Source organism: Eurosta solidaginis, chromosome 5 (genome assembly GCF_040869045.1).
Source record: "Eurosta solidaginis isolate ZX-2024a chromosome 5, ASM4086904v1, whole genome shotgun sequence".
Classification (NCBI taxonomy): Eukaryota; Metazoa; Arthropoda; class Insecta; order Diptera; family Tephritidae; genus Eurosta; species Eurosta solidaginis.
In genome coordinates this window covers 159,762,882-159,906,465 of record NC_090323.1, presented here as the reverse complement: position 1 = coordinate 159,906,465, position 143,584 = coordinate 159,762,882, and the positions used below count along the sequence as shown (strand labels likewise).

The window sequence follows — 143,584 nt, the reverse complement described above, 5'->3', positions numbered from 1 at the left end:
GAGATGGTTATTGATATGGGTATGGTTACGACTATGGCGTTAGGGTTAAGGAAGCTTAATTAGCCCTTATTATAGGTTAGAATATCAGTGGACTGCTATATAGTGTTCAAAAATGTGGGAAGATGCTCAAGGTGTTAACAAAATCGCTCTGAAGATATATACAAAAAAAGTTGAAAATTTACATGTGGTTGTTGAAATTTCGTTGATTTTGTTATAAACACATTTGCAGAAATGTGTTTGGCGCTGTTATATTGTTTTGATTCCCAAACCAGTGTTGGACCCACCACAGGGTGATTTTTTCTAAGCAATCCAGAGCCCAGATCTGTGTAAATTCAAAAATTTAAGAGAAGTTGGGAAACACATAATCTAGAAGCGTTGTAGCAGCCTTGTAGCTATTTAATTTTATTCAACATGGAAGGGTTTCGACTGTTATGACATATATTCCCAGCTCGTTTTGACATTGAAGATATATAAAGATTTGGCTTTAAGGGCCAATTAAACTTCCTTAACCCTAACGCCATAGTCGTAACCATCTCCAATGTGATCGATTAATGGTGCCTTAACCTAAAAATCGTAAAAATTTCATAAAAATGAAGAAAACGTAAAAAATTACGAACATATTCCACCAAAAATAAGTCTCTTAGTCATAACGTATCCAAAACAATGAATAAAATATACAAACTCAAATATTTTTAGGTTATGGATATGGCAAGAAACCAAAAACCAATTGGTTGGTTATGATATGGTTATGGAGTTAGCGTTATGGTATGGCACCATTAATCGATTCCATTGATTTACATAAGGTAGGTTCGATCAGCTGTTTTATCTGATAATGGTTATAAGTCACCATTAATTGGCCCTTTATAATCTAAAAGGACACAATCATTGTGAATGAAACGAAGTATGATATCTTAGCTGTCAACTGCCTGACAGGATGTTCAATATGGCTACTTTCTAGCGTTTTGACAGGGTGTTCAATATGGCGGCGCCTATCTCCAGCGGTTGATAGAAAGAGATACAGAATGAGACAGCGATAGACAATTACAAATCAGGTGATCCAATCACTTTGGAATTTTGACGTCTATGGGAAGATATCACACTTAGTTTGATTCACAATGGACACAATTTTTGAGGGCGGTAGCACTGGAAAAATCTGACTGTTTGGCTCTTTATCCCAATGTTCTACCCGGTCTACCGAAATAGCACAAAATTGTTCCTATACATATTTCAATGTTTTGGCAAAGAGGAAATATACAAAATTCTAAGGTAATTCCCTGTTATAACAATCCATTTTCAAAATTGATCACACCATTTTTTTTAAGTCTCAAAAGTAATTATATGTAGCGTGTTTTAAGCCCTTCATGTTAATATTGAATCACTGTGAGCCCAAAAGCCCCGTAAAGCATAAGAGAAAAAATTCGAAATTTTTTGCTTAGCAACTTGTAATTATTTCTTCCACTCGTTGGTACTTTTCTAATATTTTCCACCATTAAAATCCGCACTTCAACAAATGAACGTGAGTAGGAGTGAATTGAACCCATCTCTATGAAAAACTGCTAATGTGACGGGACTTCAACAGTTTTTAGCGAAATTTTTTTTAATTGAAATAAGTTTTAGCTGAAATAAGTTTCAGCCACAAATCACACACATAAGATTGCGCATTGCGCATGTAAGCAAAAGATCAGCTGTTTGTATGGGCAATTTTTACGTCATTTTCCTTTAGGTCTTGTTTTTCTCTCTCTTCCTTTCATTTGCTCAAGCAGTCAAGTGTGACGTAGATGCGCAGAACGAAGCAAATTTGAACTCGTGAATGCGCAATCTTCTGTGTTTAAGGCAAGGTGCACACGAGGCTACGCGTCATAGACGCGTACAAGATATTTCATATAGCTACAATCATATATGGTCATCCAGTGAGTTTTATAGCTCCGGATCACGCTCAATTCTCACGGGAATGGTCCAGATCATTGTTGTGAGAGTTGGCAGCACTACCAAAAACGTCATTTTCCTTGTAAGAAGAAGAAAAGTAAACAAACCGATATAATTAAAGCGTTGTGAAAAATTTAGCGAAAAGCATGGATGAACATTTGCTTGAAGTAAGTTTACACATTTTTTTAACTCATTGCTGTTTTTTAGCAAGTGTTTCCTTCATGTCTATCATTTAAATATATTGCAGTTTATGTATGAATCGTTATCGGAATCGGCAAATACAAGCGGCTTGACTGAAGAATTCATGAATTCATCTGGAAGCACTTCGGAAAATGAAGAGGAACATGTTCCAAATGAAAATTTTTTAGACACAATTGATGGTTATACAGATCAGGACTTCAGAAAACATTTTAGAATGAATCGGTCCACTGCGCATATTTTAATTGGTAAGAATTTCACCACAATTAACCCTTCTTAGTCATTTATAAACAGGCATGCTTAACCAACGAAACGATATCATTTCGTTACGATAATCAACGTTAATAAACGAAACGAACTCATTTCGTTTCGTTTATTAACGTTAAGATCGTCAAATTAACGAAATGATTTCGTTTCGTTTTCTGCCATATCAAAACGAAATCAAATCGTTTATGTTGATTATTAATTTCAAACTATGCTGGCAAAGCTGATTGATGGCGGAGTCATTAAAGGTGAAAGCATTAGCCAAGCTGATTGCAACTTTTCTCTTGAATTTTGACAGTACGAACATTTCTCAGAGTATTTTTGACATTACCACCAACGAATTACACAAACAAATTACATAGAGTTTGTGTGTGTGTGTGCGCTCGTTGTTGCCACCTTACGGCTTCACCATGGCTGTAGCATTGCCAGCACAATTCAAACATAAAGTATCACGTTTTTGTTAACGTTTTTAACGTTAACGAAAGCTTTTCGTTTCGGTTAAAAACGAGATACAATTTATTTTGATAATTTCTTTATCGATAATATTTCGAAGTGTTTCAACGGAAACGGTGGAAATTTTTTGATAAACGATTAGCTTAACGTTAATGTGCATCCCTGTTTATAAAAGTATGTCTTCTACCATTATGTAGAACGGTATAATACAAGCGCATTTTATTCTAAAAAGGAACATGGAGGATTTTGCAAAGTTGGAGCTGCAAAAGAGATATATATGCTTTTGTGGTGCATGGCAAATACCAGTACGTTTCGTGAAATAGCGAATCGTTTCAACATGGCTGAGTCAACTGCATGGAGAGTAATAAGGCGAGTGATTGAATGGCTATTGTCAATTGGCCATGAATATGTTCAGTGGCCTTCTCTGTCCAAAGCAAGGGACAATATACGCAAGTTTCATGCCATGAAGAGCATTCCAAATGTGATTGGTTGCATCGACTGCTCGCACATAAAAATTAAAGCCCCAGTATCAAACAAAGAAGCGTATTTCAATCGGAAGCATTTTTATAGCCTGCAATTACAAGCTGTTGTAGACGCAGATAAAATGTTTATAGACATATTCGCTGGAGAACCGGGCTCGTTGCATGACAGTCGAGTTTTGAGACGATCAAGTTTATACCAACGAGCGTTAGATGATATAACATCCACTTTTCCATTCAACTCATGTTTGCTTGGAGACTCAGCTTACGCAAATACGGAATGGTTGATAAGTCCATTTCGAGATAATGGATTTTTGACATCAGCCCAGAGGCAATTAAATTATTTACATTCGTCAACCAGAATTGTCTTTGAAAATGCTTTTGGATTATTGAAAATGAGATTCAGACGACTGCTTCATTTCACTGAAAATATAGACCTGCAATGGATCGTTCGGATTATTATATGCGGATGCATTCTTCATAACATTTGTTGTTTGGAACACGACAGCATTGAAGACGAGAATTTGATAGAGGATGAAGAACCTGTAAGCAATATGCATCTGCAAGGGAACGAAGCGGCTTCTGGAAGTAGGCGTGATATTGTTCTACAAAACCTAATCGATACAAATGTCATTAGCACGCCGTCGTAGGTTATACTTACTTATACGCTTAGGTTTCTACTTCTAAAATACTTGTCGAACTGAAATTTTCTTCGAAATAAAAGTTTTATTTGGATTGAAGTCCCTATATTCATATAAATTCATTTATTTATTATTTGTTGCTTCAGGTAAAGTAAAAAACACTAACATCCAATCCAGGTACAGGTGTAGGGAAAATTCGTCTATTATATTTCTTAAATCTAGGCTACATATGTATATATTCAAAAACAATTCATTGTTAAAAAGTACTCATAAAATATCACAAAGAAGTTGACTTCACATTTTTCAAACTAAAAAGTGTCGCGAAAATATTCCAAATTCATTCCTACATACAACTAATCTAGGTTTATAAATATATACAGACTTCACTCATATTCCTAACTATAACTATGCATACATGCTTAGAATAGCACATGTTGAACAAAAAAGGTAATTCATAATAAATACTAATAATAAATATATCACATTCTTTTTTTTGCATCCATAAAAGCTTTGAGCATGGCCATTTTTTTCTTCATGCCGCTTTTGCTTTAATTGCTGCGCCTGCTCCATCTTCTCAATTTTTTTTTGCAGAATACTCTTCGAAGACCTTTATTTTGTTGGCAGCAAGCTCCTTTCTGCACTGAATTTTCATTTCCATTATTTTTTCTTTCAATGGAGGTCTATAGCTTCTTTGTTTTCTATAACATTTTGGCAATTTTTTTTCGTTTCCGCCTTCGTTGGAAGAGCTAGGTGTGTCATCCTGTGGTGGAAGATTTAGAGGCTGGCCGAATAAATTTATGGAGTGGTTATTTGATATAACTGGATTATTACCAAATATTTCTTCCATCAAATCAGCAAACGGAGCATTGCATGGCGTTGCTCCTGTCCTGCCATTATTGTCCACACTCTGTTTATATGCCCTTATTAAATTTTTTAGTTTTGCCGAAAGCATCTCCACCGTAGTTGGTTGACTCTGTGTTAAGATACAAATACAAGAAGAAATTATTAATAAACTTTCTAAACATCTATCGTGGGCTAACATCAAACTCACCAATACACCTTGGCTCTCCAAATCCATCAGCACATTCTCCATGGCATATTTTTTTCTCCTAATGCTGGCAAACTCTTCCTTCCTAGCAAGGTACGCATTTAGAAAAGCTCTTGTCTCCTCTCTAGACCAAATTCTTCTTTCACTAAAACAGTTTACATAGTTAATATATGTTAAAATTTTATAAATTTAATCTGGGTTGCCATTGTTGTTTCGGTTGAAAAGGGTCAATTAGGATTCTGTGCAGGGACTTAAAAGATTGAAACAGGGTTTATGTAGTCACAAAAGTGTTGCTCTTGTTCCAAGGCATTTTAATTTTTTTCAGGGCGAAAATTGTTCAGTTCAGAGTTATTGACTTTCATTAAAAATTTAATTTATTATACAAGGTTACTTCTCTAAGTGTAAAAAGCATAGAAAACGTAGAGTTTTTCAAATTATTGTGAAAAACTTTTTAAACTCAACAACGAAGTATATCGGTAAAATATTTTCTAGGATTTCTAAATTTCTGTACCCAAGTTCATTATATTTGTGTAATAAAAGAATCTGGTAACAGCATTTTTAAACGAGAAAACAACAATGTTATTGCATAAAAACGTATCTAATAGTTAAACTTTCGTTCATTCATATTTTTGCCCGCTTCTTTGGTTTGCTTCCACTCACAGCACCGTTTTATTTGCGGGAGACTTTCACAGCGACAGAAATTAAGGCGGATTTACATAGACGCTTTGGTTATGTTGCATCGATCTGAAGCCTTGGCAGGCCTATAATATAAAAACGTGGCTCCTTACCATTTTCATCGCTTTGAAGCGACCAAAGCGTTTATATAATTTTGCTTTATGCATTTGTGTAAACAGCCATAGAAGTGAAAATTTTCCTCAGGGAAACATGTTACACACCTTATATTTTGTTAAGTTTCTCTAGCCTTTTTGACTATAATTTAAATAAATTTTGCTTTCCGTATGTTTCCGCATTGTTAGGCTACAAATCTTCTAGTATTCTTATATCCGCGGAAATATATACAACTATTTCATCCGTTAAAACTACAACGTTTTATTAAACTATCAAATACAACTCAGCTTAAAGTACTCTTATGTACCAAAAATGCAACTCTAGACCTGAGATTTGCATCAGGTGTGCGAGGCTGTTTGTAATTTTGGCATTTATCGCTTAGTTGACACACTGGTGCTGTACACAATGGCTACAATTTCTCTACGCCTCAAGATTTGCACCGAAGCTACTTTCGAGCGTCGCTACAAAAGCCAAACAATTATTGAAAAAAATAAAAAAATTAAATTTCTTCAGCTATATCCGTCCCCGAAACCAAAGGTAAATAGGTATTAAACGTTGTTTGCATCTCCGTAGCTTTGTAAATTATGAAAGGCAATTTTAAACCACCGCGGACTAGAGAAAAGGGTTGCTGTACGCTTAGCTACACGAAAATGTCATGCTTTGTCGCTTTCATGCAGCTAACGCCTCGTATGCAGCTCTCCATTCAAATACATGTGTTCGGCATCAAAGCGTACAAATTTCGCCTGCAGCGTCTATGACGCGTAGCCTCGTGTGCACCTTGCCTAAGACAACTCAACTCTTGTTTGGTATTACGAATTACAACTTATTTCAGTTGAAGTTGAATTGATGTTGCCAACCTAAGAAAGTGATGATTTCACAGATAAATGAACAGCTGATCAATTTGTGGCGGAAATTTAAGCATTTGCAAAAGTGATTTTGTTATTAAAATCAAAACGGATATTATATGAAATCTATTTTATAATGGTGAAAATGTTGGTGATTGATATGTCACGAATACGAAAAACATTTGCGTGATCATTCCAATCCCTTGGAACTACCAAGCACCAAGTAAGAAAATGTTGTAAGTGAGAAATGATGGCCATCAAATGAAGTTATTTGCAGTTTTGAAAGGAAGCGTTGTGCTCATTACTAAACACAATTAAGGACCATTACCGCAAACGCGTTCGAGGGAAGGCTTTACCCCTATTTTAAAATTATGCGCCACACTCAGATTCCTTGCTGATGGCAGCTATCAAAACTGCTGTGGAAATGATTTTGGTGTTGGACTGGTTTTAGATGTTATTGAGGAGCATATTTGTGCGAAGTGGTTAAAATCCCAAACAGCAAAAATTTTATTCTACTCTAAAACAGGATTCACAGGAGTAGTGATTAGTATCAATGGGACTCACGTTCGCATAATTTCACCTATTTTGGCTGTATCCGAACTGCGGCCAGCCTCGTCAAACTTCGGAATGTCGCTCCATTAAGTCAAAAAGTTATTCAATGTAATCCTTTGTTTGAACGTTGTTTTTTCTATAAATGTGTACAAAATTGTTGAATATTGTTTTATTAAAAAAGGTTTAACTACCGGCTTTCAATTTTTTGTTTTTTTTTTCGGTAACGTTTTATGAGACCGTGCACCATCTAACTCTTATCAAAGAACGCGTTTCGATCTCCGTTTTTAGGATTCGAAAGCGAAAATTAAAAATTTAATTCCTGTCGAAAAATATTTACAAAAACTCACAAAAGGGACCAGAGAGGGTCCGAAATATTAGACCCGATCCATAGTTGTTTTGTACAGAACATCTTTCTGCGTTGGCGGCCTTTGGCCGCGATTTGTAAAAATAGCCCTGGGTGGCTCCAACGTCTTTCTGCATTAGTGCGTACAAAAAATCTGGCAAAATACAATAACCACATGAAAATTAGAACCGAAGTGATATGAGAGAAATTAAATTTTTAAATGTTTAGACCATCGTTACATGGATTTGACAGTTAGTAATCGAGTTCCTAGTGATGGGATATAAACACGTAGATTAACTAAAGTGGATTTCTTGTAGATTTGGGTATGTGTAACCTTGGTTTTGTTGTTTCCAATTCCTTTAATCTACAATGAACCGTCAATAGATAATCTACACGTTTACACATGTTCCATCCCTGGGAACTAGACTATTTTTTGTCAAATTTTCACCTTTTTTTTACTTTGTGCTTCCAATAAGAGATTACACACAAGATGTGGAACTTTTTCTATGAAAAAGTTCGCATCTCTAAATTTGTTCATAATCACCGATTATGGAGGAAGATATGTGTATGGGCAATCTAGATATATAATTAACGATTAGGAGTTAAGTACGCAAACGAAGATAATCTCGTTAAATGTAAACTATAAAACTTCTTGGCCTCCAGATATGCCCCATCCCTAGGAACTAGATCACAAGCTGTCAAATGTTGCCGTTTCTCTCTTATTCGTTCTTCCATCTAGAGGTGACACCAAAGAGATTGTTTTATACCTATGATCAAAGAATCGGCATCTCCTATATATGTATTTTTCTTAATTAATATGTGGGATCAAGTAATATATGACGACGATAGTGCACAAGCCTATTTACTATGGCCCGTAATCATAGTCGCTGACTAAAATACTCTTTATTTATTTATTTAGTTGTTACGGTCTGCTGTTATGGTCTACGGTTACGGTCCACTTGGGAGCGTTTTCGTGCGAACACACCTAGTGACTGGTGATGGGGCGAAAGTTGCGATACAAAAGTATCGAAACGAAACAAGAAAAAACAGACCGGCGATCACTAGCGAAAAAAGCCATGAGTTTCCGGCCATGGAAAGTAGAAGAACGTGAAAATTTTGGAGAAACCAAAAAAAACGAAGTTAGCCATGTGTTTCCGGGCTTAAATAAAAAAAAAACTAAAGAGAAACATTAAATTATAAAGAGAAAAGTGGCATTCACCGAAAAAGGGACGAGAAGCGACACATAAAGGGACAGCAGTGTAAAACCACCAATACGGAATGGTAAAAGTGCTCCTACTAATTGCACACTGCTTGCCGTTTAACTGAGCCCCACATGCTTATCAACCAACTACCCGGTCAGCACATTGGCAAATTAATTTTTGTGAATACTTTTTTTCGCCTTCTAATTGTGGCGAAGCTTTTAGTTAGTATCGAACCGTTTGGAATCTTCCGTCTTTTGTTGCAATTTCCTGCGGACCAAAAAGGACATTTAAGAAACATTTAACGAATCTTGCTGATACGACAGCATCGACAAGTCCGAATTCAAATAACCATTTTTATAATAGTACCAGCACAAGCGAAATTGCTGGAAGACTCTTAAACCGAGACCTCCAAGGCCAGCAGTACGCTGCAGCGTAATACAACGAACGCCAAATTAGCACCAAATCATCCAGGTCGTAAAAGTCAACACGAAGTTTTATTGCCACCAGGTTCACTCGATCACCTCGGACCAGAGCGCAACAACCACCAACAGTACCAACACAGCGCGCCCAAGACCGCGCACCACAACCAACAACAGCGTCAACTTCACCAGCAAAATCAACATCACCAGTAACCACGCCGGCAGAGGCCCACGGTACGTACTCTGGCGGCCATGTAAGTATCAGCCATGTATAGACTTAAAAATAATTACCCTACAAAAAAAATTTGGTCATAAAACTTACTCGCGCCCATGCAAATGTGACTATGAATATAACCTATGACTGTAAAATGACTAGTCAAATGACGTGGAATGACGAGAGCATTTTTTGCAGGGTAGTTAAAGAAACTTCTAAGTAATACTTAGAGAGTTTTATACAGTCCGGTTGAACAATTTAACAAGGGTCGATTTTTTTTGTCAAATTGTATTATTGAATACTCGAAATTGTTAGCTATACAACAAGGGGCATACATTTTTTTTTCATTTTAATGATAATTTTTTTGCTTTAAAATGATTGAAGTTAGCTCGATAAGTTTTTAGTCATAAAAAAAAACAGTCTGTATCATTTGAAAAGTTTTAGCGTTCCATTTTTGGAGCTCAAACATAAATTTTTAGACAATTTTTTGCGACAGCAGCCATTCGTTGATTATGCACGAATTGGCTAAAAGGATTTCAACTTTTTTTCTTATATCATACAAATATAATATATATATATATATATATATATATATATATATATACATATGAATCGCTATTGCATGTAATATATTTCGAACAACAAGACGAAAATAATATACGTGCACGCTATACATATTGCTATCGCAATTTCATCTTTATTGCTTTTGTAACCAATTTTCTTGGTACATATTACATATTATTATCATTATACTATGCGCATTATACCAAATTGATATTTTGGTTACACTCAAAATTAAGTTCTACTACAACAACATAATAATTTTGTAAGAGAACCCCAATTATCGAAATATGTATCCAAACTTTATAGTCTTAAAATATGTTTTGTGTATGAAAAAAAAAAAAATTCAACCAAATTCTTACTTTGTAGGTAGTATATTTACTATACATACGTACATTTAATTACATATTTTTCTCACACATAGCGTTTATAACGATTATCAAAAAAAAAAAAGGAGAAATAAATAATTGTATAATTTGAAATATTACGAGCAAAAGTAAGAGAAAAGAACCCCCAACAGAACAAGCTTAGCCAGAATTAAGTATTCATATTAGATTTCGTTTCGATTTCGGCCCAATAAAGTGTGAACTGTTGGATAATTTTTTTTCTCTCACTTTATACACTACACACACTTACATACATTTTCATAGTGTAAATAGCATTCGTAGTTCAACATTTTTTTTTCTCGTTCTGAATTTGTCTCGGGATGATGCTATAAGCCTTGTTTTGGCTTTGGAGCCTATGCTGTAGCCCTGGTTAAGAAACTTGCACTATCGTCTTTTTTTTTAGTAGCATACATACGTTAATAGAAATGAGTATTGAATAAACTTTGTAAATAAAATGGGAATGCTGGTGTTCTGGCTCATTTAGAAGGCACGTAGGGTTACCAGGTAAGGGGCCACCGTAATTTTAGGTGCGACGGTGGCCATGGATTTGAGGGTGGGTTAAAGCACCGGGCGTCGCAACACCACCCGCGGCGCCCCTCTATATATTCGGCCCATTTCTGTTTCTTCTTTTTTTCCATTTTCAGCTTTTTTTTTGTATTTTAATTTTCAACAGTTAGTAACCGGTCGTTTCCGGTTCGATTTTTTTTGCGTTATAATGTAGTTTTTTTTTGAATTTTTAAATTTTGCTTAACGGTCGGTCCGTGGCATCCGGTTCGACCGGATGTCGTTTTGTTTAGAATTTCCAGCATTTTGAATTAGTTCTGCGCTGTGTCAGTTTTTTTTTTAAAGGCATGATAGGAACTTTTTCTGATTATGGCGCAGGAACAGTAAGGTTGGCAAGGACCCGCCCCAGCCGACAATGACTAGCCATTGCGCACCACCACATCATGCCGACCGCTTACTGCTTCCACCGAAAATGCGAATCCATAACAGATGTCGCCCAACGTGGGACCTGAGGCGCTGGTCTCAGTGGTCAGTTCGGGCAACGTGTGAAGTTGACCATTCCACCAGTCCGAGGTGGGCAGCCACAGACGCAGCCACCTGCGTTGCGGTGGAATGGTTGACGGATCAGGTTGTCCGGACTGGTCATTGGGGGCAGTAGTCGAAGGCGTCACGAGACTTCACGTCAAGTCATCCGGACTTTGTATTCACCCGATGAGGCAGTGCTGCACGCACTTCATTTTTTTTGTAGTTGGGATTTTACGTTGCCGGAATGTTCTCCGTAGTCGGCGTTGCTAATATTTTGTCCGATAAATTGGGTTTTTTTTTTTGTACAAATTTTTTCTTATAGTTTTTTTTTAGTTTTCTTATGCCGAATTTGTGTTGTGTGAGTGTGTGTGTGAGTTGCACGGACCCCAGCTCATCCTACGTCTCAGGTGGTAGCACCGAATACCACCTCGATTATGACGAGGGGAGCTGGGATCTACAGCGGCACCCTTTCCTGTCCCACCAGACTGGGGGGAGCGGCTACGAAACCGCTCCACCCATTGCGGCGGAGGCAGGAGGGGTGTCCGGTAAGAATGGACGGGAGGCCTCAACACCGGCAACCAGTCCCAGGGGCGAGCCCCTGGAGACTGCCCCTGCGTGACCCTAGTGGCACCAACCAGTCTCGGAGGGGGGCTTTAAGACCCCCTAGCATTGCGGTTGGGAGCACTAGGGACAAGTATGAATGGATTTGTGTATTTTCTGTTTGTGATTTTTTTTTGCCTGTAGCCCGAGTGCCTTCGGGAAGGGGATGCCAGCATTCCCATTGATTACATAATATAGATATATATAACTAAACACCTTTTTTCCAGCTTTTGGAAATTTTTTTTATTCGGTATGATTATCGAAGTAATCATTGTAGTTATTCTCGTGCATTTTTTTTATAGATATATAAAATTTTTTTTTCTTCAACAAACCAACGTCTGGAAACAGAAGTGTGGTTTGAACACTAGGATTTGACAAATTGCATTTTTTTTTTACTATGTTGCGTGACCAGTCTTTTGGGCAACCGGGCCGGAATAATCCGTTCGGGAGTGCGGGGAATTTTAGGGGTAACCAGCACCGGGGTGGTAATAATAGGGGGGCTTTCCCCAAGGCCAAGCGTCCTTTGGTGGTACACACCCCAGTAGGGGGACAATACGGAGATCCCGCGGGAATGAACATGGGCTCGGACCTGAATGACCCTCGCGATAAAATGATTGCTATGACGTGTTCCACACGGACATGATCTCCTTGAACGCGCGCTTAAAATAACCAATGTCGGAGGTTCTACAGATTGACATTATAAAAAGGAACGTCAACAGTAGCCTTAAGCTGATGCTTTTCAACGCAGATGTAAGGACCCTTCATGATCTACGCGATGTAGCACGCAGAGGTGAACAAGTGCTGAAAGGAAGCAAGCTGTTGGGAGCCACTTACCCAGGACGGCATGTAAACGAAGCACGCGTGACAACCCCGGACATGAGGATGGAAGGCGAGGACGGCGAAATGGATCCGCAGATGGAGGCGCTGGACTATCGACGCAACAGGAGACCGTACTATTCGGGAATCCAATGCTGGAATTGCCAGGCAATGGGCCACTCCTATATATACTGTGAGGAACCCATTAAAAATCCTTTTTGTTTAGATGTGGGTATAAGGGTGTATTTACTCCTAAATGCCCTAGGGACCATCGCAGGCAGGGAAACTAGTACCTGAGCGAGAAGGCGGGGGAACCTCGTTCGGCTTCATAGCTCCCACACCAGCCGGTGCTCGAAGTGTCGTCCCGTGCACCGAACCAGAGGGTGAATCTCTGCATGGAGGTGATGAGCTTCCGAGGTGCAGTAGTACCCTGGCAGAAGAACCCTCAAACGTGATAATAACTTACCCTGACAGTACGGACAATTCGAATAGTTCTGAATCCGAGAGTCAAACGTCCTCATCCGCGATGGGCGAACCGACCCGAATACTGCAACGCCAGCATAGGGATGTTGCTTGCCAGACGCATTTTTCACCAAGTCTAGAAGAAAGGGAACCTAGCTATGAGCGAATAAGACATACCATTTTTGAACAATACCCGGTATCGGACAATATTTTGAAGTGCAGGAAGAGATACCACAGGAGAGTACAGGAGCGTAGACTACTGCAAGCCACCACGTTAACGCTTACAGAGGATGAAAGGCCCCTCGTAAAGGCTAAGATTAAGGATATTTTTCTTGTAGGGCTGTTGGACTCAGAAGCCAACGTCTCCATCTTAGGAAAAAATTGATTAGAATTCCTAGAGGACAACGGCTTCGATTATCAGCCCTTACATGCGTTCGTATACACCGCGGGCGGCAACAAGAACAAAATTTTAGGCTCAGTATCTCTACCGGTCACCTTTAAAAATATCACAAAGGTTATTCGTTTTTACTTTGTCCCTTCACTTCTCCAAGAAGCCTACTTCGGGGTAGATTTTTGGAGAACATTTGCGTTAGCTCCCGAAATATTCCCAAGCGTAGAGTGCATAGAGATTAGACCTGAAAAGGAAGAAGAACTTAACATCCATGAATTGTCACCAGACCGGAAATTAGAATTACAAAAGGTCATCGAGACGTTTCCTTCGTACAAGAAGTTAGGCCTAGGGCAAACTAAATTAGTGGAGCATCACATTGACACCGGTGATGCAGTTCCCATAAAAAGCAAACATTTCCCTCTTTCGCCACCGAGGCAAGCCGAAGCTTTCAGGGAACTAGGCAGGTTACTCGAATTAGGAGTAATAGAAGAATCAAACTCTCCGTGGTGTAGTCCTGTGGTGCTGGTTCGGAAACCAGGCAAAGTTAGGCTGTGCATAGATTCCAGGAAGGTCAATGCGGTGACTAAGAAGGACTCATACCCCCTGCCTCATATCAACGGTTTATTGAGCAGACTGAAAGATACGCATTTTATTAGTGGCATTGATCTGAAGGACGCGTTCTTCCAGATCAAATTGACAGAGTCCTCCAAGGAAAGGTACAGCATTCGCAGTTCCGGGGAGGCCTCTGTACCACTTCAAGGTAATGCCATTTGGTCTGTGCAATGGACCGCAGACTATGAGTAGGCTGATGGACAAGGCAATCCCTTCGCGTTTTCCAGAGAACGTCTTTGTCTATCTGGACGACCTGATGGTATGCAGCACTAATTTTGAAGACCACCTGAAATTGCTAGCGGAAGTGGCCAAATGTTTGAGAGACGCAGGGCTGACAATAAACGTGAAGAAAAGTAAATTTTGTCAGAAGGAAATATGCTATTTAGGGTACTTGATAGGCAGCGGGTGTCTGAAAGTGGATCCGGGAAAAATAGAAGCAATGCAAAACTTCCCGATCCCTAAATCCCCTCGGCAAGTGCGTAGGTTTGTGGGCATGGCGAATTGGTACAGGGCGTTTATTACCAATTTTGCTGACTTGGCAGGTCCCTTGACCGACTGTCTCCGTAAGTCAGCAGGCCCGTTCAAGCTTACCTCTGAAGCTATAGAGGCCTTCGAAAAACTAAAAGTAGCTTTGAGTTCTGCTCCTGTCTTGGCCCAACCAGACTTTTCCAAAGAATTCGTAATACAGTGCGACGCTTCCAAAATAGGTGTTGACGGAGTGTTGTTCCAGGTCGATGACGAGGGCGCTGAGCATCCGATCGCGTTTGTGTCGAAAAAGCTGAACAATGCTCAACGCAATTATACGGTAACCGAGCTGGAATGTCTTGCCGCCATAATCAGCGTGAAGCGCTTCCGACCCTATTTTGAGGGATTACCGTTTCGGATCATCACGGACCACTCTAGTCTCAAGTGGTTAATGACTCAAAAGGATTTGAGCGGGAGGTTGGCGAGGTGGTCGCTCCTACTGCAAATATACGATTTTAAGATGGAACATCGTAAGGGCACCCTGAATGTAGTACCTGATGCGCTTTCGCGGTTTGATGCTGATGAGTTAACTTTCACTACCACACCCGGGGAAATAGATTTGGTCTCTCCTGAATTCAGCAGCAACGAATATTTAGACCTGATTCGGACCATCACCGAAAATGAGGAATCGCTTCCGGATTTACGAGTGGTGGACGGGGTAATTTTCAAACGAGTTAAATTTCGTAAGGGAGTGGAAGGGGAAGAAGACTCGCTGTGGCGATTATGGTTGCCGAAAGGGTTGACTGAGGAAGCAGTGAGACTAGCACATGACGCTAACCGGAGTTACCATGGCGGGTGGCAGAAAACCTTAGAACGCGTTAGGCAGAAATACTTCTAGCCGCAGCAGGCTAAGGACGTCAGGGACTACGTCCAGCGTTGTGATACCTGCAAATCAGTAAAACCTACTAATCAGCAGTTGAGACCGCCTATATCAAATACCTTTGCATCCGAGAGGCGATTATATTGCGATTTCCTAAGGCCGTATCCGAGATCTAAGCGGCGAAATCAATTTCTTTTCATAGTACTAGACCATTTTTCAAAATACGTTTGGCTAAAGCCCATGCAGAGAGCCACCACTGTTAACGTTATAAATTACTTCGCTTCAGAAATTTTTCCGGCTGTACGGGTCGCTGAGTTTATTCACAGTGACAATGGTAAGCAGTTTATCTCGAAGGAAATGACCCAATTTTTTGCAAATTACGGGGTGACGCACGTGAGGACGGGGTTATATTCTCCCCAAGCAAACGCATTCGAGCGCGTTAATAGAGAAATTGTTTCGAAGATTAGGATTTTCCTGAAAGATAAACCTGACCATACCGATTGGGATAAGCATATACCCGAGATTTTATCTGTTTTGAGAAGTGATTTCCATACGGCGATTCAGTGCTCTCCATACTTTGCATTATATGGGCAAAATATGGTTCAACATGCCTCAGAGTACAAAATTTTAGAGAAACTCGGCAGCCTTCGGGAAGACCAGGTAACGAGAGTAAGCATAACTGACAAGTTGACTAATATTCGTGAGCAGATCCGTAGAAATTTAGATCAGGCCAAGGATAGCACCTATAACAAGCGCTCTAGGCAAGTCAACTATAAGGAAGGTCAGGAAGTTTTTGAAAAACTTTGCCTTAAGTAACTTCAAACAGGGCATTAACGCCAAAGTCCTGCCAAAATACCGGAAGTGTCGCGTGCTTCGAAAAATAGGCAATGCACTGTATGATCTCGAAGACCTAAACGGGAAATTGATAGATCGCTTTCACGCTTCGGATATTCGTCCGCAATGAACCAGAAAGAACGTTTCTTTGCCAAATTACAATTTGATTTTTTTATATCTACCTACCAATCGGACTTTTTTTGTCTGGGCGTTTTGGCGGTCGGGGACATCTCGCCCAGTATTCTCCCCGAGCACTAACCTCATAGGATGTTCACACGCGGACTCGCCGAGGACCGTGAACACCCTGGCAGTACACGCTTAGGTCGGACTAGCCTTTCGGGGTTTGGAAGAGTTCTCCATATCAATATGTCTACACCTTTTTTTGTTTTGCCTTTCTTAACTTTTTTCTACGGATCTATGTTGCCCGGCTAGCTTCGTAGTAGGACTTTGAGACTCTTATCTCAGGGGTGAGTCGTGCCCCACGTTGCTTGTCGTCGGAGGTTCCTGGCAGTGGCTTCCCACAGAGGATCCGGTTTCCTGTTCGCTTCATCGTCAGGTCTTCGAAGCGAAACAGGTTTGTTACGGTCTGCTGTTATGGTCTACGGTTACGGTCCACTTGGGAGCGTTTTCGTGCGAACACACATAGTGACTGGTGATGGGGCGAAAGTTGCGATACAAAAGTATCGAAATGAAACAAGAAAAAACAGACCGGCGATCACTAGCGAAAAAAGCCATGAGTTTCCGGCCACGGAAAGTAGAAGAACGTGAAAATTTTTGAGAAACGAAAAAAATCGAAGTTAGCCATGTGTTTCCGGGCTTAAAACAAAAAAAAAAAAACTAAAGAGAAACATTAAATTATAAAGAGAAAAGCGGCATTCACCGAAAAAGGGACGAGCAGCGACACATAAAGGCGACAGCAGTGAAAAACCACCAATACGGAATGGTAAAAGTGCTCCTACTAATTGCTCCCTGCTTGCCGTTTAACTGAGCCCCACATGCTTATCAACCAACTACCCGGTCAGCACATTCGAAAAATAATTTTTGTGAATACTTTTTTTCGCCTTCTAATTGTGGCGAAGCTTTTAGCTAGTATCGAACCGTTTGGAATCTTCCGTCTTTTGTTGCAATTTCCTGCGGACATTTAAGAAACATTTAACGAATCTTGCTGATACGACAGCATCGACAATTCCGAATTCAAATAACCATTTTTATAATAGTACCAGCACAAGCGAAATTGCTGGAAGACTCTTAAACCAAGACCTCCGCCTCCAGGGTCAGCAGTACGCTGCAGCGTAATACAACGAACGCCAAATTAGCACCAAATCATCCAGGTCGTAAAAGTCAACACGAAGTTTTATTGCCACCAGGTTCACTCGATCACCTCGGACCAGAGCGCAACAACCACCAACAGTACCAACACAGCGCGCCCAAGACCGCGCACCACAACCAACAACAGCGTCAACTTCACCAGCAAAATCAACATCACCAGTAACCACGCCGGCAGAGGCCCACGGCAAAGAGGATAAATATAATAAGAGCCGTCACTCGTTATTTTTTAGGCATTTAATCGATGTAAACTGTGAGGTAGTCGCTACTTTTGTTTTATGAGGGACATTTTTGAACTGCCTTCCATTTATCCATGCGGTGTTGTCACTTTATGCAAACGTGATTTTTGGAAAGAGAATTAAAAATTAATTAAATACAGTCGGAAAAATAAACACAAATACCCCATGAAAATGTATAGAAGTCATTTATAAACATCTCGCCCAAAAAAAAAGTAGCGAATACCTCACAGTTTACATCGAGTAAATGCTAAAAAATAACGAGTGACGGCTCTTATTATATTTATCCTCTTTGCCGTGGGCCTCTGTTGGCGTGGTTACTGGTGATGTTGATTTTGCTTCTTCTTTGATTTTGCTTCCTCTTTGCCCACGGTACATACTCTGGCGGCCATGTAAGTATCAGCCATGTATAGACTTAAAAATAATTACCCTATAAAAAAAATTTGGTCATAAAACTTACCCGCGCCCATGCAAATTTTACTATGAATATAACCTATGACTGTAAAATGACTAGTCAAATGACGTGGAATGACGAGAGCGTTTTTTTCAGGGTAGTTAAAGAAACTTCTAAGTAATACTTAGAGAGTTTTATACAGTCCGGTTGAACAATTTAACAAGGGTCGATTTTTTTTGTCAAATTGTATTATTGAATACTCGAAATTGTTAGCTATACAACAAGGGGCATACACTTTTTTCATTTTAATGATAATTTTTCTTGCTTTAAAATGATTGAAGTTAGCTCGATAAGTTTTTAGTCATAAAAAAAAAACGGTCTGTATCATTTGAAAAGTTTTAGCGTTCCATTTTTGGAGCTCAAACATAAATTTTTAGAAAATTTTTTGCGACAGCAGCCATTCGTTGATTATGCACGAATTGGCTAAAAGGATTTCAACTTCTTATATCATACAAATACAATATATATATATATATCGCTGTTGCTTGCAATATCTTTCGAACAACAAGACGAAAATAATATACGTGCACGTAATACATATTGCTATCGCAATTTCATCTTTATTGCTTTTGTAACCAATTTTCTTAGTACATATTACATATTATTATCATTATACTATGCGCATTATACCAAATTGATATTTTGGTTACAGTCAAAATTAAGGTCTACTACAACAACATAAAAATTTTGTAAGAGAGCCCCAATTATCGAAATTTGTATCCAAACTTTATAGTCTTAAAATATGTTTTGTGAATGGAAAAAAAAATTCAACCAAATTCTTACTTTGTAGGTAGTATATTTACTATACATACGTACATTTAATTACATATTTTTCTCACACATAGCGTTTATAACGATTATCAATAAAAAAAAGGAGACATAAATAATTGTATAATTTGAAATATTACGAGCAAAAGTAAGAGAAAAGAACCCCCAACAGAACAAGCTTAGCCAGACTTAAGTATTCATATTAGATTTCGTTTCGATTTCGGCCCAATAAAGTGTGAACTGTTGGATCATTTTTGTTCTCTCACTTTATACATTTTCATAGTAGTAGTGTAAATAGCATTCGTAGTTCAACATTTTTTTTTCTCGTTCTGAATTTGTCTTGGGATGATGCTATAAGCAGCCTTGTTTTGGCTTTGGAGCCTATGCTGTAGCCCTGGTTAAGAAACCTGCACTATCGTCTTTTTTTTTAGTACCGTACATACGTTAATAGAAATGAGTATTGAATAAACTTTGTAAATAAAATGGGAATGCTGGTGTTCTGGCTCATTTAGAAGGCACATAGCGTTACCAGGTAAGGGGCCACCGTAATTTTAGGTGCGACGGTGGCTATGGATTTGAGGGTGGGTTAAAGCACCGGGCGTCGCAACACCCACCGGCCCATTTCTGTTTCTTCTTTTTTTCCATTTTCAGCTTTTTTTTCTATTTTAGTTTTCAACAGTTAGTAACCGGTCGTTTCCGGTTGGATTTTTTTTGCGTTATAATGCAGTTTTTTTTTGAATTTTGCTTAACGGTCTATCCGTGGCATCCGGTTCGACCGGATGTCGTTTTGTTTTGAATTTCCAGCGTTTTGAATTAGTTCTGCGCTGTGTCAGTTTTTTTTTTAAAGGCATGATAGGAACTTTTTCTGATTATGGCGCAGGAACAGTAAGGTTGGCAAGGACCCGCCCCAGCCGACAATGACTAGCCATTGCGCACCACCACATCATGCCGACCGCCTTCCTTACTGCTTCCACCGAAAATGCGAATCCATAACATAGTCTAGTAACAACTGTTTATTACAGACACTAGACAAGACTAAATTACAGAAACCAGCTTATATTAAGCTATGGAAAACACTAGCAAAAAGAATTTATATTATTACAGATTAAGTAATTTTTTAGTTTAAGTTGAAAAGCGTATTTTGAGTCGGAGAAATCAATATCCAAAACACTTGAGAAGCAATTAATTTCTGATAGGGCTCTGTTAGTAGGCGCTTTTGGGTTATAAACAGTTCTACTCAGCCCTATGAAAAAGATTTCAAAGTGGCGGAGGTTTCTACAGGGAGTATTTAAGCATAGTCTTTCAAGAAGCAACGCGCAGTCAATTTTGCCCTTGAAAAGATCGAAAATGAACAACGAGGCCAAAATAATTCTGCGGTTGTTTAGGGATAGTAAGGATATTAGTTGGCATCGAGACTCATAGGACGGAATCGGTTCAGAGAATCGTAATGAAGTAAGAGCAAAGCGCATAAAGACTTTTTGAACCCGCTCCAGGCGGTTGATGTGAACTGCGTCGTAAGGCCGCCAAATGAAAGCCGCATACTCAAGTTTGGACCGCACAAAGGAGAAGTTTGCGGAATGGCGTCTGACAAAAGTTGACGTGAGTGTTAAAATTAAACTTTGAGTCGAAGTATACCCCCAAGTCTTTAACTTCAAGTGTCGTTCGAAGAAAAGTGTCTGCAGTATGATAGGAGGTATGAAGTGGCCTCAGGAGTTTACCATACGTCACAGTGTGGCACTTACTTATATTAAGGAAAATACGGTTCTTAATACACCAGGTATAAAGCTTATTCATCTCAGATTCGGATCATTATAACAACTGATCTCAGAATAGATCTTGAGATCATCAGCATAAAGCAGAAATTTGGTAGATGAGAAGCAAGAGCTAATGTCATTAATGAACAAGATAAATAGTAAAGGGCCCAGAATATTGCCCTGCAGCACTCCAGAGGTGGCCCAAAATGGTTTCGAATAAACACAGTCAATATTTACAACATTACTTCTGTTGTGCAGGTAAGATTTAATCCAATGTAGGAACGTAGATTGGAACCCATAACAAACTAATTTCGCAATTAAAATTTTATGAGAAATTTTATCGAATGCCTTAGAGAAGTATAAATATATTGTATCAACCTGAAAACCCCGCCTAAATGCCGCGTAGCAATCCTCAGAAAAGACAGCGAGGTTCGTAATGTGGATCTGGCCGGGACAAAAACATGTTGATTGGCGCAAATCAGGTGCTTAATACTAAAGTAAAGCTTGTTATTGACAACACATTCAAAAAGCTTCGAAGTTGTAGGCAATTTGGAAATAGGCCTGTAATTAGAACAGTTACTTTTGTTGCCAGACTTAAAAATGGGAGTGACGGATGCTTGTTTCCAGTCATTAGGGGGACTCATGATAGCATATAAACTTATAAGGTGTAAAATTATATCCATTTACACACGCTGTTATATGAACGCACCTAGTAATACTTGATTGTTTATCAGCTGTATTATTGCCAAACAAAATTTTTTTGATTGTTTTGTAAGAATGTTGTAAAGAAAAGTTGTTTGCATTAAGACAGATGTGACGGCCAAAATGATGCAAAGCTTAAATGTTAGGTGGCCCTAACCGTTAAAGCCGTTTAATTTAATAGACCCGAAACCGAATAGGGATACTAATATGTATGCAGGACATTCAATGATAATCCCGTTAAATCAAATTTAGTTTTGTCTCGCAAAGTCAACATAAATAAAGGGAGTTTACTATAGTTTTCCATAGGAAAGAAGTTACCTAGAATGTTGAGCTATTGTACATAGACCTGCAAAGTGTAAGTCCCTTTTACACTAGAAAATCATTGAACTAATTACAGGGGAGAAGTAGTTCAGCAGCGCCCGTACCAAGCAGTTCTTAAAATTTTTGTTGCTAACTCTTGTTGTATTCAGTGTTTTATTTCACGCTTTCTTTTAAGAGGAATTGGCAAATGTAAAGGGGAATAGAAGACACAAAAGGAAATGCCAGCAGAATTGAGTTCAAGTGTTCTGTAATGTAATTCAATAGTTAGAAGTCGGAATTAACGAAAAAAACGAAAAATGACCCGCGGGTACCTCCGAAACCCGGGGTGGGATGCATATTATTTTTGCCCAGAACACCTTTCTGCGTTGGCGGCCTTCGGCCGCGCTTATAAATAATTACTCTGGCCGGTCCACCAATGGGGTGGGATCAAAATTAAATGCTTGCAAAATCCCTTTGTACACCCAATTTTTTTCAGTGCACAACAACATTACAACAACCACATGAAAGTCGCCAACTTCAACTGAAAATATCTCCGGAGAGAGATAGCATTTTTCTTTTCCGCCTTCGGATTATTGTTGTCGAGGTCAACACGCGTCACACCTCTCTCGATATTTTTGGTAGCGTATTAGAAGTCGACCTCTCAACTAGACTTTTACCAAAATCAGTATAGGATGCTACTTTTTCCTCAAAATCTACTAAAATATCAAAACTCACAAGTATCTTTGAATGCACAGTAGTCTTAATTAAAGATTTCGCATATGTGGATCGGAGTAACCATCGCACATTTTAAGATTGTGTAATTTTCGTCGCAAACATATTAATACGCATTCTAGGTATAATAAATTAGCTCCTGACGTATATTTGCTTATCGGGGCAGCGTTTTTTCACTCCCATTTAAGTTCATCCCGTTTAAATAGCAAATTGTTTAATTCCTCGCAACTTTTGACAGCAGACAACCAACTTAAAGCCTATTTTAAAAAATTAAAATCGGGCTCATGTCATTTTAAATTTTAAATACTTTCTTTTAGAGATAAAATAGTGTTTAAGTGGACTATACAGACTTAAAATAATATTTAATTTAGAATCATGTTTAAACTAATAAAACTCTATTTTATTTCGACTATGATATACGTTTAATGTAATTCAGATGATAATCACACATCACTGTTTTCATTCACGATAAGCAAGAAGGAAAAATGTAAGTAATTAGCCATCTAGCGGCTATTCAGTGCAAATGACAAGTGCAGCGAAGAAGTGGCTAAGGCGAAGTAAAAATGGAGTGTCGAAAAATTAATAATGGCGACAACGTCTTGTAAATATAAAAGAAATTGAAGAAAAGTGATTTCCAAGGTGCAAATTGATACAACATAACGCAAAAAATTATAAACTAAAGTGAAGGTGCGCAATGCGCACTGAACAATAATAAAAAATGTGTATATAGCAAAAGAAAATGTGCGACGAGAAGTTGCGGCGGCAAAAGTCAATTTTCTTAGCTTTCGAAGGTACCTATACGATTCGCAAAAAAAGGGAACCAAGTATGAAACTGCACTGAGCGTGGAAAAATGTGAGCGTACATTGCAAATGTCAGTAAATAAATATGTGGAAATGCAAATAACAGATTTTATATGGAATTGTTAATATTAAATGGTGTGCAAAAATCGAATAGCGTGCATACAATTTTGTGTGAAATAAAATTTTCATGTCGTGGATATATTGCATATGTACTCGGTACGAGCAAAAATTTACCATTTAATTTTACCAAGAAGCTGCATATATATAGCTATCTCATTCACTTACATTTATTTATAAGACGCGCGTGTGTGTGAGCAGTAGTGGTTTCTTCAATATGTCGATTTTGCAGTGTATTTAGTTTTGCAATTGAGAGCAATTCGCCGCCATTTGAGTTTAGCGCCATCTATTGATGACGAATGATAGAAAATGTTCTGATTTTTCCGGCGAACTGAGAGGAATGCATACTTCCAAACGAATGTGTGGAGAAAAAAACAAAAACTGTAAACTATTATTTCAAATGCAATTTATTTTTATTTTCACGCTTAAAACAAGTTATTTACCAAAAGCTGTTACTTAACGGAACTACATCAAAAAATCTTTCTTGCTTTCCACCTTGTAATTCTTTAGGTTTTTTCTTTAATTCTCTGTTATACGCGCTGCGCTTTCAAAGCAATCTAAAGTGGAAATCGAATGGCAAAATGCGTATGCATTGCCTTAGTAAGAATGAGATAGCTTGAGTGTGTGTATGAGTGGAAATGAGCCAGGCGTAGATATCCCTAAAGACGAATAGGCGAAAAGAAAGAAGAAACTCAGTGCAAGAAACCTCAAAATTAAAGCGCAGTCTTACAAATAAAATTAAATTTTAATACTTTTTTAAATTTTAAGTTCTAGTAAAGCATCTTAATAATAATTTAAACTTAATAGGTAGAACTTGAACATATTCCAAAGTGAAATAATCCATTACTGGGTAACGAATAACACGATAAGTGTATAAAAACCGAGTATTCAAAGGAATTATATTTTCCAAAGTGCAAGGAAAATTGGAAAAACAAAAGAAAATATACACAAAATACATACTGCGAAGGCTGATGCACAATAAAGGCGGAAACTGTTCTGTAGAATTGCTGCTACATATGGAAAAAGTTTAAATAATTCAACTACGCCAATAAATACTTATAAAAGTTTAAGACTAGACTACTCTATGGTGATCAACTCAAATCAACTAAACCTTAAAACTGCAAGTGTTACATATGCACATATTTGTTGAACGTAGAATTTGTCATAAACCAATACGGAAGGTATACTTAAACATATAAACATACATACTATATATAGTGGAAAAACATTTCCAGCTAGTATGATCTCAATACCATTTTCCTCTATGATCACAAATAAATCAGCAAAATTGCATTATTAAATATTGGCAGTCGCGGTAAACAATTTACGCGCCCTGCTTGTCCTAGCAAGTTGGGCGGATCATCATACATATATCAATACGTATATATATAGTACATCACTGGTTTTTTGACTCAGCAAAATAGTGTCTTTAAATTGCAACAAAGTGGCGCATCACGGGCATAAACAAGAAGTAGCAGCAGCGTCTTGCTCCATGTTTTCCCGACGCTTGCGACGACTTTTACGAGATTCAACGCCCGGCCACCATCGTACTTGTATACGTAAAGTGGCTAAAATTCCAAATCCCAACGCTAAAAAACTTATAATAATCACAAAATTGGGTATTTGCATGGTTGGATTAGTACCACAATTACAACCAATACTCCAACATCTGCAACATAAGCTGGAGGAGCAGTAAGAGAAGCAAACATCAAACCGAAAGCAGCAGCAACGATGCCGTTTTGACAAACTCTTTTGGATTTAAGCATGTAGTGAGTACTTAAAACTGTAGATATATGGGACATTCCAGGCAAAAGTTTCAACTGATTATGGGTATGCTAAAATATATTTGTCTATTGGACCTTCATACTTGTGTGAGATAAGTTTAACATCGAATTAAATTTGTTCCCTTTGTATCCGTTTAGACTCAGCACTAAACCTAAAAAGGCTACAACATTCCTTTCACTAGTAAGTAAGGAATTTGCAATAAGTTACATACATGTTGTTGTTCTGTTGTTTTGGCAGTGAGTGCTTCGCCCATTTCAATAGGCGCGACCGGTCGCGTTTTATTTGTTTATTCATTTAATTTTTTCCGTCTATGTGGACAGATTCCAATTGGTCTTGAAACAAAAGTCCAAAATTAAAATACAGAATATGATCACTTATACATATGTTTAGCACGGTTAGAAAGATATAGTGTCCAATGTGCGCTCTCGAAATCTTTTTATTAGGAAATAATAACTGATCCAAATACTTATAAATAAATAAAAAAGAAACAAATCTCCACTTTATTCCGAAACTTGGTTGGATCGCATTTCGATTTTTCCTCAGTTGGAAAGTCCTGGTTTCGAATCTACAACAATCACCACTTTAACCACTGATGTTTTATTTTACTTAGATGACCTCTTTGTGCAGTTGAAGAGTCCTAACATGCAATCTACACTACTGATCACCGGTGTTCTCTCTCGGCAAATGCAGATCACACTATATTAGTCTCGTCGTACCCGTTGTTGTTGTCGTTGTTGTAGCGGCAAGGTTGCTTCCCGAACACTTTGGGGAGTGTTATCGATGTGATGGTCCTTTGCCGGATACAGATCCCGCACGCTCCGGTAACATAGAACCATTAAGGTGCTAGCCCGACCATCTCGGGATCGATTTATGTTGTACATATTGTACAGAGGTTTGGATTATGACAACATCAGATGAGTCAGCTGTGGGAGATTCCCCCATGTCTTAAAAGGCGCACCTCAAATTATCTGGGTGGTTGGCAGGCATCGGTGCAATTTAGAAACGAATCATCAAAACCAAGAAGAATTAAACAAGGGGTGCCACAGGGTGGTGTCCTATCCCCACTTTTGTTTAATTTCTATATATCTAAGCTCTTTCGCCACCAGAAGGAGTTACTATCGTTTCCTACGCCGTGACTGCACAATAATGGCCACAGGCCCAGGCCCACAGATCGATGAGCTTTAAATAAAAAAATAAAAAATCTTGGCTGTGACGTTTGATCAGGATCTACATTTTGGTGAGCATGCAAACGCAATTGTACCGAACTACCTGCTGGAAGTACTTGGGGAAAAGACAAAGAAACCCTCATTGACACATATAAAGCAATTGGCCAGCTGATTGCATGCTACGTGTCCCCTATATGGTCTCCAAGCCTAAAAACTACCCACTGGAAGTAAGGTACAGGCCTGCCAAAAACCTGCTCTCAGTACCGCCACGGGCTGTGTTCTTATGTCCTTAGAATACCATCTTCATAATGAGGCGAGAATACTCCCTATCCCGGAGAGAAATGTGATGCTAACCAAACAGTTCCTGTTGAATACCCAGAAACCTGGGCATCCCAACATACATCTGATTGATGAGTCAATACCGCGTAGGGGCTTAAGGAGTGAAGCAAAAAACACAAGCAGGTCCTCAGTGAACTCCACAAACAGGCGTAGGACCTTTATGCCAGGAATTACCCGGTGAATCCAGTACTCAAAGAACAGTACCCAAAACTTCCGTCAGAGGAACGCGTACTCCCCAGGGAAACGCAAGTCACTCTAGCTCTACTTCGTTCTGGATACTGTAACAGGTTAAACTATTACCTATCCAGAATCAACCCCGACATACAAAATGTATGCCCCGCTTGCAATGTGTCCCACACGACACCAACCATCTCTTTAATTGTGGAACCAAGGCCTCTAACACCCCTATCATTATGGTCCACCCCTGTTGAAACAGCAAGTTTCCTTGGACTCCCGTTAGAGGATATTGATGACAACTTGTGATCGATCGCAACTATTAGGTGGGGCGAAGCACTGCTACAACAACAACAACAAGGTGGCGACCACTTCGTTGGAGGGTTAGGTGGAAAACGTTTTAACCTTCATGGTGTTATCAAGTGAAAACGTGGGCGGCCATTCCTGTTTTTATTCGCCCAGTTCCTGAAAGTTATAAATGCCAGAAAAACTCACACAGAAAGTAATCGATACTTTTTAAATATCCTCTTGGTGGTACTTCTTATTGTATCAGTGGGACTTGCTGGCTCTAAAAGTATTTAGGCAGATGCAAAGTCCCTATCAACAAATTTAAAGTTTTACAGAACCAGCAATAAACGTTCTACTTTCACATTCAACACAGCAGACATGCCTTTTTTAAAGTGGCAGGATACTTTTACATTTTTAACACGCTTATATTAGTTTCACTTGTATGTATGCTTGTTTGTAACTCTCTAGGCTAGGTGCGCAAAGGACAGTTAGACCAATCTCGCGGAAATTATTGAAGACTCGCGGCAGTGGTTAAATAACTCGCTACAAAACGAGTTGTACTTAATAGCGGAGGCGCGAACCTCTGTGCTACGGCGTGTTTTTTTTTTAGTTTTTAAACTATATTTACGTTATTAATTTATCTTACTAAAATCTTTGAAAAATTCGTTTTCGAAATATCTGTTGGCTAGGGCCTTAGTGATTTAAGTTATTGATAAGTTGGGTGCGACCCTATTTCTTCTTACCGAAGGTTTTGTGGAGTTTTGTTAATGCAGAGGGTCCTTTGAGGGATATAAATCTGATTCCATCCGAAAAAAGCTTTACTAAGGTACTACCCCGAACGATTGAAATTACTATATAGCACCCCTCAATCTGTGAGGAACTTAGGGTCGCAAAGTCTCGCCTGTCCAATTAATGGGATAGGGCGGGTGTGCCTCTCACTTCCCACCATAAATTTCTTTCCTTGTTCTTGCGGGTCAGATATCAATTTGAGTCGACCCGAAGGTACGTGGTTTACAACAAATCGATTCTGACCTTATCCAAAACTCGCCCCTAACCTTCGAGGAATGTTCTTGAGATTATAACAACAACCGATATATAACGTTTTTCCGGTTGAAGGGCTAGAATGCATCATTAGATATCGGTTAAATTAGATACCAATTATATTAACTATACTCTCATTGGCGCCACCGTGGTGTGATGGTAGCGTGCTCCGCCTACGACACCGAATGCCCTGGGTTCCCACCCCGGGCAAAGCACAATCAAAATTTTAGAAATTAAGTTTTTCAATTAGAAGAGATTTTTTCTAAGCGGGGTTGCCCCTCGGCAGTGTTTGGCAAGCACTCCGAGTGTATTTCTGCCGTGAAAAGCTCTCAGTGAAAACTCATCTGCCTCGCAGATGCCATTCGGAGTCGACATAAAACAAGTAGGTCCCGTCCCGCCAATTTGTATGAAAATTAAAAAGGAACACGACGCAAATTCGAAAAGAAGCTTGGCCTAAAATCTCTTCGGAGGTTATCGCGCCTTACATTTATTTTATTAATACTCTCATTGGAATGACCCACATGCAACTTTTTTGTTATATATTTTTATAAATACAAATACTTATTTTACAAGTTTTTATTTTCAGGTCTGATTCTAAATAATATAAATTTACAGCAAATAGTGTAAACGGGAATAAATTGCAAAACAACAACCGCAGTAGTGTACACATTCTGTACTAACTAAAAAAAAAAAAACAGAAGACAGCTTATACGCGTTAGTGCTTAAAGCAATACAAAATTATAATAAACAAAATATATATATATATATATATTGAAACAAGAAACTGCACCATTTAATGACACCATTTAACAACCAAATCAAAAATCACAACAGTAATATTTAATGTTTGCGTATTAAACACTAAATAAATTTGCTACATAGAGAAAAGCAGGTGTGAAAAAGGTGACAACAGCATTAAGCACAACAACAAAAAAAAAAAAAAAACTAGTACTCTACAAAATACGTAACACGTAGGATAATTTGTTCTTTTGTTGAGGTCACTTGAAGGAAATAATAAATTAACTTTTACCAATGAAAGATGTCACAAAGAGGTAAACGCGGTAATCATCAACATCACCAACGACTGGACGTTGAACCACAACCACCGCCAACGAAACGGCGTAAAGGTCGACCACCCAATGGGAGTGGTGGAGGTGGCGGCAATCATGGTGGTGGTGGTAATGGAGGAAGTCTGAGATTAACTGGTGTAGGAAGTGGGCTTAATGGCAACAATGGCGGAGGCTATGCAGCTGGAGGCAGCAGTAGTTTAGTTGGTAGTGTGCCTTTAAGTCTGCCATCTACTACAGCTTCCTCTACAATAAGCAATATTAATGCCGATAATGGGCAAAATAATAGCGTGGTCGCTGCTGCTTTGGTGTCGGAAGAAATGGCGGCTCTAGCATCAACAAGTGCTAAAGTGGCTGGTGGTAGCCAGGGATCATCATCATCAGCGGCAACGTGGCAACCGCGTTCTGTGGCAGATATTAAAATATCTAGCATTTACAATCGTAGTTCAACGGAGGCGCCGGCCGAACTCTATCGGTGAGTGTCATTTTGAATATGTATTGATATAACGTACACTAAGCGCTTCTATGTTTTACCTTAACTCCTGCCCCAAAAATTATAAATAAGCTGTTTTGTATAAACTCTCTACAAAAATAGATAACATCATAATATTCTAGTTATCCGTTATGCCAGTCTCACACAGAGACTTAATGAAATAATTAGTCAAGTTTTCTACATTAAATTTAATTGATGTATATTGGAACGATTTTCCGTCATCCCTTGTCAAATTTGGTTTTGAGACATTTAATTTATTTATTTACTACGATCTTGAAGATCTATATAATTTAATAAGGTACAAATTATTTTTAATGTTTACATATTTGTTTCAGTTCATTGAATTTCTTTGACTTCAATTATATAATAATCTATAAAATTATTTACTAAAAAAATTTTTTACTACTTGATAGGTAGCGCTTTACAGTAGCTGTATAATAATTTTTTAAACTTTTTGGTATTATTACAGTTTTTAATATCAGTTGGCAGATCATTATATTCTCTAATTCCTTCGTAGTATATACTTTTTTTTATCGAATTCGGATCACTACCGGCAAGTAAAAGTTGTTATTGTGTCTTGTTTGATAGCTATGGACCTCTATTTAGTCTGACACGTTCACTTAGGTAATTCGGCAGTTTCCCAATTTTTTGTTGTGTATAAACTTCAATGTGTAGTAAGTGATGTTCTGTTTTACACTAAGCCAGTTTAAGCTGTCTAGTAAATCTTTAATTGGGGTATCATACCGTTTTCTTAATATGAAACGAATAATTTTGTTTTGCTTAATTTGTAGCCTGGATATTTGCGAATCAGCTAATGCGAATAGGATTGTAGGACAGTAAATGAAATGCGGCTCGATAATGGATCTATAGACCAGTATTTTGTATTGCATGCTAATATGCTTGCATGATCGAAACATGAACCCTATTTTTTTTTGGAAATTTTCTCTTCGATGTATTTTAGATGATCATCAAATTTTAATTTGTCATCTATAATTATTCCCAGGTATTTTATTCGGGTTACTCTTTCTATAGGGGTATTTGCTATTTTTAGTGACCCATTATCATCTTGAGTCACTCTAGACCCCATTATCATCCATTTTGTCTTTTCTATGTTTATTTTAAGCATATTTTGGCACAGCCACTTATATATTCCCTGTAGGTCCGACTGTATTTTTGAGGCTGCCTCATCAATCGTGTTACAGCTTATAGTCAAAAGTGCATCATCAGTGAATAATCTTATTTTGCAGTATTTCCATTTTTCTATTTCTATTTATTTATTTAGTCTAGTAACAAATGTTTAGTACAGATACTTATTACTAAATTACAGAGACCAGCTTATATTAAGCTATGGAGAACACTAGCAAAAAGAATTTATATTATTACAGATTAAGTAATTTTTTAGTTTAAGTTGAAAAGCGTATTTTGAGTCGGAGAAATCAATATCCAAAACACTTGAGAAGCAATTAATTTCAGATAGGGCTCTGTTAATAGGTGCTTTTGAGTTATAAACAGTTCTACTCAGCCCTATGAAAAAGATTTCAAAGTGGCGGAGGTTTCTACAGGGAGTATTTAACCATAGTCTTTCAAGAAGCAGCGCGCAGTCAATTTTGCCCGTGAAAAGATCGAAAATGAACAGTTTTTAATATCATTTATGTAAATTTTAAAAAGAATTGCTGTAAGCACCGATCCCGGCAATCCTATTTCAATGTCCACTTCGGGGGAAATCTTACTTCTTATTACAGTTTTCTGTTTTCTTCCACTAAGTTAACTTTAGAAGTTAAGCGCTATGTTTCTAATGCCAATATTATACAGTTTTTTTTATAAGAATATCTCTGTCTACTGTTTGGCATGCTCTTTTAAGGTAGAGGAAAACTGAAGTTGTAAATTGTTTCTTCGTTCTACTGTCTTTCCATTCTGCAATTACCAGGTTAAGTGCAGTTTCACACGAGTGTTTTGATCCTAATCGAATTCAATCTTCCATACAAAATACAAATTCCTAATTATCTCATTATTGCTTTATTCAAAGCCTAATCGAGTTAAAAATCTAGTCGGTTTTGGCAAATATTCGGTTAGGTGCAACATCTATGGGTAGTTGCGCATGCATTTCATTTTGATTGTCTTTATAGTTAAGAAGGAAACGGCTGCTTTCCATTTTAACAATTTTTTGTAAAAACGAAATATTTGTTTGAGGCTGCTGACAGATGTTCGTTTAATGGAGCAATAGGTCCCGTATTAAAAGTAAGTAAGTTTCTGTGTGAAAATGGCATTGACATTTATGCACATCATATAAAATCTGTCTGAAATAAAAACTATTATTATTTTATTATTATTTATTATTACGGCGTTTTAAGCCTAAAACTTAGATTATTACAATTTATAAGTACATTTTAATAATAATAGGATTTCCAAAATTTGGGCTGTCGGAATGCATGCGATTCCGATCAGCACGGGATCTGGCGGTCCCAGCGGGCGAGTCCTGAAGTCATCTTATTCTTTTCTCCTAGGGAGAAGAATAATTGGGGAATAGGAATTTTGAATTTTCGAAGCCAGCTGTTTTGTCAATTGAAATTTCGTTGCGCATTTCTTATTTTGTTTAAAAAATAGAAATTTTAATTATTGTTGCGAATTTTTTGAAATTAAGAAATAAACTATAAACAATGCATAGTTTCCATTTCATGTGGTATTCACTGAAATGAGTAATGAATTGGCGCCACAGCAACATCAACAGAGGAGCATAAGAATACGAAGACGGCGGGATAACACAAATCCGCCGGAGTTGCCTGTTTTCATTCAGCACAACTATTTTCTGGCGGCCAAGTCGAGTTGAATTAGTCTTTCATCATATGCCAAAATCTATTTAAGCCTTCTTAAAAATCCTTGCGCAATTTCTGGATGGCTGCATCAAATATACGAAGAGCTCTTCCGTTGCTTATGATATACTTTTCGACTTAAAATAAAGAATATTGTGGTTGTTGTTGTTGTATTAACAGTGAGAATATTGTGGTAGAATGTAAATACATATTTTAATACAAATTTGTACAAATAAGTGTTCTTTCTTATAAGAACCAATTTCCTTTAACTATTTTTATACATTTCCTTTAATTTAACTAGTGAAAAAAGTCCTATGAAATGGCAGAGAAATCTCCCTCTCCCTCACATTCATAATACCTATTTTTCTCCCATAACCAGTTTCCGCTTTTTCGAACATTGTTCAGAATACGAGGAAAGGGAGAAGTGAAAAAACTCACAAGGAATTTTTATTTAGAATACGAAGAATGGGAGAAGGGAAAAACTCGCACGGAATTTTCGTTTAGAATTGGGCTGTATACCTTTTCTCAAAAATTATCTGCCTGAGGATATCATCCCACGGGAGTTGAGAGATTGGGATCTTCTCTCTCAATTCATACTATGGTAAAATATCAGCTGTTTCACACTCAACCAGTGTAGTGCATCGATCATACGCTGTATGGAAGTGTACCTCTTTTTCAATATAAATCTCATAGCTTTGTTTTGCTCGTTAGTTTTAGATCTCGGCGCTTAAGAAGCCACTGCCTCTCTAAGACTCGGTAACAATAAAAAGTATAAATAAAACATAACTAACAATTAGGATAAAAAAAAATCAATAGATAAAAAAAAAAATCAATAAATAAAAAAAAAAAAACAAATAATGTATGAATTAAAAAAAAAAAAAATAACAGGATTAGCCTGGTTTCATCGGGCCACTTTATTTTATTTATTTATTTATTTATTTACAGTCTTGTTGACTTAATTTCTTAAATTTCTAAAATTACATCTATGAGATCTCTTTATGTTATTGCAATTGATTTTTGGTTTTACATCATTAAATTATCTAAAAGGCATTGTTTTGCAGTAGTTCAACAATAATTTCTTAAATTGATTGATATTTCGACATTGTTTTATATCATTTGGTAGCTCGTTGTATTCTCTTATTCCATCGTAATATATATTTTTTTTGTCGGATTCCGATCTTACAGCTGGCAAATGGAAATTGTTTCTATTTCTCGTTTGATAAGCATGGACCTCATTATTATATAACACGTGGTCGGTCAAATATGTCGGCAGGTTATCTAGTTTGATATTATGTATACATTTTAAAGTGTAGTAAACAGTGAGTTGTTTTACACTCAGCCAATTTAGGCTATTAAGTATTTCGTGTATTGGAGTGTCATATCGTTTTTTGAGGATGAACCGCATAGCTTTATTTTGCTTCACCTGTAGTTTTGTAATGCTCGAGTCAGCTAACGTAATTAAATTGTAGGGCAATATATGAAGTGCGGTTCTACAATAGACCTATAGGCCATTGTTTTGTAATATTTGCTCATGTGCTTGCACGTTCGGAACATACATCCAATTTTTTTTTGATATTTTTTTTTTTTTTTATTTATTTTATTTATTTATTTATTTATTTAAAGTCGACGCAAACACAAAGCGGTCGACTAATTATTGTAATAGACAGATATACATATATGTAAAATACAGAGCCATTCTTAAAATTAAAAAATTCAAAAAAGGTACATAGAAAATTTGTATGTTATAAACATTTGACATCGCATTGTATAAGAAAAAATAAAATTAAAATATCAGGCTAAACATAAGAGTATAGCAGTATGTAAAGCAGCAAACGAACATTCAAAGCCAATGCAGTTATACAAATCATTGTACCGCGAGCACCAATGGCGCAGGGGACTGTTTCTAGCAAAATTTTGCCGGCATAGAGGTAAATGAAAAGGCACAAAATGCCTGGACGCCCTAGCAGGAACCGCAAAATTTAGTTGACTGATAAGGTCAGGGGAGTCAATCACACCAATGATGAGCTTGTGAATGAACATAACGCCAAGTAATACTCTACGATTCTTTAGAGATGGCAAATTAATTAGAAGAAGTCTATTCCTGTATGGTGGAAGATGAGTACTTGATTCCCAGTTGAGACCTCGTAATGCAAAAATTAAAAACCGTCTCTGGACCGACTCAATCCGATCAACATGGATTTGATAGATCGGAGACCAGACACATGAAGAGTACTCGAGAATAGGACGTACCAGCGACGTATAAAGGATCTTTGTGAAATAAGGGTCATCAAACTCTTTAGCCCAACGTTTGATAAAACCTAGTACACCAGTTGCTTTGTTTATAGCGGTTGAAATATGTGTGGTAAAACTTAATTTCGAATCAAAAATAACTCCTAGATCAGTAACAATAGATATCCGCTCCAAGGGGTCGCCGTTAAGTGTATAAGATGATAGGACCGGCTTCACACGGTGAAAAGTCATTTGCTTACATTTAGAGTAATTAAAAAAAAGTAAATTTGCAGTACACCAGCTTTGAAATGAGTCCAGATCGGCCTGAAGCTGATTAAAACAGAACAAGTTCGAAGGCAGATATGTGTAACAAAGTTTTACATCATCTGCATACATAAAAACTCTAGAATGTAATATAACCTTTGGTAAGTCGTTAATGAACAGGTTAAAGAGTAATGGACCCAAATGGCTACCCTGGGGCACGCCAGAAGTTACATCAAACGACTTTGAAAGATTGTTGTTAAAGAAAACTCGCTGAGTCCTATTTTCAAGATAACTTGAAATCCAACTTAATAAAGGCGCTGGAAAACCCAGAAGATCAAGTTTGGTAACTAAGAGCTCGTGATTAACAGAGTCAAATGCTTTACTAAAGTCGGTGTAAATTACATCTGTTTGTTTGCAAACTAAAAAACCATTCATAACAAAAGACGTAAATTCAAGCAAGTTGGTAGTAGTTGATCTCCGATGAACAAAACCATGTTGACAAGGTGATATTAAAGAGCTACACAAGTATTGAAGCTGGTATGTAATTATCTGCTCAAAAGTTTTAGGGATAGCTGAGAGCTTAGCTATGCCTCTGTAGTTCTCAATATTAGACCTACTACCTTTTTTATGCAAAGGTATAATAAACGATTGTTTCCAAATAGATGGGAATGATGCGGATTCCAGAGACAGTTTAAATAATTTAAAGATAGGCTCTGATAAGCTGACAGCACAGTACTTAAGTACACAACTAGGAACACCATCCGGACCCGGCGAAGATATCGGTTTCAATGCAAGAAGTTTATTAAGAACAGTATCTTTATCAATAAATGGGTTTAAAATATTATTAGAACTTTCCAAGCAATATGGGTAAAGATTAGACTGGACACATTGGGATGAATAGGTTGATTTAAAGAATTCAGCAAATAAATCAGCGATTTCGTGATCAGAATTTGCGTTTTTGCACCCATAAATAAAAGTAGATGGGAAACCAGAAATTTTCCTTTTGGAATTAACAAATCTGTAGAAACGTTTCGGATTATTAGTAAATTGGAATTTGCAACATGATAAGTAACCTTTATAACACTGCTGGTTAAGACGATGAAAATTGGAGCGCGCCACTAAATATTTAGATAAATCAATAGCTTTACCAGATCTTTTGAAACGCTTATAGAGTCTAGATTTAATATTATCAAGTCTTAATAGTTGCTTTGAGAACCAAGGTGGTTTACCCGTGGTGGTACTGGAATAACGAAGGGGGACACAGCTTTCAAACAAAGCATCAAGAGAACTATAAAACAAGGAAGTCGCTGTTTCAACGTCTGTACACGCATAAAGACTCGACCAGTCATGGGCAGAGATCAAATTATTGAGCTCACTAAAATTCGTCTTTGAAAAACATCTCGACCGGGGTCGGGAATTGGGCTTAGAAACATCGAGCATCACAGGTTGAACAACATCCAGTACTATCTCAAGCGTAGGATGAAGAGGGTCTTCAGGAAGGGATAATGGGGGAGTTCGGGTTAGAGTAATACCCGCAGAGTCATCTGTAAAAACTAAGTCTAAGATTTTCCTTTTGGAATTTAAAACATTATTAATTTGGAGAAGAGATGTATCTAGCAGGCTGTTTAAAAACTCGTGCTGAGTAGTGGGAGTCATGAAATTTGAGTCGATGGTATTGATCCAATTTACTGATGATAAATTGAAATCGCGAGTACAAACTGCAAATAACAGTGCTATGACATGTATAAACGTGTATATCCGATCGTGGCGGTATATACGAGCAGCAGATAAACAAACTAAAATTGTGCAAGGCAAGCTTTACTGCTATAAATTCAATGTCATTTGTGGTGTCCAATTGCCTCTATATATTTCAGATGCCTACCGAACTTGAGTTTCTCATCAATTATTATTAGTCCTAAGTATTTCATTTCATCAACCCTTTGTATAGTACTATTTGCCATTTTTAGGGTAATATTGCCTTCCCTTATTTTTCTCCTCATGATCATCCATTTTGTTTTTTCAATATTTAGTTTTAACTTATTTTGGCACAACTACTTATATATAGCATCCAAATCCGCTTGCATTTTGGACACAGCTTCTATCTCCGTTGGACAGCTTATTGCCAATAATGCATCATCTGCGAAAAGTCGTATGTTGCAATGGCTAAGACAGTTTTTAATGTCGTTTATGTAAATGATGAACAAAATTGCTGCACGTACAGATCCCTGCGGTAGACCTATTTCAACATCAATTTCCGGCGACTGCATTTCTGATTACTGTTTTTTGTTTTCTTCCAGTAAGGTAGCTTTTAAACCAATCAAGAGCCGTATTTCGTACTCCTATTCTTTTTAGCTTTCTCAACAGGATAACCCTGTCAATTGTTTCAAATGCTCTTTTTAGGTATAGGAAGACCCAAACTGTTATTAGTTTTTTTGACATAGCTTCTTTCCATTCCGCTATTACCAAGTTTAGGGCAGTTTACCAAGAGTGTTTAGACCTGAGGGCAGTGCGCTGCCACAACGTCCGAGAAAAAAAATTCAATTTTTTTGCCCATTTTGGCAACAATATATGTAATCAATGTGATCCGTAAACCTCAGTTTATTGTCAATCAGGATCCCTAAGTACTTAAATATTTTAACTTCTCTTAAGGTCTTCTTACATAATCCCTAAAAGGACCATGAATAACATATAAGGGTGTTTCCTACATTACGGACGTTCCATACTGGCACAATCGTTTTCAGTGTAAAAACTATACCAAGCATTTGGATAGAAAATTTTCTTTTGTTATGAACGATATTTGTAGCCGTATATTCAATACAGTTACAAATAATTTCCATAAATATTGTAACGAATTTACTTGCAAATCCTCTTATTTGCCCTTCTGCTAAGTTCGAAACAATAAACTGTTGAATAAATAACTCCAATATTGAATAATGGAAAAATGGCCTTTATTAAAGTACTTCACAATAACACTTATACTTTGCAACTAGCTGATTGATAGCTCAAATGAAACTCACTCTTCGCCTCTACTGTCGCGCCTTTTATACTTTTTGATTTCTCATTGCATACTTCCAGGCTTTTCCATTCCAGAACTTACTAGTTAGTTTCAGCTACAAAATCGCCAGCCACAACTACGTTTATAACTTCTCATTTGATAAGATAAGATAAGATATATGCATGTGTTTGTGCATTGCTTCTCCGCTGCTCGTATACGTACATATGTGTAGATGCAATTATTGATTCGTTTATGTAGATACATAATGATTGAACTATGGATGTCCATGATATCACTATTTAGCATCGGCTTATAGATGGCATCACCCCTTAGTTTTGCTGATATTCGTAACAATGCCCTCCACCTAAGTCTGATCGTCCCGATCAGACAAATCTCCCGATCTAAACGCTGCTAGTCTCTCCAAATGAACCACTTTCATTTTGGTTCGTGGTCTGCCAATGGTTTGTATGCGGTACACTACATCGTTGATCCGTTTTACAACTGTGTATGGGCCTTCCCAGTTACACTGCAATTTCGGGGACAAGCCTTTTTTTCGTTGTGGGTTGTATAGCAGCACCAAATCACCTTCCTGAAACCCTTCCGAATTAATTGCTTTATCGTACCTCGCTTTCATCTTGTCATTCATAATCTTTGCTCGTTGCCTTACCAGATTGTGTATCTCTCTCAGCTCTTCTTCCAAGACACCAGTGGATTTCTTGACATTCCTCTCCGCATCGGCATCTATCGCATACTTCAAATCAGCTGGCAGTCGAAGGTCATTGCCAAAAATTACCTTTGCGGGAGTTTGGCCCGTTGTCTCATGTACTGCCGATCGGTAGGCCATCAAGAATAAAAACCATACCATCGGACAGAGGATGCATTGCAGTTGTCCGTGTTTTTCGAATGCCCAACTTCTTCCACATTTCTTGGAACACAGCTGATTCAAAATTCCTGCCTTGGTCAGAATGTAACTCCATTGGTACACCATACCTTGCAACCCATTCGTTTGTAACCACTTCTGCTACTGTTTCTGCTTCTTGGTTTGGGATTGGGTATACCTCTGGCCATTTACTGAAATAATCCATAACCACCAGTACGTATTGGTTTCCGTGGTTGCTAGTAGGAAATGGACCTGCGACATCCATGGCGATCCTTTCAAATGGTGCACCTGAAATATACTGCTTCATCTGGCCATGACTTCGTGTTTTGGGCCCTTTCGCACTCTACCAATGCACTCTACCAATGCCAACAGCTCTCTCCGTGTAACGCAATAGTTCCTCTCTGGTTTTCCAATTGAACGGCTGTAATATGCAACTACCTTCTCCTGTCCATCAACCAGTTGTGACAAAACGCCTCCTATAGCATATCCGCTCGCATCTGTATGTAGAATAAACGTTGCTCCTGGAATCGGATATGCCAACATTGGGGCAGTGCACAAACGCTCTTTCAATGTTTGGAAAGCTACTTCTTGCTCCTTTTTCCATTCAAAAGCTTTATTTTTTCTTGTTAGCTCATGGAGACTATGGGCTACGCTGGCAAAATTTGGTACAAATCGGCGGTAATATGTGCACAGCCCAAGGAAACTTCTCAATTCATGCAGATTCTGTGGTCTTGGCCAATCCTTTACTGCCTCTATCTTTTTATTCGCTGTACAGATACCTTCTGTCGTTACCTTGTGACCCAAATAATTTACTTCCTTTTTAAACAGCGTACACTTTTTGGGACTTAACTTCAAACCGGCGCCAGCTATTCTCTGGAAAACTTCCTCCAAATTCTTAAGATGTTCATCAAAGTTCTTGCCCAATACGATGATGTCGTCCAGGTACACCAAGCATGTTTTCCAATGTAGACCTTTCAGTACCTGGTCCATGAGTCAAAAGTAGCTGGTGCATTACAAAGTCCAAAAGGCATCACTGTAAATTGCCAAAGACGATCACCGACACTGAAGGCTGTTTTCTCTTTATCTTCCTCCTTCATCTCCACTTGCCAGTAGCCGATTTTTAAGTCCAGCGTGGAAAACCATTTCGTACCAGATAGCTAGTCCAGAGTGTCGTCAATTCTTGGCAATGGGTAGCTATCCTTTTTCGTTACGTCATTCAACTTCCGGTAGTCCACGCAAAACTTCATTTTTCTATCCTTCTTCTTTACAAGTACTACCGGTGAGCTCCATGGACTAGCTGATGGTTCGATGACGCCACTGTCGCTCATTTCTTGTATGATTTGACTCACAACTTCCCGCTTCGCCAGTGGAACACTACGTGGAGCTTGACGGATCGGCCCCGCATGTCCAGTGTCAATTTGATGTTTCACAACGTTGGTGCGGCCTGGTTTGGAACCATCCTGGTCAAATATGTTCGCGTACTTTAGGAGCAGTTGTTTTGCCTTACTCTGATATGCTTCCTCTAGCCCCTGCGTCCATGCCGGGATGTCATTTGAAAGATCAGTATTACTAGCTGAAACGTGTTCCTGGAGCTGTTAACAGTTAATAACTACTTCAGCCTCTTGGCATCTTCCCAAAATAGCTTCTTTAGTCAGTTAGAGTGATGACTTGAACTCATTGAGTACTCTTACCGGAATACGTCCATCTTGTTTTGTCATAGCCAGGGTTTTTCCTACAAGTATGTTCAGTGCTGATTTGATTGCTGCTTCGACAACCCACAATTTGTTTGTCTGACAATCTCCATCAACCTTTTCCCAGATGACTGCTTCGGATTTTGGTGGTATTTGCTGAATCTCTTCCACCAGCACTCGTTTACTTCTGTAGCCTCTCTCGTAGCCGAAATTAAGTGGTACATCCATGTTCTTATATCGCATCGTCTTGCTTTGCATGCTGATCTTGATGCCCTGGTCGATTAAGAAGTCCACTCCAATTATGATTTCATCAACAATCTCTGCCACTATAAAATTGTGTACTACCGTGACGTTCCCAATTGCGACTTCACATGATACTTCTCCAATTAAATGGGTGTCCTCTCCCGTGGCTGTACGTAATCTTGCTCCAAGCAATGGTCTTATCTTCTTTTTGACTAAATCTGATCGAATGATGGAATGGGATTCACCCGTATCTACAGTCAGTCACCGTTCCTTTCCATTCACATGCCCTCCGACAGTAAGATTGCTTGACCTTCTTCCAATTTGCGAGATAGAGATTATGGGACATTCAATTGAGGGAGCCAGCTGTTGCCCCTTGCGGCTGACTCTTTTTAGTTAAACGATTGAGTGGACTTGGAGATTTGCTCATCTCCTTCGTGCGTTTACGACCACCCAAATTGTTGGAACTGTTAAGGTTGGTGTTGCAATGTCGTGCAATATGACCTGGGTTGCCGCACTTGAAACATTTAATAACTCCGGCATTTTTCTGTTGTGATCCCTTCAGTGCTTCCAAAATTGTGTCTACCCAATCTGGTCTTTCCACTTCCACACGATGAGCTTTGTATGCTGGTTTACTCAATAGTGAGGCAGTTTCCTGAGTCAATGCATGTGATACCGTCTCTGCAAATGTTGGCTTGGGGTTTGCGTATGTGGCTCGCTTCGTTTCGACGTCCCGTATGCCATTTATAAAGCTCTGAAGTTTTACTCTTTCGGTGTATTCCACGGGTTCGTCGGCATTCGCAAATGTGCAAGCCTTTCGACATCTGACGCAAACTCCTACAATGTCTCATTAGCTTTTTGGTAGTGGTTTTGCAACTCTATTTGGTGTATCTGCTTCCTGTGTTCGCTTCCGTATCGCCTCTCTAGAGCGCTCATCAATGTTTCGTAGTTGTTCCGCTCTCCCTCGGGAACAGTCTGTAGGATTTCAGCAGCAGATCTTTTCAATGCCACGAATAGTGCAGCAACTTTATCTTCAGCACTCCAGTTGTTCACTGCTGCGGTCTTCTCAAACTGTAGCTTAAAGACCTGAAAAGGAACAGAACCGTCAAAGGGTGGTGTCTTTACCATTGGATTACTCGCTGAAACTGTTGGGCGATTTATTTGCAACTCCTGTATACGACCTCTCAAAGCTTCTGTCTCGGCATCCATTTTGTCCTCGAGCTGTACAATTTTTGTGTTCTGTGCTTCTAACTGCGAAGACATTTGTGCCACCTGCAATGATAAGCGCTCCTCTTGTGCTTCCATCTTGGATGTAATCTGTGTAGACATTTCTGAAATACGCGTTTCTTGTGCTTTCAACTGCTCAGCCAACTGAGATGTCATATATGTCTTCTGTTCTTCAAGTTGAGTTTCCATCGTAGATGTTATACGGTTCTCCTGGGATTCTAGTTGGGATGCCATATATGTCTTCTGTTCTTCCAGTTGAGATGACATTTGCTACGACATTGATGCTACCGTCGATGTTTGTGCAGATATTGCAGCTAAAATCATGTTCAAGTCTGTGCTCGTAACTGTCTGCGATGTTTCGTTTTTCTCTTCAATTTTTGTTGTTGTCTCGTCCCCATCAGGATAAAAGACATACTCGTCCACATCAATTCCCTCTAATTCCATTGCCTCTCGTAGTCGTGCCTGAAGTTCGAGTTTATTGCCGGTTGTATTCAATCCACGGCTGTCCAACTCTTCTTCAGTTGCTGGATCTTCAATTCACTGAACTTTGCCATGTCCTTGTTGTCCTCTGGAATTTATTCAACAATTCCTCTTCTGACACCAATTGTAACGAATTTACTTGCAAATCCTCTTATTTGCCCTTCTGCTAAGTTCGAATCACTAAACTGTTGAATAAATAACTCCAATATTGAATAATGGAAAAATGGCCTTTATTAAAGTACTTCACAATAACACATACTTTGCAACTAGCTGGCTTAATAACCAAACTGATTGATAGCTCTAATGAAACTCACTCTTCTCCTCTACTGTCGCGCCTTTTATACTTTTTGATTTCTCATTGCATACTTCCAGGCTTTTCCATTCCAGAACTTACTAGTTAGTTTCAGCTACAAAATCGCCAGCCACAACTACGTTTATAACTTCTCATTTGAGTAATACTTGCACAAATTATTGCCCTCTCTTGTGAGCAATTCAGATAAGATATATGCATGTGTTTGTGCATTGCTTCTCCGCTGCTCGTATACGTACATATGTGTAGACGCAATTATTCATTCGTTTATGTAGATACATAATGATTGTTCTATGGATGTGCATGATATCACTGTTTAGCATCGGCTTATAGATGGCAGCACCCCTTAGTTTTGCTAATATTCGTAACAATATAAACAGCTTCCCACACAGCATTTAGATGATAAATTTTTAAACTTTCCTTCATATCAATACAATTTGATTTCTCCTTGCGAATAAATACTGAGTTTTCATACAGTTGAACAAAATAAATAATAAAATAAGATTACTTTTAATGATCAAAAGCTGAAAATCATTTTTCGATCACTTTTTGAAATCATTTTCGAATAACTTTGATGAATAAATTTTAAGATTTTATAAAAATGAACATAGAGAATAAAAAAACTTGTTTGCTTTTGATGATCAATAACTGAGAACAATTTTTCAATCACAATTTGGAATCATTTTTGAATTTACTTTCTTTACCTTCGGTGATCAAAACTTTAAACTTTAAAATCATTTTTCAATCAACTTTCTTAATCTTTGCAGACTACCTTTCTTGAATAAATGATGAATTTTTTACTTGTTAAAACTATACTTCTCAGTGAAAATCTGATTTTTTGTCCAAAAAAAATTACAAATATACAAAATATATTCAAGACTAAAATGTAAATGCTGCTACTTACCTAAGAGGTATTCTAGCATTTCTCTAGATGCGGCTTTCCAGAAAAGACATACTGGATGGAACCGATGTACGGAAGTTGTAAGCTGTTTAAACCGCTGATAAGTTAAGCTTGATTGACACGCCTGGACCCGGCTTCAACATCCTCCATGAGCTATGATTGACAAAAACATCAAGTTATATTTAAAGAATGATATGAGACATAGTAAAATCGTGATTTTTAAAGTGACATCGTTACCATGATCTAAGATGATGATCATAGATGATGTTGGATGTTGTAGTCGTGTGTGTGTACAACGGTCAAGTTAATTACTACCTGCGGTTCAAAAAGCTTACTTCCGAGCTTCCGGATGCTTTCACCCACTGATAAAATATGACCTTTATATAGTATTTAGTTATGTATTAAATATGATGGAAAAATGAATCACAATCGTATTCACAAATGATTCCAAACCATCATTTAATATGATTGAAACATGTTCTTAAATGTGATCAAAAAATGGCTGTGAAAAGTAATCAAATGTTATTCCAAAAGAAGTAAAGTACAATCTTCCATCAATATCAAATATGATAAAAAGATGAATAAAAAGTGTTTAGAAATATGAATCATAAATCATTATTCAAGAATAATCACATTTAAGGTACACTTTTCTCCCGACGAAACATTGATTTTCGAATAAAAAATACTTTTAAATTTGAACGTTTTCAATCATCTGGAGGTATGATATTTGAATATTTTTTGATAAAAATTTTCAAAAAATGCTGGCTGGGTTTCTAATGGTCTTTTTTAGATAAAAAAAAGACTTTAAAAAGCTTTTCCATATCCGTCCAAAACATATCCCAGCCAGCATTTTTTGAAAATTTTGATCAAAAAATATTTAAATATCATACCCCAAGATGATTAAAAACGTTCAAATTTAAAAGCATTTTCTGTTCGAAAATTAACGTATCGTCGGGAGAAAAATGTACCATAAATGTGATTATTCTTGAATAATCATTTATGATTCCTATTTCGAAACGCTTTTTATTCACATTTGATAGCATTGTCAAATTGAGATTAAATAGTTTTAGAGTAATATTTGACTGCTTTTCACAGTCATTTTCTGATCATATTCGTGAATATATTTTAATGTTTTGGTTGAGATTTTTGAATCATTTTTGAATGCCATTATAATGCATTTATTCTTCATATCTCATTCAAAAAAGGATACTACATAATAATCTTATTTCATCAGAGAAAGAAAGCATGCGAAAGTGAGCTATTCGAACGACAGCTAACTCGCAAACAAACTTGACCGATATACACCTGCGACTACAACATCCAACGTCAGCTTTGATCGTCAATATCTTAAAATACGGATACGATACGGGATGTTGAAGCCGTATCCAGGTATGTCAAGATAGTTTAACTTACCTGGGGTTCAAAAAGCTCACAACCTATGTATTGTCCAATTATTATGTATTTTCTGGGAAGCTGAAGGGGAGAAATGGTTGGGGAAATCTTCGTTCACGAGCAGCATTACATTATTTTTGTCTTGAAGAATATCTTTTGCATAGATTATAAAATTTGTATATATTTTTTCTTAGCTTCATGATTGAAAAAATATGTGTATGTGAAAAAAATAAAATTTTTAATGAAAAGTAAAATTTCAACAAGTATAAAATTCATTATTCAGTCAACAAATATATTCATAAAAGATTCAGAAAGCTGAATGAAGAACGATTATAAATTTTTGATCACCTAAAGTAAACACATTTGATTCAAATATAATTCCAAAATGTGATTGAAAAACTATATTCAGTTTTTGATCATCAAAGGTAAGCATATTTGATTATTCTTTTTGTTGGTTTTTATGAAATATTAAAATTTAGTCATTAAAGGACTTCAAAAATGATTCCAAAAAGTGATCGAAAAATGCTTTTTAGCTTTTCATCATCAAAAGTATTCATATTTGATTATTTCTTTTGTTCAATTGTAGGATAACTCATTATTTAGTCAGAAAGAGTAATCAAATTGTATTGATATGTAGGGAAATTCAAAATTGAATCACCTAAATGCTGAGTGGGTAATAATTTCAGAAATTGGAATTGAATTGAAACGACAAATTTGTTGTTTTATAACTTATGATGAGAAATTTCAGATGTATCCTAATAGTTTCTTTGTTCTTCTGCCTCTCCGGCTAAAATTCCCCTCCCTATAGGTCGCATGCTCCCTATTTATCGCGCCTCCATCTTATTTTTCCGCTCCCTCTGCCAATGCCTCTATTTCTACCTTTCACTATTACTATCCTCTTCTCTCTTTGCTTCCGCTGTTGGCTTTTCTTTGCCTCTCTCTCTCTCACTTTTCTTATCTTTGTCTACGCCCTGCTTCATTCTCCTCTCTTCTTCCTTTTCTCACTTCCTTGCGCTCTCGAACCGAAGAGCGAATTTCCTAGTTGATCCCAAGTCCCGTTCTGGTATCTTCCACCCCTCTTTTTTCGCCCTCCTCTCTGCATCTCTTATTATCTTGCTCCCACTTTTTCCCTCTGCCTTAACCTCTCTTCCTCTTTCCTTTCCTCTTTCCTATCCTTTTCATTTTCTTATTCCTTTCCTTTTTCTCTCTGCTTTTCCTCTTGCTTCTTGTTTTCCTATTCCTTCTCATTTTGCTCTCTCTCTCTCCTGCCCTCTACCTTTGGAATTCATCAAGAACGTTGAATAAAATGTATTCGTATATTGATCTCGAATACCCACAACAAGCAATGGACTATAGGTATAGGGCCCATTAGAGAAATTATTTTTCTACATAAAATATCGCTCTAAAACAAAACAAAAAAGTATCGAAACAGACTCTGGCATCGTTTGTAAGAAAAATACTTCTCCCAAAGATGTATGAGAGTCTCCACAAACTGGCGCCATTATGATACTAGCCCGGGACTGATTTGATAACGACCACGTCGAACCTTCCAAGTCATCCGCATCCCAACCTCCTTTCATCATTAGAAGTTGTACATCTGTAAATTTATTAAAGTAAAAGTAAATATAAAATGTAAATATGCAGCCGTAGCGTGATCCGCCCACCACACTGCAGGTACTGGGTTCAAATCCCGGTGCAAGTAACATCAAAAATTTAGAAAAAAGTATTTTCAATAAAACAAGTTATTTTAAGCGGGGTCGCCCATCGTCATTGATGTGGCAAAAACTCCGAGTGTGTTTCTGCCATGTAAAGATTCTCAATGGCGGTCGCCGTGGTGTGATGGTAGCGTGCTCCGCCTACCACACCGTATGCCCTGGGTTCGCACCCCGGGCAAAGCAACATCAAAAATTTTAGAAATAAGGTTTTTCAATTAGAAGAAAATTTTTCTAAGCGGGGTCGCCCCTCTGCAATGTTTTGCAAGCGCTCCGAGTGTATTTCTGCCATGAAAAGCTCTCAGTGAAACTCATCTGCCTTGCAGATGCCGTGCGGAGTCGGCATAAAACATGTAGGTCCCGTCCGGCCAATTTGTAGGGAAAATCAAGAGGAGCACGACGCAAATTGGAAGAGAAGCTCAGCCTTAGATCTCTTCGGAGGTTATCGCGCCTTACATTTATTTTTTTATAAAGATTCTCAGTGAAAATTCATCCGTCTTGCAGATGCCGTTTGGAGTCGACATTGTGTAGGGAAAACTAAAAGGAGCACTAGATTGGTCTATATCTCATCGGAGGTAAATCGCGCCAAGCTTTTTTTTTAATATGTATGCTGAGGCATCGCATGACATTAGATGGAGTCATAATTAACGTCTAGCGAAATGTTAGAGGGCAAGTTGAAATCACAAATGACACAGGAATATTCACCCCAGTGGGTTAGGGGGTCAGAATATTCCCGCGGTAGGTATGCCTGTCGTAAGAGGCGACTAAAATACCAGATTCAAGGGGCTGTGTAGTGCAACCCTTCAGGTTGCCAGCGCAATATATAGCTTCTCCAAACCCAATTGGCAACGTCATCTATCCGCGGCGAATCCTGTATCACTAACAGACGAGGCTCTAGCGACCCCAAGCTCTTCATGGAACTCATGGGTGGGGAGGGAGGGGATGGCCTGATTAATGTGGCCACATATATCGTTCCCGAGATGGTCGGGCTAGCACCTTAATGGTGCTGTGGTACCGGAGCGTACCGGATCTGTATCCAGCAAAGGATTATTAAATCGATAACACTCCCCAAAGCCTTCGGGGAGCAACCCAATCGCTACAACAACAACAACAACACAGGAATAGTACTCTCGCAGAGATTAACAACATAGAAATATAGACGACGCGTTTCGTCGCGCCATGTTGGCAGGCCGCACACCCAACAGTATTTGGGACCTAGCCTCCCTCAACCCAGGCACAATCACGCGTCACATACCTTCCAGAGTGAAGACGTCTTCCTCGCTGCACTTAATAATTTTATGAAGACTAAACTCAAGGCAAGATTTGATTTGCAGACCTACTATGGGTACAACGCCCATAGAAAAGATCGCGAGAGCGGAAGTGGAGGCGGACTTGCATTTATCACACATCACTCAGTGCAATATAATCTATTTGATCCCGAAATCGGCCGTAGGGACAGTGTGTCAGAACGTCAATGCAAAGCTGTGGCAAATTTAGAAATTATCAACATCTACAGTCCTCCTGTCACCTACTGCCCTAGTGGGTACTGTCCTGATATCAGCGCACTACTCACTGGTGAAAATCACATTATACTAGGCGATTTCAATGACCACCACGATGTGGCATTCTAATCTACAGGCGGACAGCAGGGGTGAGATGGTGGCAGACCAAATAGAAGTAACGGCGTTCTGCACGATAAACAGGGACGCCCCCATACGTATGGTGGGAAGCTGTCATAGCTCGCCCGACATCATCATCGTGAGTGCAGCACTTGTAAACTGTGTGCACTGGCAGCCGATGGTAACTTTGGCATCCGACCACCTACCCATACTCCTCGAGCAATTCGCCGAATTTACCACTTCTGAAAAACGCACTTTCATAAACTTCACAAAAGAAAGTGGGTAAATTACAAAAAATATACAGACAATCGCTTTGCTGCCCTCCCAATCCTGACATATGCCAGTCGGGGAGCGTGCTTTCCTCAAAGTGATTGAATCTGCGTTGTCTCGTTTTATGCCCACTGGAAGAATCCCGAAATCCCACCACACTATCGAGCAGAGGCCGCAACTTCAGTGAGAGCGCGTGACCTTATAAGACAGCACAACCCTAACCAAATACGGAAATTTAACCAATGCATCAGACAGTTTGTGGACAAACACAAGCGGGCGAAATGCAGGCCCCGACGGTGTAGCCATGCCGGTGACAAGAGGGATATCTAGCACGTGTCTTCAACCTGTCTTTGTCCACCTTCGTCATACCCGAAAATTGAAAATGGGGCCGGTGGTACAGCTACTAAAGCCAGTGAACCCAGCTAAGGTAGGAGAATCTTATCTTTCGATATCTGTCCTAGCGCCAGTAGCCAAGATACTAGAATCCATTCTGCTCCCCTATTTCACTGCAAACTTGCCAAACACAGAAGAATTGAACAAGGGGTGCCACAGGGTGGTGTCCTACCATTGCTTTCGTTTAACTTCTACACATCGAACATCCCAACAGACATTTGATTGAAGAAGCCCCGCCGCCCAGGGACCTAAGAAGTCATCTCCGCTAGCATAATGAGGAAATACGGCACCCAGAAACCTGGGCATCCCAACAGCCATCTGATTGATGAGCCAACACCGCCCAGGGGCTTAAGGAGTCATCTCCGTAAGCATTATGAGGAAATACGGCACCTGAGAACTCAGCCGTATGAAGCAAAAAACACAAGCAGGTCCTCAGTGAACTCCACAAACAAACGTCGGACCTTTATGCCAGGAATTTCCAGGTGAATCCAGTACTCAAAGAACAGTACCCAACACTTGCGGAAGAGGAACGCACACTCCCCAGGGAAACGCGAGTCACTCTAGCTCAACTTCGATCTGGATACTGTAACAGGTTAAACTCTTACTTATCCAGAATCAACCCCGACATACTAAATGTATACCCTGCTTGCAATGTGTCCCCACATGGCACCAACCATCTCTTTAATTGTAATGTGGAACCAACGCCTCTAACACCCCTCACATTATGGTCCACCCGTGTCGAAAAAAGTTTCCTTTGACTCCCGTTAGAGGATATTGATGACAATTTGTGATCGGTCGCACCTATTGGATGGGGCGAAGCACTGCTACAACAAGAACAACAACAACGGCACCTGAGAACTCAGCTTTATGTAGAAAAAAAAAAACAAAAGGTCCTCAGTGATATCCACAAAAAGGCGTCGGAGCTCTATGTCAGGAATTGTCTGACGAATCCCCTTCTAAAAGTTAATACCCTGAACTCGCAAAAGAGGAAAATAATCTCCCCAGGGAGACGCGCGTTACTCTAGCTCAACTTCGATCTGGATACTGTAACAGGTTAAACTCTTACCTATCCAGAATCAATCCCGACGTACATAATGTATGTCCTACTTGCAACGTGTCCTCATATAACAACAACCATCTTTTCAATTGTAATGTGGAATTAACGCCTCTAATACTCTGTCTGATCCATCCCTGTTGAAACTGCAAGTTTCCTCGGACTCCCGTTAGAGTAGTTGCACCATTGGATGGGGCGAAGCACTGCTACAACAACAACAATATATAACTAAGTTTATTTAACAAAATGTCATACTGATCGATTCCCTTTAAGCATTACATTCTGTGAAGATTTCTTTCCTTCATTTTATTTGCTTTTTTTAAATCCGCATTTCTTAACTAGATTATGAAATAATATTAAAATATAGTTTGTATTTGCAATCTTAAATCGGAAGTTTTCAAAGCAAAATGAAGTAGTTGAAATCAGAGCCACAAGTAGTGCTCACCCGTGATGAATCTATCATCGATATTTGAATATAAAGTTCTTCAATAGTTTAACATCAATATCGAAAATATCGTCGTTTCTTCTATGCATCCAGTACAAGTCTTACAACTTGAAAATCAATAAATCCCATATTTAAATACAATATCTTACTTAACATAGATAGATAGATAATTAGTTGAGGATCGCACTGCGACCATTGGTCTATTGTGCCCTCAGCTGCTTCACAGAATGCTCTGGCCATGGAGAGTCCATAAACTTAGCCCTACGTCTTGAGATTGCGTCACACTCCAGGAGTACATGGTCCGCCGTCTCCGCTGATCGATCACAAAATTGGCATGTGTTGCTCGATATTATACCCAGCTCTTGCATGGGGCTGTTCACTTTACAGTGTCTTGTAGGAATAGTTGTTAGGATTCTTAGATTTAGGAGTTGTTGGATTTAGGCCTGGTTTGCGAACGTAGAGGTATTTCCACAAGTCGGGTTTCCCATTATCTCTTCCTGTTCAGCCTAAGATACCTGCTGAAACTAGAAGAATAACTCGGCTTCGTTCAAGATGCTTTCATAACACCAATTTTACTTTGCTAAATGAATTAATTGCTTATCATGGCTGGTCTGAGTTTTATGAGTGTGATGACATCGAGTCTGCAAAGTCGTATGTTCTACAGATTGCTCAACAGCTTCTTTACACACTGTGTTCCTGTTCACTATGCTAGCTGTGAAACTGATAAGCCACCTTGGTTCTCAGAGAATCTTGTGAGACTAAACAAGTAAAGGTGTCTAAGTTCGGGTTAACTGAACATTATATACTCAGCGTGAGCTTTAATTGCACATTTCATTTTAGATAAATTACTTTTCTACATAATACGTGGCACCACCCGTTTAAAAAAAATGTCTCCAAATTTCCTCTTACAATAAAACTTGATAAGTGAAATATCATTGATTCAAAACTATTTTTTGCTAAGTTATAGCTTATTATTCTAGTCTACGACCCTTTTAAACTTGTTTTATATCTAAGTTGCCGTGGTCTTTAACCGATCCCGTCTATTTTTTCTAGAAATATTTTCTGCTATACGGAAAATTTGTGTACGTATTTTTATTACGACCCATTAATTTTTCTTCGAGTTATGGCTCCCGAAACAGAAAGTTGCTTAGTTATAAAAGGGGCGGTGCCACGCCCATTTTTTTAAATTTGAAGTTTTTCCTATTGTTATAAATCCACTTGGGAAATTAAATACCATTGATATAAAGCTCTTTTTTGCAAATATATATCTCTTTTTTTTATTTTATTTATATCTTATTTTATTCGTCCACGACCCTTTTAAAAATCTTTCATATAGAAGTGGGCATGGTCCTTATCCGATTTCGTAAATTTTTTAAAAATCATTCCTTATAGTAAAGGCAGCCTCTCTGCCGAATTTTGTTACGACAGGTTTAACGATTTTTGATTTATGATTAATAATATTTGTAAAATTGATTTTATCACAAGTGGCCGGTGCCACGCCCATTTAAAATTTTTTTTATCAAAAGTCTCAATATCAGTCCACACGTCAAATTTCAACATTCTAGGTGTATTATTTACTAAATAATCAGGTTTTTTGTGTTTTCCAAAATGTTATATATGTATATAAAAAGTGGGCGTGGTTATCATCCGGTTTCGCCCATTTTCAATACCAATCTATTCTGGGTCCAGATAAGCCCGTGTACCAAAATTGGTGACGGACAGACGGACGGACGGACATGGCTCAATACAATTTTTTTTCGACACTGATGATTTTGATATATGGAAGTTTATATCTATCTCGATTCTTTTATACCTGTGCAACCAACCGTTATCCAATCAAAGTTAATATACTCTGGGTGCAAAGCAGGCTGAGTATAAAAATATTAAATCTAGACTCTATAAACATTTTAAGAGACCTGAAGCATTTAAAAAATTGTCTAAATATTTAGTTGCTCGTTCAAACTTTCACTTCCATAATCAACAAAGCTATAAGTGCTACTTAACCCGTTGTAAAATTAACTTTTTTCGTAATCCGAAACAATTTTATGAATTTTTTAATTCGACAAGCAAAACCTCGGGATTCCCATCTTCCTTATCTTATTTATTTAATATATTGCTAAGCTCTCAGTTATCCCTAAAAAACGAGCAAAAAGTTACATGCCAGCTTCAGTGGTTTGTGCGCCGAAGGTCAACCACCACCAACTTACTGGAGGAAGGGACGGCTTCCTGTATAAAAAACAAACGGATGTGATATGCACCGAAAGCTTTTGACTGTGAACCATAAGCAACTGATTCACAAGCTTCACACAGTAGGCAATTATTATTATGGCTCGCAAGCTACCTCACAAACAGGACTCGAAAACATTTTGTAGAACAAATATTACATGTAATTTAATCAATGTAACCTCTGGTGTACCTCAGGGCAGCCATTTGGGCCCATTGCTCTTTCCCCTTTTCATATATGACTTACCACTAATACTTAAACATTCCCGGGCTCTTATATATGCGGATGACGTAAAACTTTGCCGTACATATTTGCCCTCGGACTTGTTTAGTCGGAACCTCCTTAAATTTGTTTTTGATTAATTTCAGAGCTGGTGTACGGCGAACCTACTCATTTTAAACTGCTCAAAATGTTAGGTTGTGAATTTTCACCGAGTAAAGCCATTTTTGGCACAATATACTCTAAATGCTACACCTGTGGATCGATTATCTGCCGTTAATGATTTAGGCATACTTTTCGACCAAAAACTATATTTTAATATGCATATTTCATCCATCGTAAATAAAGCAACGGGTATATTTGGCTTTGTTAAACATTGAGCCAAAGAGTTTAACGATCCTTATCTCACGAAGATCCTATACACTCTCTTGGTCCGCACAGTACTTAAATATTGCTCGTGTGTTTTGTGTCCTGGACAAAAAAATTATATTTCAAAAATAAAGTATATTTAAATAAAGTAGATAACTGTATATAACTGTAAATAAAGTAAATAACAGTCTGTGCAGAAAAAAATTTTATACTCAGCGTGCTTTGCACACAGAGTATATTAGGTTAGGTTAGGTTAAGATGGCGTGCGTGGGCGATACCCACACTTCCACTCGGAGACATTTTTGTCCATTGTGAGTGCCCTCAGTAAGTACAGGGTGGCGGCAAATTCGTTTAGCCCCATTACCTCCTAGCGGTCCTCAACAACGAACCACTTGCTTTTCCCCAGGCTGTCGAAGAAGCGTGACCCCAGAAATCTAAGCCTTCTTCTTTGAAGCGCCGGACATCGGCAGAGAAAGTGGTAGATCGACTCCTCTTCCTCCTCATCCTGACAGCTTCTGCAGAGGGAGCTTGTTGGTATTCGCCGTCGGAGCATTGGTGCGATAGCACAATGACCTGTGATGACACCCGTAAGTACCCTCACCGCAGATTTGTTCAGTTTGGGAAGGAAGCTGGTGCCCTTCCTATCCAAACATGGCCATAAGGACGTTGAGACTTCGCGGTCAACCCTATTGGTCCATAGCAAATCCGTTGCCCTGTTCTCATATTCGTCGATTCTCCCTAGGAGACAACTCAGCGGCGGTCGGAAGGAGCTGTCCACCTCACTTATGTCTAAGTCGGAACCTTTCCTAGCCATCTCATCCGCGAGTTCATTCCCTTCAATGCCGCTGTGGCCAGGGACCCAGCAAAGGGAGACATTGAGATGACTTATAGAAGCCAGAGAGGCTCTACACCTCCGCACGATGTCCGATTTTATCATGTTGGACTCTAATGCCCTTAATGCGGCTTGGCTGTCAACAAAGATTGTTACGTCGGTGTTGGAGACCGGGCTATCTTGGAGCAGCTTTGCCGCTCTGTCTATGGCATAGACATCGGCTTGGAATACACTGCATGCGTCAAGAATTCGGAATGATTGGCTTAGCTGTAGATGTGTCGAGTACATCCCAGCTCCAGTTCCCTATTCTATTTTCGAGCCGTCGGTGTATATTGTGATGCCCCTGCCGTTGTGTAGGCCTACTCCCCATTCCTCCCTTGAAGGATATTATATGTTCCGAACCTGGAAGTCCCCTGTGATCTGGTCTGTTTTGGATGTTAGGTCAGTCATTATTCCGTTTAATTGCCCCTTCGTCATATCGTCCAGAGTCGTCGCGTGTCCGTGCTTAGCTGTTTTCCACATGTTGGATTGTATTAGTCGTACAGCTCCTCTAGCGGCTAGTCCCTGCACGAACACTTGTGAGGCGTCAAGTGAAAGATGACATTTAGCGTTTCCTGAGGTGCGCTGCTCACGGCGCCTGACATTCCCAGACATGCCAGCCTTTGTACCTTCCCGATCGTCTGCTGATTACTCTTTTTGTCTAGCGCCTTCCACCAGACTAGAGCTCCAGAGTATATTAACTTTGATTGGATAACGGTTGGTTGTACAGGTATAAAGGAATCGAGATAGGTATAGGCTCCATATATCAAAATCATCAGTATCGAAAAAAAATTTGATTGAGCCATGTGCGTCCGCGTCAGATCGCTATTTAAAATGAACGATATTGGACTATAACCACACCCACTTTTTCGATATCGAAAATTTCGAAAAACTGAAAAAATGCGATAACTCATTACCCGGGGTGGGCGTGAGCTTAGCACCTGCTAAGCGACCATATATGTATACGATAAGCGAGAGCACAATGGCTACTTCGTCAAAATCAACGACAGCTCTTTTAGTTTGATTTCGATGGTCGTACAGTGAGGAAGTGTTGCACGCGCGCTTAAAACAGAGTACCAAAGAGTGCGTGTGGCACGTGTTCACCGTTCAAGCATTGAAATCAAACTAAATAAATAATTGATTTTGCTTTCGTGCTCGCTACGCGTTCGTGTTTACTAACACATGCTCAATTTGGTAACCGTGTAAATGTAGTGGTGCCCACCGCTGCTCATTACCAAAGACGGATAAAGCGATGAAACTTGGTAGGTCGGATGACCTTATGACGCAGAATAGAAAATTTGTAAAATTTTAGACAATGGGCATGGCACCGCCCACTTTTAAAAGAAGGTAATTTAAAAGTTTTGCAAGCTGTATGTTTGTTTAATGGTGTGTTCAGTTTATACTTATATTTAAGAATTCATGAGCTTAACACCGGCTTATAATAATTGAATTTCAATTATTATGTTTTTTCTAAGAGAAACTGAAAAGAAAGAAACATTTACTGGCATATTGCGATGGACCATTTCGAAAACCGCCAACGTAATCATAAGCTGTAATTTGGCAGTCGTTGAAGATATCATAATGAAATTTGGCAAGAACGTTACTACTATTACTATATATGTGCTAAATAAAAATTACCAAAATCGGATGAAGAACACGTCCACTTAAAAAAAAATTTTTGAAAAGTCAAATTTTAACAAAAAATTGAATATCTTTACAGTATATAAGTAAATTATGTCAACATTCAACGCCAGTTATGATATGGTGCGCCGTTTTTCATTTAATTTGTCTAGAATACTCTTAATGCCATAAGTCGAACAAAAAATTACCAATCCTTGCGAAATTTGGTAGGGGCATAGATTCTATGACGGTAACTGTTTTCTGTGGAAATGGGCGAAATCGGTTGAAGCCACGCCCAGTTTTTATACACAGTCGACCGTCTGTCCTTCCGCTCGGCCGTTAACACGATAACTTGAGCAAAAATCGATATATCTTTACTAAACTTAGTTCACGTACTTACCTGAACTCACTCTATCTTGGTATAAAAAATGGCCGAAATCCGACTATGACCACGCCCACTTTTTCGATATCGAAAATTACGAAAAATTAAAAAAATGCTATAATTCTAAACCAAATACGGAAAAGGGATGAAACATGGTGATTGGATTGGTTTTGTCGCAAAATATAACTTTAGAAAAAACTTTGTAAAATGGGTGTGACACCTACCATATTAAGTAGAAGGAAATGAAAGAGTTCTGCAGGGCGAAATCAAAAGCCCTTGGAATCTTGGCAGGAATACTGTTCGTGGTATTACATATATAAATAAATTAGCGGTACCCGACATATGATGTTCTGGGTCACCCTGGTCCACATTTTGGCCGATACCATAAAACTAACAACATAAATCGTAAAAAAAAAAATACTGATTTTTTTCGAGTTAGGGACCTTTCCTCGCAGATCGTCACATATTTAAAATTCTAACACACATTCACCGTTTGAAATCGGAATCAAAACTGGTATGAGATATCGTCAAATATAGGAGTATCGGGTTTTGATACTAGAAAACAAAAAATTTAATATACATTTTTGAGTCTTCTTAGATAACTCTTAGCTTATCCGTTAATTATCTCCAACGAGACAAAGATTTATGTGTAATATTTTTGACCTTTGCATTACTGTTTAAAGGAGTGAGACTTATGAGGTGGGTTTTGTCGAAGGCAGAGGTAGCACTCAGTCAATCCAGGGTCAAGTAGAGGTCCCACAAACCCCACTTAATAAGAAAACAGTAGTTATGTGTTAATGACGAAATCAGCGCGGTGGCCGGACGGCGGACAGTATTAGCGGACGGATTGGTGCAGTGGCATTGGCGCAGTGGCGGGAGTAGCACGGCGGCTGGACGGCGGACAGTATTAGCGGACGGATTGGTTCAGCCTTATCGGCGCAGTGGCGGGATTAGCACGGCGGCTGGATGGCGGACAGTATTAACGGACGGATGGATGTAGCGGTATGGACGCAGTGACGGCACCAGCGAGCTGGCTGGACGGGGGTAAGGTAACGGCGGCTAACGGTCGAGCCGCACGATGGCAGGGATGGACGCGGAGTTGTATCAGCCGGAACTCCGTGGGCCGATCTGTGGGCTGAGGGGAAGAGCACCTTGCGGCACAGCGGTAGTCCCTTTAGCTGGTGGACCGGTCTACGGCCGGAGCCGGGGCGGAGGGGAAAAGGGCCGGATGGTCATGTCCGCACACTAAAGCAAGGTGCCGGGGAGCGGTGCACCAGCTTTGTCCTTGCCGGTTCGTAGGCTGCGAGGAGAAACTGGACCCGAAGACATCACGCTACGCAGCTGCAGAACCGGGTCGGCTGGAGCCTTAGCTGAGGGGAAGGGGTGAGGTATCCATAAGGCGGCGAGCCGCTCCTTACTTAGCTGGGACACGGGCGAGAAAACCATAACGGCGGCGACCCGTTGTCCCCGCAAGCAAAGGGTGACCCGTGCTAAGGCAGCACCCCTTCCACTCAGCTAGTCAGGAGGAGTGACTGGGCTGCTTAATAAAGCAACCACTTTCTCTAACTATCCTGCGAGGAACGAAGTGCCAACAGCAAATTCATTCTTTTTATACTGCTTCTGTTATGATGCGAGTGAGAAATGAACCGCTAATTGGGCTCAGTGAATTGCATATATATATTATTGTTGTCGCCAAATGCCATTCGAATGCATGGGTATGTAACTGCTGCTGTTGGCTACCTGTTATGTGCTATGTATGTATACTCTCAGGCGTAGGCGAAAAAGGATTACAGTGGGGGTCTCAGGCGTCGGCGAAAAAGAGTTCAGTGGGGGTCGTACTATTGTAACGCTACGTTACAGACTGTAAAAAATATAGCAACTCTGATGCGCATCTACATATCTACTGTTGAGTGGAATATCACCCTATCTCGGCTGCCGTTTCGAGAACGCCCTATCTGTAAATATTTTACAAAAAACACCCTATTTCAGAATATTTTTCATAAACGCCCAATCTTATGATAAAATGTGTTGAATTTATGCTCAGATGTGTCGTTCTTGAATTAAATTCTGAGATAGTGCGGTTTTAAACCGAATTATCAAATAGGGCGCTTTTGAGATAAATTGTGAGCTGGGGCGTTATTCAAAATTTATATCCATACATCTTAAGCCAAGTTTACATATTTCGAGATTATTTTCATTTTCATGAACTAATTTTTGAGATAACGATTTTTACCTAGAGCTGGTATCATTCCTAGGGACCATCCTTGGATAGAAGCACCAAATAAAATTTAAGCGTCTACAAAAGGCATAAACTAGATGGCTAACTAACAGATTTAACTAAGTAGATTAAATGTTGTGGATTTATTTTATGTAGATTCATTACACTAGCACTAATCTACATGCTCTTATAAAATAAAGCCACTAAATTCCTACTTGGTGTACTAACTTCACAGAAAGCTCCCATGTATTTGAAAAAGGGCTATTGTTATTGTGTTGAGTCATAAGTTGGCGGATCTATAAAAACTTACACATTGAAAAGGCGAATTAGTTACTCACACATACACAGGCATATGGCTATAAACTACAAATATAGACGTATATAGCTCGTAACCAAGCATGAGCTACAAGAGTTCTAGAAGTTGAAACGTGTAGACCTTTGGAGAAATATGCGGACGAGACACGGAGAGTATAAAAGCAGCGCAAGCTGAGTAATAACAATCAGTTTGATTTAAACACGCTATTGGTTGCGAAGTATAATTGTGAAGTACTACTCCCAAAATAATGTAAATAAAGACCAGTTTGCAATACTTAATATTGGAGTGATTTATTCAACAGTTTAGCGATACGAACGTTAGAAGAAGGTTTCAAATAAGCGGAGTTTCCCCGAAATTCGTTACGGGCCACCGTGGTGTGATGGTAGCGTGCTCCGCCTACCACACCGAAGATCCTGGGTTCGCACCCCGGTCAAAGCAACATCAAAATTTTAGAAATAAGGTTTTTCAATTAGAAGACAATTTGACAAGCACTCCAAGTGTATTTCTGCCATGAAAAGCTCTCAGTGAAAACTCATCTGCCTTGCAGATGCCGTTCGGAGTCGGCATGAAATAAGTAGGTCCCGTCCCGCCAATTTGTAGGAAAAATTAAAAAGGAGCACGACGCAAATTGAAAGAGAAGCTCGGCCTAAAATCTCTTCGGAGGTTATCGTGCCTTACATTTATTTATTTTATGTATATAAAAATAAATTGCTGTGTGTTAGTCTCGCGGCTTAACTGATTTCTAAATTTTTTCTTGTTTCGTTCGTTATGGTTCAAGGATGGTTAAGACATTTTTTTTTGGGAAAAGCAGGCTGTCCCACGCCCTTAGGAAAAATTTAAATTCGCTTCATCGCCGCATTTATTTGAAAAATGTTTTCAAAATTTGTTATAGAGATTTCATATATGTATGAGGGGGTTCAGTAGAGTGCGAGTGAGAAAGGAAGTGAGAGCGGGAGTGCGTGTGAATTAGCATTCGCTGGCATATCTATCTATCGTATGTACATAAGTATATATTCTTTTAGATAAAACAAACAAGTGAACTAAAAAAAAATTTATATATTTTATCCGAATTTGGTGAAATTTGAAGCTTCTATCTGATAAATGGAGGAAGTATGACAAAAAAACTTCTTTTATGAAAAATCGGTTGTACTGTATTCTACAGTGGTTCGATCCAGTTGGTACCGACAAAAGTCTAACCGGAGACTAAAATATAACCACCGATCAAATTTCATCAAGTTATCTCAACATTTGAGGGACTATTTCGCGTTAAAACAGACTGACGGACAGTCGTACATGGCTAAATTAGCTCAGATCGTTATCCAGATTATTTCGGGTTACTTATTGGTGGGTCTATCTCTTCTCCTTTAAGAATAAATATATTTCAGATTCGTGCGTTTTGATATAGAACTCATAAATTCGTACATTTATTGAATAATTTAGCACTTTAATAAAAAAATATTGTCGGCTTATATTCAATATCCTCTATCAGCTATTTTAATGAAAATAAGATTTAAGATAAGATAAAAAAAGTAAGGGTGTCTAAGTTCGGGTGTAACCGAACATTATATACTCAGCGTGAGCTTCAATTGTACATTTCATTTCAGATAAATTACTTTTCTACATAACACGTGGCACCGCCCGTTAAAAAAAATGTCTCCCACTTCCTCTTACAATAAAACTTGATAAGTGAAATATCATTGATTCAAAACTATTTTTTGCTAAGTTATAGCTTATTATTCTAGTCTACGACCCTTTTAAACTTATTTTATATCTAAGTTGCCGTGGTCTTTAACCGATCCCGTCCATTTTTACTAGAAATATTTGCTGCTATAGGGAAAATATGTGTACCCAATTTGGTCACGTCGGCCACCGTGGTGTGATGGTAGCGTCCTCCGCCTACCACACCGTATGTCCTGGGTTAACACCAAGCAACATCAAAATTTTAGAAATAAGGTTTTTCAATTAGAAGAAAATTTTTCTAAGCGGGGTCGCCCCTCGGCAGTGTTTGCCAAGCGTTCCGGCTGTATTTCTGCCATGAAAATCTCTATGTGAAAACTCATCTGCCTTGCAGATGCCGTTCGGAGTCGGCATAAAACATGTAGGTCCCGTCCGGCCAATTTGTAGGGAAAATGAAGAGGAGCACGACGCAAATTGGAAGAGAAGCTCGGCCTTAGATCTCTTCGGAGGCTATCGCGCCTTACATTTATTTTATTTTTAATTTTGTTACGATATGCAAAATTTTCTTCGAGTTATGGCTCCCGAAACATAGAAAATTGCTTAGTTATAAAAGGGGCGGTGCCACCCGCATTTTCAAAAATTTTAGTGTTTCCCAATTTAATGTTATAATTCAATATAGAAAAAAAAATTTTATTGATACAAAGCTCTTTCGCTAAGATATAGCTTATTATTTTCTTCTACTACCCTTTTAAAAATCTTTTATATAAAAGTGGGCGTGGTCTTTAACCGACCATTTTTTCTAGAAATATTTCCTGCTATAGGGAAAATTTGTGTACCCAATTTTATTACGATCCGTTAATTTTTCTTCGAGTTATGGCTCCCTAAACATAGAAAATTGCTTAGTCATAAAAGGGGCGGTGCCACGCCAATTTTTTTAAATTTGAAGTTTTTCCTATTTATTGTTATAAATCCACTTGGGAAATTAAATACCATTTATATGAAGCTCTTGTTTGCAAAGATGTAGCTTATTTTATTCGTCCACGACCCTTTTAAAAATCATTTATATAAAAGTGGGCGTGGTCCTTAACCGATTTCGTAAATTTTTTTTCAAAGCATTTCTTATAGTAAAGGCAACCTCTGCCGAATTTTGCTACGATAGGTTTAACCATTTTTGATTTATGATTAATAATATTTTTAAAATTGAATTTATCACAAGTGGGCGGTGCCACGCCCATTTTAAAAATTTTTTTTCAAATTTTTATCAAGAGTCAATATCAGTCCACACGTCAAATTTCAACATTCTAGGTGTATTATTTACTAAATAATTAGGTTTTTTGTGTTTTCCAAAATGTTATATATGTATATACAAAGTGGGCGCGGTTATCATCCGATTTCTCCCATTTTCAATACCAATCTATTATGGCTCTAGGTAAGCTCGTGTACCAAATTTGGTGAAGATATCTCTATATTTACTCAAGTTATCGTGTTAACGGACAGACGGACAGACGGACGGACGGACATGTATCAATCAAATTTTTTTTTCGATAACTACTGATAATTTTGACATATGGAAGTCTATATCTATCTCGATTCCTTTATACCTGTACAACCAACCGTTATCCAATCAAAGTTAATATACTCTGTGTACAAGTACAGCTGGGTATAAAAGCGATTATTTTCTTTGCTCTGCAAAAACCCCTCCATTAGCAATATTTTTAATAAAAATAATTTTCATTCGTTTAGCAAAAAGCTCAAATAAACTGAGCTGAGAACAAAAAACTGTTCTGAATACCCAACAGGGTTTCTCACAACCCAATGGGATACTTCATATAAGGAATTCAAAATATAGCTGTCAAACCGGTTTTTTTGCGCTCCTAAAAAAGTGGGTTTGTGCTAATAGAGGGTATTGAATATAAGCCGACGACATATCTTTGACATTCGGCCGAGTAGATCCGCTGCTTTGCACAAACAATTACATATCGACATATCCTAATAGAAAGATCGTAAATAAGATGCCATGTTAACAAGGACGTATGTAGCTGAGAAACATTGTTGAAAAGGTCATACCTCAAAAAAATCATTAATAAATTCGTATCTGCGGTAGTCGGCTAATTAGATTGTAAATTGTTAAATAAATGTTATCCTTTTACAAAAGTGTTATAAGTTTAATTAAGTTTTATATGGTTTAGCGATGCATATAAATTTAAAATTTGAATTTGTTTTCTCCTTCACTTACAGAAAGGATCTCATAAGTGCAATGAAATTGCCGGATTCAGAGCCTTTGGCTAATTACGAGTATCTCATTGTAAATGATCAATGGAAGCAAGAGTGGGAGAAGGGCGTGCAGGTGCCTGTCAATCCTGACTCTTTGCCAGAGCCATCCGTTTATGTGCTATCAGAACCAATAGTGCCGCCTGCGCATGACTTTAAACTGTAAGTTCTACATGTTACCCATGCAAATTTAATATGCTTAATACTTTCTTCTCCTATTAGTCCCAAAAATCGCTTCCTGCGTATAACCAAAGACGATACCTACTCGAGCGAGTTGCATTGTCTAACAAATGTGGTTGCGCAAGCGGAAAATACATGTGCCTACGACATTGACCCGGTCGATGAATCATGGCTGCAATTACTCAATTCCGATCGTAAGCAATATGGTGCTTATTCCATAACGGAAACGCAATTTGAGCGCGTCATCGAAGAACTGGAGGTGCGCTGTTACTTTCTTGCATTTAATATGTGTATATACAAATCTTTACATAACATAGTACTCAAACAAATATATATTTTTATGTGTGTACAGATACGATGTTGGGAACAAATACAGGTGATCCTGAAGAATGAGGAAGGCCTTGGCATTGAGTATGATGAAAATGTTATATGCGATGTGTGTCGATCACCAGACTCAGAGGAAGCAAATGAAATGGTTTTCTGTGATAATTGCAATATTTGTGTACATCAGGCATGTTATGGTATTACAGCGATTCCATCAGGTTTGTTTTTATTTTAAATTTAAATAAAAAAATACATATTTGAACTAGGGCTGCTAACCGGTTCGAACCGAACCGGTTCATGAACCGAACCACCCGCTATTTTGGGGCTTTGAACAGAACCACGAACCGAACCCTTTTTTTCTTAACTACAAAAACCGAACCGAATACCACCCAAAAAAATGGTTCGGTTCGGTTCAAAAAAAAATTTTCAACAAAAATTACTTAACTTATTTAATTCACCACTTTGGTTGAAAATACAACTCTAAGATAAAATTGCATACATTTTTTATCGATGGCAACGCCGTGAGTTGTCACTTTTGATAGTAATAGCGTCTACTGTTTGCGCCTGTGGGAAAAAGCTTGTAAAAAAATAAACAAATTTACAAAATGGGTTCAAACCCCGTGCATAACAACTTTGTATATGAAAGAGCTTTTTCATTTTTCATTTATAACATTTTTTTCATTTATAACATAGTCCGAACTATAACACAAACCACATACATACAAATTATAAAAAATTTTAAGTTCAATTAATCAAATTTTTATCAATTTTCGAAAGTTTTTAAAACAGTTTTTTAGAAAAATTTTGAATGTGCAGTCTTTTAAAAAAAAATTTTCCCCGAGGGTGTTGCCCATATCTTCCATATAAAAACAAATTTTGTTAATGCGGAAATTTTGTTAATGGAAAAAATGGTAACACCCTCCTGAAACTTGCACATCATTACACTACAGCTAGATGAGCTACAAAACTGCACACAGAAATTTTTTGAAAGTTTTTAATAAGTCTGGAAAACTGATGAAAATTTCATTAATTGTTGGGAGCTTTGTGTAAGCTGTGAAATGTATATATATATAGTTTGTGTTATAGTTAAAACGATATTTTAAATTAGAATTATTAAAAACGAATAAATAAACATAATTTGGGAACAATACGGTTTTAAAGGGAGACCATATTATTTTTCACATAACCGTACATACATCAACATTTATAAGCCCAAGAAAAGCTAAGAAGACATTTACATTTTCATGAATATCTTTTAGGTTGTGTAGTAATCTCGCATCTAAAATTTAGTGGGTATGTTTTATATGTATATTGAAAGCAGCTAATTGAATAGTTTTTCTTCTCTTAAAAATACGACTACGTTCTTATGTGCAGAATATATGCGTTGTAAATACTCCCTATAGGTACAGTCATAGATAAAGATAGATAGATCCTTACATTTTATAATAATCAACAGACCGTTTTGATAAGTTTTATAAATAAATACATACATGGATTTGATCTCAATAACTGTATTTTATTTGTATGCTTAGTAGGTACATATCGATGGTTGGTTGCACACAGATCCCAAGTGACGAATTTCAAATTTTGTATACTATCAAAACTTAGTATTAAACGTTTGAACCACTTGAACCGAACCCGTTCGGCGGTTCAGAGGTAGCCGCGAATAGGTTCATGAACCGGTTCAAGTTTTGCCATAGAGGTTCGCACTAGAGGTTATCTGCGGCGGCGGCGTAGGCTCTATTATATACCGGCGTGGGCGCCCTACGTCGGTGTTCTTACTTTAAAAAGCTTGATTTTTCTATTTAAAAAAATAATATTTAGGAAAGGTTTTGTTTGTATGTATTTAAGGAAATCAACGTGTTGGCCATTTCGGAAAGATCCGGAGTTTATGCTTCAAGATCTCGCAGACCGTTCAAAAATTTTCAGGAGTAGCTCCTTGCTGATGGATTGTCCCTCGTTCGCTTACTCCAGAGAGGATTCGAACCTAACCCCGGTCTTTGGAATTGGTACTGCTGCGTCTGCTGAAAAGAAATAGAGATACATAAAATAGTCACACTTTTGTCTGTATATCTCGTGCAAAGCGTAGTTTCACCTAGGGTTAACTCCTAATAATCGTCGCGAACACAATTCCTTTAAATAATTTGTGGCTCCTTGGCGGCCACGCACAAAGGCAACTTACGGTTGCTATTAATGGTCTTTTAATACTCATGACTCTCGTGGTACAGGGCGCCTCAAGTTGTACGTTAGGGTAGTAGAACACACGGTCCTTAGTTCGACTGTCTTGGGAAAGCTTTTCCTTCACCACTTTGAGTGTTTTTGCGAAGGACAAAGCCTCACCTGGTAAATATATGTGCCTACATATTCACATTTGTAAAAGGAGCAGTAACGTGTTGGTGATATTTAAACTTGCTTGATAGGCTATAATCAATGTGATTCACTCCAAGGGACTAGTTTTAGATAGGGCCGCCAACTTTAGGAAATCTCAAACCGGGAGACTTGGGTGTTGAAGGATTAAGTGTGAAAATCAAAATTAACATTTCAGACCCTATTGTATAGTTTCGCAAATAGACAACAGATGTTTGAATGTAAGCCCAAGTGATTTTTCAAACCCTTAGACGTACATATATCCTCAACTTAAGTATGAGGTAAGAATCATTTCAAAGGAGTGTGTATGCCCTTAGAACCACTAAAGGATCTTGCGTCACTGATTTCGCTTATTCTTTCAGCCAATCGCAATATAAATTTTTTTTTAAATCGGCACCTTTTTTGGTTAATTTGCTTATTTTAACAACTTGAGGACAATTTGAAAGCACGTTCGCCTTGGGTCAGTTTATCTGAATTCATTGTTCATTATTAATTTTTTGCAAAAAATATGCAAAGTGAGCATATAAATTTATTAGATATATAACTTTTCTATTAGTGTTTTGAAAAAAATGTGCAAAGTGAGCATAACAATTTATTAGATATACAACTTTTCTATTAGTGTTTTGTTTTAATAACTTGGTGAATTGGGTGATGCAAAGTCCGTGTTAAGCTGACAATGAAAGCGCCTGTTTTTTTAAATAACTTTTGAACAATTTTTGTTGTTATATCGGCCTACTGATTTGTAACAACGAGCTTTGACAGTTGTCTAAATTTTTTCTTTCTTTATTCTGATTTAAAATTTTTTCAATTAAGAAAAAATATATTATAACAATAATAATGATAAAATAATTATTGTTAGGCCTTGAGCTCGATATTAACCCAACGAGCTTTGGCAGTTGTCTAAATTTTTTCTTTCTTTATTCTGATTTAAAATTTTTTCAATTAAGAAAAAATATATTATAACAATAATAATGATAAAATAATTATTGTTAGGCCTTGAGCTCGATATAACTTTTGAACAGTTAGAAAGAGTTAAATTTCGCAATTAGTTTCTTATAACTGGCAGTGATGCGCATCCGTTGACACAACTTTCGACCATATCCGACCAATTTTTGACATGAACAATAAATGGCCTAAACAGTCTTAAACGAGTAGAAAATATAGTAACGCGCCGGACGCCGCCGCCGCCGCGCCGATATTTTTGACATTCGGCGGCGGTGTGTGAAAAACGACCCTAATCGGCGGCGGCGGCGGCGTTTATCGGCGGCGTATATCTCTAGTTCGCACCACTGAACCGAAACACTTCCATTTTCGAGGCGGTTTGCAGCCCTGATTTGAACCTAATAAAAAAAATAAATATATGAAAGCGCATAATAATAGTTGTAAAATGTGTTATAAACTAACTTCATACCCCACATTGGTTTTGATTGGCATTTAAACCTCTAAATGATTTTTGCCTCTTACAAAGGTTCACTTAGAAAAAATTTAAATAATGAGAAGTATTTTATGTTAATGAACAAACACTAAATATAAACAAAATATTGTTTTCTTTTATACCAGGACAATGGCTCTGTCGGACATGTTCAATGGGTATTAAACCAGACTGTGTGCTCTGCCCAAATAAGGGTGGCGCCATGAAATCAACCAAATCAGGCAAACATTGGGCACATGTTTCCTGCGCTCTATGGATACCCGAAGTAAGCATCGGTTGTGTTGATCGCATGGAACCAATAACAAAAATATCGAGCATTCCATCGAGTCGTTGGGCACTCGTTTGTATTTTGTGTCGAGCACGTGTCGGTGCTTGTATACAATGTTCTGTGAAAACATGTAAAACCGCCTATCATGTGACTTGCGCATTTCAACATGGTCTTGAGATGCGTGCAATTATTGAGGAAGGCAATGCAGAGGATGGTGTTAAATTGCGTTCCTACTGTCAAAAACATAGCGTTAGTAAAGGCAAAAAGGATGGTAGCGGTGGTGCTCATAGCAGTAACAAAAACAAACATAATACAACACATGGAGCAGCTAATGATGAGGACGATTGCCGACGACGTAAAAGTCGAAAATCAGATATGACTTCTGAAGAGCGTAATCAAGCACGGGCGCAACGATTACAGGTAAGTGGTTGTTTCGGTGAAGATTTTCTTTATCAACGAACTCTGCTGAGGCGGCTTTTAGCAGATTTTGAAATATTACTATATAATTTTATCTTACTATAAAATGCCTTAAGCTCGAATCGAACCTTGAATTACTATAAAAAATTTAAAATAAATACAAGGCGCGATAACCTAGAGAGAAGAAATTTTAGGCCGATATTCTCTTCTAATTTGCGTCGTGGCCAGGTCCGAAGATAGGGAAGGAGGGAGGGGGTATGGGGTTATGGGGGATACCCCCGGGCCCGGGGTTTTTCAGGGGGGCCGCGATTTAGAGGTACTAAGAAATTTTTTTTAATTCAGGAGTGTCTTTAGTTGTTCCATGTGCAAATTTTAAGCCGAATTTCAAAAGCAACGAATATTGATAATGATTTTTTGCCTGGGCCTGAGGAGACAATAAAAACATCAAACAAAAATGTGTTTCTCAGGGGGCCAGCGATTTAGAGGTACTAAGACATTTTTTTTAATTCAGAAGAGTCTTTAGTTGTTCCATGTGCAAATTTTAAGCCGAATTTCAAAAGCAACGAAAATTGATAATGATTTTTTGCCTGGGCCTGAGGAGACAATAAAATCATCAAACAAATATATATTTCTCAGGGGGCCCGCGATTTAGAGGTACTAAGAAATTTTTTTTAATTCAGGAGTGTCTTCAGTTGTTCCATGTGCAAATTTTAAGCCGAATTTCAAAAGCAACGAATATTGATAATGATTTTTTGCCTGGGCCTGAGGAGACAATAAAAAAATCAAACAAAAATGTGTTTCTCAGGGGCCCGCGATTTAGAGGTACTAAGACATTTTTTTTAATTCAGAAGAGTCTTTAGTTGTTCCATGTGCAAATTTTAAGCCGAAATTCAAAAGCAACGAATATTGGTAATGATTTTTTACTTGGGACTGAGGAGACAATGAAAACATCAAACAAAAATGTGTTTCTCAGGGGCCCCGCGATTTAGAGGTACTAAGACATTTTTCTTTAGTTGTTCCATGTGCAAATCTTAAGCCGAATTTCAGAAGCAACGAATATTGATAATGATTTTTTGCCCGGGCCTGAGGAGACAATAACAACATCAAACAAAAATGTGTTTCTCAGGGAGCCGCGATTTAGAGGTACTAAGACATTTTTTTTTAATTCAGGAGAGTCTTTAGTTGTTCCATGTGCAAATTTTAAGCCGAAATTCAAAAGCAACGAATATTGATAATGATTTTTTGCCTGGGCCTGAGGAGACAATAAAAACATCAAACAAAAATGTGTTTCTCAGGGGGCCCGCGATTTAGAGGTACTAAGACATTTTTTTTAATTCAGGGGAGTCTTTAGTTGTTCCATGTGCAAATTTTAAGCCGAATTTCAAAAGCAACGAATATTGATAATGATTTTTTGCCTGGGCCTGAGGAGACAATAACAACATCAAACAAAAATGTGTGAGGAGACAATAAAAACATCAAACAAAAATGTATGTTTATATGAATCCGAAATCGTAAAGTTTCCGTGGTGACACTGATGAAGGTTCATCTTCAAAAAGTCTTCCAACAATACCACCAACTCTGTATCAAAGTCCAGATTATTTAAACGACTTCGATATCGGTACCGTGAATAATGAGTTTTTGCGATCTGAAGAAGTCAACGAAATAATTCGTCGAGGTAATCAAAAGTGTCCTGTTATTTTTCCACGTGATTGTCATGACGAGGCATTTCCTACCTCTTTGTTAAACAGAATCTTGCCAAATGGACAGAAAGTGGAGCGTGACTGGTTAGTGTGGAGTGCCAGTAGCAATGCTTTTTATTGCCTACCATGTCGTCTATTAAGCACCAATAATTTAAATCGACCTAAAATTTTTTCTGCGTATATTCGAAATTCCAGGTATGGAAGAAGCTATACGATAAACTGCCATCACACGAAAATACTCAAGATAACATTAAATGTTATATTCAATGGCGATCTTTACAAAATCTAATTCAAAAGGAGGCTACAATTGATACACTTATCAATGACCAGCTAATCACTGAAACTCAAAAGTGGAAAGAAATTTTATATAGAATTTTGGACACTATTTTATTTTTGGGTGAAAGAGGCCTAGCTGTCAAAGGCGAAAATATATATATATTGGTGAACGAAACGATGGACAATTTTTGGGCATTTAAGATCCCACAAGCCAATATGATCCGATACTTATAGATAATTTGGAGAAAGTTAGGATTTCACAACAGCAGCACAAACGTTTACAAGCTCATTATCTTTCCCCAGACATTCAGAACAAGTTTATAGAAATTTGTGGAAAGCACGTGAGGGAAACTATATTAGATCAAGGCAAGAAAGCCAAGTATTTTGCTATTATCGTTGATGCTATGCCTGATGCTAGTCACTTTGAACAGACTAGGTTCATTTTGCGCTAACTCCATTTCAATTCGAAAGCAACAAATTTTACAATTCAAGAACGGGTTTTGGCTTTCGTAAATTGTAACCAAAAAACTGGTCAGAAAATTGCTGATCTAATTTGCCATACTTGATTGAAGATTGTCGTGCACAAGGGTACGATAACGGCGCCAATATGAAATGAGCTTACAACGGAGCACTACGTCACATTCTCGACAAAAACTCGAATGCTCTCTTCATAGGCTTTCAGCCAAAAGCCAAATTTGACATACGGCGATGTTACCGGCATTCTCAAGTACATCAACAAGTTCGAATATATCTTGCTGTCCTCAATTTGGTTCAAAATACTGACTACCATTAATGAAAGAAACGTGGTCCTCCAAGCTAGAGACGCCACCATAGATGTTGAGGTCCGACATCTAGATGCCTTATTAGCTGATTTGAAGTTGATCGGGAACCAATGGAAAACAATTTGAAACGAATTCAAAACAGTTGCTATTCAATTGAACATCTCGCCAAAGTTTCCGGACAATCGAAAGAGAAAACTCAAAAGACGTTCTGAAGATAATTTAAATGAGATGATTACGGATGATTCAGAGTCTGATTTTAAAAACAATACATTCCTGGTGATCGTTGATTCGGTAATCACTGGCATTACTGAACGATTTGCAGGTATTAGAAATTTGAGCGAGACGTTTTCCCTTTTGTGGCAATTTGAAGACACGGTTCGGGCGAGCGCAACAAAATTTGTCGAAAAATACAAGTCGGACATTTCTCAAAGCTTAGAATGCGAAATATTTCACTTGAAACACATTTACGAAGCAAATTTTGATAAAGATCTGTCACCATTGGAATTGCTAAATGCCATCTACATATGTTCAAAATCTGTATACGATTTTTCCCAACATTTGTGTTGCTTTACGTATCTTTTGCACTATACCTGTCAGTGTGGCTAGTGCAGAACGTTCCTTCAGCGTCCTTTCAAGAATCAAAAACTTTCATAGATAGTGTTCATCTCAAGAGCGAGTTTCAGGACTTGCCACGCTTTGTGTTGAAGCCGTTTTGGCAAGACAGTTAAATTTTGATATTATTATAAAAATTTTGCGGCGAAAAAAGCAAGTAAAGCCACTCTTTGATATCCCAACTTTCTATATTGAATAATTAAAATTTATAATCATCATTAAATTTATCAGAAATGTATTAAAATGTTACCAAATAACTAGAAAAGATTATTGAAACAATATGTGGCTGTTAAAAGAGAATTTTATTTCTACGTTACGATAAAATAGTATAAATAGTAAATATTCTATGTTAATTTTATTGTCAGCTCTTAGTCCTAAAATTATTTAGTTGATGTGGCAAAATTTTTTTTTGATGTAATCCATCAATAATGTTTCATGAATGAGACGTCAATTCAAGTTTATCAAATGTATTAGTGGATTTTTTATAGGGGGCCCGTAAGTTGTTTAGTCCCGGGCCCGGATTTTCTCTCTACGGCCCTGGTCGCGGCCCTTTTAATTTTCCATACAAATTGGCGGAACGGGACCCACATGTTTTATGCAGACTCCGAACGGAATCTGCAAGGCAGATGAATTTTCACTGATAAGCTTTTTATGACAGAAGTACAATCGGATGTTTTGTCAAATCACTGTCGAGGGGCGACGCCATTCAGGAAATGTTCTCTAATTGAAAAAAATGGTTTCCACATTCCGCTTGAACCCAGGATCTTCGGTGTGGTGGGCGGAGCTCGCTATCACCATACCACGGCGGCCGCCGTGATGAAAAGTAATGATATAAAACAATGTCCCATTATGCATGCACCTACCCTTCAAACATTTTATCACAAAAGACTCCTACATGACTCCTAAATGATTAAAATTATGAGCCTTATGACAAGATTATAACTAACACAAAGCGACTACGAAAGGAAATTTCATTTTATTTAATTTCAAACAGAATTTTACCAGTTTGAAATGTATTCATGCTACATCAATATTAATGCTATGAATTGGAGCTATGTTTTACCTATTTTGTTCTCTCTTTGAGTCCAAAATGTTTGAGCGATCCGGAAATGTTTGAGGGTTTATAAATAGGTCAAGTAGGAGGCATAAAATAAGAGCTCATAAAAAAAGAACAGTACCCAAAACTTGCGGAAGAGGAGCGCACACTCCCCAAGGAAACGCGAGTCACTCTAGCTCAACTTCGATCTGGATACTGTAACAGGTTAAACTATTACCTATCCAGAATCAACCCCGACATACAAAATGTATCTTTAATTGTAATGTGGAACCAAGGCCTATTATGGTCGACCCCTGTTGAAACAGCAACACCAATTGGACTCCCGTTAGGGGGTATTGATGACAATTTGTGATCGGTCAGACCTATTGGATGGGGCGAAGCACTGCTACAACAACAACAACAAGTTCATAAAAACCATAAATGAGCATTTTAGAAGTCATATCGGACTCTTATTTAGGCTCCTATGATGTACGAAATTAAGCTCATATTGGACGACCATCGCAAGAAGGGAAACACATTAATTCTAAACTGATATATGATCTCACAATGAGCGTAAACCATCCGAATTATTATACTCAGCTGAGCAGAGCTCACAGAGTATATTAATTTTGTTCGCATAACAGTTATAGTTTAGATAAAAACTATTTATTTTAAAAATATTTCTATTTATTTGTTTGAATCTTAATTTAACAAAATTTATTTATTTTATAAATTTTTATTATTTTTTTGATTGATTCAAAAATTTTCACTTTAAAAAGGTAACAAAATTACATTTATACTCCGCGTGCTTTGCACACAGAGTATATTAACTTTGGATAACGGTTGGTTGTACAGCTATAAAGGAATCGAGAAAGATATAGACTTCCATATATCAAAGTCATCAGTATCGAAAAAAATTTGATTGCGCCATGTCCGTCCGTCCGTCCGTCTGTCCGTTAACACGATAACTTGAGTAAATATTGAGATATCTTCACCAAATATGGTACACGAGCTTATCTGGACCCAGAATAGATTGGTATTGAAAATGAGCGAAATCGGATGATAACCACGCCCTATTTTTATATATATAACATTTTGGAAAACGCAAAAAACCTGATTATTTAGTAAATAATACACCTAGAATGTTGAGATTTGACTTGTGGACTGATATTGAGACTCTTGATAAAAGTTTGAACAATTTTTTTTTAAATGGGCGTGGCACCGACCCTTTTATGACTAAGCAATTTTCTATGTTTCGGGAGCCATAACTCGAAAAAAATTAACATATCGTAATGAAATTGTGTACACATATTTTCCTTATAGCAGAAAATATTTCTAGTAAAATGGACGGGATCGGTTAAAGACCACGGCAACTTAGATATAAAAGAAGTTTAAAAGGGTCGTAGAGTAGAATAGTAAGCTATAACTTAGCAAAAAATAGTTTTGAATCAATGATATTTCACTTATCAAGTTTTATTGTAAGAGGAAATGGGGAGACATTTTTCTCTTAAACGGGCGGTGCCACGTGTTATGTAGAAAAGTAATTTATCTGAAATGAAACGATAAACAATTGAAGCTCACGCTGAGTATATAATGTTCGGTTACACCCGGACTTAGACACCTTTACTTGTTTTTTTTTTTAATTTGTAAATATATAGTTAAAAAGTTAAATATTGATATAATATGTATCGTATACATATATAAAAAAAATGACTAAATAACTTGCTGCGGACTTCCAAGTAATTTTAGTTTAAAATTTTGATTGTTGTTGTAGATATTGCAATGATTGGGTTGTTGTTGTTGAAGTATCTTCAGTGATGCTGCAACGGCTTTAATTTATTATATGATTTTATAATGTTGAGTCATCAATAGTTGGTTGACATTTAAATTTCATTTGTTAATTGTTGCATAGCATAAACTTCAAATGAGTTGATAAAATGTCTCTTTAAGTTAATTATGTTATATTAAATGAGTATAAAAATTGGCACGAAGATTTCGAACGATAAAATGTAAATTTGAATGTAGTCAGAAAGTTGTTAATTTTAATTATTTTGCAATGAATTTTAAGTTTTCAGAGAACACACAAAATTTTAAAATGATATAATAGATTTAAACATACATAGATGCACTTTTAAAGTTTGTTCTTAATTTGAAAATTTCTTTTTTGGAAATTAATATAGTTGGTTTTTTTGGCCAAAATATTTGTCTTGATCGATGCTTTCTCAGGTGGCAAATTTGACGTTAATATGTTAATGTTGGTTGTTGAAGAAAAAATGTTTGTTTGTTAATTGGTGTTTTAAATCAGGATCGCCAATATAGTTTAGATAAAAACTATTTATTTTAAAAATGTTTCTATTTATTTGTTTGAATCGTAATTTAACCAAATTCATTTATTTCCATATATGTAATACTCCTATATTTCTACAAAAGGCTAGTTACATTCCCAAACATCAGAGTGCGGATATATTGATGTTCAAACGTTTTTGTTTTTGTATTCAATAACCGAATGTACCTAAATTTCATGATTCAATCACAGGAGGTTTGCTCGACGGACACATTTTTTGACATTTGCATCCATTTTGCTCCCAAATCGAATTGACATCCGTTAACTGTGATGTTTCTTTGCGATTTTTCGAAAAATATTAGTAGTAGAAATAGGAAGCAATCAGTTTAGAAATACCCGATAAGTACTAAATTCCATAGTTCCTAAGAACATTTTCTTTAATTTTAGGTTGAATTTATTAACTATGTCATGATCTATTAGTGTGGCTGAACATAGGTTTTATGAAAAGTACGCACACTTTCGTAAACCTATGAACATACGAAACCTAAATCAATTCATAATTCATTGTTCAACGCCAAAAACTCGACTAGTAAATCGATTCACGTAAAAATGTCATTATTAAATAATGGAGATGCCAAATGTATTCATTGAGCATGTTAACTTTTTCATTCCGTATGTTCGGAACATTCATCTCCATTTAAGAATTTGGGGAATGGGTTTATATTTGGAACATTAAGTATACATTTATTTGATATATTCGGGCTTCGTGAGGGAGTATAAAACGAACGTGTTCCAAGTATTCTAAATTAACGGTTTATCCGAAACACTTCCATGAATACTTAACGGAAACGATATTTCAGAATAAAGAGGTGAATACTCCCTGTGTAGCAGTACCGCACAAAAGTTAACTCTTCTGTCAAAGTCAGGGCCGGCATATAAAATTCTAAGCCCCGTCTTTTCAGTGCGAGTTTAAACTCCAGTTAAAGTTGACTAGAGTTTAACCCTGCCACTTCGACCGCTTAAGCTGAGATTAGCAGCAAAATTTGTTGTTATAGAACAAAGTGGCAAGGTTAAACTCTAGTCAACTTTAACTGGAGTTTAAACTCACACTGAAAACCCCAGCCTAAGACAATGAGCAATTTTCTTTTATTTTTTTTGTCAGTTCATTGCGGCTTCTAAGTACAGTATCACCCCATGTCGGCCGCCTGTTCAAAAACGTCCTATCTCAAAATATTTTTCAAAAATTTCCCATTTCAGGATTTGTCACAAACACGCCTTAAATTGAAGAACGTGTTATGTCAGAATGCCTTTCATTAACTCCCTCTTATGTCAAAATACATTGAACTTATGCTCATATGGGGAGTTTTTGAAATAAATTTTGAGATAGAGTATTTTTGAATAAAATTCTAACGTACAGCATTCTTCAAACAAATTCTGAAAGAATGGCCCAGCTAACATAACTATTTATAAATTCAGTAGAAATTGATTTATATCCCCTAAAACCTGTTGGCATTTGCTAATTTATAATCACTTCTAATATACTACTAAAGGTACTTTGCTACTACAATTTTCGGGATTGAATTATTCCCCATTTTCCTTACATCGTAAAAGCAACCCGGCCAAATTTTTCAACTCGGGAGTGTCAAAGCTCTGTCATCATTGGAGAACAAACCTCTTTTTATAGGCTGTCTTGTTTTGATTTCGAATTCAGAACACATTACGAGCATTTTCTATTAGCAATATAGGAGTATTACATATATGTTTATTTTATAATATTTCTTTTTGATTGATTCAAAAATTTTCATTTTAAAAAGGTAACAAAATTATTTTTAAATATGGAAACATTACAAGTAGAAAACAAGTTAAAGTATTAACATAAATAAAGTAAACAACTAAATATAGACCCTACAACGGTACCCCGTAACGGCATAAACTAATCGAGATAGATATAGACTTCTATATATCAAAATGATCTGTGCGAAAAAAGAAATTCATTTAGCCATGTCCGTCCGTCCGTCCGTCTGTCCGTGAACACGATAACTTGAGTAAATTTTGAGGTATTTTAATGAAATTTGGTATGTAAGTTCCTGGGCACTCATCCCAGATCGCTATTTAAAATTAACGAAATCGGACTATAACCACGCCCACTTTTTCGATATTTAAAATTTCGAAAAACCGAAAAAGTACGATAATTCATTACCAAAGACGGATAAAGCGATGAAACTTGGTAGGTAAGTTTACCTTATGACGCAGAATAGAAAATTAGTAAAATTTTGGACAATGAGCGTGGCACTGCCACTTTTAAAAGAAGGTAATTTAAAAGTTTTGCAAGCTGTAATTTGGCAGTCGTTGAAGATATCATTATGAAATTTGGCAGGAACTTTACTCCTATTACTATATGTGTTCTAAATAAAAATTAGCAAAATCGGATGACGAACACGCCCACTTAAAAAAAATTAAAGTTAAATTTTAACAAAAAATTGAATATCTTTACACTATATAAGTAAATTATGTCAACATTCAACTCCGGTAATGATATGGTGCAGCAAAATACAAAAATAAAAGGGAATTTCAAAATGGGCGTGGCTCCGCCCTTTTTCATTTAATTTGTCTAGAATACTTTCAATGCCATAAGTCGAACAAAAATTCACCAATCCTTGTGAAATTTGGTAAGGGCATAGCTTCTATGACGATAACTGTTTTCTGTGGAAATGAGCGAAATCGGTTCAAGCCACGCCCAGTTTTTATACACAGTCGACCAGTCGAAAAATCGATATATCTTTACTAAACTTAGTTCACGTACTTATCTGAACTTACTTTATCTTTGTATTAAAAATGGGCGAAATCCGACTATGACCACGTCTACTTTTTCGATATCGAATGTTTCGAAAAAATGATACAAAATGCCATAATTGTATACCAAATACGAAACAAGGGATGAAACATGGTGATTGGATTGGTTTTTTGACGCAAAATATAACTTTAGAAAAAACTTTGTAAAATGGGTGTGACACCTACCATATTAATTAGAAGAAAATGAAAAGTTCTGCAGGACGAAATTAAAAGCCCTTGGAATCATGGCAGGAATACTGTTCTTGGTATTACATATATAAATAAATTAGCGGTACCCGACAGATAATGTTCTGGGTCACCCGGGCCCAAATTTTGTTCGATATCTCGAAAACGCCTTCACATATACAACTAAGGCCCACTCCCTTTTAAAATACTCTTTAATACCTTTCATTTGATACCCATGTCATATAAACACATTCCAGTGTTACCCTGGGTTCATTTTCCTACATCGTCATTTTCCCTTATTTGACAAAGGATGAAGGAAAATCGTTCCAAAAAAAGTAACCCTTGGTCTACAGTTTCGGACTATTATCGGATTCATAATTAAGAGCGCTTCGAAAATATTCCAGGGGTGGTTTAAAAAGAAAATGATAAAGAAATGCGTTTAAATTTAACCAAATTTTCATATTAAAGAAAAATATATATTCAAATAAAACAAATTGATAGCTTAAGAAAGATAGCAAAGGCAAGTTGTTCCACTTTTTAGTATTACCATTTGTATGTATCCATGAAAAATACAATTTTGTCTCCAAAGTTCTCAGCTGAGTATGTAATGTTCGGTTACACCCGAACTTAGCCTTCCTTACTTGTTTTTGAATCACTTTGACTCCAAATGTCTGCTGAGTAGTACTTTAAAATAAGTTTGAAATAAAAAAAAACGATTATTATCAAAACTAATTATACACTGAAATACCAAAGTACGAGGCATTATCCCGACTTATACAATTCCGAATTCGGAGTCCCGAAATACATAATACAGACACAGCCAAATCTCGACCAATAGACCGATTTTCTTATGGCTCTAGTTTGGTTTGTTTTTGTTGTGCCTTGTTGGAATTTCGCAAAACTATTAAGTTTATGACTTGTCGGGAATCTGAACGTCGGGACTATGAAGGGCAACCGGGCTGTAAATAAAAATATAGGTACACGCTAAACAACACTAAAAACAAAGAATGACTTTCTGGGTATATGTATGACCAAACAAATTTTTTTTTGTAGAGAGCAAAAAAATTATTTTACGTTTAACCTTCAAGGCATAGATACTAGCTGCCGAAGTAGGAAATTGTGCTCTTTCTATTACATTTTTTTATTTGTTGAATAAAAAAGTAAAAACGATGCCTTCTTTTCTTATTTCAATGGTATGCCTTTTTTATGCTTTATATAATAGCTGTAATAAGAGATCAAGAATTAGAATTAAAAGTGATAAATTGTCCCCTTACAAAAAACAAGTTGGCGGATCTGGTAAGGCGACACACGGATTCCTATGCATTTTGATGCGCTTTATCCGAGTCTGTTATTCGAATTGACTTAAACAGGTCGTAGTTTAGTTCTTACGTGAAAATTCGGAAGAATTCACTAATCACTGGTTTCTTAGGTTATAATTTTTTTTCTTAATTGACAACGAAGTTTTATATAATACAATTTTTCTCAAAAAAGCCAGTGTTGTTGTGGGACAAAATAGCTTATTTTTATAATTGATATTAGAGAAAAATTGTAAGTTTACAAACGGCGATGGTTACTAGGACATGTTTCTGAATTTCACTTCTTCATCAGCTAGCTTTTCGGGAGCTGAGCGTTGAATCTCCGTTGTTCGCTGTACAATTGGTCTCTAAGAGTTGCCTTTTTGTTTATATTCCTTTTGATCACCATGTAGGCACATACACTCTGTATGTAGTTTATTCCTAATGGTGTGGATATGATTTTTAGGCGCGCTTTTGAAAGCTTAGTAACATTTGTTCGGATTTTTACAGTATTTGTTTTTAATAATTCCACTGTTACTATTATATCAATATGATCATATGTATTTAATTAGCGAGCTTTGCTCATATTGCTTTATACAATGGTTTTTGTAATTGATATTAGAGAAAAATTGTAAGTTTACAAACGGCGATGGTTACTAGGACATGTTTCTCAAAAGAGTACATTATTTCAGTTCCGAGAAGTACTAAACATTTTCTGGCGTATTTGTTGTGTTTATAAAATAGCTATTAAACGCACCTGCTATCTCGGAAGTTTTTCTCAAAACTTTATCGTTGTATTCTGTTTGCGTATTTTCAACCATTCAAAAGATCATATATTTGTAAGATAATGAATAAACATTAAAGACTTAAAAATAGTTTAAAATAAATTGGCGATGCAAAAGCCGCAATATGCGCTACATGGTTGAGTTATTTAAATAACCCTCGAATCTGTATTTCGAAAAAAATCAAAATCTTTGATGGTGCCGCAAGATCAATTATGTTTTATGGAGCGCAGGCATGGGGTGGGGACCATCATGAACAGGTAGAAAAACTCTTACGTTTATTCATAAAGAAGCTTATTTTCCTGCCTGCAAAGACACCTAACTATATGTTGCATTTAGAAACGGGTATAGTTCCCCAGTTCTTCCACACACTTCGGGCGCACATGTTATTTATAGTACGTTGTCTTAGTTTACCTTCGAACAGGCTCCCACGTATACTTGCTGAGGAAAGCATACGGTAAGATGCACCCTGGGTTAAAAATTGGAAACAGCTATCACTCAGCGCGGGCTTAGAACCACTAACCGACTATTCTCCTGCTTTTCTTAAAGACCACTTCTTTCTTGCTTATTAAGCTAGTCGATAAATGTGCATCGTGCTCAAGTCTCTACCACACATGATCTTTACCCCTAACTTGGCTCCCGTGAGCGTTACATATTTTGACGATGAACATTCAGCGTATGCCATTAGCTTAATTCTCCGTGCGAGAGGTGGTCTCTTGAACCTTAGTGCGAGATCTTTCAAGAACGTAACAACTGCAATATGTCCAGTTTGTAGCCTAGGCGATGATGAAAGTGTTCACCACTTTATCGGTGTTTGCCCAGCCTACAATGTTTACCGGTTGGTAGTTTTGGTGAAAAAGTTTTGGACCTGGCAAGTGTGGTAGAGATTATGTTATTTTTTTTTATCTGCAAGCCAGCCTAAAGTATAGAGATCTTATTTTAAATGAATTTTCGTAAGCTCGTTATGTCAAATAAGTTTAGTCAGTTATAGTGTGGCACTCAACACGTTTGTTACTGCCATAATTTTAATTTATTTTAAACTATTTTTAAGTCTTCAATGTTTATTCATTATCTTACAAATGTATGATCTTTTGAATGGTTGAAAATAAATATACTACTACTACTTCAAATTATTAAATAAATTGAATATACATATGTATGTAGGTGATACATTATTTTGGCCCTAAACAAGTTGATTAAGAACTCTCCCAGTTTTAGCGCTGTAGTCAATATTTTTATATACATACATATATTAGGCTTCCATCGCGTTAAAATTTTTAAACTCCCAAATTTATTTTCGAATTACAATTGGCGTACTTTTTCTTCAATTTGTAAAATTTATTTTTCTTTTTGATGGATTTCGTGGAAAAATTTCTCTGCGGACATAGAATGTTGAAGTGAAAAGGCAAGAGTTGCTCATATCTGAAATGGATAAAAAGCCGATGAGTAGGTAAAGGGAGGGATTCGAGGGGTTGATAAGCGCAATACAAAGCTTTATAGCTTCAAAGCTTCCGCAACCTCACCTACGCGAGGGGAATCCTGTTACAAGTATGAATGTATCATACACATGCAGCACTCTATGAATCGACCGAAGACGTCCCAATCCGTTTGGGAGAAATCAAAAGTGACAGGACCTATGTATGATCTCAGAGCTATGATAATATCAAGTCAGAAAGGAGTGGACAGAAGCGCGAATTTCTAAGATCATATGCAAATCCTATGATCTTGGACTCACATAGTTGCTCATATCTCTAAAGAGAGAAGACTAATGACTCACGATGCGCATTCTAACTGAACACGGCCTTCTGACCTCGTCAGTACCAGCAGATGTCGCGAAGGCGGTATGACTTGAAGCCATTTTGCTCCCTTATTTCCAAGCAAATTTGCAGCTAGCCCCTCATCAGAATGGCTTCAGAAAACTCCATAGCACTACCACCGCGCTAAATGCCATTAGCACCCAGATAAATTGCGGTTTAAATCAATACCCCCACCATAGAACAGTACTCGTAGCGCTAGACCTATCAAAAGCTTTTGATACGGTCAACCATGGCTCGTTACTGCAAGACCTGGAAGGGTCTACCCTTCCCCCATGTCTTAAAAGGTGGACCGCAAATTATCTGGGTGGTCGGCAGGCATCGGTGCAATTTAGAAACGAAACATCAAAACCAAGGAGAATTAAACAAGGGGTGCCACAGGGTGGTGTCCTATCCCCACTTTTGTTTAATTTCTACATATCTAAGCTACCTTCACCACCGGAAGGAGTCACAATCGTTTCCTACGCCGATGACTGCACAATAATGGCCACAGGCCCAGGCCCAAAGATCGATGCGCTATGCAATAAAATAAACGGCTACCTCCCTGATCTCTACAGTTTTTTCGCTTCACGAAACCTGGCATTATCACCGACTAAATCTTCCGCGATCTTATTTACAACATGGACGTCCCAAATGTCGACCATTTTGAACATCCACGTCGATGGCACTACGCTACCGACTGTCCTACACCCCAAAATCTTGGGTGTGACGTTTGATCAGGATCTATATTTTGGTGAGCACGCAGCCGCAATTGTTCCAAGAATTCAGAGCCGTAACAAAATCCTCCAATCCCTCGCTGGCAGTACCTGGGGAAAAGATAAAGAAACGCTCATGACTACATACAAAGCAATTAGCCAGCCGATTACGTGCTACGCGTCACCCATATGGTCGCCAAGCCTAAAAACTACCCACTGGAAGAAACTACAGGCCCGCCAAAATACTGCTCTCAGAATCGCCACGGGCTGTCTTCTTATGTCCCCAGAACACCATCTGCATAATGAGGCGAGAATACTCCCCATCAGGGAGAGAAATGAGATGCTGACCAAACAGTTCCTGTTGAATACCCATAAACCTGGGCATCCCAACAGACATCTGATTGATGAACCAGCACCGCCTAGGGGCTTAAGGAGTCATCTCCGTAAGCATTTTGAGGAAACACGGCACCTGAGGACCCAGCCGTATGAAGGGAAAAACACAAGCAGGTCCTTGGTGAACTCCATAAACAGGCGTCGGACCTTTATGCCGGGAATTGCCCGGTGAATCCTGTACTTAAGGAAAATTATCCAAAACTCGCAGAAGAGGAACGCATACTCCCCAGGGAAACGCGTGTCACTCTTGCTCACCTTCGTTCTGGATACTGTAACAGGTTAAACTCTTACCTATCCAGAATCAACCCCCACATACAAAATGTATGCCCCGCTTGCAATGTGTCCCCACATGCCACCAACCATCTCTTTAATTGTAATGTGGAACCAACGCCTCTAACACCCCTTTCCTTATGGTCCACCCCTGTTGAAACGGCAAGTTTCCTTGGACTCCCGTTAGAGGATATTGATGACAATTTGTAATCGGTCCCGGCTATTTGGTGGGGCGAGCATTGCTACAACAAAGGCGGTAAAGGGAGCAAGTTTTGAGGACGTTCGGTGTTCGTGCCCTGCGCTCGCAAGTTCAAGGCTCTAGTTACTTGGGGCGACAGGGCTGCTGGATATCGGGACGGCAATTAAGCCAGACGCCAGAAAACTTTTAGTATTTGCCAAGAGGACGGAGTTATTCTTCAAAATAAGTCCTCGTACACACTAAGTACAGTAGAATCGCGAAAAAGTTAACCAAAATGTCCCAAGGGTAGTTTGCTTTTTCGAAATATTAACTTTTCCAAGCCGTTTTCAAATTTGAAAAAATTCACTAGTGAACATAGTTTTTGGGATATAACACATTGAATTTATTTAAATGACTTAGTTTTAATCATTACAGAGCATAAACCTAGATTTAATTTGTACTGGCTGATTTCAAGTTCACAGAACATACATATTTATTTATTGACATTGTAAATATCGACGTGCCATACGAAAAGTAACACTTTAAAACATTGCTCAATTATATGGTTGGCTCATCTCATCAGCTGATTTTATTTTTGTCATTGCATGGTCGATGGGATTGTCAAAAGGAGATGGCAAACTCAAAATGCAACCAACACATTGGCAACATGTTCTTACAACATACAAAAACTGCTAAGTTTTATGTTTTCATTCCATTCCATTCGCATAACACCAACACGCAGATTTTGACAATCTGAACTAAAATATTTTGTTTTTGCAAAGATGAGCCAACCATATAGTTCAAACATGACTTAAAAATTTTTTTTCAAAGAAATCCTATGAAAAAAATTTTGTAAGTGCTACTTTTCGTATGGAACGTCGATATGTGCTTCTTAATTTGTAACAGCTGGTTTAAAGAAGCAGTCGAGACTTGTTTGTTTTTTTCTTTTGTGTAATAGCTTTTGACAATTTTCGCCCGGATATTTACTACTTTATCAAGGTATTGATGCATCCAACTGCTTCCGAAAAACTCACTTTCTGTTGTTGCATATCTTGCTCGATAGCTGATTCTTCGTTATCATTATTGGACGCTTTGCAATCTTCGTCATCTTCCGTAATTTGGACGTCGTTCCAATTTTCAATGTCGTCAATGCCGACATCAACACCACCCACCTTTGACAATAACAGAGAAATAGGGGAATACCCGCAGGTTTTTTTATTGCCAAACAAACGGTTGAATTTGAAAAAAGCTCAGAAAAGTTAACCAATAGTTAACTTTTTGGGTCTGATACGATATGTCGAAAATAAAAATGTCGAAAACCGAAAGTCCCGAAAAATAAAAATGTCGAAAAAGAAAATGTCGAAAAAAAAATCGAAATAATGTAATAATTCGCGCGAATTTTACACATCATTAATTACATTATTTCGATAATTGTAATATATGAATATAAACGCCTCTTCACCTGGGAATCAATAATTCAAAGACGGAAAATGATATTTATTCTGTCAAAATATGTTCACAAGAAACCAATTAGTAACCCCAAGGCGATTAAAAATCGGAGGCCCGATATATATTTTTTTGCACGAAACCCCTTATTGCATAAGTGACCTTCGGCCAAGTTAAAAAAATAATAGCCCTGGATGGATCCAACGCGGGCTACGCTATCCACAGTGTTTCTGCAGAAAATACATTTTTGCATATATGTTTGTGTTTACAACAAAATCATTGAAAATGCCAAAACATATGAAAATGTGCAACTGTTCTTCGCAAATGTCTCTTGAAAAGTAAAATATACCAAACATGTAAGCTGGCATTTTTCTGTTCTTCTTCGCTTCTTTATCACTAATCCATTATCTCCAAATTTTTTTACACCAATAATCCAAAAACGAAAAGTAGAAATTTTGCTTCAGTCAAAATATTGACCAATTACCGAGAGATAACCCTGCACTGATACGAAAGGGACCATCTTTCCGGGTTATAAAAATAACCCAGGGTAAGTCCAACAGCGGCTGCGCTTAAAGTGTATGTGTGCGATTATTATTTATTTTAACTTACCAGGTTAAATAATCATTAAATAAGCGTATAATTATGTTTCGAAATTCGTATATTTGTGGCCAAATTATGTACATAGCGTTACATTAGTGGGCTCATGTATGTAAATAAAAAAGGAACAACAAAAATACGTATAATGTATATGATAACAGTAATATTTAAGTGAGAGAAGTATAATATGCTAAGTTTTTTAAAAGTTCAATTTTAGACTATTCTTCTTTTTTATCTAGAATTCTAAGAATATTTTCCTTTCTCTTTTGGTATGATATTTTGTGTTCGGTAATATTTTGAGCGTGTATAAGATTTATTTTATTTTTAACTACAATATATTCAGATTTTAAATGTTCAACTAGCTTATATACGTCCACGTGGTTTTTATCAACTATAACCTGTAGTCTTCTGTGCCAAGCTTCAACCGAGTTCTGCGTGGTTAGGAATTTCAAATCCATTTGCTCATATATTGACAAAAATGCTGGGGGATACGATGAAGCTGGCTTACCCCCGAAAATGTAGTTTTTTTCCATCCATTTTAAAATATTTACGCAATTACTACTCATTGACTTTTTGAGGCAATCATAATATAGAGGTATCTCCCCCGGCTTTAAGAAAGCTAAACATTTCAGCATTCTTAACTTTAGGGAAAATATTTCGTTCTTTCCGTATAGCGCTGCAAGTTTTTCACTCTAGATTTTTCTCCATAGAAAAAGTGGAAAAAGCATCCTTTATTGATAATACTTGGGAAGTATGACTTTGATACAGAAATTATTGATTTCTCAAAATCAGAAATAACATATTCGGGACAGAGATGCACATTATTGTAGCAAGCGATTCTTAAAAATTTCAAAAAAAAAAAAAAACCTTCGTAACATTGCTTACTCTTGCTACTCATTAGACAATAAATTACAGGAACGACATGCTCGTTTATGTGTGCATGAATCGTAAATAATTGTCGCATGATTGTTGGAACAACTTTAAAAGTTCCGCCCCGTAGCCACACCGAAGACCTCTCTAAAACTTTAAGGTTATCAATGCTTCCAAAAATTAAAATACGCTCCTGAAAAAAACTTTTATCCGATAGCAAAAAAACTTCACCTTCCGCTTTTCTTAGATCTTCTGGAATAACAATTTCACTCAGCGTTGCCGGTTCCTTGAGCATGTTGCTCCTCACTCTTTTTATTTTCTGCATGCAATTCTCTGCCCTGGGTACATAAATTCTGCATTCCGCTGGAATTCAGTTTGATTTCAGCTATCAAGCAGTTTCGATTAAGATGATATCTAGCGAGCAATAGCAGTATTATTTTGAAAGTCAGTTTCATTTAAGCTATCAGTTTGGTTATTAAGCCAGCTAGTTGCAAAGTATAAGTGTTATTGTGAAGTACTTTAATAAAGGCCATTTTTCCATTATTCAATATTGGAGTTATTTATTCAACAGTTTAGTGATACGAACTTAGCAAAAAGGCAAATTGGTGTCAGAAGAGGAATTGTTGAATAAATTCCAGAGGACAACAAGGACATGGCAAAGTTCATTGAATTGAAGATTCAGCAACTAAAGAAGGAGTTGGAGAGCCGTGGATTGAATACAAGCGGCGTTAAACTCGAACTTCAGGCACGGCTACGAGAGGCAATGAAAGCAGAAGGAATTGATGTGGAAGAGTATGTCTTTCATCTTGATGGCGAGGAGACAACAAAAATTGAAGAGAAAAACGAAACATCGCAGACGGTTACCAGCACAGACTTGAACATGATATTGGCTGCAATATCTGCACAAACATCGACAGTAGCATCATTGTCGTCGCAATTGGCATCCCAACTGGAAGCGCAAAAGGCACGTATAACAGAAATGTCATCACATATATCTACCAACATGTCGTCACAACTGGCATCTCAACTGGAATCCCAGGAGAACCGTATTAACATCCAAGATGGAAACACAATTGGAAGAACAGAAAACACATGGCGTCACAAATTGCAGAACAATTAAAAGAACAAGAGGCACGCATAACATTATAGCTCGAAGCACAAGAAGAGCGTATCTCAACAAAGCTGGAGGCACAGGAAACAAAATTCTCATCGCAGGTGGAGGCTGTTAGTGAACGACAAGATAAAGTGATGGATGCTTTGAAAGATCGGATTCAGGAGTTACAATTGAACCGTTCAATCACTTCAACGTCTACTCTGGAGGTAAAATCCCCAACGTTTGATGGTTCTGTTCCATTCCAGGTATTTAAGCTCCACTTTGAGAAGACGTCGGCAGCGATTAATTGAGTTGCAAAACCGTCACCAAAGAGCGAATGAGACTTTGCAGGAGTTTGCCTCGGATGTTGAAAGGTTGGCTCATCTCGCAAATGCGGACGCACCCGTGGAATACACCGAGAGGGTAAAAATCCAGAGTTTTATAAATGGCATACGGGACGTGGAAACGAAGCGAGCAACATACGCAAACCCAAAGCTGACATTTGCTGAAACGGTATCACATGCATCAGGAAACGGCCTCACTATTGAGTAAACCAGCATACAAAGCGCATCGTGTGGAAGTGGAAAGACCAGATTGGGTAGACACAATTTTGGAAGCACTGAAGGGATCACAACAGAAAAATGCCGGAGTTATTAAATGTTTCAAGTGTGGCAACCCAGGCCATATTGCACGACATTGCAGCACCGGTCCCAATAGCTCCAACAATGTGGGTGGCCGTAAACGCAGAGCTGAATGAGATGAGCAAATCTCCAAGTCCACTCAATCGTTAAACTAAAGCGAGTCAGCCGCAAGGGGCGACAGCTGGCTCCCTCAATTTAATGCCCCATAATCTCTATCTCACAAATTGGAAGAAGGTCAAACAATCTTACTGTCGGAGGACATGTGGATGGAATGGAACGTTTACTGACTGTAGATACGGGTGCATTTCATTTCATCATTCGAGCGGATTTAGTCCACAAGAAGATAAGACCATTGCATGGAGCAAGATTGCGTACAGCCACTGGAGAAGACAGCACGGTTCTAGGAGAAGTATCATGTGAAGTCCCAATGGGGAACGTCACGGTAGTTCACAATTTTATAGTGGCAGAGATTGTTGATGAAATCATAATTGGAGTGGACTTCTTAATCGCCCAGGGCATCAAGATCGACATGCAAAGCAAGACGATGCGATATAAGAACATGGATGTACCACTTAACTTCGGCTACGAGAGAGGCTACAGCAGTAAACGAGTGCTGGTGGAAGAGAGTCAGCAAATACCACCAAAATCCGAAGCAGTCATCTGGGCAAAGGTTGATGGAGATTGTGGGACAAACAAATTGTGGGTTGTCGAAGCAGCAAACAAATCAGCACTGAACATACTTGTAGGAAAAACCCTGGCTATGACAAAATAAGATGGACGTATTCCGGTAAGAGTACTCAATGAGTTCAAGTCACCACTCAAACTGACTAAAGGAGCTATTTTGGGAAGATGCCTCTTGGCATTAACTGTGAACAGCTCCAGGAACACGTTTCATCTAGTAATACTGATCTTTCAAATGACATCACGGCATGGACGCAGGGTCTAGAGGAAGCCTATCAGAGTAAGGCAAAACAACTGCTCCTAAAGTATGCGAACATATTTGATCAGGATGGTTCCACACCAGGCCGCACCAATGTTGTGAAACATCAAATTGACACTGGCGATGCGAGGCCGATCCGTCAAGCTCCACCTAGTGTTCCACTGGCGAAGCGGGAAGTTGTGAGTCAAATCATACAAGAAATGAGCGACAGCGGCGTCATCGAACCATCAGCTAGTCCATGGAACTCACCGGTAGTACTTGTAAAGAAGAAGGATGGAAAAATGAGGTTTTGCGTGGACTACCGGAAGTTGAATGACGTAACGAAAAAGGATAGCTAGCCATTGCCAAGAATTGACGACACTCTGGACTCGCTATCTGGTACGAAATGGTTTTCCACGCTGGACTTGAAAAGCGGCTACTGGCAAGTGGAGGTGAAGGAGGAAGATAAAGAGAAAACAGCCTTCAGTGTCGGTGATGGTCTTTTGCAATTTACAGTGATGCCTTATGGACATTGTAATGCACCAGCTACTTTTGAGAGACTCATGGACCAGGTACTGAAAGCACTACATTGGAAAACATGCTTGGAGTACCTGGACGACATCATCGTATTGGGCAAGAATTTTGATGAACATCTTAAGAACTTGGAGGAAGTTTTCCATAGAAAAGCTGGCGCTGGTCTGAAGTTAAGTCCCAAAAAGTGTGCGCTGTTTAAAAAGGAAGTAAATTATTTGGGTCACAAGGTAACGACAGAGGGCATCTGCACTGCGAACGAGAAGATAGAGGCTGTAAAGGATTGGCCTAGACCACAGAACCTACATGAATTAAAAAGTTTCCTTGGGCTGTGCACATATTACCGCCGATTTGTACCAAATTTTTCCAGCGTAGCCCATAGCCTCCATGAGCTTACAAGAAAAAATAAAGCTTTTGAATGGAAGAAGGAGCAAGAAGTGGCTTTCCAAACATTGAAGGAGCGTTTGTGCACTGCCCCAATGTTAGCATATCCGATTCCAGGAGCAACATTTATTCTAGATACAGATGCGAGTGGATATGATATAGGAGGCGTTTTATCACAACTGGTCGATGGACAGGAGAAGGTAGTTGCATATTACAGCCGTTCGATTGGAAAACCAGAGAGGAACTACTGCGTTACGCGGAGAGAGCTGTTGGCATTGGTAGAGTGCATTAAACATTTTCACAAATACCCCTACGGCCAGAGATTCCGTGTCATGACAGATCACGCAGCTTTAAAATGGCTTTTGCAGTTCCGTAATCCGGAAGGACAATTGGCACGGTGGATCGAGAGACTACAAAGCTATGACTTTTCCATTGAGCATCGAAAAGGTAGTACCCATGGAAATGCCGATGCATTGTCACGAAGACCATGTAGTTTGGAATGCAAGCACTGTTCAAAAGCCGAGGCTAAAGAAGACATTATAGATGTCCGGCTAATGACTATAACATGTACAGATGAATGGGACAAGGAACAGCTAAGAAAGTGTCAGCTAGATGATACAGATCTGTCACGTGTTATGCAAGGGCTCGAACGAAACAAAAGGCCAAACAGAGAAGAGATGTCAGCAGAGAGTCCCATTGCGAAGTCATATTGGGCACAGTGGAACAGTTTAGAATTGATATCCGGTTGCCTTCATCGAGTATGGGAGAGTGAGGATGATAAATGCAAGAAGAAACTGATAGTTGTTCCCAGAAAGAGGATTCCTGACGTGCTCAGCGAGCTGCATAATGGTCCAAGCGGAGGTCATCTTGGAATCACGAAGACGCTCGAGAAGATTAAACAGAGATTCTATTGGGTTGGTTGCCGTCAGTCGGTCACTGAGTGGATTGCGAACTGCGAGGTTTGCAGCAGAGCGAAAGGGCCCAGAACCCGAAGTCATGGCCAGATGAAGCAATATAACTCAGGTGCGCCATTTGAAAGGATCGCTATGGATGTCGCCGGTCCATTTCCTACTAGCAACGGCGGAAACAAATATGTACTGGTAGTTATGGATTATTTCAGCAAATGGCCAGAGGTATACCCAATCCCAAATCAAGAAGCGGAAACGGTAGCAGAAGTGTTTATAAACAATTGGGTTGCAAGGTATGGTGTACCAATGGAGTTACATTCTAACCAAGGCAGGAATTTCGAATCAGCTGTGTTCCAGGAAATGTGTAAATCATTGGGCATTCGAAAAACACGGACAACTGCATTGCATCCTCAATCCGATGGTATGGTAGAACGATTCAATAGAACATTGGGAGGAGCACTTAAAGAAAGTAGTAGACAAGTACTATAAAGAGTGGGATACTCGCATACCATTATTCTTGATGGCTTACCGATCAGCAGTGCATGAGACAACGGGCCAAACCCCTGCAAAAGTTATTTTTGGCAATGACCTTAGACTGCCAGCTGATTTGAAGTTTGGGATAGATGCCAATGCGGAGAGAAATGTCAAGAAATCAACTAGTGATTTGGAAGAAGAGCTAAGAGAAACACATGATCTAATAAGGCAACGAACAAAGATTATGAGTGACAAGATGAAAGCCAGATACGATAAAGCTATTAATTCAGAAGGTTTTCAGGAAGGAGATTTGGTGCTGTTATACAACCCACAACGTAAAAAAGGTTTGTCCCCGAAACTGCAGTGTAATTGGGAAGGCCCATACAAAGGTGTAAAACGGATCAACGATGTAGTGTACCGCATACAAACCATCGGTAAACCACGAACCAAAATGAAAGTGGTTTGTCTAATCGGAAGGTGGAGGGCAGTGTTACGAATATTAGCAAAACTAAGGAGTGCTGCCATCTCTAAGCCTATGCTAAGCAGTGACGTGAATTCACAACCATAGATCAATCATTATGTATCTACATAAACGAAACAATAATTGCGTCTACACATATGTACCATGTACGTATACGAGCAGCGGAGAGTCAATGCTCAAGCACATGCACATATCTGAGATACTCCTATAAGTATGCAATGAGAAAAACTATAAAATTGTGCAATTGTAGTTACATCTGAGAAGTTTGAGAGCTGCTGGACTAGTAGATTCTCGAGCGCCTAGAAGATGTATAAAATTGTGCAATTGTAATTACAGCTGATAAGTTTGAGAGCTGCTGGACTAGTAGATTCTGGAAGCGCCTAGAAGATGCGAAGGTTGAAATCAAAGAGTATAAAAGGCGACAATTGTAGAGGCGCTGGAATTCAGTTTGATTTGAGTTGTCAAGCAGTTTCGATTAAGACGATATCTAGCGAGCAATAGCAGTATTATTTTGAAAGTCAGTTTCATTTAAGCTATCAGTTTGGTTATTAAGCCAGCTAGTTGCAAAGTATAAGTGTTATTGTGAAGTACTTTATTAAAGGCCATTTTTCCATTATTCAATATTGGAGTTCTTTATTCAACAGTTTAGTGCTACGAACTTAGCAAAAAGGCAAATAAGAGGATTTGCAGCAAATTCGTTACAATATTTTTCAAATTAAAATACAAAACCTCAGTTAACTAGATAAAAAAATTTAAGTCCTAATAAAGAAAGTGCATACTTTGAAATTTTTTAACCAAAAAAGATTTTCAACATTTTCCAGATTTTTCTATATTTTTCGACAAAAAATTTTTTCTGCATTTTCTTTCGGCAAAATTTGATTTCCATATTTTTAAAAATCGAAAATTTCGACATTTCTGTTTCGACATTTTTATTTTCGACTTCGTACGGATCCCTAACTTTTTAGAGCGCTATGTGGCCTCTCTAGCTCGGTCAACTAGCTGAGCATTTAACTTTCTCGAGAGTTAACCTTTTCGCGATTCTACTGTATATACACATTCAGTTATGTGAATTCTTTATTAACCAGCCAGTTCAACCTAACCTAATCTGACATTTCGACTAGCTTTTGTACAGTTAAATCAGATAGGATCCTAATTACTTAACTTTAGTAAATGGAGTATATAAAGTACCAACATTTACATTTTATCAGCATTCAGCTATGAAAGATGGGAAAGACAGAAAGCGTGCTTTGTAGATAATCAGCCATATAACAAGGTAACACGCTAGTATAAGTACATCTTCAGTTAAGGAAGTAAAGAATGCCCACTAACAAAAAGTAAAGCAGGAAGGCAGAACATATTAGCACTCCCAGCGTGGTTATATTCCATTAATCTTATTTTATTGTCCATAAGTAGCCATGCCCCCTCATGTGTATCCTAGTAATACGTACATATGTAAAAATTTATCTAATTCAACATTTTTGGTTTTATATCAACAGGAAGTTGAAGCAGAATTTGACAAACACGTTAACATTAAGGACATCAGCTGCCATTTGTTCGATGTGGACGATGATGCCATTGAATCAATTTACAATTATTGGAAACTGAAACGCAAATCTCGTCATAATCGCGCTTTAATTCCACCCAAATCGGAGGATGTCGAAATGATTGCACGAAAACAAGAGCAACAGGATCTCGAAAATCATAAGTTGGTCGTGCATTTGCGTCAAGATTTGGAACGTGTAAGAAACCTTTGTTATATGGTTAGTAGGCGTGAGAAACTTTCACGATCGCTATTCAAATTACGTGAACAAGTATTTTATAAGCAAATTTCAGTGCTGAGCGATGAAAGTTTGCGAGAGGGTGGTAATGGTGGTAGTAGTAGTAGTGGTGTTGTTTCTAATCTGAACACCGATGCGAATATAGATGATAGTTTCAAAAATGCCGTTATTTATGCAAATGATGGTCCAACGTTATACGATAGGTTTTATTCATCTAATAACGGTGACAATATACCAGCACAATATCAAAATATTAATTTTATTTTAGAGAAGCTTTTAGGTAGTGTAAAAGGTAGTAGGGGTGGAACGTGTAGAGGTGGAGGTGCTGGTACACGCACATCAACATCACCAACTAAACGAAAATCGACACATACGACAACAACAACAATTACTCATACAATAACGACAACAACAACAACAACCGCGACTGGGAAAATTAATGCTACAAACACCAAGGCCACTAACTCAACGCTGGTAGCTGCGGCAGCAGGTAGCAGCAGCAACAACAATAGTAGTAATAAGGTCACGCTAAATAAGAAAATAAATAATGGTGCAATAGCAATAACAACACAATCGAGTAGTGCTGTGATTACACCAACGGCTACAACAACAGAAACATCAATGGCGGAGTCAACGGCGGCTTCTGTGGCAACAGTTAAGGATAAGCAGCAAACAACTACATCTTCTAGTCGCCGCAGCTCAATTGGTGCTGGTGGCGTTTTTAGTGTTAGTTTGACTGGTGCTGTAACGGGCACATCTGCGCAGGAGAAAACGCGTACCACTGTTTCGAAAACAAATACAAATACGCAGAATACGTCGAATACTCGAACGACGGCAACGGTGCCTGCAACGATTGAAGCACGTAGTGCTGGTGGTCGTGCCAACGCGAAAAGTGCTGCCAGTATTGCTGAGCGAACAGCAACAGCAACAACAACCAAAGCAGCGGCAAAATTTTCTGATGACAGCAGTCAATCTTCCAATAACAATTCGTCAGGGAGTTCGTCCTCCGGTGATGATGACTCGTCATCGGAGGAAGAAGGCACGTCAACCGATTCGGGCAGTTCTGGCTCCGATGATGAATCAGACTCTGGCTCATGCAGCTCTGCATCCAGCACAAGTGTTGTCAGCGAGGCACAATCGCAACGAGCCACAGCAACAGCAGCTTCACGAAAATTATCACCTTCGAAAAAGCAAAGTACCGCAACAACAACAACAGCGACTGCGACAGCTGCGAATCAAAATCAAAAGAAGCAAACTTACGTACGCACTGTGGAATCGCGACAAAAGCAGCGAAGGAAAAGTAGTAGCGCAAGTACAGCCGTTGCCGCAAGTGCAGGCCGAGTTGACGCTACAGCAACAACAACAACGACAACAACAACAGTGTTGTCCAGCTCAAGCGATGACGAACAGGATAATCGATCAGTACCTGCCAAACACCAACACCAACAACCGCAATCTAAGTCAACAACAACAAAACAAAACCATATTATTCCCAAGAAATCAAACAGCCTTAGTACAAGAACTACATCATCAATCACAACACCAACAACAAACGCGACAACAACAAAACCTGCATCAAAGTCAATATCTGCAACAATTGCAACTGCAACCTCAATACCTGCCGAAGGCGGCAACCATACGACAGCAGCGAACACAACAAATCGCGGACGAGACTTTCTTACACAAATGGCCAAACAGCTGCAACAAGAGAAAGGCTCTCAGAGTACGTCGAGCGACGAAAGTGAGGAGTTGTTGCCACTAAAAGGTGCTGACAGAAATACGAATAGTGCGGGCGGTGCAGCACCAACAACTATGGTTACGGCTGCGAAGCTTGCTGGACGCGCCACCACGACCGTACAACAAATTTATTCAGACTCTGAGAGTTTATCCACTGGAGAGGGAGATAAAGATGAACGCGCGGTCGAGAGCAATGTAAGTGATTCACAAAATCAACAAACCATACGCACGAAGGCAGCTCTTAAAGAATTCACGCTGCAACAAAAAGAACAATCCTCAACAACAATAACGCCTTTGAGTAATCGCGCGAAGAAGCAACCATTATCTATACAATCGAAGGCCGCCAATATATCGACAACAAGCACACAACGGCCACTCGAGCGGAAATCCGAACAGCAAAAATCAGCATCAAGCGTTACCGGCTTCAGTAAGACAAGTACAGAAGTGCCCAATCGAATGAAAAAGGCCAGTGCAGCGGCGCTTGAACGGCAAAATAAATTAACTGCAGATTTATTAGTTGTACCACAACGGCAAGCAGCCAAGAAGGCATCCGAAAATATGCGCTCAACAGGCGTATATACAACTATGGGGCCAGCGGTCGCTGCTGCATGTGTAATCACAAACATAAACGAACGCGAAAGCAGCGAAAAGGCGAAAGAGCAGCAGCGTATGGAAAAATATGTGGAGAAAACCGGAACAGGAAAGGACGGCAAGGAAGCGTTGGCCCCAACGAATGATGATAAAACAGAAAAACTACGCACGAGAGATAAATCTCTTAGTACTGTTCTGATGAAGAGCACAGAACACGAAATTAAAGAGAAAGAAAAAGAGCGTAGCAGAGAAAAAGAGAAAGATAAGGAGCGTATGGAAAGGGGTACAGGAAAACGTGGCAGGCCACCAAAAATTGTGCGTGAACAAGAATCCGCCGTAAACGCCGCAACAACAACAACAACAGCAACAGCAATAAAAGACAACACAGAACCAGCTGCCAAAAATGAATACAGCTCACTGAATCGAGCTCGCAAAGATGATAGGACCGGTGCTAATAAAAAAGCTTTATTAGAGCAAGAAAGCGCAAAATCCGCCAACACGCATCCAGAGAGAAGTGCACGCCGCCTTTCTATTGATCATTCTTTGCTCGATATTACTGGCAGAAAATCCAGTGTAACAACGACGACAACAACCAAAACAGCTAGTGACCTCAAAGCATTAGCTGTGGCGTATGTGCCACAAAGGCAGGCTGCGAAAAAGGCAGCCGAGCAGCTTAAGAGCAGCGGCAAGCCGCCAATTGTAAACGAAGTACCAGCGCCCGATGATAATAAGGAGCGTTTGGAGCGCACTGAAAAGGAAGGTAGCAACAAATTGCTGAAGACACCCGAGGGACGTAGTACACGCGTGCCGCCAATGCGTCGCATGTCAACGCGTGAGAGTACAGCGCAGAGTGCAAAAGAAACTATCGCGCCCGTACCAAAAACTACGCCTACAAGTAGTAGGCGACGCTCGAAAGATAACGCCGAAATTACATCACAACAACAATCACTACAACATCAACAACAACAGCAGCAACAACAGCAGCAACAACAACAAACACCAACAAAGAAACTACCCATGGCAACCACAGCATTGTCGGAATCCTCAAGTTCAGATTCAGATGGTAGCACCAGCTCATCATCTTCGGGTGGTAGTAGTGGCAGTGGCAGTAGTAGTGATTCCAGTGATGCAGACAGTGATGCTCCTGAGGAAGAGGAACGCCTTACACGCGCGGCTGCCGCCAATAAGCGTTCACCACGTAAATCATTGGACAAGCCACCAGCTATGACACGGCAGAACTCCACCGCTTCCATTAACGCTGCTGCAACAACCTCAACCGTAACCGCAACGACGACAAAATCGCCGAAGAGCTCTCCACAAAAACAGTTGCGCCGCAATGTGAGTAATACAAGTTATAGTAGCACTCACGTATTGACACCAGAAGAGCCTGCCGCCGAAATTACAAAACAATCGAGATTAACCAAACGTAAATTATCATTAGATGATAAAACAAAGAAAGCATCAATTGTGTCTTCATCGGCGTCTGCCAGGCAACAAGCTGCGGCTAACGCTCCTATAGTGGTGGATGATGATGAGGAAGTTTTAGCAGCAGCGCCGCCACTTTTAAATTCAATGCGCACACGCGCAATGCGTCGTTCAAAATCGGGACCATCATCACCACCACTACCACCTCAACCATTGCAGTCTTCTGCTACCACAACCGGTGATATGAATAAGAAGTTGGAACAAAAGGCAGATTTGAAGACGAGTGCTAAAGAAGTGGTGAATCCGCCATCATCATGTGCACAAACAGCACCTTCAGCTCTTCCTAATCGTATGTCTGAGAGCGATAGCGAGAAGAATAAATCTGTATTGAGTTTGGCTGAGGAAATAACGCAGCGCAAAGCTACTAATATCAATACAAACTCGAACAGCTCACATCCGTCAAGCCAACAACCACAGCCAAGTAATAGCGCTAAGCAGGCGCAAAATAAAAATCAAGGCTCCTTGGATAAATTACTAAATAAATTGGAGCAAGAGGCCAGCAGAAGTTCTATATTGAGCGCTGTGGACGCTGGTGCTGAATTGCCATTGACGTTAGCGTCAACAACGGTAACGAGCATGGTCGTGGAGGAGGAACAAAAATCAGATGCCAAAGAGAGAACACCCACACCAATTTCTACGACTGCAGTAGCACCAACCCAAGTACCAGCACCAGAACCTCCAAAGATTATTATTGATACGAAAAATGAGAGCGGCGAGGTGCCAATGGACATTGATGAAGAGCTTACACCTGCGCCAACACATACCACCACCGCTTTAACGGCAAACAAGATTTGCGTTGATTTAGAAGATATTGATGAACGACCACCTGCGGCGCCAATGCCTGCCTCACCGCCATCACCAGCATCTACAATGTCGGACGACGACGATGATGATGGTGATGACCTCTCAAATGCTTCCGATGAACAAAATACTGGAATTACTGCTGATGGTACTACCGAACGTAGATGCAGACGGCGACGGGTACATCGGCGTACGCGTCGCACTCGTCCTGCTAGTCCACCGCTATCACCTGAAGAGGAACACACACACCATACACAACATTTGCTTAACGAAATGGAATTGTTGCGCGAACTAGAAGAGGAGCGCAAAATGGCAGCAAATGCTAGTAAATACTCAGCATCATCCTCTTCACCAGCTGTGGCTGTAATAGCTCCTGATCCACCGGAAATAATTGAGTTGGATTCGAACTCAAATTCAACGAGTCATGAGCGACTGAAAATACAACAGCAACAGCATGAACCACAAATTCGGCATACGCCACAGGATCAACAACAGGAATCAACGCAACAACAGCAAATTGATTTAGCTGCACAAATTGCACAACCTTTCTCAGTACCGCAAACGCCTGCATCACCCTCATCTTCACCAGCACTCGTGGTTGATGTGTCAGGCGGTACTCCAATACAAAAACAAAATCTCGATACTGTTGCGCCCCTTAGTGTGCCACCAACACCACTAAATATTTCCTTACATGAATCTCAAAATAATATGGATGAGAATTCGCAAAGCGGTGGCGGTGCTACTACCAATATAGTGGACTTGAATAGCAGCAATAGTCGTCATCATCAACCCATTGTCGATACCATACTTGATATGGAGGATAATGTGCAACAAAAGCATAGGCAACACCAACAACAGCAACAAAATGAATTTGCAAATGCGCTACTCAGCGCGGCGTCCTCGTTTTCTAGCACTCACCACCCTGATGGTGTCTTAGATGAGCCAGCGGATGGGTTGAGTTTGCTTGGAACAACTACCAAGAGTCTTACGGAAGAGGATAATTTTCTTGCAACACGTACCTTGGTTGAAAAATTGCGTAAGAAGCGTATTCGTAATGATGAACCCAAAGAGGCGGATTTGTTGAAACCACCACCCACACCTGCAATACCCTCAGTGTTTCCATTTCATAATGCTGCCGATCCCGAAGATATTATACATGTGCAAAAGGAAAATGCAGCGGCAGCGGCTGCGGCGGTAGCAGCAGTGGCAGGCGCTGATCCTAGTTCTTTATTTAGTGGACAATGTGCCGAGGTGCCCTCTAGCGCATCCCTACATACGCATGAGTCGCAAGCTATTGTCGAGATAAAGGACGGCAGCAGCGCTGTAAACGGTGCTCAATCAGCTTCACTAACACCTACTTCAAGTGCTTATAGTCGTACTACACCGCACTCGGTGGGCAGAACACCAAATGATACGCCCAATTCGAATGCGGGCATGGTAGCTAACAATGATAGCAATAACAGTAATGTGGTTTCGTTGACATATGCGAAACCAGTGGTTAGCTTTTTAGAGAAAAGTGCCAGTTCTGAAATTAGTAATGTGCCAATATCACCATTACAGCAACAACAACAACAACAAACAGACAACTATGGACAAGCGCAGCAAAAGCAGCCGCAAGCACACACACATCACACTCAGCCACAGGCACCACCACCAGATGTTGCCGAGATTACATCGTTCCTGGAAAAGGAAATAGGCGCAGCTGCTGCTAACAATAACAAATCAAATGACAAACCCATTAGTGCTATGAGCTCATTCAACAAGTTACCAAACACCGCGACAGCAACAGGAGGCGCGAACTTAAGTGCTGTTCCGGGTGCGCCAGATTTTGTCGATTTACGAGCGGCTGCAGCAGCCAAAGATAACATTGATTTTACAGTATCTGGCAATGTTGTAGATAGAAACAATAAATTAATTGTGGATTATGATGAAAATACGCGCATGCAATCACCGTACACTTTACGCGTAACGCGTTTGTGGAATGAGAACGAAATGATTGCAGCGCGGCGATCGTCATCGCCCAGCTCAGTGTCGGAATCAAATGATCAAACGAGTGCAATGGAAATTTTGCAGCAGAAAACACATCAGCAGCAACAACAACAGCCACAACAACAGCAACAACATCATCAGCAACAACAACACCTACAACAGGTGGGTCACAATTTACAACAACAGCAAACTTCGCATTTACAAACCAAAGATTTGGCAAACAGCGGCTTGAATACAGCGCAGGCTATAAATATAGCACAAACGAATTGCAACAAGGGTTATTTCAATAGCGTTGATTCATACGACATTTCTTTTAGCCATGCGCAGCAGCAGCAACAGGCCACGCAACAACAACGATCTCCGTTGGTTAATGGCATTGACACAATAATGAGCTATAATCAGAATTACAATCAACAGCAGCAACAACAACAACAACCACAACCACAACAACAACAACAACAGCAAACAACGCCTACACACGCCTCACAACAACAACAGCAACAGGCGCAAACCACACCCAATCAAGGTAATAATCAATATAACGGTGGCGGAGCTGGCGGCAATCTCTTTCACAATACACCACCAACCATGCCAGTGCTTAACCAATTACCTTACGTTCCCAATTCTGCTGTTGGCTCGATGTATCCCACTACAACAAATATGAGTGGAAGTGTAGCAATGACAACAGCTACTGGGCAACGGCAGCCAAATGATGTTGGTATGTATGGCAGCGCCGCTGGTGCAAATGCCATAATTACTGGAGCAGCACCTCAAACGCAATATGGCGGTGGCGCTGCATTTACTTCATCTACACATAATTTAGCTCTCACAGCAGCTATTGTAGGCACCTCAGGTGGACCAACGCTGCTTGATCATCATTCGCCACATGCCCAACATCAGCATGCGCACCAACATGCGCAACACGCAATGCATGCAACAGGACAAGCGGCGCAACAGTATGGCATTGGTAGTGGTGTGGTGCCGCCTGACAACGGTGGTGCCGCGCCTCCTGGTTTGTACAATCAAATAATGAATACGTGCGCTGAGGCTTCTATAATGCCAAATGTGCCAGCGACCAATCACCAACATCAACCTCAAGCGCATACACCACAAAATACATCACCTACAAAAGATTCACCAACTAAGCGTTCATCTACGCGTTATAATCAACAACAGCAGACGCAACAGCAGCACAGCGCGCGTAATGCACACAAATCTCCACAAATACAGCACAAATCACCAGGTAAATCACCACGTCAAATGGAGCTTCTAAGCAAACAATTGCAATTACAACAGCAGCAGCAGCAGCAGCAAACACAACAGCAGCCGCAGCAACAACAGCAGCAAGCGCTCACCGAATTTACAAACATTCCACAACAACAACAAAAACCACTTCCGCCCCCACCCAAATACGATCCACTTACTCACACATTGGCCGGTAAGCCGCGACAACGCGCGCCGCGTGGCTCAGGTGCTGGAACGCGTGGACGTGGACGCGGACGTGGTCGTGGGCGTGGGAGCAGTGCTGCCAACACTGTCATACCATTGCCACCGCAAATGCATCACGATGGCAATGCACACTATGTTAATAATTTGGTTGGCACACCCTTCGAATTCAATTATGATGAAGATTTAGCGGCGCCGGGTGTTGAAAATTTACAATCTCTGCGAGATAGGCGACGTTCATTTGATGCGCGTTGTAATCAACAAGGTAGTGCCGCAGCTATGTCACATACACATCAACATCAAACACAAAGCGATACACAAAAATATACCAGCCCATCAGCATATGGTGCTATGGGAACGGGTGCGGGTGGTGGTAAGGTGCGCGGTGCTGGCGCCAGCGTAACAAATACTTCCACAGCTAGTGGTGCTGGTGGCATGGTGAATTGCAACAGTAATAGCGTTAGCGGCAGCGGTCGTGGTGGTGGCGCTACATCACATTTAGCAGATGCGCTCAACAAAACAGCAACTAGCGATCACACGACCAACACACAGCAATCACTTTTACATTCCATTGTGCAGCCGGTATTGCCGGGTCCTGTCGATATGCGTACATATAATGTGTACGAAGCATCTGCATCACAAGAGACCTATAATAATAATTTATTAAGCGATTTCGATTCGGGCGCCGCCGAACAAACGTTACCAGAATTTGATGAAGAAGACGAAAAGGAGTTCCAATCAGCATTACGTGCTACAGGTTCTACCATCTCTACAAAGCAATTAACTGCGGCAGCTGCAGCAGCCTCCGCCGCCAATAATTCAGCTACTACTAGCGTAGCGGGCGCTGTTAGTACTGCAGTTGCAGCGTCAAATCTAATCAGCAATTCAAACGCTATAACGGCGTCGCTAAGCGAAGTCAGCGCTACTGGCAATACGCTTTCGAATACCTGCGCGACAAGCGTTATGGCGGATCTGGTTATGCCGCCAGATTTACAGGCTTCAATGGAGACTACCTCTGAAGAAGTATCCATTGATTCGGATACGACACTTACTACAAAGGCATCACTTTCTGATTCGCGTAATCAGCTTAAATTGAAAATTAAAGGACCGCTTGCTTATCCCGATAATGCCTACAGTTACAGTTCATCTAGCACAACCCTCAGTGTGCATCCAGCAAGCGTAACACAAACAGGTGTTGGCGCTGTACAAGCAGCAACATCTATGCATGGTCAAATAGCTGCGGGTGTGGTGAGTAATTCCGCTGTGTGTGGTGGTGGCAACAATAGCAGTGGTGGCATGAATTCACGCCGTATGCGTAAAAAAGAATTACTCAGCTTATATGTTGTACAAAAAGATACGCATATGGATGATTCTTCGGGAGGACTGCCACCCGCAGATGTAAGTTTAACAAATACTGTGGATAGTTTACGTAAAGGCGATGCTTTAGGTGGTACGCTTGATGAATATGGCAGCGAATTGGCATTAAGTGGCAGCTCTAAACGTTCGAAAAAGAATTCAGGACGTGAATTGCGTTCAATGGATGCCCCAAGCGATCTGAATGATAGCGCTTTGGTGCTAACAAATGATGGACGTCGTCGTAGCGCCTGCTCTACTGGTAGCACTGATGAACGTGTTGGAAAAACTGGTGCTGCGTCTAGCGCTGGTAAGAGGCGTGGGCGTAGCAAAACGCTTGAAGGTTCTGAAGACGAGCCAACGCCAAAATTGAAAATCAAAATACGTGGACTAGTTGATGGTAGCGCTAGTGCTACAGCGATTAGTGGCAATTTGCATTACGATAATAGCTATCAATATGATATGTCACGACGCACTGTAGCATGCCCGCCTAAGAAGCGTTTAACAACAAATTATACACCGCCTACGCTAGAGGATTTGAGACGTGAGTCAATGAACTATCGTAAAATAATTATGCAGGATTTTGGCGAAGATGATGAAGAACGTACAAGACGGCACGATGGTGTTGGAGGCGGTAGCATAACAGATGCTGCAGTAGTGTTGCCACATGTTAAAAAACCAAAGTCTTCCAAACCGAAGAAAGACAAGAAAGAAAAAAGACGTAAAGAAAGAGAAAAACATGCGTCACTACTCGCATCATCAGGTGCAAGCGATATGGGCATGACGGTGGTTGAAAATATGTCAAGCGCCTCACCAGGCGAGGCACCCAAACTAATAATCCGTATTGGTAAGCGTAAAACTGAAGCACCTGAGATAATGGAACGTCCAACCTCCGTTGAAGCGCCTACCGCTACACCACCTCCCATTAATGCAGCGCCGATACGTTTGAAATTGGCGCGCGCCTCTGATGGTGGTGGTTACGTGATTGGTAGTAAAAAGAAAAAGGAGAGACGTCGAACGCCACCAACATCCACCTCAACGCCAACGATAACACCCGCATCAACACCAGGTGGCAGTAGTCATCATGCAAATGTCACACCACTAGCGACGACCAACACCGCTACACTTTCCTCCTCAGCTACACTTTCCTCCTCAGCACATACAACTCCCACAACTAAAGTGTTGGGCAGCGATTTGACCGGTGATGATTCGGCTAATTATAATTGTAATATAAGTGGTGAACGCGAGACACCATGCGTTGTTGCTTTACTCAACAATTTCGGTGGTAGTGTCGGCGGGGGTCATCTTGAAGAAACCGATCCGCTCGCTTCTACGCCGAAAGAAGCGAGCACACCATCACCGCGTCTTATCATCGATACGTGCAAAAGTGTTGATGTGCATGATTCAAATACGGCGAGCTCAGTCGCGGAGGCTATGCTATCAAGAATTGGTAATGTTGGTGGCGCAGGCGGCGCAGAAACTGGCACGTTTGCGCCTATAGCACCACTAACTGTTAATTGTAATGAACATAGCAGTGGCAATAGCAACCAAAGTCACAGTCATAGTGCTAGCAGTAGTAGTAGCGGTGCTAGTGCAGCTAGCGGTAGTAGTGTTATAAGTGGTGGTAGCTTAAATAGTGGTCAAACTAATAGTAATAATAATAATAATAGTAGCAGCAATAGTCACAATAATAATAGTAATAATAACAATAACACTAGTAGCAGCAGCAATTTACTTCCATTAAATAAAGATTGCGAAGTCAGATGATAATCACGAAATTGGTCCCCGCACAGCCGACGTTAGTATAAAAAGGTAGTGTTGGAGTGGGTACCAATGAAAAAAAAAAAAAAAAAAAAAAAAAAAACGATACGAAAAAAAGATTTGTGAAATTTAGAATTACGTTAATTACAAAAGGTGATCTCGCGAAGCGGACGAGGGACGCATGTGCATACGAACAAAGTTAGGCAGAAAAATTATTTTTTTGTGGAGTATAAGCGTTGGAACATCACACAATTTTAAATATGGTTAAGACTTGAAATTAAAATAATTTTAAACAAATTATCTACAGATATATATGTAATACTCCTTCCTATTAGCAACAAAATGCTCGCATAAATTTTTTAATTCAAAATCAAAACAAGAAATCCTACAAAATGTTTCTGATTGTAGCAGCATAAGTGTGTCAAGAAAAAATTTAAATTTAGGTACATTCGATTGTTTTTGAGTGTACCTAGCCCGTAGTAGCAATATAGGAGTATTACATATATGTCTACAGACCTACAGTTGTGAACATGAAAATAGAAAAATTATTAACTAATTATAACTGCTTTTCATTTCCTTCATTTACTTTATTAATTTTGAAAAGGCTTTAATGAATTGTATAACGAAAACTATGCAATTCAAATTAAAAAGGTTTTCGAAAAAATTCGACAAATTTCGAAAAACTTAAAAACTTCATGAAAGTTTCGAAAATCTTACTGGGTTATCTCAGAAAGAAAATTCAAATAGTATTTCGCCGACAATCTTTTTTCCGAAAGGTGTTTTAGATTTTATGTATACGAAATATGTAGATATAGTTAAATTTTTAAAATGGATGAAACTCTAAAAAATTTTCAAACATCAATGCGATATTTAGCAGACTTCAAACTTTTACTTTATTACACTAAAACTTGTACTTAAATTTCGAACATGCCACTTTGATAATTTCCTCGATAACGTTTTCGAAATGGGTTTGCATAACTTTCTTAATAGAACTCACTGCTATTTCTGTGCTCACAACTGTAGCATTAAGAAAGCAACTTTTGTTTAATTTAACAATATTTTTTGAGTTAAACTCTTTTTTAATCTGTGTATAATAAATTTAATAATGTTTTCTTTTTTGAAAACAATATTGTCCTTTTGGTTCTTCTCAGCTTTATCGTGAGTTTGTGTGTTCTTTTCACAAAATATTTTCCAATTAATTAGAAAAAGGGTCACATTACCTACAAATACAGCCATTTTGTATAGCGCCAGGTTATCTAGTTCAAAAGTTAGAATTTAAAAGTGCTACTTTTTCCAGAAAAGAAAATGCCATAAGTTAAACTGCTTTTTGTTGAAACATTTTTGGCGAAATTTCAAGTCGCAGAGTCTTAAATTTCAAACATGAGTTTTTTTTTACAAAAATAAATAAAATGTTAAAATTTCTAAATAAGTTTTTAGTTAAAAAATGAAATAAAAATTAAACAATTTAAATGTAAAAAAAGTTTATTTTATTTATTATAAAAATTTTGTTTATACAATTTGGTTTATTTATATTTTCTTAATTTTTTTTACTTACATTTTATAAATTATGTTAAGTTTCTTTGTGCTCTGATTTTTATCGTGTAAGTTTTTAGATATTTGTAAGATTCAATAGGCTTAAAGATAGGTTATTGATAATTTGACTGCTGAGTATAATATCATCCTATCTCGGCTGCCGTTTCGAAAACGTAGCATCTCATAAAAATTTGAAATAACGCTTTGTTTCAGGGGTGGCTTTCCGTAATTCGATAGTCTACACTCAGTGGTTCCATATTTCAGTTCGATAACGCTCGACGAGACCGTTTTGGTTTCTGTATGTTGGTAGGAGTACTTTAGATTTCATATTTCCAAAAGAGTTCAGAAATGTTTTTGAAGCTATAAAATATTTCATTAAAAAATATAATTTCGTAAATAATCTCGAAAGGATAAATGTTCAACTTACCAATATCCAATTAGATAGTCAATTACGTATCGAGGCAACTAAAGTATCCAAACCGTTCGTGGGGTTGCATAGGCCTTTCAAGGATTGTAGTAGCTCATCTAGCCGTGGCCAATCCTGGCGACTCCAAGTTCCTGGGGGGAACTAGGGGGTGGGAGCGGGATCGCATAGAGGGTTCAATGTGGTAATAATAAATCTTTCCCGAGATGGTCGGGCTTGTACCTTAATGGTGTCTGTTACCGGAACGTCCTAGATCTATATCCGGCAAAGGATCACCAACATAGATAACACTCACCAAAACCTGCGGGGATTGTCTTTATCGCTACAACAACAACAAAAAAATATAGCATACAAAAAAAAAAATATAGCATACAAAAAAAAAATATATATATACTCAAAGGTTCCAATTTCGAAAAATTACTTTTTGCTTGTGTCTTAATCTCTTTCGAAAACTTACTTCGATCCAATACCGTCAATCGGTGTTTAATTTCATAACGCTTACAATATATAATTTTTGTAAAATTTTGAGTAAAAATTTTGATGTGTTACAAAACTGGATGCTTAAAAATTTTGTAAAATATAATAAAAAAATTTTTTTTTTTTGAATATTGTTTATAAAATATGTTTCATCTAAATTGGTTTTATTATAAAAATCTTAGTTTGTTTATTTTTCCAAAAATATGTGAATAACTCGAAAAGTATTGTATATTTCTTAAAAAGCCGATTGTTTAGAAGAACAGCGCTATGTCGTATTTTATACATTTTTCATAAACTTTTTTTTATTAAATTTTTTTTCATCAAAATTTATTTATTTCTTTTTGTTGCCTTTTTTCACCACGTATGCTCAACACCACCATCTCCATATACCCTTTTATACTCGCAAAGAAAATTTATTACAAAAAAAAACAAACATTTTTTTGCCAACTACACAAAATGTGCGTACATTAGATCGTATTAGACTAAGAAAATATAGCCACATGCCTTCAATTAAAAAATATTTGACAGTAAATATAATAATAAATTTGGGGTTTCTAGTCACCCTAGGCCACATTTTTTTTTTAATTTTACGTATTACATAGCTGATCATTTAGTATAAAACAACAGCTGTTTATTTTAAGGTATAGCTAATAGCTCATTTGAACACACCCACATCTGCCATTAAAAAAAATAGCAGTAAAAAAAAACATTTAGCAAGTTTAAGTAATAAGTTATTTATTTTGCAAGCTAATTTTAAAATGGTTTTCGGAAAAAATAGCAGATTCCAAAAGCATTACAAATTATGCAACATTTTAGTCCAACAAAGAATTAGTTTGAAGTCCGATGCTTTCGAAAGTTGTTTCAGATTTTTTTCTTTCGAGATGTGTTTAAATGTTTTCTATACAAAAACTGCATGATTCTAAAATTTGGAATTTTTTCGCATAGTTTTAAAAATATTTTGAATTTTCTATTTTCCCTAAAATATGTTCGAAATTGGTTTACATAGTTTTTTTTGTACAATTTGTTTTCAACTTCTTTAAATTAGCAAAAACTGAAAAAAGAAAATATATAAAAAAAAATTTGCAAATAATGTTTGCTGCTATTTTATTAAGCGCAAGTATAAAATGTCGTAAATATGCGAAAAAAGGTTCTTGTATCGTTTGCTACTACTGTTTAAAATTATTTCATTTAGTGGAGTGTAGGGCGTACTATTGGGTTTTTGGATGCGATCTAATGTAATTCTTAAATGTACTATGTGTCCAATGTTAACAAGACATACAAATTATAAGATAAATTAAAAGTAGCTGTAAAAGCATTACCATTGTATATTTTCTTAGCTTGATTTATTTTTAATTAGAAAAATTATTTTTATATTTATTGAACAATTTCTATATGTATACGTAAATGTGTTGCAACAAATGCACATGTCTATACATATAGATATGTATGCTTTATTTTGTGATGAGCGAAAATTCTCTTTGTATTACAAGTAAAAAAAAGAAAAAAGATATTCCGTGGCGTGTTATTCAAAAAAAAAAAAAAATAAAAAATAAAATAAAATAACAAAAAAATCGTAAAAATATTTGTACATACATACATTATAACTTGTATATTATGTTTATATTTTGTTAATAAAATTCATTATTTTAATAGTAATAAAAAAACAAATTTCTTAAATAAAGTTTGTTAAACAAAAAGTTATAAAAAAATATTTTAATTTAAATAAATTAAAAAACCATATTTTAACAAAAAAAATATGAAAATGAAGAAAGTCCAGCACCCAAGTTATTTTGATGCATTTTTTATTACTATCATTATCCATATGCTTTTATTATTCGGGTATAACAATTGTAGTTACTGAATTTGTATCTACAAAAAAATTATTTTATCGCCTATGAAATAAAAAAGAGAATCTATAAATAAGCAAAAATTCTGCCTTGCTCCTCTTTTGTACGTACATATGTAAATAATGTTTTTAAATATATGCATGGATTTTTTTATAAACATTCTCTACAGAATTTTTGATTGTATGTGTGTAAATAAGACCTATTAGTATTATAGTTTGGATTGAATGAGCAAAATTGGCGTTTGACTGAGGCGGCACATTGTGGTATAAGTTACAAAAATTTGTTCGAAAATCAAATATTTGGCAATGTTGACAGTTAGCGTAGTAAATCAAAAACTGCTTTGAAATGCAGATATTTGCAAAAAAAAAAAAAAATTGGAATATTACTAAAACCCGAAAAAAATTGTTAAAGCCATATTTTGTTAGTAAAATATGGATGTAAAGAACGTTGTAATAAATGCTGCATTGTACCGGTTTTCGAATTCGAGAAATTTGATCGAATTCGAGTTGAAAAGTTTTTTTGGTCTGCTTAATTAGAGAAACCTTGAACAAATGGATTCAATGTAGCTATAGTATATCTTAGCCAATGTATATCTTATCTCACTTGTAACCAAATCAAAGGTTTTGAAGAGAAAAAATGACTTATCTGTTTTTCGAAGTTACCCTTTATAACATAGATATGAGCGTTCGAAGTTCGAAGTAGGATCCTTTATAATCAATTGCGGGCATACTCTGCATACTTTTCAAGCTTCTATAACAGGGTTGGAAAAAAGACAACGCGCATAAAAAACAAATATTAAATGATTGTATTTAAATGCATGAAAAACTTGAAGCGGGCATCCATTTTTTTACCTTTCATTATATAAGCTGGGTTCGAAGTGATAGACCGACTAATATGTATACCGAAATGATCGGGATGAGTTGAGTTGTTGTTGTTGTTGTAGCGATAAGGTTGCTCTCCGAAGGCTTTGGGGAGTGTAATCGATGTGATGATTCTTTGCCGAATACAGATCCGGTACGCTCCGGTACCACAGCACCATTAAGGTGCTAGCCCGACCATCTCGGGAACGATTTATGTGGCCACATTAAACCCTCAGGCCATTCCCATGAGGAGCTTGGGGTCGCCAGAGCCTTGTCTGTTAGTGAAACAGGATTCGCCGCGGATAGGTGAGGTTGACAATTCGGTTTGGAGAAGCTATATATTGCGCTGGCAACCTGAAGGGTTGCGCTACACAGCCCCTTGAATCTGGTATTTTAGTCGCCTCTTACGACAGGCATACCTACCGCGGATATATTCTGATCCCCTAACCCGCTGGGGGGATGAGTTGAGTTGATTAAGCCTTTCGTCTTTCTTTTTGAACGCAAACTAGTCCCTCAATTTTTGAGATATCTTGATGAAATTTGGTCAGCGGGTATATTTAGATGTCCGATTAATCATTTGTCGGACGACTATAGCTTATATCTCCCATACAACCGATTTTTCATGTAAGATGATTTTCGTAAGCCGAAGACAGTTCCGTCTTTACTTGTTATCAAGTATTTTTGGTTTATCAAAAACAATACAATAAATATTTATAGCGTAGCAGTCAGCTGAAATTTATCACACATTATCTGCTTCCAAAACAACCTGTCGTCCCACACGTCATAAGCTTTTACTTTTTCTTTAAGCTACAAACAGGTACAAACCGAATCTTAGTTTATAATTATAACATATGGTACAGCCACTTTTGAAAAAACTTTTATAGTTTGGCTGAAATGTGAATGTGAAGTCATTCACTTGGACGGTTTTTTTGTAGTCCCACTTGTCACACTTAGAAAATGGTGACTTTCCGTGTAAAGTACGCACTAAAATTTTATATTTCATTAGCTTCGTATCATAATATTCGCCTTTAAGTGATAAAATTTCAAAACTTCTATAATAACTAGTTAAAGAGAATTTTGTTTGAGGCACAGTCAAGACAAAATGTCCCATTCGTCACTATGAAATGTCCCATATGTATTTGGATTGTAATTTTTTCTAAAATCTGACTTACGACAACGTATATTATATAAAAGGTCGGGTTACGGGTCAATTCAACCTATACTGTGTAAACTTTTATCCATCGCAAAAGTTATAGAATCAACTTCGCACAGATTGTTGATTTTGAATTGAATGTTTCAACAGTCAAATCAACAAAAAAAAAAAGTTCATCAAACGTAAGGCAAGAAGTTACAGATTTCCGCCAACATTAGAATAATAGTGGCTGTTGATATAACAGCGATTTCTGTGGCATGATAGTCATAAGGACAAAGTAGTAAGCGCCGTTCTCTTTAAAATTAGCTGATGCATTTGTAGAATTTTGACAGTTGCTCGCTGTTGAAATTACCAACGAAATCAGTTAGATTCTGTCATTTTTACATAATGCTGTTACCTTGATACCAACAATTTTTCTTCTGTTGATATAACTAAACAAATTTGTTCTGTTGACAAACAACTCAGTTCAATTTACCACAATGCGATAAATTTTACGAATGTCTATTAAAAAAAATAATAATAATAATAATTTTTGTTGTTTACGGCCTTTGAATTATAACTATTTAAATATTGGCCTAGAGCTCGTTTATATTTAAAAAGTAATAATAATAATAATAATAATAATAATAATAATAAACCAGAGTTTTTGATATTACTAACTTCATTTCGTTTGGTGTAATAGCATTTTAAGTACTTATATTAGATAATTGTTATCTTATAAACCATTGATATTACTTTTTTTTGGAAATTAACTAAGACTAATAAAAAAACAGTGTCAAAACCGTTTTTCAAAAAACTTTTTTTTTAAAACTTCTTTTTTTAGTTGCATTTTGAAATACTTATTTCGAAAGCATATTAAATTTTTTTTTCAAATACATTTTTTTAAAGATATGTTATTCAACCCGCCTTTTTGCAACTTTTTACTAACATCAGATTTTTTCGTTTTGTTAAAGATTCGTACTTTAAAATTATTTTTTGATACACTGCGCTAACACTCAACGTTGTCAGGATTTTTGAATTTGGGAGAATTTCCTTCAAAATACCGCACTGCGCGCCGGTTATAGCTTTTAAAACTATATATATTTAATGCATTAGTTGCGTTTTTTAAAATAAATTTTTGTTTTTTATTTTTTGTTTTTGTGAAATCTTAAAAATTGATAAAATATTGAGAAAATATCGTACAAAGCATTAAACAATTTCGGTAAAGGCTTTTGGCTGGCACAAAAATTTTACACCTACAAAAAAATTTTTTTACAAGAAAAAGATTTTGTAAACAATTTTGTATATTTTAACTTCTTAAAAAAAAATATTTATATATGTAAATTACTTTCAAACGCGCAGTTGTAATATAAAAAAATATATGTATAAATATTTGTAAAATATTATAAATATACATTAATACTTAGAAAAAAAAAAAATCACTGTTAAACAAAAGTCGCCGTCGTATTAGTTTAGAACAAAGGAATCATACCTTAGCAATTTGTGAAAATATTAAAAAAAAAAAGAAAAGTAAAAAAGTAATAATGAAAACCCTAAAAAAATTGCAGTAATAGTGCGTATGTTTGTATGATGATGATGTGTACACACCTCCCAATTTTTATAGTTACATATGTTTTCCATTATTTAAATTTATATTGTCAAATAAAAGATGTTTAATTTTTTATCAAAATGTTATAAGTTAATTATTAAATATATAAATACATAGGTAACATCTAGTACATATGTATGTATGTAAATATATAAAATACTTGTAACTGTCAAAAGCCAACACATACACATGCATACATACATATACAGTAATATTAAATGAAAACATAGAATAATTAAACAAAAAAAAAAAAAAATTCCCACAAGTAAAAGTTAATGTTAATATACCTACAGTTGAGAATTAAATTATAACATGCCAAAAATACGCAGAAACTGAATGAGGAATGATTATGATATACATACACATAACTATAAATATACATATGTATAAATATAAATATATATATATATATTATATACAAAAAAGGTAAATTATGTATGCAAATGGCAACGCCTAAACTAGTTTTAAAATTTAAAAAAATGTAGACACTTGATAATTATGCTGATTATGATGATATAGTGGAGATGATGATTATTATTATTATTATTAATAATAAAATTATTATATTAAATTTAATTAATTGATTAACTGAAAACTAATTAATGTTTAAGTAAAACAAGCAATTAAAATATTAAGAATAAACATATTCCAAAATTAATAAAAAAAACTATACTCTTATTATTTCTTAATAAACTTGTTGGGCTTATTTCGTAGGTTTGTCTTGTTAGCTCCGTTGGGCTTTCTAACAGTTCCAAGGTTTTGGGTAGTGTTACTAAGGCGATGGTACTTTCAAATTTTTAAGAAGCTTTGGTTCACATAGCAAGGCTGAAACTTGAATTGGAGAAGTTATTTATAGCGCTGTATGCTCCTTTAAATCTGGGCTCGAATCGTAACATACGATCACGGATCGGCAACCATACGAAAGAAAATTACGTGATACGTCAGACGTATAAAAAAAATGGCATTATAACATACGATAGCGAACGGAACGTAATTTATTTTCAATTCACAATAATTTTTACGATCCACATTAGATTGGATTGTATTTTTAGCTCACAATAGATTTTGAACTGTCAAATTGGTTGCAAAAAATATAAAAAGTAAAGTAAATAATTACGATGGATCCAATTTTATTGTTTTGTTTGAGCTCAAGTGATAGCGAAGGCGATGAAAAAATTGTCCGAAGGCGGCTAAGAGAACGTAGTAACCCGTTGGACTTATCGAACAAAGCGTAAGCATATCATTTATGTATTATTTCTTTGTAACAAAAAATTATTTCAGATTCTTGAAGAGATTTCGCTTCACTAAAGAAGCTTTTAGTTACCTTCTGGAGAAGTAAAATTTTAAACAAGCCGATGCCAAAGCGGTTCCTCCAATTTTGCAATTGGCAGTCACGCTTTCACTTCTTGCTAGCGGTGGCTACCAGCATAATGTAGGTAGTGACTATTTAGTAGGAATGTGCCAGAGCACTGTCTCGAAGTTGACATCACATGTTGTTGCTGAGATGGAGAGGAAGCTGTGTGCGGAATTTATATGATTTGAACCAGATGACTCCCAAAGCTGTGAAAAATGGTTCGTGGAAAAATATAAAATACCTGGAGGTAAATTTAATAATAATTGTTGTAAAATTACAGAATATAGTTATTAAATTTTTAGTGATTGGCTGTGTGGACGGTACACATATTGGTTTACAAAAACCTATAGCTAACGAACACATGTACTTCAATCGTAAAGGGTAACACAGCATCAACGATATGATTGTAAGTTACAATTAAAATTTTTTATTAAACATTTTTAAAAAAATTATAAAAATTCCGAGATATGTGATCACACTTACAAAATATTGGCAATCAACTATCAATACCCGCACCACCGCACCACCGTACTGCCAGTTTCCTTCGTTTGGAAACATTCCGGTGCAGCGAAATTTTTTGTACCAATAATTAATTTATACATTTATATAGGAGATTCTGGCTACCCACTTGAGCCGTGGTTAATAACCCCATACAGAAGCACATCAGACGGTTCAGATGAGCAGTATTTTAATGACATTCACTTAAAGGAAGGTGCATTATTGAGAGAACAATTGGCATTCTAAAAGGGCGCTGGAGGATTTTAGGATATGACAAAAGGGGAAGATATCATCCTGCGAAAATGTAAGATTTGCAAATGTTTCTGCTGCATTACACAACATTTGCATTAAATTTAAGATACATTATGAACCGTCACATCATCACTACGAAGATCCTATTCTAGAAATTGACACAGGCGAAACAAATCAACTTACCAATATAGGAAAATTGATAAGAGATCAAATAAAACGTTCACTTTTAAGAGTGCCCTAAGCAATGATATGTTCCTAAATAGCTTCAAAATTAAGCCTGGCAGTATATAAATAAATGAAATTATTTATTAAATTCAATATTCTTTCATTTTTATTTTAAATATGTATATAGTATATGTACGAAGTAAATATCACAATACTTTAAGGCATGCTTCAGGTAATATTTGTACTTCATGAAACATAATTCAATTCATTTTCTAACTTAACAACTAAAAAAAAAGAAGGGAATTCACAGTCAGTTTCTTATATCTAAATATGCATATAATAATATATAAAAAAAATTAATGAGGTCTTCTCGCTTTAATTTGCAGCGTCTTCAATTCCGGTCTCTTTATTTGCAAGTCGATCTGACTTGCCTCTTTTTGCCTGCAACATTTTTCTTCTTTAATTTGCAGGATACGCTGCTGCACCAACAGGAACCGTTCCTGAACGTCCAGCAATCTGTCCAGCTTTTCGTCCAACCCCCTTTGAAAATCGGACACGGTTTTTAAATTTTCTTGCAGTAAGGCCATTTTCTGTTCGCTTGAACTTTTTTGATCGCGGCGTTCTATCAACTATGGCGGCGGGTGGAGCAGTTGATGAACCTGGCAAACAACTTGGTGATTCGTCATCGCTGCTTGCACTATAGCTCCCGCTGTTTTTTGACAAAGTCAGCGTTGCTCGAGCTCTGCCATACGCATTTATATTTCCATCACCTGCTACACAAACCTCAAGGCCAGCCGCCTCAATGATAGCCTCCTCGGTGGCAGTTATTTTTTTTCCTGATAGGGTCCCCCACCAGCCTTTTTCTTTGACTGTTTGTTGAAGGAAATCTTTTTCGCTTGATACTTCTGATCAGCAAAAGCCTGCAGTGAAATAAAAACAAGTGTATTACTTTCAAGCATCAAAAGATATAATAACGGCTGTATATACCTTCCTCCACATCTTTGCATCCTTCACTGGTGGCCTTTCAGCATTTAATCTATTAGAAGGCTCCTCTCAAAGTCTATTGGAGGTAATTCTGCCGTTATCGAAGTTTTGAAGAATATTCTTCGCCAGCGGCTCCAATGGCTCTGCCCTTTATCCGGCCCTGGCTGCGTATTTTTACGTTGGAAAGAAACACAAAAGAGATAAATTCTTTTAAACTATCGGCGCGTAATCGGAGAACAATCAGTTCGTAAAAGGAGCCTCCATCCACGACTCCTTATCGGAGCGTCATCTGCTTATCATCGCGTATCATCGGCTCGTTATTGTCTCGAAATCGGTCCGTTATCGGCACGTCATTTGTTTGAACCACGGAAAAGAATATCTGCGCCGTTCAATGGCAAGTACTTACCTCATTACAAACTTCTCGAAGACGTTAATTTCAGATTCCGATAACCTTTTGCATGGCATAAAGCAAAGAAGAAAATACAATTTTTTTTTAATTTTGGTAAACGCGTTTTGTCAAAATGACAGATGAAGCGGCTCTGAGAGTGTTCTAGAGAAAAGTTCTACGAAAGATTTACGAACCTCTACGCGTTGGCGAAAGTGAGTGCCGAAAAGGATTTAATGTTGCAGACATCAACAATGTCCAGCGAATTAAAACACAGCAGCTACGCTGGCTAGGCCATGTTATGCGAACAAAAGATGAGGCCCCCACTCCGCTGGAAGGACCAGATGGAAAACGATTTAAATTCCTTTGTTGTAACTAATTAGAGCCAGCTAGCAAAGCGAAGAAGCGACTGGCGCACATTGTTGGACTGCCATAACCGCTTAAACGGTTAAGCGCCAATTAAGCATATAAGTAAGTTATGTCGAAAAGTACTCTATGGTATAACCATTACATCGACTGCTGAGTGCAATATCACCCTATTTCGGCTGCCGTTTCGTAAACGTCCTATCATAGAAAACTTTTCAATAAAACTATTTCAGAATTTGTTTCAAAAACGTCCTGTCTGAGTTAAACTTCAAAACATTTTGACTTGAACAAAATTCTGATATAGAACCATCGCTCAACTGTTTGGTTGGCTCATTTCATCAGCTGATTTAATTTTTTTCATTTCAGTGGAGTTGGAATTGTCAAAAGGAGATGGAAAACGCAAAATGAAACCAACACATTGACAATATTTTCTTACAACGCACAAGAATTGCAAGGTTTTATGTTTTCATTCCATTCCATTCACCTAACATCAACACGCAGATTTTGACAATCTGAACAAAGGTATGTTGTTGCTGGAGAGACGACCCAACCATATAGCTGAACCATGGATAGGACGTTCTTCAACCGAACTCGGATATAGGGCGGCTTTGAAACAAATTCTAAATTATGGTGTTTCTGAAAGAATATTCTAAGATAGGTCATTTTCGAACTGGCCGCTTAGATAGGGTGATATTCCAATCAGCCGTCAATTTTCTATTATTCTTTAATGTTACACGATCCGTAAGGTGATGCGTTTGACGAAATCTTCGGCTTTATTCCTTTTAATTAAACAAATTTTTGCTTGAAATTATAATTGTATTTATTTACACTTTTTTAATTTTTTTTGTTACTTTTACAATATATATATTTTTTATATATTGTTGTGTACTATATATGTATGTTTATTAGATATAATTCATTATCTTATATAATAATAATAATAGTTACGTATGTAACTGATTTTTATTTATAGAAATTGTATTTTTATTGTTGGTATGTAGTTATGTAGGATGTATGCAAGTATATATGTATGCAATTTTTTTGATGTTGTTTTTCGCATAAGAAATTTATTTTTTTTACTTTTATTTATTTTTATTATTTAATTAAATAGCAACATCTGCATTAGACCGATCAAAAATTATTATTTTTTTATATACGGTTTTTAGAAAATATGACCGCTTAAAAATTTGGAGGCTTAATGATAATGAAAGTATAAATATTATTTATAAAAATTTATTTAATTTGTTTTTTTTTTCAATTTATTTAAGAAATGCATTTTTCTGATTTCTTTAAAAAATGTGCATTAAAGTTTCAAACTTAATTTAAAATTATCAAACGTAATTTTTGCTTATCGTCGATGCTATTGCAAAACCACCTCTCAACCAACTGCAAAACCGTCTATCTGAGGGCATTTTACAGGTCTTATTTTACACCATTTTTTCTTTAGAATTTTTTCCATGATAAATTAAAGTGATTTTTTTTAAATATGTTAGAATATTTAGATTGTACATACTTAAAAATGTTCGTGTTTATTCACCGTTAGGTGCTTCATATAAGTGATAGAGCTTAAATGCAATTTTGGAGTCCAAATTCAGTTGTACAGAATTGACTTTCAAATAGGAAAGTTTTAATTTTTTTTGGATGTAGCTGGATGCACTATGCTCAGGGCCCAGAGATCTCAAGTTTGCCGCATGGTGGTATTTGGGTGGTTTTGCAATTTGCCGATAGATGGTTTTGAAATACATCGATCGACGTTATAGTTTCGTGTACGCAGTCGTAGGGGTAATTTTTTATAATTAAGTAATGTTTGTTGTTGTAATATTGCAACATACCATCTGGTTACTAGCATCAAAATGGGTTTGGAACATTAACATCTTAAGAAAATACGTAAATAAATACATTAGGCCGTTTCAAAAGGGAGCAAAAGTTTTAAATGGGCAGATTTCAACAAAACTGGAAGTAGGCTTTATGATGTTAATATTTCGTGCTCAATTTATGGAAATTAATTTTGCTAACTTAACGAAGTTTTAGAGCATGCTTGGGGAAAAATTATAATTTTCGTAATTGGTCTAATGCATACATATATAAAAGTTCCTGCATATGTTATATAATCGGTTGCTATGTGTTGATTGGTGTTTTCAAATATTGATCTATCAAGTAGTTTTAAAATACATATGTACATAGATACAAATAAATATAAATGTATATATGGATAATATATTTGTATAAACATTAGGGTGCTACACGAAAAAGTGGCTGGGCCGACTTAGAAATTCGCCGAAAAATTTAATTCAACTAACGAAAATACTTGCTGAAAAATATATAACTCTCTTAAAAGTCATATGATAATGATAGTAGGTATAAGGTAAATTATGATACAGCAAAGTACGGTAATTCCACTTTGACGTATTTGACATAAACTGTGTTAGACCTAACAAAACTGAATATGAGAGCGCTGAAAACGGCGAAGAACGTAGACATAATCTGTTCCAGAGTATATTCACCAGATTTGTGAAAAAATTTCAACAATAACAAATTTGTTGATTGTTTTTTCCGATACCTACTCAGTACTCGGTATAAAAGTATCTACTACAAATTTTCTTGGTATCGGAACAAAAGTATCGATATCTACTTATGTTTAATAGTATCGTTTCACCCCTATTGAAATTTATTAATAAATTGAATTGATACGAAGTGTAGCTATTTAAATAGATATTTGTGGTAAAATTTTTTACACGTTTGTATTTATTTATAAAAAAGGGATAAGAGTACAACTTGAATCGTGAACGTGGGAGGTTGAGATGGGCAGAGTGTCCTTGGGCCTGCCCTCCGAACATGAAATGACAAATAGTTTTGAAATATAAATTACTGTTCAAAAAACCAAATTATTGCGAACTTTGTGATTGGCGTGGTGCCAATTAAAAACCAAAAAATTAACTTTTTTACGAAAAATAACGGAGTCTAAATTTTATTGAATAACGGAGCTACTGTGAATAACGGAGCTTTTGTGAATAACAGAGTAACATTGAGATGTAATAATTGGCGTGATGCCAATTAAAAACCAAACTTTTTTATATACATAACGGAATACAACGGGATAGTGAAAAAACGTGGCGGCAAGCCATATATTGATACAACACATAATTATATAAAAGAAAATTCTCGAAATAAGATTTAAAAACTGGCGTGGTGCCATTTAAAGCCAAAAATTGTTTCATATGCATTTTGATCTGGTTTAGTCGAAGCCAATAACCTTCAACACATGTTGAGGCCACCGTGGTGTGATGGTAGCGTGCTCCGCCTACCACACCGGACGCCCTGGGTTCAAACCCCGGGCAAAGCAACATCAAAAATTTTAGAAATAAGGTTTTTCAATTAGAAGTAAAATTTTTCTAAGCGGGGTCGCCCCTCGGCAGTGTTTGGCAAGCGCTCCGGGTGTATTTCTGACATGAAAAGCTCTCAGTGAAAACTCATCTGCCTTGCAGATGCCTTTCGGAGTCGGCATAAAATCATGTAGGTCCCATCCGGCCAATTTGTAGGGAAAATCAAGAGGAGCACGACGCAAATTGGAAGAGAAGCTCGGCCTTAGATCTCTTCGGAGGTTATCGTGCCTTACATTTATTTTTTTATTTTTACATGTTGAGTAAACCCCAAAAAAAAGGAGTAACGGAGGTATTATAAAATTGGTCCAGCTTTCGTGAATCTAAAATTTTTACCCGGAATATTTTTGCGCAAATCACCCTAATGTATGCCTAATTCATGCTTTTATTTGGGTGCTAAGATTTTTTCACGAAAAAAGTTAATTAAAATGAATAAACTAGTTTCTTTGGTATGCATATATGTTATTGTATTTGTTTAAAAAAAATAGATATTTTAACATTCAGTTTTCACACCTTTTTACCATACCGTTCCAGTATGAATATCTGTATGTATGTATGTAAGTGGATAATATTTTAAATATTACACTTTAGTGGTTTTTCCTTGATTTTTGTTCACTTTCGTTTTCAACTTCATCTTCCTTTACGAATAAGCTTAGTCTGGCACATTTTTCTAACTCTTAATTTATTTAATACATACATACATGCGTATTAGGAGAATTCATCTGCATATTTCTAGATAGAGCATCAAACTCGCTAACAAATTGAGTTTCCATAAAATGTTACGAGACTTACGCTGTTACTAGTGTTTTACGCTTTTAATGAATACTATTGATAATCTAATTTACTTAAATATTTACACTTGAATGCATTATCTCTCAAAAATATGGTGCGTGTTGTTCTCATTATTATTTTTATGAAATAAATAAACCATAATAAATAATGGAGCATTTTTCTCTTATATATACCATTTCCTAAAACAAGTGACTTCTTATAAAAAAATTTTGATTTAGTACATAATAAGTTATTATAAAATAACATTAACGGAACCTGAAAGCTTAAAATTAATTATTATTTAAAACCATATACGTCACAAAGTATTAAGGTCCTATTTTTTATCTTAAGTTTACAAAACATTTATTTGTCTACTAAAAAAATGAGTTTGTCGAGAAATTAAATTCTAAAATTGACATAAGCAAACCGCACTTAAGCGACGAAGATATCGATTTTCCATTTTTGATGGGATGTCCACTAATATATCGACTGCTGTGGGGAATATCACACTATCTCGGCTGTCGTTTCGCAAATACCCTATCTCAGAAAAGTTTTGAGTAACGCCCTATTTAGGAACTTGTTTCAAAAACGTCCCATTTCGGAATTTGTTTGAAGACGCCATATCCCAAAATTTTTTTCATAAACTTCATATATTCCAAATATTAGGGTGGACTTTCAAGTTAATAGAGAAGGAAATTTGAAAAAGAAATAATTTCTTTCCAACATTTTAAGACAATATTTTTTGATTTGAATGATCGTCGCCCACTTGCCAAAAGAAGTGAAAAATACATTGATTTTTCTCAATATTTTGATTTTTATACATTCATGTGTTTGGCAAGATGTCGACGATATCCTCTCGAGTGATTCAACGATCAAGGATGTAACATATAAATTTTGGTCCAGATTGGAGACTCCTTAGGCGTATCTTATATGTGGTATCTCCATAGTTTTATAGCTATCTATATAATTTTAAAAATCTTAAAACAACTTTTAATTTTTAGAGTTCCCAAAGCGAAATCTTAAACATAACCATTCTGCGACACGATTTGGGCGTCAATAATGGAGACCAAAATATTTATGTAATATTTTTGACCGTGGTATTACCGTTTGAATGGGTGAGCCTGAAAAAAAAACTTTAATTTGATTTTGATCGTTACCCTAATGTTCATATACATACATATGTTTGCATTAGGGTGAGGCGAAACTATTTTTTTCTTTTTGAAACACTTTTTTCGGAACATTGAAAAATTGAGTCTGTAAAACTGACAGATGCTAATTTTTAGTTTATTCGAAAATCGTGTTGAGGAGCTTCTGAGTATAAAATTTTAAAGCTGAAATTTTCCTAAACCTACTTTTTAAATTTTCTAAGCAATATTATACTAAATAAAAAAAAAAATAGAACATATTTTTCACACCCCAATAATCATATAAAATATCCTTAATTTGGTAATCTCAAAACACTTAAAAGAAAAACTTTTATAGTTTGGCGGGGGTATCTATCCACGAGCTAGGAAAACATATTTATTTTGATGCACCCTAGTAAACAATAACACTAAAATACACATAGATGATGGTGTTTCGAAAAAAGGTTAATTTTTGTTTTGCACTTTTCACTTTTCTTTTTCAGCCGTAAAACGCATGCCTTCAGATTTTTACTTAAGTTGGAGCCGCCAAACCTATAAGAAAGGCAATAGCCAACTGGCCATCCTTGATAAAGGACTGCATACTTATCATGATTTAGTGAGAGGATGGCTCGAATTACGCGAAATGGGTGTCAACCATACTTGAATAGAAGTTCTTGATCTTACTACCCTTGATTATGTCAGTAATATCTTTGGGATCATCTTATACTGAAATCTACCATGATTTCTCGAAGGCAGTGAATTAGTATTTTTTTGTACACATAGGTAAGCATTGCATATGAGGGCATGTTTGCTCTCAAAAAGTTGAGATTAGTCCAGAAACTAGATTGCCTGGTAACTTATGCGGTGGATGGCAGTTAAACACCAAATACATCTCTGAAATCAAATATCAAAGGTGATCCTCATGAACCACTCAATTCAATTTAATAATGAAAGCAAATTTTGCCGTAGAATAATTCTCTACAACACTTTATTCCTCTAGGAAACTCTAAGTAGTTAGCCATGTTTTGACACTCTCCCATGATAGAAATTTTCCCATTGACACGGTTGGAAAAAATCGAAGGCAGGCGGCTTGGTCGGTGATCGCTAAGAAGGGTTGAGTAAAAATAATTAGGTCGAGTGATACAAATTTTTAATATATGGAAAATATTTTTCAAGGTTCGAGATGAAGGCCAACTCGGTAGCCTACTTTTGGGCTGCAATCTAGAAATCGCTTTTACAATTTTCACAGAACTGTTTATTTTCATTTAATTTAATTTAGCATTGTTATATATATATATTTTTTTTTTAGAATTTTATAACTATTTTTTGATATACATTTTAACTTATATATTTTTTAGTTGCGGGGTTCTCATCCACACACAAGCCTGAGCAACCTTGCTCCTTTTTATTATTTGTCTATTTTTGAGAAAAAAATAAGCGTAAACCTCAAACCAGCACTAACAGTACGTGTATCTATCCTTAAGTATTTTAGTAGAATTTGAATATTTTAGATTCAACTGTTATGATCCAAATCCAAGCAATTTACTCTATGTAGATATCTTCAATTGGATATGCGGTTTCTATAAATTTTTGATAGAAACGTTGAAATGCACGACTGAAATGAAAGAGAGCGCAAAAAATAAGAATATAAGGACTTTTGTTGTTTTAATGACAATGTTGTAAATGTATGTTGTATATTGGAATGAAACTCCCCAAGATTTCGGATCGATTTCCCGTCCTCACTTCTCAACCAATTTCGACGTTGTGCCATCTTCAGTCTCATTTTATGATACATATTATGGCACAATGCCAAAATCGTATAGTCTCCAAACAAGGGATGATGGAAAATTGTTCCAATGTACAGAAATTCATAGAGCGAGCTAAATATACTGTCAAAAATAAATAAATTTTTAGACTCACCCAACAGCTTCAGCTACGGGTCGCGTAGACTCTGAACCCTTAAATACATGACAAGCAAAACGTTGTACAGTTGGATGTTTCGTTATGAAGCCAATAAAACGATGATCACGTGGATGAAATGCACAGAATGAGACATTCTTCAGTGAATAGAAATAATCGATGCAGGGTTTTTTGTCCTTCTTCTTAAAGAGAGAAATAAAAAGAATAACCAAAATTATTACAAAAGTCAGACCCAACTGCCCACATAGCATCTTCAAATAATAACAAAAGCGCTTATTTTAAAATCGTGAATAATTTTTTCTTGCTAGGCAATTGTAGTCTGAGAAAACGGTAATGAGTCATTTTTGACTCTTCTTTTAAGTTGCGTAAATTATTTGTTTCTAGCATTCAAGTCGTATATATAATCAGCTTGTGCTCGCTGTACAACTTATTGATGTCTTTTCTTTTAATAGCGAAAATTATCAGTTTATTTTAACGAGGCGTACTTAGAATAAACTTTTGATCCCTGTGTTTCTGTTATTGTGTTTTCATTTAATCTCTTCACCTGCTAGAAAAGACCTAATTTTTTTAACCTTCTAGTAATTAAATTATCAGGTTTTAGTATTTTTTGAGTGATATTTACAATCAATTTGGTATCGCTGTAAATTTTTTTCTCATTGAATCTGTTCGCAAGCGTAAGAGCGAGTAATTTTCGAGTATTTTTTTAATCGCGGAAATGATCAGTTTTTAGTCATTTTCGAGTCTTATTTATAGCAATTTGTGATTGCTGTACATTTCGTTATTGTATTTTCATTAAATCTCTTCGCAAGCGTTGAAGTGAAACATTTTCAAGTCATATATTCATCGCGGGAATTATCGATGTCTTTTTCGAGTTGTTTTTTGATAAATTTATGATCGCTTTTTCATCGGTATATCATTATATCTCTTTTTATTCCCTTGCGAGTCATATTTGTAGTAAACTTGTGTTCGCTGTACAATTTTCGATGTTGTATTATCATTTAACCTCTTCGCAAACGTAAGAGTGAGTCATTTAGAGCCCTATTCGAGTAGCCACCAAAAAGCATCGAAAAAGGCGCAGCAATGCAATTTTTGTTAATATTTCAAATGCTATATGGGTGTGTAATAATGAAGCATAGAGCCCAACACAAAAACAAACTTACATTCGGTCCAGAACGATCTACCATACGCAATCCCTGATCCGATACTTCCAATATGCAAACTTGACCAGTTGGTGAACTACCATATTCGCCAACAATTTTTCTCACCGCTTGACATACCACACCTGTACCCTTGTGTGCCAATGTCTCTACCGAACCCAAGTAGCCAAGTAAATAACGTTCTTTCTTCACTTGTTGCACAGTCGGATCAAATTCATTATAATCCAAATCGACCGCATAAGCCGATGGGAATATGCCCTGTCGCCCAGAACGTAAATTAACACCTTCACACCAAAGATCATCAGCTTCTTTTTGTACGTAAATAGCATCACCAATTTCAATTTCAATTTCATCATGATGACGTGGTATGAATTTATGTAGGCCACGATGTGTAGCTTCAAGCGCTTCAAGTTGTGAAAATGGCACACCACCAAAGGGTTGCGGAAATGGTGATTGTGAAACGGGGGAAGTAATTTGTGGTGACATACTTTTGAAATCGTTCGGTGAATGCGCAGTACTATGACCACTATCCACATCGCCTAAACTTTGTAAACGTTCCGAATCGGGACTAGAATCTTCGTGGAGTAAATAACCACATTTGAGTGTTAAAAATGAGCGTTGATTATTACGAGTTGTTGCACCACCATTTATGCCATTCATATTGCCAATAAATGTGTGGCCAGTAATGGTGGTAATGATGCTATCATTCACTTGATTACTACGTCTATCACACATTTCGTCAGCCAATGTGGTTTGTCCGTATGCGCCAGCACCACCACCACCTAAAAGATGAAGAATGGAAGCTGCAACGAATGCGTTCGGGAGAGCACATTAAAAACTCACTACAAATAACAAATAAATACTCTTTCCAATAGGTGCGAATAATGATGTTTTGAGATGCAAATTTCGATTTTAAAATGAGAGTTGAAAAGCTATCTTCTTTGTCTTGACTATATATAAAATTCTCTGTAATCGTGTGAGCAAAACAGCCGATTTCTTTAACTCAAGTCTTAAAATGTTGCATTAATTCCACTTAATGCACACTTTAAGATTGTAATTTTAATAAAAACTGTTATAATTAAAATGTTTTCTTTGGATTTGGATCGAGAGTAACAGAGAGCAAAAAGAGCTAAAGAAAACAAGGTAGAGCTGGTGAGAGAGAGAGAGGGAGATAGAGAGATAGATCGATAAAGGGAAATGTATATTGTAACAATTTCTCGTCATTCTTTTTCAAATTTGGTTTAGACCAGGGCTCTTCAAAATAGAAAGTGCGCCTGTATTAGTGAGAGCGCAATCGTGCGGGTGAATTGATTTTCCATTTATTCGCTTACTAGCAAGCAACATATTTTGATACCGATCAGCCAATACCCATCACCGATGTTACTACGCCAAGTGCCAAGCGGCGACTAACTCAATTAACGACGACAGAGCGTATAATATGCGTGTGAATTGAGAGGGCACAATTGTGCTATGAAATGAAGAGCTCTGGTTTAGACTCAAGCCGGTATTGGTGTTGTGCCTTAATCAAAGTAATTTTTTACTTTGGGGAACTCTCCGAGCTCTGTTTAGCCGTAAATCATAGATTTGGGCTGAGAATATAAATGAAGACTCCCTCTGTGTAATTTCAATCGCAGTAAAAGGATAGTCCCTAAGAGAGAGGGAGAAGAAATTTACCTAAGAACTACATTAATACGGGAACCTAAATATTACATGCCGGTGGATCAAGCGAGAGCCGTTAACTGGTAGCGCAATAAAGACTTTCAGTGAACTAAATTTGTCTATAGCTTTTTTGAAATGAGAAATCAACTATCTATAGTTTTGTTAAAGTTTTCCACCACGTAGTTTATTCCCATAAAGAGCTATTTGTTGGCTTAGCTTCTGCGTTCGAAATGGTGTTTTAGATTTTTAGTGGAGACGAGTGATAATACGAAGACGGGTCTGTCACTAGTGCACATTCGTCCTTTCTTTGCCAATGACTTGCTGATTATGATATTGAGCCTTACTTGAAATCAATGCAATAACGGGCGAGAATATCAAAAACCGATCCACCTTCTTATTCCTGCTTGATGAGAAAAACAAAACATTGGCTCATGGGAAAGCATGAAAAAGCAAGAGAATTTTAGATATGTGAGTGGAGTTTTGACGAAGAAATATAAGGAAGTGTATACCAATAATTTTAGATTCCTGGAAAAGGCACAAGGGACATGTTTATTATACCTTAATGAAGTTTTATGTATATGATAGGAACAGAGGGGAAGAAGGAAAGAAGTGCTAAGAAGAAGGATATTGGTGCGAAGTAATAAAGCGGGAATGAGGAGGAGAGAGAGAGGTAGGAAATGGGATAGAGCGAATAAGGCCGAATGGTAGAAACAGAGAGAGAGGGAGTGACAGGTGAAGACACGGCATGTAAGAGTGAAATGTAAGGAGGGGGCGAGATAGTATCTAGAGATAAAGAAGATATAGAAGATAAATATAGTTGGAGACGGAGGCGCAGATTGAAATGGAGAGTAAGATAGGGATGAAGAGGGAGATGGAGATGGAGAGGGAGATGTACGTGGAGGCATAAATAGTTGGAGATGGTGATGAAGATGGGTGGATGGATAGAGATGGAGGTGGAAAATGAGATATAAATGACGATGGAGATGGGAATGAAGATGAATATAGAGATAGAGATGAAAACGGAAATGGACGCGGAGATTTAAACGGTGGTGAGATGAATATTAAGAGAGAAATGGAGTTGGAGGTGAAGAAACATATGGAGATGGTGATATAGATGGGGATAGAGTTGAGATGAAGAAAGAGATGGAGGTGGAGATGCTTCGGAAGATGTAGGCAGTGTTGAAGACGGAAGGAAAATCTACGGGAGCACTAGTTAAACCCGAAACTACTGCAAAGGGAACTAAGGGTAAAAAAAATTAATGTCACTATTCATGTAGAGCAGTTTATTTCTGCTTTCGTTGTTGTTGTTTATTCGAAAAAACATAGATGTTGAAGTTCAATATCCACTTTATAAAATAATTAGTTTTTTTCTACCGTCTTTTACAAAAAAAAAGTAAAATGCTACCGTGGTGTGCTGGTAACTTGCTCCACATACCACGAAGAAAGAGTCCTGGGTGCAAGTCCCAAGCAAAGCAAAGGGGTTTGGCAAATACTCCCAGTGTATATCTGCCCTAAACAGCTTCTCGGGGAAAATACTTCTACCTTGAAGATGCCGTTCGAAGTCGGCATAAAATATGTATGTCCCTTACCGTCAATTTGTAGTAAGACATTGAAAAGCAGCACGGCGCAAATTGGAAGAGAAGCTCGGCCTAAATCTTTTCGGAGGTAAATCGCGGCAAGTATTTATTTATGGTTTTTTTTACAAACAATTTATTGTTCATTCAAAAGAAGAGTTTTGGAGTTTGAAACATAACATTTTTTTAAATCGCAACTCATACTAACGAAAATAAAGCAACACAAATTTACAAAAGCTATGAGCTACAACAAAAAACATCAAAATGTGATGTCATTCACAACTAATATTGATCACTTTTACAACTTACATTTCTTATTTTTTGGTATTTCTGGCAATTTTCGTCTACGTCGTTGTTGTTGCTGTAGGGTTGTACCAGTGCCAGCGACTATATTTGGTGTGAGTAACAATTGAGGACCAATAACAATGTCGTTGCCATTTGTACTGCCCGTGCCAGCACCAGTAGTTATGCCAACTAAACCGCCAATTGCATCCTGATGATTTAATGGATGATGACGATGTGAATTGAATGAATCATTTGTGTCCAGCGAGCCATCGGAGGAGAGTGATACCACTTTCAGACCATCACCAATTTCATCATCTTCTACTTGACGTTGCAGCTTTGACGTTTCACAGCAGAGTTCACCACCAACAGCATCCTCTTGATCAGAGGCATCACTTTTCGATGAGGGCGAATCTTCCAAATCATCATTAGGGATGAGCCTGAGGGAGGTAGGGAAAAGTGAAATGGTATTAAATTTTTTAAATGGTTGAGTTAAAATTATTTATTTGGATGGCTTAAATTTTTGTTTTTACAGAACTAGAAGCTCAGAAATTTGCTAAAGCAACATCTATCATTTATCATCATGGCGTTTAACAGCGTAGAATTTTATCTATCCCTGATAGCGATATCTGACACCAATTGGGGGCACAAAGTGTGATCAAGTTTTCTTTCGCCTGTATATTATAAATCAGCTAAAGTTTGTCCTTGTCGATAGGAGTTCCTTCTAAGCCGGGCGTCTCCTTGAATTCGTATAAAATGGAAGGCAGTGAAAATTTGAAGCTTTTAGTCGTTGCACTATATTCATACCGCCTCATTATGACATCTCCTTCAATACAAATCCTGGCATAACGGGTAGGACTATAAACCTTCCGCAGAACATTTCTCCCGAATACAACAATGCCATCCCACCTTCTGTCGACACTGTGGAAGATTCCGAGCTATACATCAGGAAATGTATGATGACAGACTTATAGAGCCTTAATTTAGTACGTCGAGACTTAAGTTTTCAATTGATAACCCAGGCCTTGATTCTTTCTTTTTTAACAAAAAATGCTTCGCCTTATCCGCATTCAACGTAAGACCCCACTTTTCCGCCTTTTTTTATTTAAGAGAAAGGCAGAAATTACGGCGCGTTAGTTAAGCTAACGAAAAATTATTTTCTTTAGCATCAGGTTATAGAAGGATGAAAAGAGAGTCGTTTTGTAATAAACCTCGTTTGGTTTCGGGATGTTTCTCAACTTCATTTGGCAAAGCCTGGTAAGCGTTGCAGGTAGCTCAAGTACATACATAGTATTATACCAGTAATTCGTTTTCGATGTCGAAAGCTGCTTTGAAGTTCACAATCCCACAAGTTCCGTAAGTCTTCTGTGGTCTTCAGTATAATACGCGTTGCAAAGTAGGCTGATTCTCTTCTGTGGGCAGATAGAGCAGCTCATACTTCCTTTCTAAACAGGAGGTATGCGCTCGTTCAATCATATTTTGCATAAGACTTTATTGCAGCTCTAGTCTGCGTTTCTGTATTTGAACAGCTCGGTGGGTAGTCCCTTATTCATAACCGGCTGGCGAGCTCGTCGTCTACCCGCTTTCTACTCGTAGAAGTGTTCCCTTCATGACTTAGCACGCCCTTTACGATGGCTTCTAAGTCGCCACTACAAATCCTGCAGGAATATGCGCCCGTCTTAAAATTTTCTGCTAAGTCCCGTTGTGTCTTACGTTTCTTTCTCTCATCTATCTAGCCCAATGGTTGAAGGCTGCGATCACCGCCATCTAGGAAGTACGATAGACAAGACACTGCCAAACTACAAAAAGGGCCTTTTGAGGTATAAAAAGTATCCACAAACGCAGTTCTTAGAACTGGTATCAGTTTTGTGGTGCGTGGAGGCGTGTGCATATTTTCGATTCTATTATGTAGTGGTCCGAGTCGCTGATTAGACGCCGTGGTGTGCTTAGTCTGTCGTCGATCATGTAATGATTGATATAATTTCATGTTCTTCGGTCAGGAAACGACCCTACCCCTTCCTTTAGTTTGCAACATTCGAAGTACATGCAATTATATCACCTCCTTCGCCAATTCGGCGGCTCTGACCCAATATTTCATATCTATTGTAGTTCCAAGATCCAATCGAAGCTGAGATAAGGGATCAGGTAGTTTTACTACCCAGTATAAGAAAAACATCAGCCTAAATATCTTCGGAGATAAATCTTTTTTATAATCATAGGGTTGTAAAGTTGCTCAGTATGTGTTTTTGTGTTGAAAGCTGGTACAGTAGCTATTCACATTTCGAGCGGCGGCGAAGGCAGTTAACCTAACATTTTTGGCTTCCTGCCGTTGAAGCCGACGTGGCACCTAACCCACACTTTCCAAAATTTTGGACTAAAGATTACCACTATGAGTAGGTAGTACTGTTTGGGGAAGCAACCATTTAGAGTTTCTTTCATAAGAAATTTTGTATTAAAATTGATTTTTCAAATAAGGAAGACATCCGATGTACACCACACAACCAACACGGGCACACAGAATTTTACGCACGTTTAGTATGAGTGTGTACGGCACAAAATATGTCAAAGTGCATATATGTAAATACACAAACACATACAAAAGATTAGCGATGCAGATGTTGATGAGTTCAGCTATTTAAATTGCATTTGTGTGAAGAGTTTTTTTTTAGTGCCACGACATGTCCTGGATTCTAACATCCGTTGGCACTTGAGCCAAGCATGCTGGGCTTCTTAGGATATTTTTAAACTACTTTGATGCTTTTTATTTACTTATTTTTTAACATACTCATATGTAAATACATATGTATGTACATAGATACTTACGAATAAAATGTGTGTGCATTATTTTTCTTTTGGCCAGTGGTCATATATGTTTGTAACTGATGTGACTCAAAGATGGGCCTATGGAATTCTTCAAATTCACTATCAGCCATGATGCTCTTGTAAAGGATCTCCTCGTAGCTGGATGTAGAATATAGTACTAAATGATTTATATATTCAAATTTAATGCGTTTGTATGTTGAGCTTATGCAGCATGAAGAAAAAAATTCACGCTTGCAACTTGCAAAATCAACTTGCAACACCCACAAACTGAGCGAGGAAAAAAAAACCGAATAACACCACAGAAAATGTGTATTTAGCACACGCGTATCCTTACAGATTTTCAAAAGTTCACACTTTCAACTTGTGCTGCCTTATTTCATGTTATAGTTTAATGTAAAAATTTTATTTTAATGCGAAAAGGTCCGATTATTTTCTTTCAAAAACCCTCTTTGCCAAAAGCAAATCAGGCGTCGAATGACTTTTTCACTCTTTCGATCGATAATTTCCCGTTCGCATTTGTTGGCTTGTCGTTCGGCTGAATTTGGCTACTTCTTGTGTACTTCGTTCTTTGGTTTGCTAAAAATTGTCCATGGCAGAGACGATATGAGCGAGCGCCTTGAAAGTGACATTGATGATTGAAGTAAAGTCGGGCATAATGCGGCGGCGTCGTCTTGATGCAGTCGCTCAATGGGAAATTTAACTGTCAAAATTGTTGTAAGCGATGTTTGTCGGGTGGAGTTTTGCGGGTACGATAAGGGTGGCTTCCGCAAAAATTACACATTCGTACAGTTGTGTATCCAAATTTTTTGCGCTGCTGTTTTTTGTTTACAACAATGGGAGGACGAACAAAATACCCCCGCCGCATTGTATTACAAGGCATGTAGCATGTGTAAAGGTCTTTGGGGGTTGCTTTTGTGTGTGTGAATTTGGGAAATTTAAATGTCATTTTTAAGGGTGCCCAAAGAATAACAACAGCAATGAAATGCGTTATTTGTATTTAATTTGAGTTTATGCAAAATGCGTTATGAAAAAAGAGAATAAGCATTGACAAATTGCTACGTTTTGCAAGCTTGCTCACTAGTAGATACTTGTGAGCTCTGATTATGAAAAAAATTCGTTACATTTAATTAATGGGTTTAATTAATAAGGCACGACAAGTTTGTACTTAAAGGAAAGCAGAAACAAGTAAGGTCGGCACAGCCGAAGACTTCATACCTTTCATGAATGGGGCTGAACAATAATCTTATCCCATTCGTAATATCCAAATAATCGGGTGTATAAGATATGAAATATATAGTGAACAGATGTACATACCTAAGCACTTTTTAAGATAAATATAAAATAAACAAGTAAGGAAGTCTAAGTTCGGGTGAATCCGAACATTACATACCCAGCTGTACACTTGAAATGTTGTTGTTGTTTGTTTTGTGTGCTTAATAGTGTTAAAAGGCTGCGCTATAATACATATACATATGGTTCGATTCTGAACTAATTTTTCTTCGAGTTATGGCTCCCGAAACATAAAAAATTGCTTAGTCATAAAAGGGGTGGTGCCGCGCCCATTTTTTTAAATTTGAAGTTTTTCCTATTTATTGTTATAAATCCCCAAGTGGATTGGACTTGGGGAATGAAATACCATTGATATAAAGCTCTTTTTTGCAAAGATATAGCTTATTTTATTCGTCCACGACCCTTTTAAAAATCTTTTATATAAAAGTGGGCGTGGTCCTTAACCGATTTCGTTAATTTTTCTTCAAACCATCCCTTATAGTAAAGGCAGTCTCTCTGCCGAATTTTGTTACGATAGGTTTAACGATTTTTGATTTACGATTAATAATATTTGTAAAATTGATTTTATCACATGTGGGCGGTGCCACGCCCATTAAAATTTTTTTTTTCAAACTTTTATCAAGAGTCTCAATATCGGTACACACCTCAAATTTCAATATTCTAGGTGTATTATTTACTAAATAATCAGGTTTTATGTGTTTTCCAACATATGGAAGCTCATAGTAAGCATCCGTTATTGTCAAGACTAGTTTTGCGATAAAAATTAATTGAAACGGGAGTAAAGAGAAACATTTGCCATATTTATTGGATATCAGTCAACAAATGCACTCTTCCATCTACCACTTTTTATGAAAAAAATTCAGTCGTTGTAAGCCCATGGGTCGGTTATAAGGGATAAATACTATATATACGACAGATATTATCAATTTTTTCAGACAACAATATGTGCAATATACGAAAGCATATGGTAAAAGGTGAAGCTTCAATCTAATAAAGTGAGGAAGATATGACAAAAATCCTCTTTTCTGAAAAATCGGTTGTATGGGGGATATATGCTATAGTGGTCTGATCTGGCCGCTTCCAACAAAAATTGAGGGACTAGTGTGCATACAAACAGACAGACGGACATGGCTAAATCAATTTATATCTTCATGCTGATCATTTCGGTATACTTATTGGTGGGTCTATCTCTTTTCTTTTAAGGACTTAGAGTTTTGAGATGCGTGACAAACTTAATATAACATTTCATTTTCATGAACGGAAATGGGAGACTACCTCCAAACTGGAGCTAATCGGATGCAGAGTGGTACAGTTAGTAGCCACACTTGTACCAACAGCGTTGAAGTCTCAGACAAATGCATTTAAGTTGATAATGCGAAGGCTGCTACTATTTCAGAACCACCTACGACTGTAGAAGTTAAGAACATTTTCAAAGTGTGGCTATTGACATTTCATGGGCCATCAAAATGTTAGGAGTCTTCTCGTTTTAGTGATAAAAGTAACCTTATTTCTCTAATGTCGTTAGACTTGCACCTGTTCTTTGACACTCTGCCGCCTCACGCCTGCTGTGACGTATTGTCCGTTTGGTCAATCATGTACAACTCTTGCGTCCTTTATATCTCATCCACTTTTCTGTTACCATTAATTCCCATTTGACCAGAGACACAGTATATTTATATTCTAACAAACTTTTAATTGTCGTGCTATATGGTATATTTTCCTTAATGGCTTCTTAACTATCCAGTACTTCTTCTAATTTGGTCACTAATACTTCCTAAAAAACCTTTTAGTTATCTGTCATCTTTTGAGATCTGCATATTCTGCCTCAACATAATCACGGCAGATCCTACACCTTCCATTAGTTTGGAACCAATTAAACTAAAACTGTCAAATATGTTTTCACAAAAGGAAAGAAAGGCAAAGGAAAGGTATCGATTTGTTATTATAGAATAGTTATCGTCATCTTATCAAAAAGTTACCGATATGTTTTCGAAAAGTTATCGATTTGCTATCAAAAAGTAATGGAATTGTTATCATAAAGTTAGCGATTTGTTATCGAATAATTATCGACTTCTTATCGAATAATTACCTTTTTTTGGCATTTTGCTCAAAACGACTCATCGGTTTGTTACCTTCAATGTAGAATCGATTCAACATCTGTAAGTGACCAATAAGAAGCCGATGATTGGGCAATACCAAGCCGATAACAAAGCGATAACTTGACGATAACAACTCCATATTGAATAAACCAATAGTAAAACAATACCTGGTATACATCGGTTGTTACTGATAATTTCAATTTATTTCAATTTCAATTTATTATTTATACACAAGTACGACTATGTCTTTTATAGTGTTATACATAGAAAGTGATAACATTAACAACATTTTTAAGTCACTTATAAAATAAAATAAATAGATGCTCACATAGAAGATTAGAGATCATTGTTGTAGTAACAGCTGAAAAGACTTAGGAAGAAAATATAGAGAAAACGGCCAATTTGAAGCGTTTGAGATTAGATTCCATTTTTAATTTAGTGGGTAAAGAATTCCACAACTGTACAGCTCTAACGAAAAACATTCTTGACGTTGTAGAATACTTGAAGTATGGTACAATTATGTTGCAGGTACGGCCTGATTGTGCAAATTTTAGTTTACAATAAAGGTAAGCCGGACATCGGCTGTGGATTAATTTAAACATAAACAAAATATAACGTCGATAAAAAATAAAGGCAAAGCTGTAACCAAGAATATTATTTGTAAATTGTGAAATGTGATAAAATTGTTTCTTTGAATATACATATCGTGCGGCGTTATTAATTAAGAGCTGCAATTTACCAATCGAAGCTTTGTCAGGGCAGCCATATATCGATTCTTGATATGACAGTATTGGCACTAATAGAGTTTTAACTAGCTTGAGTTTAATTTCTTGAGGAATATAAGTTGATGTTCTTCATAGCTGCCTTAGCACAAAATAGTTTTAACTAATTGCAGAGTTATAATGATCAATACACGTGAGATTTGTATTTACTTTGAAGCCAAGAGTTATAACAGCTTTCTCGTACTTAACAACACTCCCATTCAACATGACTGGTGGAAAATTATTAGCATTATAAGGCAAATAGGACAGCATAATTGTCTGCGTTTTCGACACATTCAGATTAAGTCTATTAGACTTCGATCATAGAGAGATTGACTCTATATCTTCGTTGACTCTACAAAAGAGGTCCTCAGAAAGTCCTAAAGGTGCAGAAGTTACATTTGTGCGTCATCGGCATAGAGATGTAAAGACACGTTTTTACAAGAACTTTCAAGGTCGTTAATATATAGGGTGAATAAAACCGGACAGAGGATCGAGCCTTGCGGTACACCACACACTACTGGCAATAGTCTCGAGCAATTTTCCTTAGACACAAACCTCTGTTTCCTATTTGTTAAATAGCTACCAAATAATTTAATGGCATTGTCGCTGAATCCGAAATATGGTTCCAGTTTCTTGAGACGAATTATGTGGCTAACAGTATCAAATGCTTTCGAGAAATCTAAAAGCGTTAGTACAGTGAGATCACCTCTATCAAAGTATAGGCGTATGCCATCCATTACTTTGAGCATAGCAGTAGAACAGCTATGCCCCCGACGGTATCCAGATTGGTTTTGCGAAATGATACACTTATCTGTCAAATACTTAATCATTTGATACAACATTAGTTTTTCGAAAACCTTCAATAAGGATGACAGAATACTTATTGGTCGAAAATCTGCTGGTACCATTGAGTTGTTTCTTTTCGTAATAGGTGTTATATTGGCCACTTTCCAAGCATCAGGAAATTTTAATGACGTCAACGCAAAATTGAAAATATGACTCAAAGGTGATAGAATGTAGGGTAAAATAAGATTGAGAAATCTAAAACTTATTCTGTCATCGCCAAACGCGTCGGATTTTATTGAAAAAATGCAACTAATTATATCAGTTTCATTGATATACGAAAAATTTTATTTATTGCTGAAGTTGCGGGCGAGCTAGTCACCAAGTATAAAGGTACCTTCTTCCTCAGGTGGTTTTACCAAAAAAACTCATTCATTTTATCAATATCAATAGTGCAGTTAAGATTAACTTAAGGTGTCTTAGATTTTTCCACAGCACTTTAGACGGGAGATCAACACCAAGTTTGCTTTGAAAATATGCTTTTTTAGCCTCTCGGGTTATTTCAGTGGCCCTGTTTCGCGAAAGTTTATATGCCATCCAGTTTACCTCTTCTACCTTTTCTCCACATTGAGTAACATTTATTACGGTCTCTTATCGCCCTAAGAACCCCCCTATTAAACCATGGATGCTTCTTACTACTTACTTTAATTCTTTTTTTAAAGATAGTTTACAAGCTTAGAAAACTCATCAACTTTTCATTTACATCAGCCGAGAACCAACAATTATTCCAAGGAAGAAAAGAAGCCGACGAAGGCGGCCACCGTGGTGTGATGGTAGCGTGCTCCGCCTATCACACCGTATGCCCTGGGTTCAACTCCCGGGCAAAGCAACATCAAAATTTTAGAAATAAGATTTTTCAATTAGAAGAAAATTTTTCTAAGCGGGGTCGCCCCTCGGCAGTGTCTGGCAAGCGCTCCGATTGTATTTCTGCCATGAAAAGCTCTCAGTGAAAACTCATCTGCCTTGCAGATGCCGTTCGGAGTCGGCATAAAACATGTAGATCCCGTCCGGCCAATTTGTAGGGAAAAATCAAGAGGAGCACGACGCAAATTGGAAGAGAAGCTCGGCCTTAGATCTCTTCGGAGGTTATCGCGCCTTACATTTATTTTTTATTTTTAATCTCTGTTACCTCTTCTCTGATTAATTCACAAACTTTACTTTTCTAGATGTTTACTCATCAAAATTAGCTTGATCCCGTCAAGTGCATAGCACTTCTACCGCTCTAAATTCCACGTAAAAGCACATTAACTTCTGAAAATTTTCGATAGCAAATCTTTCACAGACACTCACGAATCAGTACACCTCTAGAATGAAAGAGATGGGCCGTGAACTACCTGCTAGATGAGGAGCCATGATCAGGAACAAAACAGTAAACTCCCTAAAAACTAACGGAATAATGACAAATTCAAAATGATCACATAACCTTTACTTATTACAAATCTCAGATGCGATTACCTTCGAAACATACGTAGAATTTTATTCGATTTTCCACGGAATTAGATTTTGACATGGACTTATTTCGCATAGTCCCCTGACGTACAACTGGGTTAATCACTCACGGCTCGAAAATTCTAGCCAGTCGTGCTAGTACAAGAAAGGCATAGTACTGGAGCGTACAGGGCTTAAACACGAAAAGCCATGCACTCATCGTCAGCCTTTCCTAAAACTGTCAGCGAGTTGAAACAACAATCAGTATTCATTTGGACCACGCACAGCGGCAGTTACCACGCCTCAGCCTCGATTACGATCAAGGTTTTCGGCAAAATAGTCTCCGCAAGTCATTCGCTTTAAGTACTTTCATGTGAAGAGACCAGTTATACTCATGTAGTATAACTTTGCATCTTGTCCCACGTTACGGGAGCAACACGGTCTTGGAACTGACGCTAAATGGTAAATTGGGGTGTGGTATATTAAAAGTTGGGCGCGACATATCTTTGCTGAAGGGGGTACATTTATGCTAACATCCAAGGCAATCACATTTGTATGGTCTTCTGAGGCGAAAGTTTTCTTTTTTAGGTTAAAGCTTTAAACTTTTTGGTGTTTTGGATACGTAAGTTTAAAATTAAAGCCGTGGTGTGGTGGTGCGCCTGCCACGTCGAAGGTCCCGAGTTCAAGGCCCATGGAAAGCAATGTCAAAATCTTTAGAAACAAATTTTTTCAATTAGAAAAATTTGGTTTTTTTCTAAGCGAGGGCGACCACTCCGAGTGTATATTTGATATGAAAATATTCTCAGGGGAAATTCATCTGCATTGCAGTTTCCGTTCGTGGTCGGCATAAATTATGTGGTCACGCCACACCCATTGTAAAGAAGGTCGGCCTAAGCCTTCTCGGAGTCGTTCGCGCCATGGAAAGCTGTTTGCATTAGTGTATTGGTGTTATAACACAACGCGACGAATCATTACACACGACTACCTAATGCAATCGCCTGAATCATTTATAATGAGAACATAATTCAAAAAATCCTTGAATGCATTTCATTAAGACTCCCAGGCTCTGCGAAAGTTTTGATGACAAGCACGAAATAGGCAACTGTTACTATTACCTTGAATGTGTCCTTATGAGATGTATGTATGTACTTTACTTATGTACGTAAGCATAAATATTCTTTCAAACATATTTACTGCAAAAAATATTACAAATTTATTAATTGAATCAAAACTGATTTGTGCTATGTATGCCTATGTAAGTACGCATGTTTGTATGTATTCTGCTGCTTTTAACAAAATCAAATAAATCCTCTCGAGTGCGTACATAAACGGTTTTTTGTGCAAATAAACGTTTTATTCACTGACGCACAATTACTTCCAATCACTGAATGACTATTGGAGGAAAAAAACAAGTAAGTATGGGACTGTCTTCGGCTATGCCGAAGACTTTATACCTTTCAAGAATAGGGTTGAACAATAATCTTATCCCAATCGTAATATCCAAATAATCGGCTGTATAAGATATGAAATATATAGATGTACATACCCAAACGAATTTTAGCATCACTATGTTGTTAGTAAATAAAGGCACAACAACAATAAAGCAAGCTGCCACTCTTGTGTACATGAACAAATCAATCATCATTTACACATATATATACAAGGCAACGAAGAGATATCTGACAAACATATGTAATCATCAGCCGAAGTAGTTACACATACACCCGCATATGGCTATAAGAAAAACATAAACTACAAATATACATGTATATAGATGGTAACCAAGCAGAAGATACAAAAGTTGAAACGTCTAGACCTTGGGAGAAATATGCGAACGGAGATTATAAAAGCAGCGCAAGCTGAGTAATCAGTAATCAGTTTGATTTAAACACGCTATTAGTTGCGAAGTGTAGTATAATTGTGAAGTATAATTTTACTACTCCCAAAGTAGTCTAATAACGACCATTTTGCAATACAGAATATTGGAGTTATTTATTCGACAGTTCAGCGATTGGAATGTTAGCAGAAGGTTTCAAATAAGCGGATTATTTCCTAAATTCGTTACAATATAAAATAAAAAATAGGTAGGTAGTTTGTGTGAGGATGCAAAGTTTCACGTTTTTTTGGTCTGCATGAAATTGCTAAGACAATGAATCACTTATCTCAACAATATATGACGTAAGCGTAAGTATTTGATGAAATTTGAAGCTTCTAGCCTTTAAAAAGGGGGTAGAAATGACAGTTTATATGGAATATATAATATATATACCACCGGTCTCTATGGTTTTTTCAGACAACAATATGTGGTATATACTTAAGCATTTAGTGAAATTTGAAGCTTCTAGCTGTTCAAATGGTGTAAAAATTCCTAAAAGTTTCTTATCTGAAGAATCGGTTGTACGACCGATTTCTGCGAATTTTTCAGACAACAATACTTCCTGTATACGAAAGTATATGGTGAAATGTGAAGGTCCTAGCTGTTAAAATGGGGCAGAAATTACGAAGAGTTTCTTATCTGAACAATTGGTTGTGGGGGATATATGCTATACATATATACGAACATGACGAAGCTAATATACCATTTCATTTTCATGAAAGGTATATGTAAATAGAAAATAAATACTAAAAATAAATCACAAAAAAAAAAAAAAAAAAAAATATGTTTAAATCGAAGAAAGTAAAAAATGCTACGCGACAACAAGTCCTTTGAGAAAGTTAGCTAGTAGTGAAGTCAATAGAACAGCAAGAGGCGAAATAAAAGAAGACTAAGCATACAAGTTAGAGTAGTTAGAAAGATAGAGTACAGGATATAGACAAGGTTAAGTATATCCCCTTTGTATACTGGCTTTAACTGCTTACATATAAACAGTAGCGAACAGAAAAATAGCAGTGGAAATATTTTTTAAATTCCGTCAATTAAATTCTTCTTTTTTTAATTTTCGATATTAAAAAAAACAAGTAAGGAAGTCTAAGTTCGGGTGAAACCGAATATTACATACCCAGCTGTACACTTGAAATGCTGTTGTTGTTTGTTTTGTGTGCTTAATAGTATTACAATGCTGCGCAATAATACATATATGTATATATGGTTCTGTTCTGAACTAATTTTTCTTCGAATTATGGCCCCCGAAACATAGAAAATTGCTTAGTCATAAAAGGCGCGGTGCCAGGCCCATTTTTTTAAATTTGAAGTTTTTCCTATTTATTGTTATAAATCCACTTGGGAAATGAAATACCATTCATATAAAGCTCTTTCTTGCAAAGAAATAGCTTATTTTATTCGTCAACGACCCTTTTAAAAATCTTTTATATAAAAGTGGGCGTGGTCCTTAACCGATTTCGTTAATTTTTCTTCAAAGCATTCCTTATAGTAAAGGCAACTTCTCTGCCGAATTTTGTTACGATAGGTTTAACAATTTTATTACCAATCTATTCTGGGTCCAGATAAGCCCGTGTACCAAATTTGGTGAAGATATCTCAATATTTACTCAAGTTATCCTGTTAACGGACAGACGGACGGACGGACGGTCGGATATGGCTCAATAAATTTTTTTTCTTATTTTTTTACTGATGATTTTTATATATTGATATCTATATCTACCTCGATTCCTTTATACCTGTACAAACAACCGTTATCCAATCAAAGTTATAATACCCGGTTTACAAGTACAGCTGGGTATAAAACCTCTATTAGTTGTGTAGCTGAAGCTTTGCAAACCAATCAATTCAAGAAAATTTTACGAAAATTTCGAACTTTAGTCAGAGTTTTCTCAAATATTTTGAGTATGGAGTTTCGTAACCCAATCAACTTTAGCCTAGCAAAATGTAAGTAATAGGTCTCTCGAAATTCGAATTGATTTTTAAAAGCTTTTGTTTTGAAGAGTGTTTAAGATTTTTAACCAAACAAAGGGTGACCAAGTTGTTTTTGTATGCAAGATAACCTGAAACATCCATCGGAAAAAATGTCAAAAATCAATACGACTTTTAAGAGATTTATAAATTGTAGGACTAAACTTGATTGATCTGCAAAACTGCATAATTGAAAAAACTCAGAGAACTCCAATTAAAAAGTTCGAAAATTTCGTAAAATTTTCTCGATTTTTAGAAATTGATTTGCATAATTTCAATTACAAAATTTATACACGTTTTTTCTTACAGTATCAAATGCAGTGTATCCCAAGCCGTGGTCTATGCCATAGACAGACAGCGGCAGAGCTGCTCCAAGATAGCGCGGTCTCCAACACCGACGTAACAATCTTTGTTGACAGCCAAGCCGGGCATTAGAGTCCAACATTATAAAATCGGACATCGTGCGGAGGTGTAGAGCCTCTCTGGCTTTCATAAGTCACCTCAATGTCTCCCTTTGCAGTGTTCCTGGGCACAGCGGCATGGAAGGGAATGAACTCGCAGATGAGATGGCTAGGAAAGGTTCCGACTTAGACATAAGTGAGGTGGACAGCTCCGTCCGACCGTCGCTGAGTTATCTCCTAGGGAGAATCGACGAATATGAGAACAGGGCAGCGGGCTTGCTATGGACCAATAGGGTTGACTGCGAAGTCTCAAGGTCCTTATGGCCATGCTTAGATAGGAAAGGTACCAGCTTCCTTCTCAAACTGAACAAATTTGCGGTGAGTGTACTTACGGGTGTCATCACAAGTCATTGTGATATCGCACCAATGCTCCGACGGTGAGTATACCAACAAGCTCCCTCTGCAGAAGCTGCCAGGATGAGGAGGAAAGGGAGTCGATCTACCACTTTCTCTGCCGATGTGCGGCGCTTCAAAGAAGAATGCTCAGATTTCTGGGCTCACGATTCTTCGACAGCCTGTCAGAGGTTGGGAAGGTGGACGTCTCGCTTCTTCTTGGGTTCGTCAGGGAAAGCAAGTGCACTCTAAAACTTTTGTTTGAAATTAAGATTAAAATGGGGGTAAATTCCTGTTGAAATAATTTTTTGGTGTAAAAATGCCCATTTTTTGTACGTATGCATGTTGAAAATAAAAAAATGGATGATATTACTATAAAAAAACGTGTAATATTTTGATTTACACCCGAAAAGTACGTGGTTTTACGCAAGAATTGTGCAAAACTATACACGCTTTGTAATTTCACACAACAATGTGCAAATTTCGGTCACTTATTATCGTATTTTGCTTCAGGTAACTGTAAATTTTCATTTTCGGTGAAATCGTCGTGTTTGTCGTCTCGTGGTGGAAAAAAGTTAATACGAATTAAAATATAAATATAAATAAGCGAATTAGCTTAAAATTTCGACCAATTTTGAACCCGACCCCTTTAGAATTGGCTGGAAGTTTTTCTTCTTTTTCTAGCTTACCTCAGAATTTTTTCAAATTTTTTCATCCAACTCAAAAAAAGTTATGAATTTTAAAAAAAAACAACGTTTTTGTTTTCAAAATGCTATAAATTTTTCAAACATTGACCGTTTGGGAATTTTTTTTTTTAAATTTGTTTTTAAATGTACTTTTCGGAAAAAATACAAAAAAACTTTTAAAGTTTTTTTTTTTTTAATTTTTCAGTTTTTCGAAATTTTTCGAATTTCGCCATTTTTTTCCTCATAAAAAACTTCAATCAATTCTGCAATCATCCCCACTAATCCCGGAGTGGGCCGATTATTATTATTATTTTTTTTATTTAATTGAAAAAAAAAACTTAAAAAATTTTTTTGTATTTTTTTCGAAAAGTACATTTAAAAACAAATTTAAAACAAACAAGTAAGGAAGGTTAAGTTCGGGTGTAACCGAACATTACATACTCAGTTGAGAGGAGCTATGGTGACAACATAAGGGAAAATAACCATGTAGGAAAATGAACCGAGGGAAACCCTGGAATGTGTTTGTATGACATGTGTATCAAATGAAAGGCATTAAAGAGTATTTTATGAGGGAGTGGGCCATAGTTCTATAGGTGGACGCCATTTAGGGATATAGCCATAAAGGTGGATCAGGGTTGACTCTAGAATGCGTTTATACGATATGGGTATAAAATGAAAGATGTTAATGAGTATTTTAAAAGGGAGTAATCCTTAGTTCCATAGGTGGACGCCGTTTCGAGATATCGCCATAAAGGTGGACCAGGGGTGACCCTAGAATTTGTTTGTACAATATGGGTATCAAAAGAAAGGTGTTAA

The 143,584-nt window shown here is 37.5% G+C and overlaps 3 protein-coding genes across 15 annotated transcripts; 2 read left to right on the top strand and 1 right to left on the bottom strand.

The window, feature by feature from the left end:
- The first annotated feature begins 1,931 nt into the window (after positions 1-1,931).
- On the top strand, positions 1,932-4,079 carry LOC137253088 (putative nuclease HARBI1). 2 transcript variants are annotated; one of them, XR_010953722.1, is made up of 3 exons: positions 1,932-2,093; positions 2,174-2,372; positions 3,074-4,079. XR_010953722.1 is itself a non-coding variant. In XM_067789431.1 (3 exons), the coding sequence occupies exons 1-3, from the start codon at positions 2,073-2,075 to the stop codon at positions 3,968-3,970; spliced, it is 1,152 nt and encodes a 383-aa protein (XP_067645532.1). In that variant the 5' UTR covers positions 1,932-2,072; the 3' UTR covers positions 3,971-4,079. The 2 variants fall into 2 exon arrangements, 1 of the variants encoding a protein (XP_067645532.1); XM_067789431.1 differs by having other exon boundaries at positions 3,039-4,079.
- A 19,153-nt stretch (positions 4,080-23,232) lies between these two features.
- Positions 23,233-107,105, top strand: rno (rhinoceros). Of its 10 annotated transcripts, none has more exons than XM_067792404.1 (8): positions 23,233-23,320; positions 24,407-25,368; positions 28,979-29,934; positions 62,999-63,193; positions 63,254-63,470; positions 63,564-63,753; positions 67,463-68,022; positions 92,995-107,105. In XM_067792404.1, the coding sequence occupies exons 3-8, from the start codon at positions 29,432-29,434 to the stop codon at positions 104,443-104,445; spliced, it is 13,116 nt and encodes a 4,371-aa protein (XP_067648505.1). In that variant the 5' UTR covers positions 23,233-23,320; positions 24,407-25,368; positions 28,979-29,431; the 3' UTR covers positions 104,446-107,105. The 10 variants fall into 10 exon arrangements, with proteins under 10 accessions (XP_067648505.1, XP_067648503.1, XP_067648498.1 ...); XM_067792402.1 differs by having other exon boundaries at positions 23,239-23,472; positions 24,411-25,368; XM_067792397.1 differs by having other exon boundaries at positions 23,239-23,472.
- Positions 107,106-117,268: 10,163 nt separating this feature from the next.
- On the bottom strand, positions 117,269-131,564 carry Aplip1 (JNK-interacting protein Aplip1). 3 transcript variants are annotated; one of them, XM_067792385.1, is made up of 5 exons: positions 131,016-131,564; positions 128,220-128,632; positions 124,681-125,480; positions 123,521-123,702; positions 117,269-123,215 (listed from the first exon to the last, which is right to left on the bottom strand). In XM_067792385.1, the coding sequence occupies exons 1-5, from the start codon at positions 131,123-131,125 to the stop codon at positions 123,143-123,145; spliced, it is 1,578 nt and encodes a 525-aa protein (XP_067648486.1). In that variant the 5' UTR covers positions 131,126-131,564; the 3' UTR covers positions 117,269-123,142. The 3 variants fall into 3 exon arrangements, with proteins under 3 accessions (XP_067648486.1, XP_067648487.1, XP_067648488.1); XM_067792386.1 differs by having other exon boundaries at positions 123,521-123,699; XM_067792387.1 differs by having other exon boundaries at positions 124,681-125,459.
- Between the last annotated feature and the right edge of the window lie 12,020 nt (positions 131,565-143,584).

Excerpts from the sequence above, each read along its gene's own strand:
- LOC137253088 (XM_067789431.1), top strand. The coding sequence starts at position 2,073 with ATGGATGAACATTTGCTTGAA. Across the intron at positions 2,094-2,173 it reads TGGATGAACATTTGCTTGAA|TTTATGTATGAATCGTTATC; the intron begins GTAAGTTTACAC and ends AATATATTGCAG. Across the intron at positions 2,373-3,038 it reads CACTGCGCATATTTTAATTG|AACGGTATAATACAAGCGCA; the intron begins GTAAGAATTTCA and ends ACCATTATGTAG.
- rno (XM_067792404.1), top strand. The coding sequence starts at position 29,432 with ATGTCACAAAGAGGTAAACGCGGTAATCATCAACATCACCAACGACTG. Across the intron at positions 29,935-62,998 it reads GCGCCGGCCGAACTCTATCG|AAAGGATCTCATAAGTGCAA; the intron begins GTGAGTGTCATT and ends CTTCACTTACAG. Across the intron at positions 63,194-63,253 it reads CCTGCGCATGACTTTAAACT|TCCCAAAAATCGCTTCCTGC; the intron begins GTAAGTTCTACA and ends TTCTCCTATTAG.
- Aplip1 (XM_067792385.1), bottom strand. The coding sequence starts at position 131,125 with ATGGCTGATAGTGAATTTGAAGAATTCCATAGGCCCATCTTTGAGTCA. Across the intron at positions 123,703-124,680 it reads TAGATCGTTCTGGACCGAAT|AAGAAGGACAAAAAACCCTG; the intron begins GTAAGTTTGTTT and ends TCTCTCTTTAAG. Across the intron at positions 123,216-123,520 it reads CCCGTAGCTGAAGCTGTTGG|TCGTGCATTTCAACGTTTCT; the intron begins GTGAGTCTAAAA and ends CTTTCATTTCAG.